The 123,638-nt window shown below is 33.9% G+C and overlaps 22 protein-coding genes across 28 annotated transcripts; 14 read left to right on the top strand and 8 right to left on the bottom strand.

The window, feature by feature from the left end:
- Nucleotides 1-2,632: 2,632 nt before the first annotated feature.
- Nucleotides 2,633-3,622, top strand: LOC124912341 (VQ motif-containing protein 22-like). The gene has a single exon (XM_047452951.1). The coding sequence runs from the start codon at nt 2,759-2,761 to the stop codon at nt 3,470-3,472; it is 714 nt and encodes a 237-aa protein (XP_047308907.1). The 5' UTR covers nt 2,633-2,758; the 3' UTR covers nt 3,473-3,622.
- Nucleotides 3,623-10,424: 6,802 nt separating this feature from the next.
- On the top strand, nt 10,425-15,212 carry LOC124911469 (protein LAZ1). Of its 2 annotated transcripts, XM_047451955.1 has the most exons (8): nt 10,425-10,969; nt 11,065-11,121; nt 12,112-12,220; nt 12,440-12,621; nt 12,719-12,807; nt 13,553-13,814; nt 13,955-14,206; nt 14,308-15,212. In XM_047451955.1, the coding sequence occupies exons 1-8, from the start codon at nt 10,805-10,807 to the stop codon at nt 14,668-14,670; spliced, it is 1,479 nt and encodes a 492-aa protein (XP_047307911.1). In that variant the 5' UTR covers nt 10,425-10,804; the 3' UTR covers nt 14,671-15,212. The 2 variants fall into 2 exon arrangements, with proteins under 2 accessions (XP_047307911.1, XP_047307912.1); XM_047451956.1 differs by lacking the exon at nt 14,308-15,212 and having other exon boundaries at nt 13,950-14,147.
- A 1,480-nt stretch (nt 15,213-16,692) lies between these two features.
- LOC124911576 (disease resistance protein RPM1-like) lies at nt 16,693-25,223 on the top strand. The gene is made up of 2 exons (XM_047452079.1): nt 16,693-17,508; nt 23,400-25,223. The coding sequence occupies exons 1-2, from the start codon at nt 16,705-16,707 to the stop codon at nt 25,221-25,223; spliced, it is 2,628 nt and encodes an 875-aa protein (XP_047308035.1). The 5' UTR covers nt 16,693-16,704.
- Nucleotides 25,224-25,965: 742 nt separating this feature from the next.
- Nucleotides 25,966-29,338, bottom strand: LOC124911549 (vacuolar-sorting receptor 6-like). The gene is made up of 12 exons (XM_047452053.1): nt 28,877-29,338; nt 27,973-28,665; nt 27,791-27,879; nt 27,643-27,712; nt 27,482-27,565; nt 27,332-27,408; nt 27,142-27,223; nt 26,975-27,057; nt 26,828-26,891; nt 26,601-26,729; nt 26,419-26,522; nt 25,966-26,336 (listed from the first exon to the last, which is right to left on the bottom strand). Exons 1-12 carry the CDS (start codon nt 29,172-29,174, stop codon nt 26,220-26,222), a joined length of 1,890 nt encoding a protein of 629 aa, XP_047308009.1. The 5' UTR covers nt 29,175-29,338; the 3' UTR covers nt 25,966-26,219.
- A 774-nt stretch (nt 29,339-30,112) lies between these two features.
- LOC124911264 (pentatricopeptide repeat-containing protein At5g66520-like) lies at nt 30,113-31,619 on the bottom strand. The gene has a single exon (XM_047451721.1). The coding sequence runs from the start codon at nt 31,567-31,569 to the stop codon at nt 30,220-30,222; it is 1,350 nt and encodes a 449-aa protein (XP_047307677.1). The 5' UTR covers nt 31,570-31,619; the 3' UTR covers nt 30,113-30,219.
- A 108-nt stretch (nt 31,620-31,727) lies between these two features.
- LOC124911575 (peroxidase 7-like) lies at nt 31,728-33,057 on the bottom strand. The gene is made up of 3 exons (XM_047452078.1): nt 32,794-33,057; nt 32,340-32,682; nt 31,728-32,252 (listed from the first exon to the last, which is right to left on the bottom strand). The coding sequence occupies exons 1-3, from the start codon at nt 33,055-33,057 to the stop codon at nt 31,843-31,845; spliced, it is 1,017 nt and encodes a 338-aa protein (XP_047308034.1). The 3' UTR covers nt 31,728-31,842.
- A 2,657-nt stretch (nt 33,058-35,714) lies between these two features.
- Nucleotides 35,715-39,596, top strand: LOC124911263 (protein transport protein Sec61 subunit alpha-like). Its single transcript, XM_047451720.1, has 7 exons — nt 35,715-35,868; nt 36,334-36,698; nt 37,073-37,300; nt 37,595-37,949; nt 38,412-38,536; nt 38,645-38,780; nt 39,222-39,596. Exons 2-7 carry the CDS (start codon nt 36,355-36,357, stop codon nt 39,459-39,461), a joined length of 1,428 nt encoding a protein of 475 aa, XP_047307676.1. The 5' UTR covers nt 35,715-35,868; nt 36,334-36,354; the 3' UTR covers nt 39,462-39,596.
- A 572-nt stretch (nt 39,597-40,168) lies between these two features.
- LOC124911944 lies at nt 40,169-44,866 on the top strand. Of its 3 annotated transcripts, XM_047452487.1 has the most exons (8): nt 40,170-40,339; nt 40,450-41,192; nt 41,372-41,934; nt 42,021-42,647; nt 42,796-43,171; nt 43,279-43,456; nt 44,167-44,278; nt 44,401-44,865. In XM_047452487.1, exons 2-8 carry the CDS (start codon nt 40,560-40,562, stop codon nt 44,516-44,518), a joined length of 2,607 nt encoding a protein of 868 aa, XP_047308443.1. In that variant the 5' UTR covers nt 40,170-40,339; nt 40,450-40,559; the 3' UTR covers nt 44,519-44,865. The 3 variants fall into 3 exon arrangements, with proteins under 3 accessions (XP_047308444.1, XP_047308443.1, XP_047308442.1); XM_047452488.1 differs by having other exon boundaries at nt 40,169-41,192; nt 43,279-43,447; nt 44,401-44,866; XM_047452486.1 differs by having other exon boundaries at nt 40,170-41,192.
- Nucleotides 44,867-47,631: 2,765 nt separating this feature from the next.
- LOC124911121 (poly(A) polymerase) lies at nt 47,632-50,021 on the top strand. The gene is made up of 4 exons (XM_047451564.1): nt 47,632-48,511; nt 48,658-48,715; nt 48,851-49,070; nt 49,149-50,021. Exons 1-4 carry the CDS (start codon nt 47,770-47,772, stop codon nt 49,410-49,412), a joined length of 1,284 nt encoding a protein of 427 aa, XP_047307520.1. The 5' UTR covers nt 47,632-47,769; the 3' UTR covers nt 49,413-50,021.
- A 1,714-nt stretch (nt 50,022-51,735) lies between these two features.
- LOC124911347 (galactan beta-1,4-galactosyltransferase GALS3-like) lies at nt 51,736-54,844 on the top strand. Its single transcript, XM_047451816.1, has 2 exons — nt 51,736-53,180; nt 54,136-54,844. Exons 1-2 carry the CDS (start codon nt 52,000-52,002, stop codon nt 54,485-54,487), a joined length of 1,533 nt encoding a protein of 510 aa, XP_047307772.1. The 5' UTR covers nt 51,736-51,999; the 3' UTR covers nt 54,488-54,844.
- A 1,167-nt stretch (nt 54,845-56,011) lies between these two features.
- LOC124912460 lies at nt 56,012-58,006 on the top strand. 2 transcript variants are annotated; one of them, XM_047453087.1, is made up of 5 exons: nt 56,012-56,202; nt 57,093-57,196; nt 57,284-57,436; nt 57,561-57,634; nt 57,723-58,006. In XM_047453087.1, the coding sequence occupies exons 2-5, from the start codon at nt 57,152-57,154 to the stop codon at nt 57,859-57,861; spliced, it is 411 nt and encodes a 136-aa protein (XP_047309043.1). In that variant the 5' UTR covers nt 56,012-56,202; nt 57,093-57,151; the 3' UTR covers nt 57,862-58,006. The 2 variants fall into 2 exon arrangements, with proteins under 2 accessions (XP_047309043.1, XP_047309042.1); XM_047453086.1 differs by having other exon boundaries at nt 56,012-56,385.
- A 2,487-nt stretch (nt 58,007-60,493) lies between these two features.
- Nucleotides 60,494-62,650, top strand: LOC124911931 (transcription initiation factor TFIID subunit 11). Its single transcript, XM_047452469.1, has 5 exons — nt 60,494-60,622; nt 61,370-61,706; nt 61,861-61,948; nt 62,034-62,133; nt 62,259-62,650. The coding sequence occupies exons 2-5, from the start codon at nt 61,375-61,377 to the stop codon at nt 62,384-62,386; spliced, it is 648 nt and encodes a 215-aa protein (XP_047308425.1). The 5' UTR covers nt 60,494-60,622; nt 61,370-61,374; the 3' UTR covers nt 62,387-62,650.
- A 602-nt stretch (nt 62,651-63,252) lies between these two features.
- LOC124912616 (actin-related protein 2/3 complex subunit 2A-like) lies at nt 63,253-68,836 on the bottom strand. Its single transcript, XM_047453259.1, has 11 exons — nt 68,610-68,836; nt 67,847-67,913; nt 67,087-67,294; nt 66,337-66,506; nt 65,547-65,624; nt 65,040-65,172; nt 64,866-64,957; nt 64,187-64,243; nt 63,968-64,042; nt 63,760-63,884; nt 63,253-63,537 (listed from the first exon to the last, which is right to left on the bottom strand). The coding sequence occupies exons 1-10, from the start codon at nt 68,669-68,671 to the stop codon at nt 63,852-63,854; spliced, it is 975 nt and encodes a 324-aa protein (XP_047309215.1). The 5' UTR covers nt 68,672-68,836; the 3' UTR covers nt 63,253-63,537; nt 63,760-63,851.
- A 16,048-nt stretch (nt 68,837-84,884) lies between these two features.
- On the top strand, nt 84,885-89,576 carry LOC124911919 (CTP synthase-like). Its single transcript, XM_047452453.1, has 20 exons — nt 84,885-85,076; nt 85,535-85,614; nt 85,898-85,984; nt 86,116-86,284; nt 86,403-86,459; nt 86,528-86,592; nt 86,711-86,794; nt 86,881-86,931; nt 87,043-87,105; nt 87,225-87,268; nt 87,379-87,448; nt 87,550-87,612; nt 87,779-87,868; nt 87,938-87,976; nt 88,074-88,301; nt 88,383-88,468; nt 88,600-88,648; nt 88,747-88,827; nt 88,943-89,036; nt 89,134-89,576. The coding sequence occupies exons 1-20, from the start codon at nt 84,959-84,961 to the stop codon at nt 89,319-89,321; spliced, it is 1,806 nt and encodes a 601-aa protein (XP_047308409.1). The 5' UTR covers nt 84,885-84,958; the 3' UTR covers nt 89,322-89,576.
- Nucleotides 89,577-90,480: 904 nt separating this feature from the next.
- LOC124912367 (protein ENDOSPERM DEFECTIVE 1-like) lies at nt 90,481-92,890 on the top strand. The gene is made up of 6 exons (XM_047452978.1): nt 90,481-91,835; nt 91,931-92,050; nt 92,143-92,259; nt 92,334-92,423; nt 92,512-92,619; nt 92,728-92,890. Exons 1-6 carry the CDS (start codon nt 90,585-90,587, stop codon nt 92,776-92,778), a joined length of 1,737 nt encoding a protein of 578 aa, XP_047308934.1. The 5' UTR covers nt 90,481-90,584; the 3' UTR covers nt 92,779-92,890.
- Nucleotides 92,891-93,568: 678 nt separating this feature from the next.
- On the top strand, nt 93,569-95,311 carry LOC124911564 (phosphoglycolate phosphatase 2). Its single transcript, XM_047452067.1, has 10 exons — nt 93,569-93,724; nt 93,856-93,923; nt 94,020-94,112; nt 94,193-94,264; nt 94,329-94,400; nt 94,485-94,544; nt 94,618-94,670; nt 94,785-94,882; nt 94,993-95,092; nt 95,203-95,311. Exons 1-10 carry the CDS (start codon nt 93,649-93,651, stop codon nt 95,309-95,311), a joined length of 801 nt encoding a protein of 266 aa, XP_047308023.1. The 5' UTR covers nt 93,569-93,648.
- Nucleotides 95,312-95,989: 678 nt separating this feature from the next.
- Nucleotides 95,990-97,200, bottom strand: LOC124911574 (U-box domain-containing protein 35-like). The gene is made up of 4 exons (XM_047452076.1): nt 96,815-97,200; nt 96,598-96,716; nt 96,352-96,509; nt 95,990-96,275 (listed from the first exon to the last, which is right to left on the bottom strand). The coding sequence occupies exons 1-4, from the start codon at nt 97,194-97,196 to the stop codon at nt 95,990-95,992; spliced, it is 945 nt and encodes a 314-aa protein (XP_047308032.1). The 5' UTR covers nt 97,197-97,200.
- Nucleotides 97,201-102,168: 4,968 nt separating this feature from the next.
- On the top strand, nt 102,169-104,725 carry LOC124911809 (phosphatidylinositol/phosphatidylcholine transfer protein SFH9-like). The gene is made up of 11 exons (XM_047452328.1): nt 102,169-102,541; nt 102,625-102,653; nt 102,774-102,857; nt 102,942-102,995; nt 103,118-103,195; nt 103,271-103,324; nt 103,437-103,496; nt 103,610-103,705; nt 103,783-103,884; nt 103,998-104,078; nt 104,171-104,725. The coding sequence occupies exons 1-11, from the start codon at nt 102,487-102,489 to the stop codon at nt 104,519-104,521; spliced, it is 1,044 nt and encodes a 347-aa protein (XP_047308284.1). The 5' UTR covers nt 102,169-102,486; the 3' UTR covers nt 104,522-104,725.
- A 2,051-nt stretch (nt 104,726-106,776) lies between these two features.
- On the bottom strand, nt 106,777-110,850 carry LOC124911930 (acetyl-CoA acetyltransferase, cytosolic 1-like). Its single transcript, XM_047452468.1, has 13 exons — nt 110,703-110,850; nt 110,516-110,614; nt 110,263-110,436; nt 109,690-109,795; nt 109,302-109,440; nt 109,097-109,174; nt 108,957-109,022; nt 108,548-108,630; nt 107,936-108,035; nt 107,755-107,865; nt 107,536-107,577; nt 107,247-107,333; nt 106,777-107,152 (listed from the first exon to the last, which is right to left on the bottom strand). The coding sequence occupies exons 1-13, from the start codon at nt 110,755-110,757 to the stop codon at nt 107,063-107,065; spliced, it is 1,230 nt and encodes a 409-aa protein (XP_047308424.1). The 5' UTR covers nt 110,758-110,850; the 3' UTR covers nt 106,777-107,062.
- A 1,376-nt stretch (nt 110,851-112,226) lies between these two features.
- Nucleotides 112,227-112,853, bottom strand: LOC124911573 (nuclear transcription factor Y subunit B-1-like). Its single transcript, XM_047452075.1, has one exon. It carries the CDS (start codon nt 112,851-112,853, stop codon nt 112,227-112,229), a length of 627 nt encoding a protein of 208 aa, XP_047308031.1.
- Nucleotides 112,854-114,988: 2,135 nt separating this feature from the next.
- LOC124911419 (nudix hydrolase 2) lies at nt 114,989-117,335 on the top strand. The gene is made up of 8 exons (XM_047451898.1): nt 114,989-115,261; nt 115,435-115,500; nt 115,708-115,845; nt 116,095-116,172; nt 116,262-116,312; nt 116,396-116,430; nt 116,519-116,627; nt 116,809-117,335. Exons 1-8 carry the CDS (start codon nt 115,046-115,048, stop codon nt 116,998-117,000), a joined length of 885 nt encoding a protein of 294 aa, XP_047307854.1. The 5' UTR covers nt 114,989-115,045; the 3' UTR covers nt 117,001-117,335.
- Nucleotides 117,336-119,620: 2,285 nt separating this feature from the next.
- Nucleotides 119,621-122,578, bottom strand: LOC124911207 (OBERON-like protein). 3 transcript variants are annotated; one of them, XM_047451661.1, is made up of 3 exons: nt 122,400-122,578; nt 120,787-121,968; nt 119,621-120,674 (listed from the first exon to the last, which is right to left on the bottom strand). In XM_047451661.1, exons 2-3 carry the CDS (start codon nt 121,946-121,948, stop codon nt 119,917-119,919), a joined length of 1,920 nt encoding a protein of 639 aa, XP_047307617.1. In that variant the 5' UTR covers nt 121,949-121,968; nt 122,400-122,578; the 3' UTR covers nt 119,621-119,916. The 3 variants fall into 3 exon arrangements, with proteins under 3 accessions (XP_047307617.1, XP_047307618.1, XP_047307619.1); XM_047451662.1 differs by having other exon boundaries at nt 122,404-122,578; XM_047451663.1 differs by having other exon boundaries at nt 122,408-122,578.
- Between the last annotated feature and the right edge of the window lie 1,060 nt (nt 122,579-123,638).

Raw genomic sequence — 123,638 nt, 5'->3', positions numbered from 1 at the left:
TTCTAGGGGACTAAAATGAGAAATTAAGTAGAGTGATTTATACTTTTCCATTTTTCAGTTTGGGTTTAATGAATGAGAAAATATATTATTTAAAACAGAATATTTTTAATAAATTGATAATGAGTGATGAACAAAAACATAATGAATCATTATGTAAGACAAGTTTTAGGGTAAAAATCTCTATAAATCCAAAGTAAAATCATGGAACTATATAGGCTAATTAATAATATCAACAAAATTACGAGTAAGAATTCACTCTATATACATTGTAACCAGAATAGAATCTAATAAATTAGATTAAGATCACACAACAATAACAATCTTGATCTTGACCAGACGTTATTAATTTTTTTTAAACGTGCCATTGTGGTGAGATGACGTCAAGATAAGAAACAATGCCGATTATTCTTATATAACAGTGTTGAACAATTATATGTAAATTTAAAGGAGCGTGATTATGTGTAAGGCATGCATGCAGCTAGCTAGCTAGCTAGGTTGCAACGTGTCAAGCAGATCCAATCCAGTATTAATCTCCTAGCTTGCTAGCTAGTTTATTATAAAAGAATATGCATATATAGTTGCAAGTACTCTTAATTAAACGAGTTTATAAGAAATTAAAGGTACCTAATTAATTATTTAGTTAGAGTGGTGCGTATATGTGATATTGTAACAAATTAATAAATCTAAAATATTAATTAATTAATTATTGCTTACTCAATCCCTGAAGAGCCTGACCTCTGATCTGATGATTCCCTTCATTTGACCCCACCTGACATTCGTCACCCCTTCCGTCATAATTTAATTAATTTACATGAGGATACATTTCATTTTGGTACAATCATTTTTATTTGTTTCTTATATATATATATATATCATTTTTTTACTTGTTAGTGTTAAAATCTCATTCGAAGTTAAATAATTAACTCATTTGATAATTTATCCTTTTTAACATTTATATATATAATTTGTAATTTTTTTACTTTTTAGGATAATAATTGATGCTGTGTCAAATTTTAATGATATATGTATGATTGTATTAATGTCAAAGTTAGTCACATAATTATTATCAATTCAGTAACTTTGCTAGTCAAATCATATATAAAAGGATATCAAACATTATTTATAATTCAGTTCTTCCCACAATAAAGTTTTGATTGTAGTAAAGTACACAAGTATTCCCGTTTTAATAATAAGTTGTGTATTAACAAAAATATAGGTAAGTAAGTTTCTTATGATATTATTAAAATTTGTTAGTTTCATCTAATTTTTTTTATTAACAAAAGTTTCGAGAGTCAAAAATTTCATCAAACATCTCTTCTTTGGATATAACGTTATTTATTTTGGAAATATTACGGATAATATGTGAATGAAATAATATTGTATTATGACAAATTGTATATGTCATATGGATGTGGAATTGAAGACTCACATACTTTTGTATTGTTATTAGGTGACTATTATTTGGAATCTCTTATGAAGTATAATGACAAAGATTCATTAGGTGACATCTGAGTTATTGGGTATTTGAAAAAAAAAAAAATTGAATTGAGACGGTGAATATAATAGACCTAAACTAATCACCCTCGTTAAAATTCTAACAACTTAATTATAATATGTTGTGCAAATTGTTTATGTTTTTTTTCTTATTTCTATGTTTGTATTTTTTTTTAATGTAATTCTCATATTTTTTTTATTATTATAAACGGACAAATAAAAAATTAATCTCATATTTTTACTTTTTGAATAAAAAAATATTTTACAGTTTCTTAAACAACAAAGTGTTAAAATGAATTCGATGACCTGCATTACTTCTCTAACCGAATATTATTTTGTAGGATGGGACCCGGGTGGGTTAGTAATTAAAATGTTATGTTTGATGATGATGATTAAATGAAAACAAAATAATTAAATGATTAAATTAATGTCTTGCATTAAGGTACAGTGAGTCAACCAGCAGCAGGAATCCATCATCTATCTATATATCTATCAAACATTAAACATGTCCATAGCATTAGCAGCAACAACAACAACGACCTTTCGATCTATAATTTGTTAGTACTACCAAACTTATATGGCTGCAGGGTTATTATTATATCAATTAATATATAAATATGAAATTGATTATGTATGTATGTCAAACGAATCACCTCTAGCTACTAATCTCTTTGATCAAAAGTCAATTATTCAAAATTTATTATGTCCTCACATCATTTCATTTCATTTATATGTTTTTACTATGTTAATCCAACAAAAGTGTAACAATTTTATTTACATTAAAAAAAAAAAAAAAAAGTAAAAAAAAGAAAAAGAAGATAATGAGCATTGAATGAGACAAAAGAGAGAGAGAGAGTAGAAGACCGGGTCATAAATAGAAGCTACTAAATGACTTGGGAAGACAAGTCTTCTAGTGACGTCATAATTGAAGTTGGTTATGTCATCCTCATCTCTTTCCTCGAAGCTGCTACTCCTCTTCAATGCTTTGCCCCCAAGAATCACTCTCTCTCCTCTCTCCTCTCTCATCTGTGTCTTATCCTTTTCACACACACATACACATACTCTGTCTATTCACACACAATCACGTGGACGGTCAAACCATATATACCATATAAATATAAAGGAAGCCCTATTACAAATTCTTATTCCAATCCAATCCAATCTTTTCGATATGATCAATTGTATAAGACAGAGACTTTGACTCATCAACCACATATATACTTTACATTTATTTCCTCATCATCAAATTATAATAATTCAAACCATGAGTAGTGAGATTATGCGAAATTCCCATGAATGGTTTCAACAACAACAACAACAGCACCGGTACTTCAACGGCGGCGGCGGACAGACGGTTTATCCGTCCAGCCCCACCAGCACTCTGTCTCACGACGGCATAACAGTAGTCACAACCGAAGGCGGCAGTACTGCACCGTTAATCAGTACTAGTGACAAATCCAAGGGACTCGGTAAAACAATCCGCAGGCGATCCCGGGCTTCAAAGAAGACCCCGGTCACCCTTCTCAATGCCGACGTTAAAGACTTCAGGGCACTTGTGCAGCGATTCACAGGCTGCTCTAGTTCTGAGATCTCCTTTGCCAACCGTAAAGGACCCGTCAATTTGAACTTTGCTGCCTCCCAGGATCATCACCGTTTCTTTCTTCCTACTGCTAATTCAGCACCATCTCAAAATGGGTTCAACTCCAATAATAATAATAACTACCACCACCATCAGCAGCAGCAGCAGCAGCAGCAGGCAGCTTGGAGACCAGAGGCGGAAGATGGTCACTACTTTAAAAATGGGGGAATATTAATGCGCAGTAATGGAGTTCAGGAAGAGGAACTTGGAGTGAATTATAATACTAATAATAATAATATGCAAACAGTAGATCAGTTTCAGAGTTTGGATGATATTCTGGAGATGGATGATATTAATGGAACTTCTCTACATGACCTTATAGGCGATATTATTGCTTAGGGTTTAGGGTTTGTTTTTGTAGACGTCCACCACCAACATCATCATCATCATCATCTATAATTGTCTTTTTTATTGTACCTAGCTAGTTAACTTAATTTACTCTGTTTATGTAACTTAGTTATATATATATATATAAATTCTCTTTCCATATCCACTATATATTTATAGCTTAATATTGATTGACAATGATCGATAATACATAGATAGATCTAGAGTCTTAATCACCAGTCGGATCGATGCATGGTTTGAACCTCTCGATCTGTTCCATTCCGGCGGAAACCATTGCTAGAAAATCTAATCATGATGAATCAATACTTGTACATGTAATTAAGTCAACACTTATTGTTTTCTGGATCAAATTAAGGACAACGAAGTTTGATAACAGTATTAATTAAGTTGATATCTAGACCGACCGGAGAAAAATGCAGATAAATTATCCGGCACAGTACCTATTTAAGTTGTGTCTTCTCTCCTCCTTATTTGATCAAGATTATTAGGGTTGTCACACAATATTTACATTTTTTGTAATTATGGTTTTGGATGTTTCTTCATATATATTTGCCTTTGTGGGAGGTATAATCTCTGCATTTATGTACCATTTTTCTAGTTAGATGAAGATTTGTACCAGGATCCAACTTTGAGTAAGTTCAAGAGTTATTGACTAGGAGTGAGCAAACGGGTAAACCAAACTCGTATTACCCGACCCATATTCAATCCAAATTAAATTTATTCAATTAATAATTCAACCCATATTATTTACTAATATGAGTTGGGTAACTCAAATTATTTTATTTTTATTTTTTTATTTAACATTTATTTGACTAATTTTAACACATTTTTATTCGTTTAACATATTTTTTACGTTTTTGACATTTTTAATACGTTTTTAACACGTTTAACACGTTTTTGACACGTTTAACACGTTTTTGACACATTTAACACATTTTCGACACGTTGGACACGTTTTTCATGTTTTTGGCATGTTTAACACGTTTTAAATACGTTTAACACTATTTTGACACGTTTGACACGTTTTTGACACGTTTTTTACGTTTTCAACACGTTTAACACATTTTGACACATTTTTGGCACGTTTAACATATTTTTTACATTTTTGACACGTTTCACACGTTTTTCACGTTTTTCACGTTTTTGGCACGTTTTGACACGTTTAACACGTTTTTGACACGTTTTGACACGTTTAACACGTTTTTTGACATGTTTAATACGTTTTTCACATTATTGACACGTTTCACACGTTTTTCACATTTTTGGCACGTTTAACACATTTTGACACGTTTAACACATTTTGACACGTTTTGAGACGTTTAATACGTTTTTCACGTTTTCGACACGTTTTTCACGTTTTCGACACGTTTAATACGTTTTTTTACATATTCAACACGTTTAACACATTTGACACGTTTAACACATTTTTTACACATTCAACACGTTTAACACATTTGACACGTTTAACACGTTTTTCACATTTTAACACGTTTTTGATATGTTGAACACTATTTTCATGTTTTGACATGTTTAACACGTTTAACACATTTGACACGTTGAACACTATTTTCATGTTTTGACATGTTTAACACGTTTGACACATTTTTCACGATTACGACACATTTAACATATTTTTACACATTTTTCACGTTTTCGGCACGTTTAACACGTTTTAACATGTTTAACATGTTTTTCACGTTTTTCACATTATTAACACGTTTAACACGTTTGTAACATATTTAACATGTTTTTACACATTTTTCGCGTTTTTGGCACGTTTCACACGTTTTGACACATATTACACGTTTTTGGCACGTTTTCCACGTTTTTGGCACATTTTGATATGTTTAACACGTTTTTAACACGTTTAACATGTTTTTCACATTTTTGACACGTTTAATACGTTTTCGAACGTTTAATGTCAAACGTGTGGAAAATATATTAAACGTGTCAAAAACGCCAAAAACGTGTTAACGTGCAAAAAAAATGTTAAACATGTCAAAAATATGTTAAATGTGTAAAACGTGTTAAAATGTGAAAAACGTGTTAAACGTGCCAAAACGTGTTAAACATGTTATAAGCGTATTAAACATGTTACAAACATGTTAAACGTGTTAAAAATGTGAAAAACGTGAAAAACATGTTAAACATGTTAAAAACGTATTAAACGTATCAAAATGTGAAAAATGTGTCAAATATGTCAAAAACATGTTAAACATGCCAAAAACGTGAAAAACACATTAAATGTGTGAAACACGTGTTAAACGTGTGAAAACGTGTTAAACATATCAAAAACGTGTTAAAATGTTAAAAAGGTGCCAAAAATATGAAAATCGTATTAAACTTATCAAAAACGTGTTAACGTGTTAGTTATGTTAAAAACGTGTTAAACGTGCCAAAAACGTAAAAAAACGTGTTATATTTGTCAAAAACGCGAACGTATTAAAATGTCAAAACGTGTTAAACGTGACAAAAACGTGTTATTAGTATGAAAACGTGTTAAACATGTCAAAAATTTGTTAAACGTACCAAAAACGTAAAAACGTGTTAAACGTGTGAAAAACATGTTTTAAGTGTGAAAACGTGATAGTAATATTAAAAACGTGTTAAACGTGTGAAAAACGTGTTAAACATATCAAAAGCGTGTTAAAATGTCAAAAATGTGTTAAACGTGCCAAAAATGTGAAAATCGTGTTAAACTTATCAAAAATGTGTTAAATATGTTTAAAACGTGCTAAACGTGCCAAAAACGTGAAAATCGTGTTAAAATTATTAAAAACGTGTTAACGTATTAAATATGTTAAAAACGTGTTAAACGTGCCAAAAACGTAAAAAACATGTTAAACTTGTCAAAATGTGTTAAACGTATTAAACATGTCAAAACGTGTTCAACGTGACAAAAACGTGAAAAACGTGTTATTAGTGTGAAAATGTGTTAAACATGTCAAAAACGTGTTAAATATGTCAAAAACGTAAAAACGTGTCAAAAATGTGAAAACGTGTCAAAATGTGAAAACGTGTGAAAAACGTGTTAAACATGTGAAAAACGTGTGAAAAACGTGTTAAACATGTGAAAAACGTGTTAAACGTGTGAAAAACATGTTATAAGTGAAACATGTTAAAAATATTAAAAACGTGTTAGATGTGTGGAAAACGTGTTAAACGTTTGAAAAATATGTTAAACATGTCAAAAACGTGTTTGACTTAAAGTTGGAAGATGATTAGTTTATATTGGATTAATAATAGAGAATTAAACTAAATTTATATAATTTGGCTAATTTGGGTAACCCTAACCCAACCCAAATTAAACTCAACTCATACTCAACCCAACCATACTTAACCCAATCCATATTAACCAACCAAAATTAATATTTTGGGTTTGAGTTAAAATTGGGTTTAGGTAAACCCATATTATGCTCACCCCTAATTTTGACCTTTATTGTTTTAGTCTTTACCATCATGGTCCACCGAGCGATTAGATGTAGAACTATTATTGCTATGTGTATGTTTTTCCTTTAATATTTTCTAACCTAGAAGAATATTGTTGAAGTAAAAAATATATACATACGTTACAAATGAAAAGATATAATAGGTTAATTAATTAGTTTATAATCAGGAAATAAATTATGAGAGTGAATTATTATGCTTGCTAGCTTCATATACACTCTCTTATATTTAAATGAACGTGACATAACTTGTCATCATCAGTAATTTATTTAATAATTTATTATTGATATTAAATGTGTTTTTGGAGTATTATACTGAAGGCCTTGTTATTAAAAACTCAAAAAGAGAGAAAAAATTAAATGATACATGGGTAATGATTTTTTAGAGATAAAGATTATTTTAGGTAAAATTTTTTAAAGAGTATTAATATATTTAAATAAAGTAATAAATAATAATTTAAAATAAAGAATATTTTAATATTTTAGTTACGGAAACGAGTGTTGTAATTTATGAAAAGTAATTTATTAAAAAAATTAATTCAATAAAGATTAATATAAAAATCTTTACCGAAAAACAAGTCCAGTGAAAATAAATAGTCTTTAAATAATTGAAAAAAAATAAAATTATTTTTTTAATTTAAATTATTAAAATTATTCAAAACATGTTTAAAATATTCAATATTTTTTAAATAAATCAATTTTATTTAATAAAACAAACAAAATCTAAATTAAATATTCCTTTCATATTTCCAACACACAAAGAATTAATGTTAGTATTTCCATGCTATAAACTTCATTATAATTTAGGTAATCATTAATTTTTAACTATGATATATATATATATATATATATATATATATATATAAAATATTAATAAATTATTTAAATTAAAAACAATTTATTTAAAATAAGTTAACAAATATATTAGTTTTCATAAATTAATATATATTTATTTATTTTTTTTATATTGTTTTTGTATGTATTACAATTTTTTTTGTCTAATTTTTATCTATTATTTTATTTATTTATTATAAAAAAATATTATTCTTTGTTATACTTATTAAATAAAAATATAATAAAATTTAGAAAAGAGAAAAAAAAAAACTTTATAAATTTTGAACCATTCAATTTATTGGGTAGAATTTTTTTACAAGATATTAATATCTAATAAAAAAATATTTTAATTAAAATAATAAATAACATCTTAATATAATATGTTGGTTGATTAATTAAAATTATAATTTTTAATTAAAATTATTAAAATAATTCAAAAATATGTTTAAAATATTCAATATTTTATAAGATAGGAAAAATTACCGATATTAAAGGTATATCGAAAATACCGTACCATAATATATTGAAAATATCGACTTTTAAGGTATACCGAAAAAGGTAAATGTATGAGATTTTTAAAATTTTGGTATATCGAGATATATCGAAATAGTATTTATAAGTTAATATATATATAAATATATATATAAGAAAATAATTAAATAGATTTGAAATTAATTTAATTATTGAAATATAATTTTTGAATAATATCAAAATATAATTATACCGAAAATAAGGTATACCGAAATTAAAGTAAGGTAAATGTATGAATTTTTTGTATACCAAAATTAAAGTATATTGAAACAAGGTGTACATAAATCAAGGTAAGGTAAAAGTATGCATTTTTGCATAAATTTTATGCATTTTTTGCATACCGAAATTTTAGGTAAGGTATAAAGTATGGATAAAATATTAAGGTATATCGTACCCACCCCTATATATTAATATCCTTTAAAAAACTTCTACCCAATAAATTTGTTGGTTCAAAATTTATAAAGTTTTTTTTTTCTTTTTTCCACTTATTATTATATTTTTATTTAATAAGGATACCAAAAAAAATATAATTTTATAATAAATAAATTAAACAATAGATAAAAATTACACAAAAATGTATTACATACAAAAAAAAAAATAAAAAAATAAATATAATTTATATATTATTTTATAAATATTATTTTGGTATTCTCAGTATACCAAAATTTTAAAAATCTCGTACCTTTATCGTATCAATAATTTCGGTATCGGTACCATATCTTACATTTTTTTTAGGTATACCTTAAAATCGATATTTTACATATATTTTGGTACGGTATTTTCGATATACATATAATATCTACAATTTTCCCCACCCTATTAATATCTAATAAAAAAAGTATTTTAATTAAAAATATATAATATCTTAATATAATATAATATGTTTGGTTGATAAATTAAAATAATTCAAAACATGTTTAAAATATTCAATATTTTCTAAATAAACCAAATTTATTTTAATAAAACAAACAAAATATAAATTAAAATTTCAGTTCATATTAAAAAAAAAAAAAAAAATGATGTTTACTTTTTATTTATAGACTTATTATAACTATATCTATTATGTCTATAGGTAGGTAGTCATTAATTTTTAATTATATGTAATTAAAAACATTAAATATTAATACATTATTTAAATTAAAAACAATTTATTTAAAATAATTAATAAATATATTAGTTTTTATAAATTAATATATATATATGTTTATTTTTTTATATTGTTTTGTATGTATTACATTTTTTTTTTGTCTAAATAAAAAAATAAATATTTTTTGTTATTCTTATTAAATAAAAAATAATAATAATAAGTGGAAAAGAGAAAAAAAAAGTTATAAATTTTAAATCAATAAATTTATTGGTTAGAATTATTTTAAAAGCTATTAATATCTAATAAAAGAAATATTTTAATTAAAAAATAAATAATATCTTATTATAATATAATATGTTGTTTGATAAATTAAAAAATTAACCATGTAATATTAAAGAATAAGTTGAAGATAAAATTTTGAAATTATTTTTAAAAAACCAACAAGCCCGAGTATTTTTGGAGTGGGACTCCAGCTGGTTTGATTGATATTAGTCTTAAAAATTTTAATCAAAACTCAATCTTTTACTTATATATATTTTTAACTATTAAATTATTTAAATAATTTATGAAATATTAAACATATTACTTTATTTAAAAAATAATAATTTAAATACAAAAATATAGTATAATTAGTGTAACAATTTAAATTTCAAATAACATTAAAATAATAATTATTTACTTTTCATGTAAATTTTTATAAATATTAAAAATCTCAAATAATCAAATATGAACCCAAGAGTTTGTATGGATGTTTTATTATTTTTTTTTTTAAAATTAAAAAATGGAAAAAAATATATTGATGTGTAATGATTTCGAGAAAGTGATGATTATTTTTGATAAAAATATTTAAATGGTATTGATATATAAATAAAATAAAAATTATAATTTAAAATAAAAGATATTATAGTATTTTAATTAATAATTTAAATTATTTAATATATTATAAATGAGTGAATATTAATCTTCTTCCGTCTCCTCCGATTTTATTTTAAAATATTTATTATTTATATTTAATTAAGTGAATTTGTAATTGTATAGGGATTGATTGGGGGAGATGACAGACCAGACCGGCAGTAAGGGATTTTCAATTCTCATGGCTGGCTGACTCACTGACTAAATCTGTATGTAATCAATCTTCTTTCTCATCGGCCTGCCTGCCTGCAAATCTCAATCAAGCCTCGTCAAGCTAACGCCTTTGAATTCGCTTCTCGTGCTATTCAATCCTCTCATGCTTCTCGATTCTCTTTCTCTTTCTCTTTCCCTTTCTCTACACGCCTATACAATCAAATATATGTACATCCACCGAGGAGGATCGCGCCATCGTTGTTTTCTTCTCATTTTTTAAAGTCGTTTTCCGATTCTCAGAACCACCCAAAAAACAAACCCTAGCTTATGCTAAATCCGTAGACATTACTGAGTCCGGGGATGAGGATAATTGATTTTTATTACCAGAAACTGGTCGAATCGTCATCGTCGTCGTATTCACCGCCTGCATGGGCAACTATTATTGCTGGTGCCTTTATGTTGCTAAGTCTCACAGTCTCCATCTACCTCCTGTTCGAGCACCTTTCTGCTTACAAGGACCCGGAGGTTTGCTTTCTCTCCCTCTCCTCCCCTGCTGCCTCTTCTTCTATATGCGTTTTTCTTTTATGTTTTGATCGGATTCGGTCTGATCGATGTGGCAGGAGCAAAAGTTTCTGATTGGTGTTATCTTGATGGTTCCTTGTTACGCCGTGGAATCGGTAAGCTTACTATTTTTTCTTTTCTTTTCTTTCTTTTTTGCCAAGTGGAGATTTTTAGGCTTTAGCTCAACTGGATTTTCACTTTTCAAAGAATTTATCCTATCCTAGAGCTAAATATGATATTCAAATTGCTGTCCATAGACCGGCTGACAGCATATTTCATTTATGAAGTTCATGAATGATCACTGCAATGATTTCAGTTTGATTGACATCTGTTGTTGGAATTTATAACAGATATTGACAGTCATTTTTTTTTGTCAAAACTTGTTACAAATGTACACCTTTTATCCTTAAAATGAAATTTCATTCATAAAAAAAAAAATTGAGTTCATATAAGTGAGAGAGTAAAGGAGACTCTCGATTTAGTCATTAATATTGAAGATTGACTATTTAACATCATCTCCAACACATTCTCTTCACGCGGCTTGATATCTGCATCATTGTGTACCATCCAAGGACAAATAATGGCCCCATATGGAAATTAACAACACTTACCATTTCTATTTCTTAAAATTCAAATGAAAACTCACATATGTGAAAACAAAATATTCTTGGGTCAATCCAGATGGTGATCGATGAGCCCAGAATGATAAAATGATATATACACTCCCAAATAGACCATCAAATACAGATAGTGAACTAATAGCAGTAACAAAATTTGATGTCCATTAGAAAGTGAGAAAGAAATATCTACTTGTTTCCATGGCGATTCACCGATGAGGATAGGATCTCCCCACTGCACAAGAAGTGTAACCTTCTTCTTAGAGAGCAGACATAGAAATTTAACTATTATCGATGCTATTTCTACCATACATAGAAAGGACAGGTCTTGTATATTATTAGTCTAACCAAATAAAAAAGTCCAACATATTGTGAAAGTTTCTTTTGACAAGATAAATCTTACCCTTCACTATTATTGTCTATTAATAAGTTCTCTTCAAGACTTGGTCATCTATGTATGTGCCCTGATTTAAGGATTTATATGAACAGTTTGTGTCTTTGGTGCGGCCATCGATTAGTGTTGACATTGAGATACTAAGAGATTGCTACGAATCTTTTGCCATGTATTGCTTTGGAAGATATCTTGTCGCATGTTTAGGTATGTCTCTCTCTTCTTTGTGTTCCATAATATGGTTAACAATAATATTATTCACATTTTGGTTTTAATTATAGTAACCAGCTTGTATATTATATTAAATGCTCATATAAAGACCTTTTGCCTGCATGGCTTTGTCTGATAATGACCATCTTTTAAATAGGCTGATTAAATGAACATTAATAGTAAAAATGAGTATTCATCATGTGTTCTTTCATATAGGCGGGGAAGAGAGGACACGCGAGTTTATGGATAGGGAAGGACGCATGAGCTCAATAAGCCCTTTGCTAGAAGGTTCAGATAAGGGAATCATAAATCATCCTTTTCCCATGAACCTTTTCTTGAAGCCCTGGAAGATGGGATCTTGGGTCTACCAAATAATTAAGTTTGGTATTGTTCAATATGTAAGTTATGATTGGATGCTCTGAAATTTAGTTTGTTTCTTTCAGTTCGGCATTTCTGTATAAATGAACAGCAGAAGGCCTATCTTTGTTTCTGTAGATGCTGATAAAGGCTGTCACAGCTATTTTAGCTGTCATTCTTGAAGCTTTTGGTGTATATTGTGAAGGAGACTTTAAGTTGGGATGTGGGTATGTTAACATTCATTTGTTCTTTTTCTTCTTTATTTCTTTTTAGTAGCCTGCAATTCAGAGAATCTTTCCCTCCTTCCTTGTATCTCACTTTATATTCTTTGCATGGACAATATGATGTTTTTCCCCCAAGGAGGATAAGACTATCACAATGCATATTTCCATTTCTCTAATTTTCATGATTTTTTTCATTTATCTCCCAGTAGCTACATATCCCTTTGCTTCATATGGTGTTCTCTATGGTCTGTGAAGGCAGTTGAGATTGTAGCCTTTGATTTGAAACAAGAATACCTAACATCAAGATTGTTCATAGAGAAATAAGCCTTAAGGTACTTAGAACATGTGAAAATCAATAATATGAGAGGCAAGCATCCTGACAGGGGAAATGTTCAGTGAGTTTAAAGCCTTCTTCTGATTCCTCATTGATAAGTGATCAAGAAAGAATTCTAACATTAAACCTGATTGAGCAAAATATTAGGAAACCATCTTGAATTGTCATATCAGAAATTCCAGACCTGGCATATATCAGTAACCATGGCCTCACTTAGTGGTATTCATTCGGTATAAATCTATGGTATTCTTGTATTCTTGTATCCATGTATTATATTTATCATTTGTAACTACTATATATATATATCATATCTTAGATAATCATTCCAGAATACATGGCAACTTTTGTTCAGTTAACTTTTAACTAACTTTTGCCTCACTGCTTATTTCACAAGCACAACTACTTCTTTTGTAGGTACACATACCTCGCTGTTATTCTAAATTTCAGTCAAACTTGGGCATTATATTGCTTAGTCCAATTCTATACAATTACAAAGCATGAATTGGCTCATATCAAACCTCTATACAAGTTTCTGACATTTAAATCTATAGTATTCTTGACTTGGTGGCAAGGAATAGCCATTGCCCTTCTATACAACCTTGGTTTATTCAAAAGTCCAATAGCTCAATCTTTGCAGATTCAATCAAGCGTCCAAGACTTAATTATCTGCATAGAGGTAGTTGCTTTTAATGAATCTTGTTTTATTTACTTATTATTTTCCTTTTTTTTATTGTAGTCCCGTCTCTTCTATAGACCCTTCAAAGTTTTGAAAGCAAAAGCAAAAAATGTAACAGGTTTTTTATTTATCCAGCACAGATGGGTATCGCTTCTCTTGTTCACCTATATGTATACCCTGCAAAGCCATATGAACTGATGGGGGATTATTACATGCCTGGCTCTGTAGCAGTACTTGGTGACTATGTGTCTGCAGACTGCCCTTTAGATCCTGACGAAGTTAGGGACAGTGAGCGCCCTACAAAACTACGACTTCCTCAACCTGATGATAGCCGTGTTGGAATGACTATAAAGGAAAGTGTCCGGGATGTTTTCATTGGTGCTGGTGGATATGTAAGTTTTCTTCAGTCCTCACTTTGAGAGAAAATTTGCAATCTGTTCCTTGTTAACTTCTCTTCACTGAAATATACCGGTCTACCTGTTATTGATTACAGATTGTGAATGACGTGAAACTGACAGTTACTCAAGCTGTAGAGCCAGTGGAGAAAGGAATCACAAAATTTAATGAGAAATTACATAAGATTTCTGAGAACATCAAGAGACATGACAAGGACAGGAGGACAAAGGATGACAGTTGCATCACAGCAAAAAGAGTGATTAGAGGGATAGATGATCCCCTCTTAAATGGTAGCTTCAGCGATAGTGGAAGCCTGAAAGGGAAAAAACACCATCGGAGGAAGTCAGCATTTCCCAGTGGCAAATCAGAATATACCAGTGCAGAGAGTGGTGGAGAGAGTAGCAGCGATCAAAGCTATGCCTATTTGGTTCGTGGTCATAGGTGGACCACCAAAGACTGATGAAGAAAAAGGTATTTCCATCCAACTCTACTATATTGCAAAGAAGACAAGTGCTCATTTCGGTTTTAAATCTCCCAAAAGCATCTCTATAAGTTGTAGCTAGCTGCTATGGTGAAAAAAAAGGGATCCAACTTGAGTAGTGCCTTTTTCTTCTTATTTTTTCTTTCTTTCCATCATCAAATTGGTTGAAGTTTTCAGTTGGAGCATATCGTCTTCCTCAGCATTCTGCGCCTTCTCTTCCAGATTGGTTATAGATTTTTATGATTGCTGTAACATACTTCTAGGGTGTTAATCTCTTCTGCTGTATAGAGTCCTAAATGGCTCGTTTTGTTGATAAGATATTTATTACAGCCACTTGCCTCATTTTTTTTAAAGCCTTTGAGATTTTGATGCGTATAAAAGAAAGGGGACGAGCCTTACTCAGGCCAAATTGCGTTTTATAATTTCAGCTCTCTATAATGTTAAGTTCCTTAGTTTTTTTTTTGAAAATGCGACGATTGATTAATGTTGAGTTCTGATGGAATCCAACTTATTTATTATCATATGGTGCTGATTGATTGTTTCATTGAGTGGGGGTGTGGGTTAAATGCTTGGGTGCATTATTAGTAGAATCCATGAAAATCACTTGAGCAATCATACAATATCAAGCCATTAATTTCAATCAAACAATTTATGCTTCCAGTTATTCTCATTTGAGCAGCAAAAGAAATTAATCCCTTCTTAAACATCATTACTTGCCTCATCAATTGTGGAACCTGGCAGCGTGATGATTAATTATTAGCCAGGTGTCATAATGGATATATTGGTGTTACAAGAACTTAATCCAATTGAAATTCTCTAAAGATCTTCCCACCTTGCTGGAACTTCAGCTACTGGTCTATTCTGGAATTCACTGCAGGTATGTTTCAAGATCTCCAAATAATTGGACTTGAAGTAAATGGAACAGCTTACTTACTTAAGATTAGGGAGTCAAATGAGGAACCACAATGGGCGGACAGAGAAATACAATGCAGTTCTAATCTGAACCTTGCAATCTTCTGTCACGTGTATATCGAGGTGTATATCGAGGGTGTACCGGAAGAATATTGTGAAATATCTATGTCTCTCTTCTCCCATTCTCTAGATCTCTCATCCCTCTTTCTATGTATCTCATCCCCTTCTCTGATTTCTCATCCCTTTCTTCAAGTGTAAACCCGCATCTCTATCATACAATAGTATCAATATTACTAGTTGTTACACCTTCCCTATAACATAATATATAATTGAGATTTTACTGTGTCTAGATGTAGGATGCGTCCTTGCTTGACTTCTATTAGATAACTAGTTGTCACTCAACTTGCCTAAAACAGTTTATATGTCTGTCAAAATTATTTGTAAAATAAGTTGAAGTTGCACCATCTGGTGTGCTGGCTCTTTTATAGCAGGCATTGAAACAACAAAAATATGATAATATGAAAGATTCAAACCCACAAACTAAAAGAAGATGTACTTGTGATCAAGAAGTATCTGATTACAACTTCTCAAAAGAAACTTTCAACCATCAAATACCATATTATATTTGACAAATTGTAGTTTTTAATAATTCAATTGAAGATCAACTTGTATACTTCTCTATCATTGGAAAGTTGACATTTTGTTCAGATGAAATTTGGATGAAAAGCAAACATTTTGTTTGGAAGCTACAATAAATAGAAACAATATTTTGGATCTTTCTCAAGAGAGGAAGAGTTTACTTTCTTATAGTTTCACTTGCAAAAAGTATAGTGGAGACCAAAGAACTTGACAGATGGCAGAATCGCTCTATTCTTCTTGCTACAAGAACTTGATGCTCTGCTGAGAAGAGAACTAGAGCTTCCAAAACAGGTCAGTGTCGGGATCTCATCCATGAAGTCTGAACTGAATATCATAAGGGCGTTTCTTCAGGATGCTGAAAAGGAAGGAGTTGTCGGTAACCAATATAAAGTCTGGACTAAAGAAGTTCGAGAACTGGCTTATGAAATTGAAGATGTCCTTGACAGGTACTCTTTCCATCATATGGCTGAACATCGCAACTTTCTTTGGTTGACCCGATTCAGGGCTCGTCATTCAATTGCCACTCTCTTGGAGGACATCGATGGAAAGATCAAAAACATACAGCTAAAGAAAAACAGATATAACGATCTTTCTCGCCTTGGTTCCTCATCGAGCAATCCTTACACATACATTCCTTTTCGAATCGCTCCCTTGTTTGTGGAAGATAATGCTGATATAGTGGGCATTGAAGAATCTAAAGATAAAATCACTTCATGGATACACGAGAGAGCATCAAGCTATAAGGTGGTGTTTGTGGTTGGTATGGGCGGATCTGGAAAGACAACTCTTGCAAGACAAGTGTATAAGAGGGTGAAGGATGAATTTGTTTGCTATGCCTGGATCATCACTTCGAGGTCTCCCAAGAAGCACAAAGTATTATCAACGATGTTGACGAAATTGAAGAATCCCATTGATGAGCCAACTCCTCAAACTTTCAATAACTTCAGTGAGGTTGATTTGATGGAAAACATAAGAAACCACCTACAGGGTAAGAGGTACATAATTGTTATTGATGGCCTGCAGGTTAAAGAAATATGGGACTCCATTGAACACACATTGCCTAAAAATATTGGCGGCACAGTAATTGTCACATCTCAAAGGAGCGACATTATTAATTCTTATGGACATAATAATAATGTCCTTGTCCATCATATTCAACCTCTTTCTGATGACAAGGCCTGTGAACTCTTCTATAAAAAGGCTTTCCCTGAGACCAAAATGTGCGGTAGGTTTAATGGAGCGGTCCAAGAGCATCTTACAAAGATGTGAAGGATTGCCTGCTGGGATCATTGAAATTGGCCAGAGTTTGTCCAATTCAGAAAAGACTGAATCAGAATGGCAAAGGTGAGCTCTGATACCAACTGTTACACCCCTCACTCCTAATCTACTCAGACCGAGTGAGGGACGTGCTTTGAGACCGTGCAAACATAAGCGGAAAAACAGAAACGTTGCGGAAGCGTTTTGTTAAGTATAAAAGTGGTGCTACAAAATTCTGGTTTTATAAAAACAAGACAAGGTCCTTTGCTTATAAAATACAGACGTTAAATAAAAGACCCAACAGAGGACTTGGTCTTCTGCCTTGGTCCCTCCTTTCACACACATCCCCGCACCTTGCCCCACTCCAAGCCTCCCTTCACTTCTCAAATAAAGTCTAAAGCTGTGTACCTACACCACACAAGCATAGTGAGTCTAAAGACCCAGCAAGTTATAAAACAGATTGTAGAAAAGACATTTTAAAATATTCTTTGGATCCACTTGCTGGTTTGTAAAGTATAGCATCACTTGTGAAAATACAGTAAGATCTTGAGCACATAGTTGGCCCTTTACAATTCAGAGCTGATCCTCCGGGGTGGGCATCCCTTCGTCAATTCCTCCAGCCATATTTGAGAGCATCGGACCACCAGAGCTCATCCTGCGTGGCCATCCTCTCGTATCCGTCAATTCCTCCATGATTATCTCTTAGATTCCATAGCCCTTAACTCAAAACCATCCTTCTTTATAAAAACATGGACTTGCAATGAAAACATGCTTTGAAACCATATGCATCGTTTATATAAAATACATGATAAATAGCACTGTGTGGGTTTTAGAAAGCGTATAGAAAAGTACTTGCCTGAGAATTCCTTGTTTGCGGAATCTTCGGTCGGACCACTCGGCCCTGGGTGCCATCATCCACGGTCGTAGATCTCGGTCTGGACCGCAGATTCCTCGGTCAAGAAAAACGTGATTTTAGGACGTGACAAACTACCCCCCTTATAATGAATTTCGTCCCCGAAATTCGATCATAAAGACAGTACAAATAGTGTGTTTGTGAAAAATGGTTTCATGAAAAACATTATTTCCAACCGTTATGAAAAACGATTTCATGTCATGCAAAACATCATTTAAAAACAATTTACAGACATGAAGGCCTTGGAGGTGCATCTGCAGGAGCATATGTGTGAAAGTACTAAGGTTCGGAACCGTTGCTCTGATACCAAGTTGTTACGCCCTAAATTCCTATTTTCATGCACCTAAATCAAGGCAATTTCGGACATAAATGCGGAAGTTCTAGGGTGCCTATCTGACACGATCATTGAAAAGGTTGATAGAAAATACGGTCCTACGGTCTCGGTCCCTCCTTCCACACACATCTCCAACACCACGCTTCCGCTCCAACTCTTCCTTCACCTGTCATAAAATCCGCTGGCTGGATACCTACACCACACAAGCATAGTGAGTCTACGGACCCAGCAAGCATTTATAAGAAAACTATTTAAGCCATTGCATCCATGGGGGTTTTTAAGGGTATCTCATCAATCAATCATGTATAGTTACATACTGAGCACATATTCGGGTCCTTAGCCCGGAGAGCTGATCCTCCGGGGTGGGCATCCCTTCTTAGAAGAGACAGTCCAAGACCACTTCTTATCCGACCTAGTTGATGCCTTGAGGGATCAAAATCGCATGCAAAATGAGCAGAGGAGGGACCGAGACCGTAGGACCGTATTTTCTATCAACCTTTTCAATGATCGTGTCAGATAGGCACCCTAGAACTTCCGCATTTATGTCCGAAATTGCCTTGATTTAGGTGCATGAAAATAGGAATTTAGGGCGTAACAACTTGGTATCAGAGCAACGGTTCCGAACCTTTGTACTTTCACACATATGCTCCTGCAGATGCACCTCCAAGGCCTTCATGTCTGTAAATAGTTTTAAATAATGTTTTTGCATGACATGAAATCGTTTTTTCATAACGGTTGGAAATAATGTTTTTCATGAAACCATTTTTTCACAAACACACTATTTGTACTGTCTTTATGATCGAATTTCGGGGACGAAATTCATTATAAGGGGGGTAGTTTGTCACGTCCTAAAATCACGTTTTTCTTGACCGAGGAATCTGCGGTCCAGACCGAGATCTACGACCGTGGATGATGGCACCCAGGGCCGAGTGGTCCGACCGAAGATTCCGCAAACAAGGAATTCTCAGGCAAGTACTTTTCTATACGCTTTCTAAAACCCACACAGTGCTATTTATCATGTATTTTATATAAAACGATGCATATGGTTTCAAAGCATGTTTTCATTGCAAGTCCATGATTTTATAAAGAAGTATGGTTTTGAGTTAAGGGCTATGGAATCTAAGAGATAATCATGGAGGAATTGACGGATACGAGAGGATGGCCACGCAGGATGAGCTCTGGTGGTCCGATGCTCTCAAATATGGCTGGAGGAATTGACGAAGGGATGCCCACCCCGGAGGATCAGCTCTCCGGGCTAAGGACCCGAATATGTGCTCAGTATGTAACTATACATGATTGATTGATGAGATACCCTTAAAAACCCCCATGGATGCAATGGCTTAAATAGTTTTCTTATAAATGCTTGCTGGGTCCGTAGACTCACTATGCTTGTGTGGTGTAGGTATCCAGCCAGCGGATTTTATGACAGGTGAAGGAAGAGTTGGAGCGGAAGCGTGGTGTTGGAGATGTGTGTGGAAGGAGGGACCGAGACCGTAGGACCGTATTTTCTATCAACCTTTTCAATGATCGTGTCAGATAGGCACCCTAGAACTTCCGCATTTATGTCCGAAATTGCCTTGATTTAGGTGCATGAAAATAGGAATTTAGGGCGTAACAACTTTTGTCACGTCCTAAAATCACGTTTTTCTTGACCGAGGAATCTGCGGTCCAGACCGAGATCTACGACCGTGGATGATGGCACCCAGGGCCGAGTGGTCCGACCGAAGATTCCGCAAACAAGGAATTCTCAGGCAAGTACTTTTCTATACGCTTTCTAAAACCCACACAGTGCTATTTATCATGTATTTTATATAAAACGATGCATATGGTTTCAAAGCATGTTTTCATTGCAAGTCCATGATTTTATAAAGAAGTATGGTTTTGAGTTAAGGGCTATGGAATCTAAGAGATAATCATGGAGGAATTGACGGATACGAGAGGATGGCCACGCAGGATGAGCTCTGGTGGTCCGATGCTCTCAAATATGGCTGGAGGAATTGACGAAGGGATGCCCACCCCGGAGGATCAGCTCTCCGGGCTAAGGACCCGAATATGTGCTCAGTATGTAACTATACATGATTGATTGATGAGATACCCTTAAAAACCCCCATGGATGCAATGGCTTAAATAGTTTTCTTATAAATGCTTGCTGGGTCCGTAGACTCACTATGCTTGTGTGGTGTAGGTATCCAGCCAGCGGATTTTATGACAGGTGAAGGAAGAGTTGGAGCGGAAGCGTGGTGTTGGAGATGTGTGTGGAAGGAGGGACCGAGACCGTAGGACCGTATTTTCTATCAACCTTTTCAATGATCGTGTCAGATAGGCACCCTAGAACTTCCGCATTTATGTCCGAAATTGCCTTGATTTAGGTGCATGAAAATAGGAATTTAGGGCGTAACAACTTGGTATCAGAGCAACGGTTCCGAACCTTAGTACTTTCACACATATGCTCCTGCAGATGCACCTCCAAGGCCTTCATGTCTGTAAATTGTTTTTAAAGGATGTTTTTTCATGACATGAAATCGTTTTTCATAAAGGTTGGAAATAATGTTTTTCATGAAACCATTTTTCACAAACACACTATTTGTACTGTCTTTATGATCGAATTTCGGGGACGAAATTCATTATAAGGGGGGTAGTTTGTCACGTCCTAAAATCACGTTTTTCTTGACCGAGGAATCTGCGGTCCAGACCGAGATCTACGACCGTGGATGATGGCACCCAGGGCCGAGTGGTCCGACCGAAGATTCCGCAAACAAGGAATTCTCAGGCAAGTACTTTTCTATACGCTTTCTAAAACCCACACAGTGCTATTTATCATGTATTTTATATAAAACGATGCATATGGTTTCAAAGCATGTTTTCATTGCAAGTCCATGATTTTATAAAGAAGTATGGTTTTGAGTTAAGGGCTATGGAATCTAAGAGATAATCATGGAGGAATTGACGGATACGAGAGGATGGCCACGCAGGATGAGCTCTGGTGGTCCGATGCTCTCAAATATGGCTGGAGGAATTGACGAAGGGATGCCCACCCCGGAGGATCAGCTCTCCGGGCTAAGGACCCGAATATGTGCTCAGTATGTAACTATACATGATTGATTGATGAGATACCCTTAAAAACCCTCATGGATGCAATGGCTTAAATAGTTTTCTTATAAATGCTTGCTGGGTCCGTAGACTCACTATGCTTGTGTGGTGTAGGTATCCAGCCAGCGGATTTTATGACAGGTGAAGGAAGAGTTGGAGCGGAAGCGTGGTGTTGGAGATGTGTGTGGAAGGAGGGACCGAGACCGTAGGACCGTATTTTCTATCAACCTTTTCAATGATCGTGTCAGATAGGCACCCTAGAACTTCCGCATTTATGTCCGAAATTGCCTTGATTTAGGTGCATGAAAGTAGGAATTTAGGGCGTAACAACTTGGTATCAGAGCAACGGTTCCGAACCTTTGTACTTTCACACATATGCTCCTGCAGATGCACCTCCAAGGCCTTCATGTCTGTAAATAGTTTTAAATAATGTTTTTGCATGACATGAAATCGTTTTTTCATAACGGTTGGAAATAATGTTTTTCATGAAACCATTTTTCACAAACACACTATTTGTACTGTCTTTATGATCGAATTTCGGGGACGAAATTCATTATAAGGGGGGTAGTTTGTCACGTCCTAAAATCACGTTTTTCTTGACCGAGGAATCTGCGGTCCAGACCGAGATCTACGACCGTGGATGATGGCACCCAGGGCCGAGTGGTCCGACCGAAGATTCCGCAAACAAGGAATTCTGAGGCAAGTACTTTTCTATACGCTTTCTAAAACCCACACAGTGCTATTTATCATGTACTTTATATAAAACGATGCATTTAGTTTCAAAGCATGTTTTCATTGCAAGTCCATGATTTTATAAAGAAGGATGGTTTTGAGTTAAGGGCTATGGAATCTAAGAGATAATCATGGAGGAATTGACGGATACGAGAGGATGGCCACGCAGGATGAGCTCTGGTGGTCCGATGCTCTCAAATATGGCTGGAGGAATTGACGAAGGGATGCCCACCCCGGAGGATCAGCTCTCCGGGCTAAGGACCCGAATATGTGCTCAGTATGTAACTATACATGATTGATTGATGAGATACCCTTAAAAACCCTCATGGATGCAATGGCTTAAATAGTTTTCTTATAAATGCTTGCTGGGTCCGTAGACTCACTATGCTTGTGTGGTGTAGGTATCCAGCCAGCGGATTTTATGACAGGTGAAGGAAGAGTTGGAGCGGAAGCGTGGTGTTGGAGATGTGTGTGGAAGGAGGGACCGAGACCGTAGGACCGTATTTTCTATCAACCTTTTCAATGATCGTGTCAGATAGGCACCCTAGAACTTCCGCATTTATGTCCGAAATTGCCTTGATTTAGGTGCATGAAAATAGGAATTTAGGGCGTAACAATTATCAACGATGTTGACGAAATTGAAGAATCCCATTGATGAGCCAACTCCTCAAACTTTCAATAACTTCAGTGAGGTTGATTTGATGGAAAACATAAGAAACCACCTACAGGGTAAGAGGTACATAATTGTTATTGATGGCCTGCAGGTTAAAGAAATATGGGACTCCATTGAACACACATTGCCTAAAAATATTGGCGGCACAGTAATTGTCACATCTCAAAGGAGCGACATTATTAATTCTTATGGACATAATAATAATGTCCTTGTCCATCATATTCAACCTCTTTCTGATGACAAGGCCTGTGAACTCTTCTATAAAAAGGCTTTCCCTGAGACCAAAATGTGCGGTAGGTTTAATGGAGCGGTCCAAGAGCATCTTACAAAGATGTGAAGGATTGCCTGCTGGGATCATTGAAATTGGCCAGAGTTTGTCCAATTCAGAAAAGACTGAATCAGAATGGAAAAGGGTGTATGACAACATCGGATCATCAAGTATCAATGGTCATCTTTCAAACACAGTGAGAGTGCTTTCCATGAGTTGCAAAGATGTACCCCACTATCTTAAGGTTTGTCTCCTATACTTGAGTATTTTCCCAGAGAGATTCCCAGTTGATTGCAGAAAGTTGGTGAGACTTTGGGTAGCTGAGGGTCTCATTACAACAGATGAACAAACAAACGAAGTTGAACAGATTGGAGAAGGCTACCTAAAGGAGCTCATTAATAGGAACTTGGTAAAGATATGTGAAAATGATTTTGATGGAAGGCCAAGGAGTTGTTGGCTCCATAATTTCATGCACAAAATTATCCTTGCACAGTCTAGAGACGAGGATTTTTGTGCTATTTGTACAGAAAACACAAGCGAGAAAAGTCGCCGGCTCTCTGTGCAAGACTTAAACATGCCCCTTGGTAGATTCACTTCTGCTCGCACTGTCCTTGTGTTGGGTGGAGCACGGGCTCATCATCCCATAATGGGGGGGTTCTATACATTTCCAGAAAACATAAACTTTCTGAAAGTATTAGAATTGGATGGTGTCAATTTGGACAAGTTTCCGATTGCAATATCAGGGCTATTACTGTTAAGATACTTAAGTCTAAGGAGTACGAGAATAAAGGTCATCCCCGATACTATAGGAAACCTACAGTACCTTGAAACCTTGGATCTCAAGTATACTCTTGTAAGAACTATGCCCGAGAAAGCATTAGCCAAACTAACCAAGCTACGTCATCTGTTTATCTATTCTTACATAATAAACAATGGTTATGTGGCTTTTGATGCAGTACAAGGGTTTGAAGCTTCGTCAAAGATAGTGAAACTGACTAAGCTGAGGAAGCTAGCATTTGTAAAGGCAAATCACGAGTTGGTTTGTGCCCTTGGAAGCCTACATGGGTTGAGAAAGCTTGGAATAATTGATCTACAAAGAAAAGAAGGGAAAAATTTATGCAGCTCTATTAAGATGCTTACAAACCTTTGCTCCTTGAGCATATCGTCACTGAGTGTGAATGAATGCCTAGATATATGTTCAATAGACTGCCCACCTCCACTTCTTCGACGTTTATACCTGAAAGGATGCCTAGAGGGCCTTCCCTCTTGGATCTCTAAGCTCCATGACCTTGCCAGGGTGCGACTAAAGTGGTCCAAACTGAAACCAGAGTTTAACCCTATTGATATCCTTGGATCTCTTCCAAACCTGTTGGAGCTCCAACTACTGGATGCTTATGAGGGACAGCATCTACACTTCTTCGCAGGACAGTTTAAAAAGCTCCAAATATTAGACTTGGAGCAATTAAGAAAACTTAAAGTGATAGTTATGAATAATGGTACGCTACCTCAACTAAGTAAACTGATTATCAAGCAATGTTCAAGCCTAGGGCAAGTTCCGAAAGGCATTTCTAAGCTCACTCAGCTAAAGAAGTTTGTAGTCTGGGACATGCCACCTAGTTTTCAGAATAAGCTAAAGAAAAAAGGAGAACACTATGGTCTTGTGCGCCACATTCCACATATCGAGTTTTTAACTCCAACAGGTATAATGATTTAGTTAGTGTTCAAAACCATAAATGGGGTTGTTGAAACTATTTTTCAAAATTATTTTGTTTATACTACTACTGCCACCACAATAAGTATTTTCATTTCGAGGGAAGTGGAACCCATTTGTTTATACTCTGTCCTTTAGCATCATCCATTGAAACAGACGTGCTCTTAAAATGACAGGCCAAAGCTATTAATGAATGCATCATCTGGTGAGGATGGAAATATTCAGAAAAGGATTCCCCGAGTTCTTTGTTATGATGCTTGCTTTGTATGTGTTGTTGTTCTGCTTGTAGTCTTTCTTTTTAACACATGATTGTATAAATAATTATTGCTTTTGAGTTAAAAGTGTTGCTTTCCTTCAAAGTCCTTCTAATCCTCCTTCAACAAAACAATACTGAAATAAGCTCTTTCTTCTTTCTTTTATCTGTTCTTTCAAAGGGATAGAGAAAATGAGATAGAATACAGAGTTATAAGTACTTTCAAAGGGATAGAGAAAATGAGATAGAATACAGAGTTATAAGTAATAGCAATATTGTTTTTTTATAAAAGGTAAACTTTTGTTAGATAAAAAGAGGGTAAGAAGCGTTCAGTACAAAAACTCCTCTTCCGAATAGAGATAAACACATGGAGCATAAACAACAATATGAACAGGGTAGACAGTGAATCTAAACTGATTGAAGCATGGAGAATCGGGAAAAGAGTAATTGTAGACTGCGATTTATGGGATGAAACTGGAACAGCTTACAGACTGAATCCACATAGCTTAAATCGTCAAACCATTATTAGTCACAAGAAATTTTGTATAACAGTAGAGGAAGATGTGTGAAGCATGTATGGTAGAAATTTCCTTTGCATCTCTTATCACTTAAAACCTTTTACAAGAAGACCTCATTTTACAAACTTGAAACACTCCCTATAGTATGTTAATATTCACTATTAATATTCTTCTTCTTCGAGTTTTTACCAACTCACATGATGATTTTGGTCTTCTGTTTGTCTGTCTCTACGCTGACGAGCCTTGCCGGAGTGGTTCAGCATCATGAACTTGAATATTGTTGTGATTACTGTCGAGAGGCATGTACTGCGACATGATTGCCATGATCTCCGAATCCATATATGACTAACAAGAATATAGCATAAACGATTTTAGGCAAAAAATAAATGTAACAAACACGTATATGATCTTCACTAAATATACATACCCTGAACCTGTACTTGTAAAATACATAACCGCCCACACAAGCTGTTACTACGACTCCCAAGACTAAGAAGATAATGAAAAATCCCATTTTTGACGCTTTTCTCTCTGTTAAGATCACACAAAATAGGATTAAACATTTAACTTTTTTTTTCAGTAGAACATTTTTATCTGAGTTTTGCTTACCAATGCATGTATCTTGGTCTGCTATGTAGAGTTTATCTCCACTGCACTTGCAATCATATGAACCCCACGTGTTCTTACAGCTGCATCCTTCGCATTTACACACAAACCCATCCTTGCATTCGTCCACATCTGTTGTTGCATTCATTGTTCAACAAGTACACAAATCAATTTTGTTCATCTTGTTTTTCCGACATAATTCTATCAGTCAAGCATAAAGGAAAATGCACCTTCACATTTGTGACCATCTCCAAGGAACCCGGATGGACAGCGACATCCTGATAGATCGGAGTCCTGTTCCAGGAAAAAAACATTAAATTTGTAAGAGATGCACTCTTTGAGAGTCAATAGAAAGCAGACAGTATGTATCACGGAACTGAGCACGCTGAGGATGTCTTCCCATTTCTGCTCTCAGACCAGCAGCCTCCGTTGTTCACTGAACATCTTCCGGGTCCTACAGCTGATTAAAATGTAACAATACAAAAGTAATTAGAGGAGTTCTTCATTATGCTATAAGCCAAGAGCCATTAGTCATTTGGGAAACCTTGGCAAGATGTGTAGCCATCTCCCTTGTATTGCACACCGTTCACCAAAGGGCACTCACAGATTCTCCCCCTAAACGTGTCCTGTGCAAAAAAAGGAAAAGAGAAAAACAAAACATATCAGAAACCCATTTATAAAATCCAAATCTTGAATCAATTTTTTCAGAAAGATGCAATCCTTAATTTGTATACCTTGCAAGCTGTAAAGTTAGATTTTGGATCCTGCCAACAGCCACCATTATGATCAAGGCATTCATTGGTCTGAATATCTGTCGAACAAACACCATGATGATGAACCAACCGAGAAATAAAGTATTGAGATGAGATGGAATGGAAGATCACCTTCACTCAAACAAGCATGCGGCTCAGTAGATTCCTTAAATCCGGCACAAATTGCCTTCAACACAACGCTGCTCTCCAATTTCCCTGCAAGAAGAGCTTCTCAGGAACACAAGAAAATGTTTTCCCTATTCCTAGTTACACATATTGTCGTCCTGAAAAACCTCGAAACTGGACATCATTGATGACCAATGTAGGCAAGATGGTAACGTCACCACGTGATCCTCGTCCAACCTAGATTTCAACAAGAATAATGATAATATTGTAGAGATAGAATTCAATGACGATATGTAAACAAAAGGAAGTATGTACCTGGAGCTCTTGCTCCATCTTCAACACTTGGTTCTCTTCATCAGCAGCTGGATCTCCCATGCATTTCTTTATCTTCTCAACAGGCAAATCTTGTTTTTTAAAGATCAAACATTTTGGTTATACATGATTTTAAAGAAATAATAATAATAATAATAATCAGAAGACAGTCGGTCGATGATCACCTAAAGATTTCATGACATCTTCAGCGCAGTCTTTGGTATACTTGTTTTCCTTCATTGAGCACCGGATATGAAAGTCCGTCACGAAATCCCACCAAACCCAAGAACGGTTACTCTCGTTTGCAACTCTGTGCACACAAAGTTGCCTTAAATTCTCTAACACCACGTCTTTCCCTTGATAGCCCGCACCAAAATCCTGCTCAGGATCGGGCGCGCAATACCTTCCCCTGTTTATACACTGAGACTTGCATTGACTGCTCAAGGTATAAGCTTGAGGACAATACCACGTTATATAGTGAGGCGTGAAAAGAGTATAACCGCCCTTTTCCAGTATCTGAGCGTGGCCCTTGAAGTTCTTCACGAAACTCATCTGGTCATCGCAGCGGATTCCACACTCGTCGTTGCTGTTGGTCCATAGCTCGTACTCAACCCTCTCGTCTGGATGAGGCAATGACTCCGACCAGTCGAGCTTTACCAGAACATCTTCGCCTTTCTTTAGTGCGTCCTTGAGCGTATCGCCAAATGACTTCTGTATAAAAGCTGACGGGATTCCTATCTTGTCTATGTAACCGTCTGCATCAGAGTTTGCTTCCGGGGAGTCCATTGTAATCAGAGACTCGTCTATTGTGTCCGCCACCAGAATTGCCGCCGCACCTGCTTGCTGCCCGTTCCATGTTTTCAAGGCAAAGTAGCACTCTAATGATGGGTAAGAAAAACGAATCATTATTTATGTATGCATGTATGTATGTACAAAAACGAATTATTATTTTTGTCATAAAGGCCAGTCCTTTTTGCTAAGTTAGTTAATAATTTCTTGATATGGATTAAGCATATATCAAGAACATGCTTCCCGTTTTAGTTATTTGTTCGGATGCAGAAAAGAAGACATATGTATTTAATTGTATACCTCCACGATCTAGGAGAAGAATGGTGGGACGAGTGGACTTTGACTTGAAGGGCTTATCACCATCAAAAGGTTTGCATCCTGTTGATCCTTTATCTGCGTAAACAACCGAGCCAACCATCGATCCTCCGTAATCGGGGACTCCAAAGTTGGCTATAGCGCCATCATGCTTGGACTGGAGATCGGACGGTGACAAGATGCTGATGCTGTTCTTCTCCACCACAAATCTGCCCAAAACAGAGTCCACGAGGATGACCGATAATATGAGGTAAGTCGTGAAAATTGCCATTGTGAAATCCATTTGCTCAATTTAACATGCTCTGTGGTCGGACGAGAGAAGATGAGATGAGAGAGTATTACACAATTTAATTAACGGTCTCTTCTCCTCTCTGTTCCTTCTCTGTTCCAACCTTCAAGTTTTAGTTCTATAGAGAGAGAGAGAGAGAGAGAGAGAGGGGAAGGGAGAGACTTTTTAGCTTCAAAGACTACTTGGGTTTGTTTTCTTCTTCTCTCTGAGTATGACGTAGAAGAAACGACATGAAGAAGGTGGGAGACAAAGTCTGCGGAACTACCCGCGAATGGGATCTTTCTAATAACTTTCTTCTTACGAGAAAACAAAGCAAAAGGTAACTTATAGCGACAGTCACATAAGACCCAGTTCTAATTACATAATTTATACGCCAAAAATATTAACATATATACATGTTTAACAACATTAATAATTCTTTTTAAGTAAAAAAATAAAGAGACTATTGCTTCAATTGCTATTTTTGAATTTTAATAAAATAAATAAAATAAAAAGTTTAATATATAAAGCTCCAAATTGGTTAATTAATATGATTTGATTGCATGATTTATCAACCATCACAAATAAAATAATAAGAAAGATTATAAACAATATGGAGTTGACCTGTGAAAATGATTATCAACCATTACCATTTTATTATTATTATTATTATTATTGTTATGTGCCTCAACTATTCCATTACTATTGCATTCATTTATAAATAACAAGTCTCATCTTAGGGTGGTAACTCAGGGATGGATGAAGGAAGGAAGAGGTCAAATTATTCATTCATAAAAAACTAATAAAGGGTGTGCTAATTCTTACTTAGATTAAAAAAAGTAAATAATTCCCTAATTCGTCTAACTTTATTATCTGAAAAGTAGCAAGGATAACAAGAAGAAATAACAGGAAGGATGATAGACTTACATGCATGAGCAGACCAGGATCAGGATCAGGATCAGGATCAGGATCAGGATCAGGATCAGGATCAGGACCGCTTCTAATTAAGTTGTAGGTGCAAATGTGCAATAGACAGACTTGTTCGAGTTCTGCTTGCTATTTATTTATATATGTAACTGGAGCCGGTTCTCTTCCTCATCATCAGTTTTCTTACTCTCTCTGCCTCATCCCACTTACCACCAAGAACATACAAGTCACATATAAGAGAGTAAATTCCTCCATTTTCTCCACTTTTCAACATATCTAAAACCCTATTAATCACTTTTTCACCCATTCTAAAGTTCTTGTGCTCTCTGCAAGCTGACAAAAATGAACTATACACAATGATATTCGGTTCAACCCTCATTCCTTTGATAACCTCATATGCCTCAATTAGCTGCCCGGCCTTCCCCAACATATCCACCAAGCACCCATAGTGTTCAATCGTTGGTTCTAAATCGTAAATATTTTCCATCATTCTCAAATATTGGTGACCCTCCTTCAATAATCCTCCTCCTGTATGCTTGCAGGCACTGAGAACACCTGTGAAAGTTAATTCAGTGGGCCTAATCCCAGTTTCCCTCATCATCTCAAACAATGACAATGCTTCTTTCCCATGCCCATTATTTGCAAACCCACAAATCAGTACAGTCCATGCTATCACATTCCTATCTTTCATCAAATCAAACACCTTTCTAGCATCCTGCAGAAATCCATTCTTGACATATAACTGAACTAGAACCGTACCGCACTCAACATCCCATTCCCAATTCTTCCTCACAATAAATCCATGAACTGATCTGCCAAGATTCAATCCAAGTGCACCCAAATTGGAACACCCTGCCAAAACGGAGACCAGAATCATCTGATCAGGTTGTAGGTTTTGCTCATCATTCACTAACATTTCCCGGAATGTTGATACTCCTTCACTCCAATGTCCGAGATTAATATAAGTGGAGATCAGAGCGGACCAGGAGGCAACATCCCTTGTATGCATTTCTTCAAACACCTGTCGCGCACTCCCGAGTTGTCCGAACTTGGAGTACGCCGTGATCATTGTGTTCCCAGTAACCACATTTCTGCAAGACATTTCATCGAACAGGGAACGCGCGTCAACCAGAGAAGTGAGTGCGTAAGAATAGAGGAGAGAGGTTGCAACATAGACATGGGATGCAAAACCCAGCTTGAGAACATGTGCATGGAGGTGACGAGTGGCTGATAGGCTGTGCAAAAAGGAGCAAGACTTGATAGTGAAGAGTGCAGCAAAGCTATCCACTGGAATCGATTGGCGCTGCATTTGGATGAAAAGATGTAAGGCCTGGCGTGGCGAATTTGAATTTCTTATGGCAAGAGAAAAATCGGAGCATGAGTTGTAAAGTCGGCAAATGCATAAGTTGTTGATTTGGTTGTGCTTTTGGGTTACACTTAGAAAGACCCGCTGCTTCATCTTCATCATCATCATCATCATCATCGTCTCGAGATCGAACAAGAAGTAGTTGGCTTTATATTTTTATTTTTATTTTTATCACTTTTTATCACGCAAGAAAGAAAACATAAATATACGGTGGTTTCTGGGCAGAATTTTAGATCAATATATAATTATATAATAATATTGGTAGACACGGAAAAAATGAACATAAAGATAGATGGATAAGAAACCAAAAACAAGTCAAGAATTGAAATGAAAATGAATGAAGATATCTTGTAATTAATTCTCTCATTCATTCATTCTGGATCTGGATCGCTAATATTTTTTGGCATTGACAGAGCTGCATTTGAGGCGAACCTCTCCTTCGTCGTTGTCATAATCGATGATGTTGCCGAGTTTGACCATAGAGGCGGCGAACTGGTGTTGGAAGACGTGGGGCTGAGATGCCATGGCAGTGACGAGATGGGAGGTGCGTGAGTCGTAGTAGAGACCCTGGTCGGTAGAGAGAAGACCCATCTTCTTCTGCAGGTTGGTGTAGTAAACGTTGTCGAAGGTCTTTGGAGTGGTAGCGTCCAGGTCCACACCTTCCGACGCCCACCGACATTTCCGGCGAAGGTAGTTCAGATATTTGGGTGCGATCGTTGGATCCGGTTTCCCTGTTCCCTTGTAGTTGTACAGCCTGTGTTGCACAGCTCCGCAAGCCGACTTGCCAATCGTGTGTGCTCCTACGAGAGGAGAGATCATGGATTATTTTATTTTTATAAAAAGAAAAAGAAAAAGAAAAAGAGAGAGCTTGGTATGGTACCACCTACCTGAGAGGGTAACCAAATCAAGAACATTCAATCCCTTGGATTGGAAGAAATGAAGAAGATCGGTGATCCTTTCTTTGCCGGCAGGAACTAAACTAGCTTCCTTTGCCAGGGACACTTTTCCGTCCTTCCTGCCGTAGGGGACCATCCAGAAGGGCCCGCCAACCGCAACAGTGGCATCTCTGGCGGCCGCGGTCAGGATGTCGGCGCACGAGATGGTCTTGGGACACTTCTTCTCAATTGCTGCTTTGATGTCGTCGATGACCTCGTACCCCCTTAGCGTCTTGCTCGCGTTAGCTCTCCTCTCGCTCCCTTCGTGGTCCAACAAAATCGAAGCGTCGCATCCCTTTAAATATATATATATATATATATATATATATATACATTCATTCATTCATTTTGTTTAATTTCATTCAAATATCGAATTAAATTAAAAAAAAAAAAAAAGATTAGTTACCCGGACAGAACAGTCGTGAAAATGAAGGCGGATGATACTGGCAGCAAGAGTGTAATCTTTGTTGATCCACTGCTTGATTTTATTGTGGACTATGCCTTCAAAGTTGGGACAATTCCCATGGTAATAAGAGAATGTCAAGGCATCGTCATAAGGTGTCACGTCGTCTCCCAAATCACATGATCCTAATGGTATCAATCCCGCGACTAATACTACAATCATCAACCCCCTCGCCCAAGGACAAGAAAGATTATTATTATAACCCATTCTCAATCAATATTAATATATGCTTGCTTCCTTGCTTGCTTGCTAGCTTTTAGCTGAGATGATGATTGATATATATTGATAAATGTTGTTACTATTTGTATTTATAGGTCATCATTTGTATCATCTCTAGCTTATTACTAATTATTATATTATATACGTGTGAGCCAACACTGCTTCTTAACATTGAAAACGTGCACCCATGTAATGTAATTGTCTGTGTGATGATGACTCAATACATGTATCTACGACTCCTAATACATATAACTTAATTAGATTCCACATTTTCTAAAAAAATGATTATCTTGCATTAATGAAAGAAAAAGATGATAATCAAAACTTTTGTAATGAAATTAAAGTTCAGGGTGATATCAATTAGTTTCTAAAACGTGATATAAGTTACTAAAACATTAGTATATATATATGTGCCAAGATGATTAGCTAACAAGAATTTTTGAAATATTTAAAATTTTATTAAGGTGATCAGCCAACAATAATCAGACTTCACATAATTCAGTTTTTAATTCATGCATTGTCCAATTAGAGTACTAAAATAGACACAAATAAAAATAACTCACCATTATAGTTCAAGTGAAAAAATTAATTATTAAAATATCAAAATCAAAAGTCACGTATTTGATTCTAATTATAACATTTTAAGTTGAAGGAGTTTTCATTACCAACGGGATAACATCTTTAAAAAAAATTAAATAAATAAAAATAAAATAAAAAGTGATTATATATATTTACATATTCTTTAATATTTCATGTTTCCTTATAAGAATTTAATTAAAAAATTGTTTAAGCACAATGATAAAAACATAACAGAATAAAATTTCTGTACAAATTGAATACAATATTAAAATAATTAATTGACTCGATGATCTTTAAAAAGCGCAATAAGATTTTCACACGAATTCACAGATTTTCCGAATTTAATCTCCGACAACGTCATGATAATGACATTGTGAATAATCATTAACAACCTACTTTCATTGTTAAAAATTCTCCAATTTATTTCTAACCAGATAGTTCACCAGAAATTTATAAGGATAAAGATCCATCCTCTAAGTCTAGCATTTTTAGTAGCCACTATTAGTTTCAAACACAACACGTGTATTTCAGTCAAATTCTACAAAAGACTCAATATACTTGCAACAACGTGACAATGTAAAAGTATGTGAGAAATTGTCTCCACCTCTTTGTAACATATAAGACAACGACTCACAATAATCATACATTTTTTTCGTACATCTATCATTAGTAACACTTTCGCCGTGAATAAGACTTCAACCCAAAAAATGAGATCTTGGTAGGCATCTTAGACTTCATAAAATTTTCCAACAAAGATCAATCGGGCTAACTTTATTGAACAAAATATAACAATGTCTCACATGAAAGTTATTCATATCACGCCACCACATAAAATCCCGATAAGACGAGTTTAACCCCTTATTTTTAACCATGAACAAAAGTCTATCATTGTACATGATTTCTTCACTGTTCATTTTTCTTCTATACCTGATACGGTCAGCAAAACTGCTAGACCGAATGTCAAATATATCTTTGACTGATGCATCTCTACAAATAGAAATAGAAGTAAGCTCGAGGAAAACTTTCGTCAAATATTTATCATCATACCAAGTGTCGTCCCAAAAACTAATCGAATTTTCATCACTCACAATAAAAATTAATGCTCCCAATAAACTTTCCATATTGCATAAATATCACCCCAAATGTTGCATCCCACGGGTCTATAAGAATTCTTAATGAACCAACCCGACAAATCCTGATCATATTTATATTTAATCAATTTGACCAAAATAATCTCTTGCTCAGATTCAAACCTACTACACCATTTGGATAATAAGACTTTATTAAAAGAAACAAGATTGTGGATTCCCAGTCCCCTGCTCTTTTATTAATTTAACATTATTCCAACTCACTAAATGAGAAAATGAGGAATCAAACAATACTTATAAGAATTTACACATAATTTTCTCAATCTTCACGACCATACACACTTTTAAAGGACAAATAGAGCCGATTCGTATAAGTTGACATTGAAGAAAGAACGTTTTTGATAAGGACTAAACGACTTCCTTTAAAAATCATCTTATTTTTCTAAATGAGAAGCTTCCTCATTCTTTTATTTATGATCGGGTCCCAAAAAGCTTTGTAACTAGTTTGAACTCTTAGAGGAATCTGATATACGTTGATATAAGTAGACACGGACAAAAAAAATCTCAATTTTAAATCCTTATAAATACTCTTAATTAATAGTATTCATGTTTTAAGTTTGTAGCCAGAACTTGACATATTTAGTAAACATGTTGATATTTATTAATTGTATCTCTTTTTATATATATAATATTACATCTAACAACAACATTAATTTAATTAAATATTAAAAAGAAAATTTCGTTTGGATAATATATTAGTTGTTGTGTTTAAATTATTTTATTATTTTTAATATATATGAATTATTTAAAAATATATATAATGGACAGTAGCTTTATTAGAAAATATTATTAAAAAAAAAAATTAATAACCAAAAAAAAGTTAAAAAATGTAAGTGCAATAAAAATCGTTTTCGACGTGTCTGTTTGTTGGTTTAGTGTCGTGGGCCTTAAGTAAAGGGTTGGGTTTGCCTGAAACGCGTCTCTCTCTAGAGTGAGTTTGTAATCGTGTTGGCGAGCGAGCGAGCGAGCGTCTTGGCCGAGTCAAGCATTTTCTTCATTCATATAGAGCAGAGCTAAGAGAACCCTAACCAGGGTTCTGCAAAGACTTGAGCTTAGATCTCCAAATTCAATTGTAAGTACCCGATCTCTATCGCTTTCCTACCTAATCTTCCATTCTGCTACCTGTATTCAAGCTTATCGATCATTACATATGCATTTTCTCCTCCTTTTTCTACTTGAACTTTTATTATTTCCTTCTGCACGTATTAGATCGGTTGCTCCTAGATCTTGGCTTCTATTTGTTGTATTTTACTTATAAACAACGATCGATCGCATTCTTATCTCCGATTCAATTCAAGGGATTCGTAATTTCACGATTCACATAAGATCTGAACAGTTCTTGTCCCAGCTTTTCAATTTGTTGTGGTGCGTCATTCAAAAGAGCCTTGTGAGCTGAACTCTTGAATGGCCGACCATCTTCATGATTTTTTTGTACCCAATTGTGTTTGCTTCTTTATCGGATAGATGTGAATTTTATTTACTTTAGCGAATGGTGCTTGTTTCATCTTATGTGGTAAATGCTTGATCTTGCATGCAGGCTGGGTTTGACTAGTACGAGATGGGAGGAGGTTTCAGGGTGCTGCATTTGGTCAGGCCATTCTTATCGTTTTTGCCAGAAGTCCAGAGTGCAGACCGCAAGATTCCTTTCAGAGAGAAAGTCATTTACACAGTCATTTCTCTTTTCATCTTTCTGGTTTGCAGTCAGCTTCCTCTGTATGGCATACACTCGACAACTGGTGCAGATCCTTTCTACTGGATGCGAGTTATTCTTGCCTCTAACCGTGGCACTGTAATGGAACTTGGTATCACACCAATTGTGACATCTGGACTAGTGATGCAACTCTTAGCTGGATCTAAGATCATTGAAGTTGACAACAGTGTGCGGGAGGACCGTGCACTTCTGTGAGTATCTAACATTCTTGATCTAATGCTGTTCTTTCCAGCCAGTTAAAGTTTTGATCCATTCTTTGTTGACACTCTTCCTTTCTTTGTAAACTGTTTTTCTTCAGTTGTATTTTGTTCTCTTCCCTATTCGAAATGCCAATTTAACATGAAACTTTGTTACTTGAGATAGCATTCATAAGACCTGATCCATTTCCCGCTTCAAAGAGAAAATTTAATAAATTTCTCAATTTTCTTTCCAAACGTTTCTGTATATGGAATGTACCAAGATATAGAAACAAGAAAAAAAAATGTGTAGTGGGGTCAATTGGTCAATTGTAGACTTCAAAGATTTTAGTTTAACATAATGGCTGACAGATTTCAATTTGTTCTAGGAATGGTGCTCAGAAGCTTCTGGGAATCTTGATAGCTGTTGGTGAGGCTGTTGCCTATGTTCTGTCTGGAATGTATGGAAGTGTTGGTCAACTAGGTGTCGGCAATGCTATTCTAATCATTCTTCAGCTTTGCTTCGCGGGTATCATTGTTATATGCTTGGATGAACTCTTGCAGAAGGGTTATGGCTTGGGGTCTGGGATTTCCCTGTTCATTGCTACCAATATCTGGTAAGACACCAAGGACTTTGTTTGATGAATATCCCATTGTTGTAGTTTTATCATCAAAAAATACCATTATTGTAGTTTTATCATTTTAAAATATTAAATATAAAACATATTTTAGTCATTCAACCCAAATAATCCAATTTTTCATGAAACTAAGGGTTTATTTATATTAAATATAAAAGTCAGGATTATTTGAAGGGAAAAAAATACATCAAACAAGCTCCAATTCAAGCACACTTTAATTGGCTTTGGCTTTGGCTTATGTGGGCTGGCTAATAATTTGTACACAATTTGCAGTGAAAGTATCATCTGGAAAGCATTTAGCCCTACCACAATCAACAGTGGTCGTGGAGCTGAGTTTGAGGGTGCTGTTATTGCCTTGTTCCATCTGTTAATAACTCGGACAGATAAAGTCAGAGCTCTTCGGGAGGCTTTTTACAGGCAGAATCTTCCTAATGTGACCAATTTACTTGCTACTGTTTTGATATTCCTCATTGTTATCTACTTCCAAGGCTTCCGCGTCGTGTTACCTGTGCGATCAAAGAATGCACGTGGACAACAAGGATCGTACCCAATTAAGTTATTTTATACTTCAAACATGCCCATCATCCTTCAGTCTGCACTTGTCTCCAATCTTTATTTCATCTCTCAGGTACCATAATTTCACCATTTTTTCCTTTGTTTCCATTTTATACGAAATAGATACTGTTCTTGTAATTTCTATGTTGAACAAATTGACCATAATAACTTATTTTTTTGCATCACTATATTGAGCCTATATGGAAACAGGTATTTTGTCACAAATGAAATCGCCAAAGTTAAAATTGGAAGTGTTTTTTTTTTTTTTCAGTTCTGGATCAGGATGGGATTATTTTTGATGATTTTTTAGATCATGATCAACAATAAAAAAAAAGTTCATAACAAAATAGGCCCATTATGCTTCAAACTAAGGCATTTTCATCACAAACTTAACCAATAATCCTCCAAACTAAGTACAGAGGAATCTTAAAAGTTAAATCATATGATATGAATAATTTTTTTCTGTTGATTTGGGATCATTAGCTATATTTTTCCTTCCAATTCAAACTGTATCTCATGTCTTCTTTACTTGCAGCTGCTCTATAGAAAATACGGAGGAAACTTCTTGGTGGATCTTTTGGGTAAGTGGAAGGAATCTGAGTATTCTGGTCAATCGGTTCCAGTTGGAGGTCTTGCTTACTACGTCACTGCACCATCAAGGTAATTTTTTAACCCTTTTCTCCTAATTGAGCTGCTGCTGCTGCACTGAGTTTAGTGAGATGTTTGTTATGAAGTGTATGAATCTAAAGTGTGTTGAACGAATTTCAGTTTGGCTGATATGGCTGCAAATCCTTTCCATGCTCTATTCTACTTGGTGTTCATGCTCTCTGCATGTGCATTGTTCTCAAAAACTTGGATTGAAGTCTCTGGATCTTCTGCAAAAGATGTAGCCAAGCAGCTCAAGGTAATTTGCAAAACTCTATGATTTAGGTTTTCTTCATGATACAACTTTTTTTTGAAAGAAAAATAACACAACTTATTACTTAATCTAAATGAGTAGGTGTTAGATTGAATTAAATTCATTAGATAGTTGTTTGCTTAATTATTTCCTGACATTGGTTCCATATTTTATCAAATCAACTTACATACCAAATAGTTAAAAAAGAAGAAGATATTATTGTATTTGTTATGTTGATGAATCTCATTTAGATCATCATCCCTACAAACAGCCTGCCTAGTAACAGTTTTATGTAAAAATAAAAATATATTTTGTTTCCAAAATGAATTGGCGATTTCTTTGTGAGATCCAACCACAACTACATATTTACTTAAAATACCGTTTCCGAAATCTTAATATTTTATTATTTTTGAAAGGAAGTAATGTTAATGATTGTTATACTTGCAGGAGCAACAAATGGTGATGCCCGGACACAGAGACTCGAATCTACAGAAGGAACTGAACCGCTATATCCCAACTGCTGCTGCTTTTGGTGGAATCTGCATTGGCGCATTGACTGTGTTGGCTGATTTCATGGGAGCAATTGGGTCGGGAACTGGAATATTGCTTGCTGTTACCATCATCTATCAGTACTTTGAGACTTTTGAGAAGGAAAAAGCAAGCGAACTGGGTTTCTTCGGCTTCTAGGCACTTACTTTGGGTTTTGTTTAGATTTTTGTCTTTCACTCCTTTTGTAACTTGTGTTTGCACTTCATGTTAACATATATACATTTTTTTTTTTTTTACATCTCTTTTCATAATAAATATAAGAACATAAATTAGCATACAAATTTGTAGTTGTGAGTAAGTTTGTTCCTGTTAATTTATTTGTAGAAACATGAATTAGGCCTTACCACATTCTAGAAGCATCTAGAAGATAGTTGAAACTGGAAGGCAAGGTGCCAAAAAGATCAAATCCCAAGACCTGTTGTTAAGTGAGTTGTCTGTTTGTTTGTAATCATAGATATAGAATATTGGTTCAATATTTGATATAAATACTAATACTTTTCAATGGGTTAACTAATTGATATAATCTTTGATTGAAATGGTGCTTGGCTTTGACTTGACCCTATTAATAATGAAAAAAAAAGTAAAAAAATGGTTGATTTTGTATTACAATAATATTAGAAAGAAATATGGTAGAAATAGATAAAGAAAGTGGGTCTGGATATTTATTTATTTTATTTATTTATTTATTTATTTATTTATTTATTTATGCAGTATACTAGTGAAGTTGTTAAATTGTTTAGGCTTCCCGCTAAAGATGCAGAGATGATGGCCCTCCATCTCCCTCGAAATTCAAACGTCTTTCTCTCTTTCTCTCTCTCATATTTATGCTGCAATTCATTCATTCTTTTATCACTCTCCAAGGGGGAAGGAAGGAATGGGCGGGGCATTGATTGATTGTTAAAGCCTGTCGATCCTTTAATTATTTTGTGTTGGATGAAATAGGGTAACTTTGAACAAGTCCAAACTCGTCCAGTCACTCAGTCGTCAGTAACAACAACAATTGGATGATGATGATGATGGTAATGGACAACGACGACTTCTCTAGATTGCTTCTTCCTCTAATCTTAATAACTATTATTTCTCTTCTCCCACAAGTTTCTTCACTTTTCTTTTCCTCCACATCCAGGTAATTTAGATCTCATTGCCTGCCCCGCCCCAGGAGGGAGGGAGGAGGATTATACACTGTTTCGCTTCGTCTTCATCCAATCTTCTCTTTCTTTTCCTTATGTCCGTTAAATGGCGTCATCGCAAGTCGAAATCGCCTCTTTCGTCCCCTTCGGTTGCGTCCTCAGGAGAGACCAAAGTCGCAGAGGCGCAGATCGATTCAGTATTAACACCACTGCTGGCGATACGACGGGGGAGGATTTCTCATGCCCTAATAATACTCACGACGTCTCCCGCCAGGAGAGGGAAACTTCTCCCACCCATTCTGAGAGCTCAACTGAAATCCCTAATCATGGCGGCGTATCTTCCCTAGTCAAGAAATGGAAGGATTTGTCAGGTGAGCATCAAAATGGAGAAGACATGTCGCCTCAACCGCCGCCAGAATCTCTTGACATTGAACCGTCGGCAACGCCTCCCGCGACTGATTCTGCTGTCGGACAAAGTAAAAGGGTCGTCAGGGTCGCCGATGTTATACGGAAATTGACAACCGATGGCGATGATAGTGAATTAGATCATCATCGCCGTCTTCAAATACCGGAGCAGAGACATCTTTTTTCTGCTCCTTTTGTAAATTCCCCTCGTATTCGGGGGCGGCAAGCACTTACCGACCTGCTTCTGCAATTAGAGAAAGAAAGGCGAAGTGAGCTTGATGGGTTGTTACAGCGCCGACCAGTTTCCAATTTCTCACACAAGGGGAAAATTCAGGTTTAGTCTCTCTCCCTCTTTATCGAATATACAGCATCTTTATCTGATTTTGAAGCAATGTTATCTCTATACATACACATAAATTGATAGATAGATAGATAGATAGATAGTTGATTCAACAATCTCAGATATATAGATAGATGCCTGTAATCTGAACTACATAATTTTTTGTCTGTTAGGCTTTACTTCGGCTTAGATTTTTACATCGGGAAGCAGTAAATAGATATCAAGATCATCTAAATAATCCAATGCCAATAAGATACAACTTGCACCGTGGAAAGGAAAAAGTCAGGCAGCAGCCTCAATCACATTTATCAGAGGAGACAACTCTACCTTGCAATCATCATCCACGAGATGATTCAACAATCTCAGATAGAAAGGATTGTAATCCCTCAGAGCAACATCCACGAGATGATTCAGCAATCTCAGGTAGAAAGGATTGTAATCCAACAGATCATCATCCACGAGGTGATTCAACAATCTCAGATAGAAAGGATTGTAATCCAACAGATCATCATCCACGAGATGATTCAACAATCTCAGATAGAAAGGATTGTAATCCAACAGATCATCATCCACGAGATGATTCAACAATCTCAGGTAGAACGGATTGTAATCCAACAGATCATCATCCACGAGATGATTCAACAATCTCAGGTAGAACGGATTGTAATCCAACAGAGCAACATCTTCCACACTTGGATTCAACAACATCTGAATATAAATCCATTGTAACTCTAAGGTAAAATAGTTCCTTTTCACTGTATATGCCACTTCAAATCACATTTCATGAATATATATATTTACATGATCACTTCAAATTTGCAGAGACAGATTCAACCATGGGATTGAAAGTGATGTAACTAACCCCAAGAGAGCACGTAGAGATTTGGTAAACAAGTATGTAGAAAACTTTTCTACTGATTCCCTGCACATAAATGAAATTGAAGAGCCTACCTCACTAGTTAACCTCATTGAAGAGAAGACAAGTACTTCCTCCAGTCAAAACTCTATTGTTTATACCCCAAAAGAAATTCATGAACGTTCTGGTTCATTTCCAGATGAAGAAAAACATAGAATGAGTGAAGAGAATAGATACCATTACAACCGCCAAGGCTTATCAACATCCTCCTCAAAGGAGGAACATGTAGAGAAAGAAGAAGAAGATGAATGGAAAGGGGTTTTTAACCAGATAATAGTAGATACAAAAAATGAAGATAGCTCTAGTGACATGAGCCAATCACGGGGTGATTTTGAAGAAGAAGAAGAAGAAGAAGAAGAAGATGGAGTAAACTGTCAGGAAGTGGAAATTGATGAGCAGCAGGGAGCTAACTGTGACTGGACAAATGATATTTGTCGGCCAATAAGTGATTGGGAAGATCTCAGGCAAGCAAGATATGATGAGATGCTCAATCCTTTCAACAGTAACCAAGATATACAACATCTACTCGAAAGGTCTACCAGCTATTTATTATTGCTTGATTTGTTTTCAAACCTTTTTTTAATTTTATTTTATGAACAAATGGAAGATTAAACAATTCAACATTTACTGAACTGGCTACAATTTGAATTCCATTATGATTTTGATTAATTATGTGTGCAGGAGAAATGTGTCCACTTTTCTTTTCAGTAACCTGAGACAGAAAATTGACCAGCTGATGATCTCTCGCTCGAACACACTACCACATCAACCGAAAGAAGAACCTCTTTCACAGAGCAGAACAAAACAACTTATGACATCTCAAATACCAGGAGAAATGCATGTGCCTGAAAGTGGGCAGGAAGGAGGATCATCAGATGATAGAATCAGCTACTATAAGGATCCAGACATAACAGGTTCAGAATCGGAGTGTTCAATTAGGTCTTGTTACGAGGTTAATGATAGCTCAGACCCTCATGATGAATCTCCAGACCCAACCTCCCAATCTCCCATCTTGGACATAACGCCTCATTCTTCATTTCAAAGTCAATCGTCAATGGCAAGTCCTTTTATCCCTGTACATTCATGTCTTTTGCATTTCTGTTAACTTTCATAAACATGATGAGAATGCTCCTTTTACTAATTCCTTATTTTTCTTATGAGCAGGAAATTGAACTAATACATGACCTAAGAGGGCATATGTTACAACTTCAACAAGAGATGTCTAAGCTAAGAAAATCTATGAAGCACTGCATGGAAATGCAGGCAAATTTGCAAAAGTCAATTAAGAAAGAGGTTGCGGCTGCGGTCAAGCACGAGGTTGCGTCTATTTTAGGTCGCTATGGTAATCTACCAAGTTAGTTGGATTAATTCTGAATTTATGGCATTAAAACATTATTATAGCATGATTGATTACCAGAACAAGTACAAATAATACCCAAAGATAGTAAGTTTCAAGGATGGAACTACTTTGATTTGATAGGAATCTAACACACTTTTCTTTGTTATTGTCATTTCATTTCATTTCATTTCCTGTAAAAATGATAACACTCTGCGATCATAACTCCATTTAAAACCTTGTAAAACATGATCTTTAGGGAAAAAGAGAAGAAGTAAGTTTGAAGTCCAGTATAGATAAGGCCTTGTTTGATGTGGGTTATTTGGGATTAATTTCAAATAACCTAAAATCCAATCAATCACATCATTTAAATCATGAACTAAAATACCATCCAATTTATTTATACCTTAGTGTCTTTTTATCTAAATAATCTCAAATAACCCTCATCTCTGAAACCTGCATCAAACAAGATTATATGGGAATAACACCGCATAGATCAAACAAGGCCCAAGTTAACAAAAAGGATTTGTTTCTAACATATTTTATATTCCATTTGATTTTCAATTGTAATATTATATAGAAATGTGAAGTGATATTAAATTAATGGGGGTGCCTTTTGCAAGGAGTAGTAGTATAGTCATAATTTTTGTAATGAAGAAATTGATGTGGTCCTTATACAGCGTGCGTGGCAATAATTTGATGTGTGATGCGTACAGTTGAATTAGAAGACATGGGAGAAACTTCAAAGAAGGAAAAGGGGTCCCCCAACCACAAGAAAGGAATTTGTTCCATTTGCAATGAAATGCCAGTTGATTCTCTTTTGTACAGGTATTATATATGATCATTTTTTTTTCTTTTCTTTTCTTTTATCTTTTCTTTCCTTTCCTTTTGATATTAATTAATAAATTAATAAATTATAAAGTGGATGATGGATGACCTTGTAATTTCAGATGCGGGCATATGTGCGCCTGCTTCAAATGTGCTCATCAATTGCAAATAGAAAGCGGAAGATGTCCTGTTTGCTCTTCTCCCATTGAAGATGTTGTCCTGGCCTCCATAGCTAACTAACTAACTAACTAACGTATAATAGAATAGAAGGCTTGGCTTGGCTTGCTTACCATTTTTATTTATATTTTTTGAAAAATGGTAGTTGTTGATTGAAGAAAGAAGGACAAAAGCAAAACAAGAGTTCAAACAGGGAAAAAATGGAAAAGTAAAAGGTGCAGCAAAGGAGAAGAGGCAGAGGAAGATAAAAAGAAAAAGGCATGAACTTACTTACTTACTCTAACCCCCCCTCAACTGATCAATGAGTTTTGAGTGTTTATTATTATTATTTATATACAATAAAGCATGGAAATTATACAAAAATGACATTAAATATTTGTTGGGTTGTTGAATTAGTAAATTTTAGTATTATTTTTGGGAATGTTGTCTGGCTGGGTACAAGGTTAATTAAAGATTAAAGATGCGTACACATATACTTGCAGCAGCAAAAGCAAGCTCTTTTAATTTGTTATGTTTTGTTTTTGTGGAAAAAAAAAGAAAGCGTGAGTTGGAAATAAATACAGGGTCATGGCTAGCAACATTGTGGTTGTGGCTGTGGTTGATCAATTCTTCTTCTCTGCAATGTCAATGTCTATACGTTTTTTTTACTGCAAAGAGATCGAGGGGGGGGGGGGAGGGAGAGGTTAGTAATTTAATAATATTAATTCTCTAGAGACAATTTGGTATAAAAGACGACACACATGCGCATGTATATATTCTGATAAGAAAAAAGTATTGAAAATTTGGACAAAGTATATATATATATATATATATATATACAACAATTAAGACACGTCCTTGTATATGGCACTTGATCGATCATTGTCTTATACATACATACATATATGTATGTACAAATAGAGAGAGAGAGAGAGATGATGAGTAATTAAACAACACATGATATGCGTATTGTATTATATCCAATCAATCAATCAATCTGGTTAATGTATTAATCTAGCTAGCTAGATAGGGTCCTGTTTTTGGATTGGTAAATTAATTAAAGATTAATTTATCAATGAAATGCATTGCATGGTAACGAATCTATTGAATTGCTGCACAGTGGTTGTAGTATATGTACTATTGAATTGGATATTTTGATTGACGAGGAACAAGACACGTACCACATGATAATGCATGCTGGTCTGGTCTGGGCTGGGCATGCATGCTCCTGCCGCACATGTTAAGTTTCAATTTGATGTGAAAATTATATAATAATAATAATTGATAGAAGAAAAAGAAGAAGGAGATTGGAATATGAGGGGGCTTGTTGATGTTGTATGAAATGAAGATGAACAAAATATTTTATAATTAATATATATATCATCTCTAAGCTATATATATATATATATATATATATATATATATATATATATATATATATATATATATATAGCTAGCTGAGAGCTTTCCTTTGAATGTTGTGATGGGTGAATTAGTAATTACCGGCTAGCTCCAATATATATTCAATTATATAATTAAATAATTGTTTGTTCCCCTTTTTTCAAGGCTTCCATCCCAACTCCATTCAATTAATATTCATCACAATCAATCAATCAATCAAACGGGCTGTTTGGCCCCCTCCCTAGCCTGCTAATCTGTTATGCATAAAAAAAATATGAATTATTATTATTGTTTTGAGAATATATACAATAATATGCATGCTCATTAATTAACAATTAATAATTAACTGGATATGGATAGATAAATAGATAGATCGATCCATCGTCGTCCTCCGACAAGGTAGTCCCCTGATATGTGCTTTTGTTCGTGCTTTTCTAGACATCTCATTTCATTATAAATTTATATATATTTCTTCTTCTATATCAATTCATATATTAGATTAGATGTATTTATTATTTATATTCGAGCGAGCGAGCGAGCTAGGGCCTGCAAACAGACATCTTTTAATTTCGTCTCCTAATTAAGTTTCTATTAATAAATATTAAATATATAGTTATAATTAATAATATTTCTATACTCTATATGTATGTATTCATGATCATGAACCCAACCCAATATATAATTATATATGTTACTTTTTAATTAAGAGCTAACTAGGGTGTAGAGGAAAATAAATTATAGGTATTGGGGGTACTGTTGGTATTAATTAATTAATTAATTAATTAATTAATATTGAGGAGTTAAAATTAAGAAGGTCAGAGGAAAGTGTATGTATCTCTCTCTCTCTCTCCATCATCGATCGATCATCGGCACATGCATGCTCGAATCTCTTCTTATTTTGAGATTCAATTCATTTCATTTCACTTTTTAATTATTATTATTATTAGCTGTGCCGGTGTGTTCTCTACTTCTACGTACCTACGTACATATCCATAATCCATCCATCCATCCATGTATAATTCACATATATATATATATATACAAGATCCTTATGGGCTAACTAATTAACTAGCTAGCTAGGTAATTAAGTTAGGTATATATATATATATATATATATATATATATATAAAAGTAATTAATTAATTAATGAGATCGAATTGGCAACTATATATATACATATATATTAATTAATGAGGCTGGTTTAATTAATAATAATAATAATGTAGGTATCCTGTACGTAGGACGGGATCATGGGACCAGGGGGGTTAAGGGATTCAGGTCCGGGTCCGGGTCCAGGTCCAGGTCCAGATGAGGAGAAGAAGATTAATGAACGAAGCTTGTTCATTCAGTAGTGGAAGAAAGAAGGAAGGGAGGCAGGCAGGCTCTAACAACTAAAGAGGAAGATTTGTATTTTATTGTATTGGAATGGATTGGTTGGCTGTCTCCACTCCACATGTCCACCCTTCTTCCATTCCAGCAGTAATTAAAGTAAAAATTAAGTTAATATAACCTTCATTTCTATCATATTAATTATTAATTAGCCCTTCTTTCAATCCACTTTTTTACTTTCTTAACCCCCCCCCCCCCCAATTAATTAATTAATTAAACTTTGTTAGTGCTACACCTACACATAATATGACATAGTACTGTATAATTCCTATCCTTATTGGGCCATATATTCTATCATATTCTCTATTATTATTATTATTAATAATAATAATAATAATGGCATACACTCCACTTCCTTACCCCTCCATGTTACCCTTTTCTTTCTTTCTTTCTCTCTCTCTCTCTCTCTCTTTTTTACATTTATTTATTTAAACCCCCCTTGCTTGTTTAGATGATCGTCCACTTCAATTTCTTCTTCTTCTTCCTCCAGCCATTAAATTTTATCTATCTTTCTTCCTTCCTCAGAAACAAACAAACAAACAAACATGTGTTCTTCTAAATCGAAACCAATTGCCGCCCATACTTCCATCTCAGACGTCATTAATGGCCGCCCAGTACTTGAGTCAGCTGCCGGTACCGGTAACAACAACAACAACAGATCACAGATCTCTCTCTTAGAAAGGAGAAAGTCTCTCAAGAAATCCTCCCCAACCGCCATTCTCAATAATAACAATCATCCTTACAAACCTACTAAGCTACTTTCTTCTACCACCACCACCACCACCACCACCACCACCACCACACCTCCCATCTCCCCTAAGCTCAAGTCACCCAGGCCACCCGCAATCAAGAGATCAGGCAATAATATTATAATAGACCACCACTCGCCCCCCAACACCAGCCTCAATTCCAGTACTGGGGAAAAGCAAATAATTACTCCTCCTCCTAGGTGCGCCCCCACTTCCAAAACAGTGAAGAAATCGAAGCAATGCGGCGCCGCCAACACTCTTCTTATTAATAAGGATTTCGCCACAATGCCCGGTTTAGACATCTCCTTCTTGATAGCAGAGGCCCCCGGAACCATAGCCGCGGCCAGGAGGGAGCAAGTCGCTATTATGCAAGTGCAGAGGAAGATGAAAACTGCCCATTACGGAAGAACTTATAATAATAATAAGTCTGCAGCCAAATATTATTTAGTCCCTTCTTCTTCTTCTCCGCCGGAGGATTCTCATCATGAAACTACTACTAGTAGTAATAAACGATGCAGCTTTATCACAAGCAATTCCGGTAATAATAATTATTATTATTATTATATCAATCATTCTTATTTTTATTTTCATTTTCATTTTCTCGAGACGTCATATATATATATATATACTCATGATATATATCAATGTATTAACTTGACTATTAATTAATTAATTAATTATTAGATCCCATCTATATTGCCTACCATGATGAGGAATGGGGAGTTCCAGTTCATGACGATAAGTGAGTCATCAATTCATCATCATCTTTTATAATTGATTGATTCATTCATTCATGATCCGCATACACATACACATGAGTCATGATATATATAACCTAGCTATAATTAATTAATTAATTAATTAATTAATTATGCAGAATGCTTTTCGAATTATTGGTCCTGACCGCTGCCCAGTTGGGGTCCAATTGGACTTCCGTCTTAAAGAAGCGCCAAGATTTCAGGGAAGCATTCTCTGGCTTTGATGCTGAAATTGTTTCTGCCTACTCTGAGAAGAAGATTACATCCATCGTCGCCGATTACGGCATAGAATTAAGCCAAGTCAGGGGAGCCGTCGACAATGCTAACCGGATTCTTCTCGTAATTATTTATTATTTATTAATTAATTAATTAATTATATATATATATATTAATTAATTAATTAATTAATTAATGCAGATAAGGAAAGAATTCGGAACATTGGACAAATACATTTGGAATTTCGTGAATCAGAAGCCGATGCAGACCCAATACAAGAGCATCAACAAGATTCCGGTGAAGACGTCCAAGTCGGAGTCGATGAGTAAGGATTTGGTTCGACGAGGTTTCCGGTATGTTGGGGCCACGGTGATGCTGTCGTTCATGCAGGCGGCCGGCCTTACCAATGACCACCTGCTCGACTGCCCCCGCCACCAACATTGTTGCTCCTTGATCATCACTTAATTAATTAATTAATTAATTAATTTGGAAATTAAGCTAATTAATCAGTTAGAAGAGAAGCGGTTGATAGTACTTTTTAACTATTAAATTAATTAGCATATATAATATATATATGGGTTGACAAACACTAAAAAAAAAGAGAGACAAGTATTATTATAATGGGATTTAGGTTTAATACAAGTGACCTAACCAAAGATTGTAATTCATTGAATATTTAGTATTTAGTTAGTGGGTGTGCTAAGTTTGTGTGTGTGTGTGTGTGTGTAAGGGATGGGATGGGAGGGGACAGAGGGCATGTGGGCAGCAGGAGGAAAAGGAAAAGAGAAAAAGGAAAAAAAAAAAAAAAAAAACTTCCCATGTGGTTGGGTTTCTGTGAGGTCAGGTCACCTTATCATCATATCTCTTTCTCCACCTCTAGTCTTAATTCATTCCATCCAGCCCATTTTATTATTATTATTAGTTAACCTTTCAGTGTGTGTATGTGTGTGTGTGAAGGTTGAATTTCATTTCTAGTGTGTTTTGTATGATATATATAATTCGGTGTGAGATTTGGGGAATGTATAAATTTGCTATTTTGTGAATGCAACGCAGTAATAATTTATGTGATTTTGGGATGAATTGCAATTAAAATTATATCTCTAGCATATTATATATGAAAAGTTGGTAGCTTTTTTTAATGATTTAAGCTAATAAGAATAATTTTTTCCCATGTGCCCTAACCTTTTTGCTTTGCATACTTTACAGCAGCAAGCCAATGAGTTAACATATATCTATAAATGTTGATGAGCATAAATACAAATAAAGGATTGAAGAAAATCACACATGGTCCCATTTATCATCTTGCTTCGTTTCTTTCTTTCTTTCTTTCTTTTTGGCCCAAAAGGCATCTAATTTTATTTTTACAGGTAACTTATTGACAACTAACATTATAATTTCTATATGGATTTTTTGTGTTCATAATATTAATACATTTGAGAAAAAATAAAATTTAAAAAGGATAAAAGAAATGGTGAATAACTGGGTTGATGATAATTGGGCTTGTAGACTTATTGGCCCAAGGAAAAGTCCATTGAGAAGGCCACCATGTTTGGCCTGCTGCTTGTTCTTGGGAGTTGGGATGGGACACAGCTTACCATTGTTTGTCTTGCCAAAAGAATAATTAATAGTTAGTGATCATCCAGAATAAAATTATATTATAGTGGAATATCATAAATATTAGGTTATAATATTAGTAATAGACAATTTATATCCATAGTAGTATTATCTCGTGTATATATCTAAAGTAATGAAAATTAGGATGTCTAGTTTTAAACTTTTAATTTTTTATAAATTTTTTATAATTTTGTAAGAAACTAATTAATTTTTGCTGTTGAAAAGGAAGAAAAAAGAAAGTGTGAATGTTCAAATTTCCTAATAAGAGGTTGAGATTATAAAATTTGCATCTTTTTGCTCCTCCAAGAAAAAACAAATAGCTATGTGACAAACATATATATATATATATATATATATGTGTGTGTGCATGACAGTGACAAATTAGAAACAGAGAAGAAAGATGATCCAAATTAAAAAAAAAATAATAATAATAATAAAATGGATTGATTGACTTGGCACCAAATACTGTCCATACTTTCTTATTAGTGTGAACATTTTAATAGCAAAAAGAAAAAAGAAAAAGAAAAAGAAATGGAATCATTCTTCACTTCACCGAATAAGGTCAAATAAGCAGAAGCCTCCAGATTGATTATCTATCGGTTCTTCGGTAGTATTTGGCGGGTCGGGTGTCTTCCCGGAACTTGCGTGGGGACCAATTCATAGTCGTAGATGACCCGGACAGCTGTCATATTCTCATTATAAGATGGAGCAAATGATCACACAGTTGTTCTTCAAAGTTGAACCGACAATTTTCATACCCTCTAGTGCGGTGCTGGTCCCACATTCCCACCCAAACATTTTACGACTTCTCATGAATTAATTATCTATCACTTTCTCTTTGTTATAAAATAGTAATTTAATGAATAAAAATGAATGTTTTGTTCTATTAATAGAGAAATTTAAATCCAATTAAGTCAGATTTAAGAAACTTAAAAGAGATTAATTCAGTATCTTAAATAATTAAGAATATTTGAACTTAGATGAGAGTGAATAATAATAATAATAATAATAATGTTGAGACTTTTAAAATATTAAATGATGATTAGTTTTAAACTCGTCAGAAAAATAATTTATTTTGATTAAAGAGGAAGAGGAGGAGGAGGAGTTAGAATAGTATTTAAAAATAGATAGATAGATAGATAGGTATTGAAATAATTATTTGTAAGTTTGGTTTGGTTGTGTTGTGTTGTGTGCAACAACATCACATGGAGGGTTGGGGGGAGGTGCTATCTTCTTCTTCTTCCTCCTTCTTTTTCTAGTCAGCAGTAGTAGCTCTGAGCTTCATCCTCCTCCTCACCGCCCATTACCACCGGTCTAGTGCTTACCTCCCTCCCTCCCTCCACCATAATAACTTCATCTCTCTCTCTCACACACAGACACAGTACTATTGGATTTTGATTAAACAAAGTAAGGTCGGTCAGCTTGCTTCGGAATCTCCATGGGTAAGGAGAAAGAGAGAGAGAAAGATCAAAAGAAAATGTTCATAGGAATCGCCTGGAACTGTGCCGCCGAGCTTAAGTTCCTCGTCACGTCCGTTCTCTTCATCTGCGCCTTAGTAACTACCCTACAAGTTCTCTCCTCCCGTTTCCCTCTATACTCCTCTTCTTCGGACATTCGTAACTGCCTCTCCACCGCTCCTCCCATCACCACCGCCACCATCGATCTCGCCCTTTCTCCTCCTCCTTCCTTCCCCTCTCCTCCTCCTCCTCCTCCGCCTCGTCAGACCGATCAAATCCTCGATGGCGGTATAATCAAGCGAGCTTTCAACCCAATCGGCGCTGCCGCCTACAACTTCATCCTCATGTCCGCCTATCGCGGCGGACTCAACACATTTGCCGTCACGGGTCTAGCTTCTAAACCGCTCCACGTCTTTGGAAAGCCGACCTACCTCTGCCAATGGCTACCCCGCCATAACGCTACCGCTCAGCCTCCAATAACTACCTCCGGAGTCCGCATCCTTCCGGACTGGGGTTACGGCCGGGTCTACACAGTCGTAGTCATCAATTGCACTTTCTCCGTTCCCGTTGGCCACGACGGGTCCGGCGGCTCACTCCTCCTCCATGCCTCCACCAACGGAGGTGGAGACAGGATTATGAACTCAACCGACACATTTGAGGCGCTAATCGAAGAGCCCGGAAGCATGAAGCCCTCCTACTTCACATCTCCGCCTAAATACGATTACCTATACTGCGGATCCTCTCTGTACGGAAACCTGAGTCCCCAGAGGGTTAGAGAATGGCTGGCCTATCACATCCGATTGCTGGGGGGAAAGTCTCATTTCGTGATTCACGACGCCGGGGGAGTTCATCCGGAGGTAATGGAGGTTTTGAGACCGTGGATGGAGAAGGGATACGTAACCCTGCAGGATATTAAGGAGCAAGAGAGATTTGATGGGTACTATCATAATCAGTTCCTTATTGTTAACGATTGCTTGCACAGATACAGATTTGATACAAAATGGATGTTCTTCTTCGACGTGGACGAGTTTATATTTGTTCCGGGGAAGAATACTCTCAGATCAGTTCTGAATTCCCTCTCTACTTACACACAATTCACCATTGAACAGATGACCATTTCCAGCAAGCTTTGTCTATCAGAAGACGCCGGCAAAACTTCCAGGTACAAATCTCTCTCTCTCTCTCCCTCACTCATTAATATTCTGATTTAATTCCACAAATTTGTCTTTCTGAATTTTAACTTGATTGCACAAATTAATTACAATTGCAATTTCAAATTAATTGAAGAGAGTATATGAATTCTCGTCTATCTATTTGGGTTAACCTGATTAATTAATAACTGAGTTTATGAATTCTTGGTTGATTGAACATCATCATCATCATCGTATCATATGGCAATTAATCACACTATTTAGAACATGATAGCTAGCATTTACCTTGTTAAGAGGAAGTAAATTTGGTTTTATTATTGAGTATATTTATCTTTTAATAAATGATAATATATAATATAGCAATAATAAGATTGTTTTCTAACTAATTGGGTCGGTGGATTGACACAAGCCAAGTTTATTATTGGACTTGTGTACTAGGTACCTAGAAGAATCAACTAGTGACGTTTATATGATACCAAAATTAATTAATTAATTAATTATTAATTGGTTTATATATACTGGTCTTTCTTTCTTTCTTAGTTGGTTCACAAGCTGGTTTCATGATTTATTCTACACACTAATTATCTTTTTAAGTTTGTGAAATGGTCCGGCGTTATTGCGAGTCAGCTAGCTGTTATTATAAATATGTTCGACATATATTGTTGTATTGTATTTGTGTGGCTTTTATCTTTCTTATTGTTTGTTTGAATGAAGAAGAGTCTATGATGTGTATATAGGACCGACGACTCAATAATTGAATAATTCATAATAATTGTCCTACTATTCGCTGTCATTTGTTTGCATTATTGAGTTATTCTTCCCTTCTCCTCCTCCTCTTCCTGTGAGCAATAATTAATAGTGTTCTCACTAGGTGGTGGTGGTGGTGGTGGTTGAAGTTGGAATTTATTCCCTTTTTTCTTAATTAATTAATTAAATAAATAAATGATGATTATTGTTAATAATCAGGAAATGGGGAATTGAGAAGCTGGTTTACAGAGATATGAAAAAGGGAATAAGGAGAGACCGTAAGTATGCAATACAGCCGAGCAATGTATTGGCAACGGGTGTCCACATGTCACAGAACTTGGTAGCAGGGTCCAAAACGACACATAAGACAGAGGGGAGAATAAGGTATTTCCACTACCACGGGACCATTGCCAACCGAAGAGAGCCTTGTCGACAGCTCGTCAATGCCACAGACATCACCGTGGAGGGGGTACCTTACTCGGTTGACATGACCATGAGGTCCGTAGCCGGAGCTGTGAAAAGGTTCGAGCTCAACACCATTGGTCCAGCCTTACAGAGAACGCGCCAATGAACACCATCATCATCCACACCACTTACACCTCAGGCCTTGCTTTCTTAATTTCTTTCTCTCTTTCTTTCTTTTCTTTCAGATCAGATGACAGACCACTGTATCTTCTTCTGTATGATAGAATAGATAGATAGATAGATAGATAGAACATATCTCGACGACCAAGACAACATTATAGATAATAGGTGGCAGTAAATTCTTTATTTGTTCATTAATTGTGTTTGGTGGAGGAGGAGGAGGAGCCTTAGGAGGAGGAGGGGAGGGGAGGGTATATATACCACTTATGAATTCCACCATGTTTTGTTTTGTTTTGTTTTGTTTTTTTTTGCTTGTACCAATGAAATGAAAATTTTGGCATGATTCTCATGAAGAAGACTTCCATCTTTTTTGTTTTGTTAGTAAGAAAATCTAAACCTAAGGGTGTCCAAGTGCAATTCAATTCAATTCATTGAGTGTATGGAAAGAATCTTTATTAAGACACACACACACACACAAACACTCAGGAAAATATATAATAAAAGGAATATTAGCTTTGCTTGCTTTTTAGTTTGTGCTGCTTTGGGTAATTATTACAACACTATATAATGTAAACTGTACTGATGATGATGTATGTTTCTTTTGTTTTTTTGAATAAAATCTTCATACATACCAGGCAGGCCAGCCAGCCATGGCCTTTAATGGCGGAATGCGTGCCAGCTGGTAGGGGATCGATTGATTCAAATCTCTTTTGCTTTCCAAATAAAGTGAGGAGGCTTTATGATTTTAAACTTCATCAATCAGTCCTACACTATTTTATCAAACAATTTCAGACGATAATTGATGATACCCATGAACGAGAGACACACTTGTTATAAGTAATAAGGAATGTGTGTGTAACAACATATATAGCTGCTTAATTGAGAAACCCTTTATTAATTTGTTTTCATGGTCAGTCAAACATCATCTCCTCCACACCAATAGCTTAAACCTCAATTCCTCCATGAGAATGGATAAATTAATTAATTGTCTTTTACGTCATTAAATACTTTGTTGAAAGAAGCAATTAATGACTCATATATTTTTTTAACTACGTAGTACGTACTTGAATGCAAAATAAATCAAGCTTTATGTATACATGCCGTATGAGTCACTTACTTACTTACTTTGTGTTCTCTAATCAATTTGTTATCTCCTCAATTCACATCTACTTACCATTCTTTCTTGGATACAAACAATACTGATATCTTCTTTTTAGGTTCATTTTCCTGGATACTATTTAATTAAACCTTACTTTGCTCTTTTATTCACTTTTTCTAGGGATTTATTTAATCTTTATTAAAATTATAAAAACACCACTTAAAACAACCTCAAAAACATTTTATTAATGAATTAATTAATCAAATTAATTTTATCATTTCAAAAAAATATTTACATGATTGTAATATCTCTATGTTTATATGAACGCTTTTCATTGAATATATATATAATATAAAATGTTTAAATATATATATAATATAAAATGTTTAAATATATATATAAAAAAAAATGAATAAATCGAAGCGGGGCGGGAATTGGTTTTGGTTTGTTCAGATTGTGAAGCAGGCAGGCAGGCAGGCAGGCAGGCAGGCAGGCAGCGTTTAGTTGTTTCTTTCTTGTATCGCCGAGCCGAAAATGGTGTAGGAGGATCTCCATCGTCTCCAAAGTCCAAACCGTTCTTAGGTCTATTCTATCGCCTGCAGGTCTCTCTCTCTTCCTCTTCCTCTACCGCTAGAATTATTGCATTCCTGTAAGAGTAGTCTTCGTGCGTTCTATTAACGATCTGAGGAACACCTTACAAGTTCAGCTGCTTCTGCTTCTGAAACTAAACGAAATTAAACTTTCAGTTTAGTGATTATACTCTACACTCTGACACTTGTGTTAAGGTATCGGGATCATTTTCCTAGTTTATTATCATTCTCCTCCTTCCTTGCATATTTCATCTCCAGAAAGAAACCTCACGACATGTATTTGATTGTATGTTCTTAGTTTGCATTGGAAATATTGATACACGAGCTTAAGACGAAAACGTTTGTATTGAGATTGTATATATATATATATATACGATGATTGCTATCTGCTGTGATTAATAATCCTAAATCACAGTTATGAGAATTCTGTTTATTCAATCCTTGTTGCTGTATATATTATGCTCAATCTTTTTGTAAACTTTTTGGTTTCCTTTTATATTTGTTTGCTGATTTAATTGAATCTAGCTAGTAATAATATATAAAAGCACTGAAATAGAAACAGATCATGTAACTTTGTTTGAATCTCTTCTTCTAGTTTGTTTATTCAGCACTACTCTAATGTTAAATATTAAGGAATTTGGAATGTAATTAACTATTGCGACGAGGAAGCCTCTATTTTCAGTAGTAGCAGCCTTTCGTTTTGGTATTCACTATTTAGTATAGTATAACAGTTCTATCGACACTCCTTCATGATCAGGTTTAGTTCTTTTGAGAAACACAATTTGGCCTTTCTAACAAGTTCCTCTTCATACACACACATTGAAGAGGTATATATATATATATATATATATATATATATATATATATATATATATATATTTCAAAGACTATTTTATTGTCAGGAGGAGAACTACCGTGAAATCTTCTTCACAATTTCTTCCAGATTGAGCAATCCTGTCAAATGGAAACTGGAGATGTGAGGAAGCGCTTGAAACTAACAGTACAGGTACATTTGTTCTTTCAAACAAATCCATTTGTTCAATCCTTTCAAAATTTTGACTATAGTTTTTATTTGCATAAATAAATGTTCCAGGATGAAAATACAGAAGAAGTGGTGGCTGGAGACAAGGCAGTTGTTGTTGTTGAAGAAGAAGAAGAAGAAAGTGAAGTAACTACTATGGCTTCTGAGCAGATGGAAAATGATATTTCCAACATTCTTGAAAAGATAAATCAATTCACTCAGATGGTATCCATGCTCAACTACATACAGAAAAATGACAAAATCTCAATCAACTCAACTATTATATAGGTCTTGTTTTGAGAATCCCATGTTATGTTGCTAGAATTGAATGGTGGTTAACATTTGTCAGGTATCTGAACTGCTGGAATCAGGGAAGTCATTCTTCAAGGAACTGAGCAATGAATTTGAAGAACGTGTGATCCTGTGAGTAGTAGTAAAATACAATCCCGTGAGTAGTAAGTAGTAAAGTCATTCAGTTACATCAAACTTATTATTTCCTTGCTATTCACAGAGTACACAAGGAGCAAATTGACAAATGGCAGGAAGATATCAAAGAACTCCGCATGTTGGATGCTTCCAATGAAGATACCAATGCTGTTCTGTACAATGCCCAAAATCTATTCCAGAATGTTCAAAATGAGACAATCTAGGTTTGTTCGTTTTTGTCCAGCAACTAGAGTTCATCATCTATCTGTTTGATTGATTCATGTTGGGATGAGCATTTGCTAGCATGTAGCTGCTGGCCATTAGAGATAGTATCTAGATTTTGTATTAAAAAGAAAAAAATTGTTAGTTTGTTATGGAAAGAAGAAGAAGAAGACGGATATTCTATTATATTCTATTATTATATAACGCAAAACTCGTTCTCATCCATCTCTCTTATATGGGTGGCAGCTCTATCATATATATATATATATGTGTCTTCTTTTGTTTATGTTTCTCTTCTCTCTCATATTTGTAATTTACTAAACGCATTTTACGTTTTACTTTCAATGAAAAGTTGACATTTTTCAAAAAAATTCAAAAATATATGTATTTTCTTAGTTCTCGACTACTGCTTCATTGTTAAACCTTGAATCTGTTTTTGTCAACCTCCTATATTCCACATTATTAAGACATGGGATGGATGATTGTAGCGCGTGTGTATGGTTAAAACATAATGGTGAAGTAAGTATGTAGGTTCATCAAATTGCAAATTTAACATCTGTTTTACATTTATTTCTTCCTAATCCAGGGGAGCCTTTCTTCTCAAAATTGACAGCTTCATTTGTTTTCTTACACATTTAAAATAATACAACATACCATTTGTATAGATTTTAAATTTCAATAAATAAGTGAGGAAGACTTTGACATTGAATATTTCTAATGTTTTGAATAGTAAGTAATAATATGTATCATATCCTACAAAAGTTAAAGGGGACAATAGTGAATTTCTTTCTTCCTTGGTTTAATAACTTACACTTCCAAACTCTCTCTTCTTCAATTAATTTATTAATTAAACATTAAAATAATTTTATTTATTTTTTAAAATAAATATTTTTTATTAATTATTAATATCTTATATATTTTTACTAATAACTTCACTTTTCATAATATAATAGTTACACATAGAAAAATTATTGAATTCTTGTATCACAAATGCACAATCCGTTTGTTGGTTCGAGAATTTACTCGACCTCAAAATTTAAAGCGACTAAATAAAAAGTTAGGTAATTAGAAAAAAAATAAAAAGTCAAAAATTATTCCATTTAGTGAGATAAAATAAAATTTATTTTGAATTCATTAAAAAAAAGTAGTATAATAAATGTTATGAAATTGAGACAGGAAATCAGATTCCAAATTTATTAAAATCAGTAACTATACAATAAAATTGCCAGTAATAAATTATGAATAGAATATTGAAATACTAGATTCCACATTGCTTTATTATTAAAGCAATTAGAGTTATTATCAATTGTTTATCGTGCTTTGAATGCACATTGTTTTGTGTCTAGTAAATAACATACAATGTTGTGCCTTAAATAATATTATAAGCATTATCATACCTAAAGCCTAATTTTGGAAGTTTTTGGAGACTGTAATTGTCAAAGGAAGGAGATAATTATAAAATTATTTATTTTCTTGCTAAATATTTTTGAAAAAAATAAATAAAGATTAATCGATGTATGTACAGGAATCTGGAGAAAGAGAAGAAAGAACTTGAAGTTGACTTTAAGTTTTATTAGGTGAATAATTGTTAATTTGTCCTAAATTATAATTAAATTGTCAAATAACTCCACAATTTGCTTAATATTTGACTTTATATTTTTACCAAATTATTTTTGAAATACATATCAAATAACTTTAAAAGTTAAAAGGTCAATTAAATTAAATTACTGGACTTTTAAGACTTTTTATTATTAATTTTCAATTTTCTTAATTTATACTTATTTTTAAAATAAACACAAAATGAAATATATAAAAAATATATCTATGAAAATCATGTTTTACACTGTATTGTTTGAAACAACTTTTCTTTAATTTCCAAGTTTATAGAACTCAGATTAAATATTATTAATTCTAAGTTAAAAAAATCAAACTTATTTTAATTTATATACCTAAATATATTTAAATTTGAGACACAATAAATTATATAAGTTATATATATATATAATTTTAGATGATTTATATAATTGAAAAAAAAATTAATAAAAAAATAATTGAAAATCTAACTAATAAAAATAAAAGAATTATTTAATAATTAATATATTGTTTTTTAATTGAATTGTAATGAACTCTGAAGTTATGGGTTATTTATAATTTATTAAAATATTATTTAAAATTTAAATAATTTAGAAATATAATGTTTTTTTTATTAGGATGGTAATATTTATTCATATTATAAATTAGAAAAATAAAAAAAATTATTATAAAAAATTTATAATAGGGAAAAGAGAATAAATATGTGTGGTGATATGTATTTAAGAGAATTTATATATTTAAAAAAGAGAGATAAAATTGTTAATACATCTATTAATTTTATTTTATAAAAAATAAATATTAAAAGACTAAATAAATCAATTTTAAATAAATAATACGTTTTACATAAAATTTTAAGGGTGATATATTTTTTATTTTATTTTAAATATATATATATATATATATATATATATATATATATATATATATATATATATATATATATATATATATATATATATATATATATAATTTGATTACAATTCAAAATATAATAATATAAATAACCCTACACAAGATACTTGTTAATTCTTCCCCATTGTTTCTTTATTTCTTCGTATAATAGAGCTGTTCTTTCTTCTTCGTTGAGATTCTTCAGACTCTTGGTTTCACTTTTTCATATAATTCCTTCCAAGTTTCTCAACACATTACAGCATCCATCCGATTTCAAGAGTAAATCAAATCTCCCTTCTTCCTCTACCAGTACAATCTCTCTCTCTCTCTCTCTCTCTCTCTCTCTATATATATATATATATATATATATATATAGGTTTTCTTGTGTGTTGTAGAAACTTTCTCAACACTTACTTCCCATTTCACATTGAGAACAAGATTTCATCTTTCCTGTATAATCAAGTGTTTTTTAAGGTTTGAGAGTTCCATGTCCCTAAATCCATAAATTTCTGTTTTTTCTAGTATAGTTGAGCTCAATGTAGATTCAATTGTTGTATTCGATCCACCCCAATCATTGAACTTGATTTATACTGAAATATATTTACAGATTTGTCTAAGCCTCTCTCTAAGGGGATCTTTGATGCAAGATCAGAAACCAGAAACACTTGCCTTCAACTCATTTGATAGGTTTAGGAACCAATTTCATGTACTTACTCTATAAAATTTTGTGATTGTATGTATAGCTAGCTACTTACCTTTCCCTAACTTCTCCTCTCCTGCTTTTGTTTCTTTTCATAAAAAAATTTAAGAGGTGATGTATTATTGGTCTATTGACATTACTTATTTAATACTTTTGAGTATGTTTCTTTGGTTTTGCACTATGTTTTTGTTCTCCTTCCCCTTAATTGCACAATTTGGAAACTTCTCTTCTGTCATTTGTATAAAAATACATGTTATATTTGTGAAGCCTAGCTAGCTAGTTTGACATTATTGTGTTGAGAAGATTATTGATGAATTACTGGGCAGCCTCTATGAAGCAGTCAAAGGATCCTTTTGAAGTTGCATTTGAGGAGGAGGATGAAGAAGAAGAGGAGGATTCACCTCCCACTTCCCCCATTGGACCTAATGCCATTGAACCCGAGACAGCCTATTCGAAACAGCAAATCAATTCTAATGTCCAAAAGGATGAAGCTGACCGTCCTCCCAAGTTATTAAAATCCCAGGCTGGATCAATATCTAAAGGTGTTGCTGTCCAAACTAGTAAGCCCAAAGATGAAGACGAGGAAGAAGAGGAGGAGAACTTGGATGTTGAGCTGGGGAAGTTTCCAACTACTGGCGACCCTGATAAAATGGAAAAGATGCAGTAAGTTCTTATTCAGTTGTCATTCCTGATAGTCATATACCGTTATGATTGTTGTTTCCTTATTCCCCAATTTCTATTACCACTTTCATCACCTGCTGGATTGATATTGTTTAATTTTTTATTGCTGCTCCTTTAATATTACCGCTTTTCTCAGGGTAATATTGTCACAATTCACAGAGGAGCAAATGAGTAGGTATGAATCATTTAGAAGATCAGGTTTTCAGAAAGCTAATATGAAAAGGGTATGTTTGTATACATCTTGAAATAATAAGAACGAAAACATTGTAATAATATATCTGATAAGAAGTATTTATGGCGCAAATGTAGTTGTTGACTAGCATCACTGGAAGTCAAAAGATTTCTATACCGATGACTATTGTGGTGTCGGGAATTGCAAAAATATTTGTGGGAGAGCTAGTTGAAACTGGTATATTAACTAACTTCTCCAACAACATTTTGAGATTAAGCATGAATTCATGAAAGCAGCAGAAAGGAGCTGCAAATGTTGACCTGATAATAATTTGAAGGTTAACCTTTCATTAATCCTTGCAGCAAGAGTTGTGATGACAGAGAGAAAGGAGAGTGGCCCAATTAGACCTTGCCACATTAGGGAAGCACATAGAAGATTGAAACTGGAAGGCAAGGTGCCAAAAAGATCAATCCCAAGACTGTTTAGGTAGTTCTCTCTTTGTTTGTTTGTTTGTGTTTTGGAAGGACTGAATAACTCAAACAAAACAAAGGTTCTTCTCACTTCATTGTTATTTTGCGGCTTTTAGTCATATGCTTTGGTTGCTGTATCTTACCAACCAGTAGTAACACAAAATTCCCTTGATTATAACTTTTATGTTTTGAGCATTTGTGTTACTTATAATTTTTTATTCTGAATGTAACTCTTGTAGCTGATTGCAAATGATTGTGAAAGTTAGTTGTCTTGCCTTAACCAGGATTCCAGATTCAGCCTGGTTTCTCACCTTCTATTGGCTATGACACTATTATCATTTAGGACTTACTATGGATTCCCATTGCCTTTATCTCATGTATGTTGTACTCAATGAGGCTAAATGACAAAGGGTTTTTCTCTTCATTTTTTTCTTATAAGGGACTTGCAAATGATGGGGACTTCATGTTTGATTTTATTTTTGTACATTGAACATTTGTAAACAATGAGCCCATTTGATAATGTTTTTGGTTTTATCCAGAAGTTGTTTATTTTTTGTTATTTTTTGTTATTTTTATTTAAAATATATATTTATTTGGTATACAATAGTTGTTTGTTGGGATCACAATCTCAGTAACAAAATAGATTGATGGGTCAAGGCAATTAAAAATCCAACCATTTTGGATGAATCATGATTTTGTTACAAGTGAAAGTCTAGTTTGATCACTGCACAGTTTGTAACTTTTTAAGTGTCTGAAAAATGAGTTGGATTAGGTTATATAAGTTGTGATGTTAATCCAACTAATGGAACATTTACCAATTTAAAAGGAAGATGAATATATTTATTCATGAAGAGAGAAATCTGCTTAGAATAATTCATTGATGTTATTACACCATCATTAATCTTCATGGCATTTGAATGGCAACAATTTTATACAAGTACCAGGTGGCGGCTACATTGTACCGGGAAAGAAAACACTGAATCTAATGTACTACCCAGTCTGCCCCAATAATCCTCAGGTTAAGAAGAAAAAAAACAACCACGGTTAAAGATGTTGAACATTAAACTTCTTTTGTTTTTCAAGTGGGTGTTCCGTCTGGTGAGTAGTGTGTTTCTTTCTGGTTGGAGAAGTTTCTCCACTGGCATCAACTTCCCAACTTAGTGGTGTCTGTCTGAGAGAGAGAACACACTTGGTAAATAAAATCGTGATCATTAAAACATTAAACAAACCTGTAGTAATAATAAATGTAATATTCTTTCTAATGGTAAATTAAATCGTGATGAGTGCTGTGTGATTGCTACTCAGCAGCTTCACATACATTATAATAAATGTAATATTCTTTCTAATGGACATGATCAACAACATGGAGCAAATGCAAGTATTTCCCAAGTACCTGTAGTAGTCCATGAAAATCTCCTCAAAACTTATGAGACCAAGTATGATAATGTCCTCCATTTACAACTTAACTTGGAATCCGACACTTCACTAATTCCTGCCACTCCTTGCTTCCTTTAGGGACTTCATAAACAAGCAATTAGTCCGCAAAATGCATCATTCTCAATGTTATTGTTACAAAGCATAGCATACTAGTGAAGACAAACCAGTCTTTTGAACGATTGGTTTTGTGTAGTAGTCTTCTTTGCCTTTTCATTATCTGGCTTTGCACGATCCAGGGCCTGCAAAGCCATAAAAAAGAATATGACATATTCTGAGGCTAAAATGGAATTAACTGAGCATAGGCCAGCCCAATGTAATCAAGCAGGTTGCAAAGACCCGTACTACACTACCAAACCCCCCCAAAAGAAGAAGATAGAAATTACCTCAATCAGTGATTCCACGCGACGTCTCATTCGAGTATGCATGAAACCTTCTGAACACTAAAGAATATATATTGTATTGCTTAATATATGAAGTCTATGATATTCATGTTTAAGCATTCGAAAACATTTACACTTTGGGAAAAATCAGACAACTTGACGAGTATTATCAGCTTGTGTGAAAAAAAAACATGCATAACTTAACTAAAATTTATCATCCAGTTAGAAAGTGTTGATATGAAAACAGAACCCATCAATTAGGAAAACCAAAGGCCAAATTTTGTCTGGTTAACCAAACTACAGAAGTAACAGAGAAAGATCCTATATGGCCACATTCATTTTTTAATATAATTCATAATAGACTAAAATAGCACAATAGAGGAAATATCAACCTAGGCCTATTCCAAAGCACACATTTGCCTTTCCAACAGCCATTTACTCAAAGTGGATGGGAGTTGTTTGCCGTCCAACAAAAACTCATATATGCGCATGTAGGAAGTTGTTTTATCATTCATTTATTTTCTAGAAGTATTGCCTATAAATTGTACTACCCTTGTAATAGTTTATCAAATAAAATATATGAAGGAGATACTCTTCCCTAGAAAAATCTAGGGTAAACAAGAGTAAGAAACGGTGGAACCAGCTTGGGAAATATAAGATTCCAGATGCCATGAAGTCTCACCTTAACATGGTAGCTGACATATGCATAAAATGTGGACAAGCTCCACACAGTTTTGTCAAGTTTCTTGCCTTCCACATGGCGCGGGAAGATGACTGTATTAACCAGACATATCATAAAATTCAAGATAATTGAATCGTTGATTATGTAATTTTATCTCTCTTTTTTTGGCATTACCAAAGGAAACAAATCCAGCATTAGCAGATAATTCTTCAACAGCCACTCCCTTCAATTCTGAAGGTGGGGAAGGACTCCATGAACATGGAGGAGCATTACTGAGTCCAGTAGCACGCCTAGCTTCCACAAATTCCTGATAGACTGCTAAAGTCAGAAGAAAGAAGAAAAACAGAGAGAAAGTAGAAAGAACAAACAAGAAGAGCAACCCACACATATTTTGTGCAGAGGGCATAAACAACTATGAATTGATTATACGCCTAATAAGGTATACCAGATGTGAAGAAGTTTATGCAAGAAAAAAAAAAATTCATGATCTACACTAGGAATATTGGATCCTAATACTAGAGTAAATGCTACCTGCTCTGACATGATGCGACAAGAACAAAAATGCACATCTAAAGACATTGAAGTTTTTGTTTTTCTTTGTCCCTAGAAAAATATCAAAGAAGAGTCCAACTAAGAAGTTCAACCAGCTCAATTGCATATAGTAATGTTAAGTAGTTTTACCTGTAGGAAAGAAGTAGCAACAATTGTATCAATAGAGTCCTTGAATCTCATAGGATACACTACTGTCACTTTGTCTGCCTGCCATAAATCAATATGGGATAATTAAAATACAATCAAGAACAATACTTAAGATATACAATTCTGTAGGGACCAAGAACATTATCCATGATATCAATACACTGGAGAACCAGCATGAACAAAAATGCACCAACTAAATTTTGCAACTTATATTAGAACAACAAATAAAAATAAAGGATAGCTAAAAAACCAAGCATGTTTAGCCTCTCATGTGAAAAGGCATGCATTTCCCACCCAAACTTTGACTAGATATATTCGACATATACAAGTGGCAAAATGTCGTACTTAGAAACAACAAGAGATTCAATCCTTTCTTTTGGATACTACAGACATGCAATTTGCAAAAGTCAAAAATCACATCATGTCTGTGTTTCTTTGTCCACTTAACAGGCTTGCTTCTATGTGTAGGATCTATTCTTTACTGAATACCCAACAATCCCTAGAAAATATAATGTTTGATGCAACATGATCATAAGTCATAACACTTCTTAATTAAACTCAGCCTTTTCCCAATTATATTGATATTGTTTATGTAAACCTATGTCCTTGTAGAGTTCACTTGTTCTTTGTTACTAACGTTATATGTGATGACATCCTTCTTATGTGCGCTATCTAAAATATGCAAGTACTTTCTACTTGGAGAAAATCCAAGAACAAAGATGATCTGAATTTCAACTGAAAAGAAATTAGTCGTTAAAAATGTAACTACCACCTGAGGAGCAAGGAAATAAGCTTCCATAGGCCGATGTACAAGTGCAACCAACCTCTCTGTATTTGGAGCAACAGTCCTTGAAGCAAGGGATATGAGAGTTTGTCTTAGTGGAGCACCCAAAACTACTTCCCTAACTGATGCAATCTTTAGCAAAAGACTATTCTTATATCCTGCAAGAATAAGGATAATAAGTGTTGTTCCCATTTTCATTCAAAAGAACACGCCTGAAGGGCATAAGAAACATAGCCTATGTAACACCAGATAACCTAAATAACGAAGGAAGGCCGAAGACAAACATCACAAATAAAACAATGAAGAAAATAAACAACGAACTGTAGACCTTCAATAACTGAACAAAATTGAGGTAAATGTCTATCCAACAGAAAGGAATACCTTAGTTATTCACAAGCATGATAAATGTAAAACTAACCAAGTGAATGATTTTGGAAAAAAAACAAGAAATTGTCTTCAATGGTATTTTTATATTAGAAGCCCTTTTCTTATGATAAAACCAACCCTAAAAGTAATCTCTGATACAACGAATGTTACTTTGTTACAGAAGAAACACTTTAGGAAAACATTTTGGGCTTCTGATGTGAGATTGCATGATTGGTATGGAAGAAAAGAGGACATGGTGTCCACAATCAAGCAGATGTGACTATAGCAACAGAAAACAAGGTATTGACATAGATGCTTAACCATCCTACATTACTTCAGTGAGAACAATGTGAGAAATAAAACTTGATGAACCTTCATCTGGTGGAAGTTTAGACAAATTCAGTTTCAGAGTGAGATTGAAACTGTCTCTTGGAGGATCAAGGATTTGTGCAACTACACCATATGCTGCTTTAATGGACTCTTTGGCTCCAAGTGGAAGTCCTCCAATAAAAACAGTGTCTGGAGGCGGCGCAGGCAATGATACAGACAATAACAGGAAATTTGGATTCTTCGCTGATCCCTGCATAAAATTATAATTAAATTTGTAGATTCTTTCACTATCAATTATATTTTTTAGACATCAAAACATATGCTTTAAGAGGAAACGGTCGAAAACAGATTTAAGCTTGCAGTTGATAGAACATCAAATTATTTATTTACATGATTTGAAAAGTATTCTTCACTTCACTTTTTACCCAAATGTGAAAAAAGAAAACAACAAGCATCTTTAAGGATTCTCTACTTAGTCGTCATACAAATATGTTCCTGATGAGAATTGAGAACACTTTGCAATGTTTACTCAGGGCAGACTCGACCGTACGAGTGACATGATAACACTAGGATACCATATAAAGGGAAGGGAAATGATGTCACTTAGTTTCACATTCATATTTAAACTGTTATTGATACTGATAGAGCCAAAAAATGACTTGCATGCCTTTATTTGGCTTATAGTCTTCATAAAATATGCAACTTGATCTATAGATAACAGGAAAAGATGCTGATCTATAGGAGACTTCCATATCTATGTTAAGTTACTCATCGTCTCAACAACAGAAATAGCTTTTTTTACCTGAATATGGTAGCGAATGTCATCAAACTCAATCCATTGGCAATCTAATTCAATTCCTTTCTCAAGACTGCACACACAAAAAGAAGAAGAAGAAGAAGAAGAAGAAGGCAGTATATCAACAAAATGGCATGGGTTCATCTCAAAGTGGTTGAGAATGATAAAGCGTCTAATAATTAGTAGATGTTCCTTTTTATTTGCCACTTGCTTGCAATCATGATCTCGTAACCTTTGCAATCCTCAACACCAAGATTAAAACAAGGGAAAAAAATGAAGGCTTAACGGAATCTGTCATTAAGTAATGTGGTTAATAAAAGGCAACTTAGGCAAGTCATTGACATAATTTAGATGAATGAATGTTAATAGAATTCTTCAATGGGTTATGTGGAGAGCATTTTGACCAACATAACAATAAACTAGAATAAAATGGAAAGAAATCCAAAATAATGAAAGCAATGCAATCTATCTAAAGGTGGGATGTGGATGCCATTTTGATCTACTACAAGACTGAACAGAAATAGAAGGGCAACTAATGCGGATAAAATCCAACTCTTGGCTAAAGATGTCAGAGGGCGATCATGATTCAGCAAGCCTATAGAAGTTAAAATAGGAATCATAATACAAGAATTTGGAGAATTGCCGTTGAAAGAGTCAGCTTTGGGCATTCCGATTAAACATCAAGAAAAGTGAGTTGAGTGAGCGGGTGATAGAGCACTGAAAATTGTGAAAGGGAAATATGCGATATATAGAGAGAATAAAGACTCACTTGTCGACACGAATGGTCAAGACCTGAAGAAGATATCTGGAGTGAGATTGCAGAAGTATCATTTATGTTTCACTGTCTGTACTGTAGTGTAGTGTAGTAAATAAAACGATGGAAGCTGAAAGCAGAGAAATTGGCCTTTGAGGTTTCTTGCAGTACGTTGTTACCTTTCAACAACCAACGAAGATCTGGAGAATAACAAGTCTGATTCCTTGTTGCCTTCTGTCAATGAATTCAATTGATACATTCAGAGAGGAAGAGGAAGAAGAAAATTCGGATTATAAAAATAAAATAAGGAGAGGTGTTAGATGAAATGACTATAATAATTGCCTTAATTGAATGTAATAAAAATGGTGCAAATGACACCTTTCTATTTTTTTTTTTTTTTTAAAGAACGCTGCATCGGGTCACGCGACGGAACTCTACCGTCGCAAAATACGACCGTGCAAGCGTTCCCTCCTCTCTATTATTAATAGACAATAAAAGTCCTAATAAAACTTAATAACTCACTCTCTCGAATCTAACCACATTGCCTCTCTCTCTCTTCTCGTTAGGGATGACAATGGGGCGGTTCGGGATGGGGAATGCATTTACCATTCTCGCACCGTTTTTATTTCGAGGATTTTTTTAATACCATCTCTTCCCCGTTCAGTTTTCTTCGGTTTCGGGAATCCCCGCGGGTCGCCGTTTTAATAAAATATTTTTTTAAAAAAATAAAAAATAATATTATATAAACAGATTTTAATTTAATATATATTATAATATATTGAAATTTTATATTATTATAAAGAAATAAATTACAACTCTTATAAAATATTGAACAAATAAATATATTGGTAATTTAATATATTTAATTATATTTTATAGTGTTCGGGGCATAATCAGGGTGAGATCGGGGCAGGTCAGGGAACACAAATACCATCCCCGCCCCATCCCCATTCGGTTTCGGAGAAAAACCGGTCCAAACGGGGCAATTCAGTTCGGTTTTTGCGGGGCGGTTTCAAATTATCATCTTTACTTCTCGCTCTTGTCTAAAATCCTAGTCTTTGTCGTTAGTTTTTCCTCTATGTCTCGTCGTGGAAGTCATCAGCTCTTTCCATTAAATATTTTTTCTTACCGTTAGTTGTTCTCTGTCTCGTCGTGGAAGCCTCTTGTCATCTATATTTTCCCCACCTCGCCTCCTCTTGTATTCTCGTCGTATTTTCCAATATCAAATCTCTTTTTGTTGTATATTCTCTCGCTGCCTAATATCAACATCAATGTATTCTCCCACCGATATCAACATCCCCTCTACCGTCCCCCCTTCCGACATTGTTCTATTCGATAGAAACATCGACACCACCGTTGTAACGATCCCGAACGCACGAAAGAGGAAGACTAACTGTGTTGACGACCAAAAGTTTGGAAGGTAAAATATCATTTGCGTGTTAGTAGTTATATTTCGTAATAAATAGTTATATTGAGCATAAAATGTAGTTATGAAACGTAATAAAATATATATGAAGTAGAATATGTAGTTGTATGAAGTTCATTAGACAGTTATATGGAGCTCATTATACAGTTATATGGAGCGTAATATGTAGTTATATGGAGCTCATTATACAGTTATATGCAGAGCCGACCCTGAGTTTTGGGCTGCCCCAGCCTTCGGTAGAAAAAGAGTAGATATTTTTTCCTTAAGTCTAGTTTAAAAAACCTATAAAAATGATTTTTAGTGGAATTTGAACCCATAATCCAACAAAAATTTTAAAATTTTATCTTAAACCACTCAGCTACAACAAATTATATATAAAATTGCAATAATTTTAATTGAATATCTCACTAATTTTAATAGATGGGTTGTCCTATAGAGTGAGTTGCCCTAGCATGAGGGTTTGTCGTTATACATAATATGTAGTTATATAGAGCTCATTAGACAGTTATATGTAACATAATATGGACCGTAACGTAATAGATAGATATACATGGAGCATAATAAGTAGTTATATAGAGAGCTTATTAGATAGTTATATGTAACGTAATATGTAATTATATATAGCTCATTAGACAGTTATATGTAACGTAATTTGTAGTTATATAAAGCTCATTAGACATGTATATGTAGCGTAATATGTAGTAATATGAAGCGTATATGAAAATATGTGGAGTATAATATGTAGTTATATGAAGTGTAATATGTAGATATATGAAACGTAATAAGTAGTTATATAGAGCGTTCACCTTTGTCATTTTTCAATTCGAAGTTGTCAAAGAAAAGATTGCCGAAAACAATGATTGCAAACATTCGCACTTCTTCTCAAGACCTTTATAAACTTGTTAATGGACTGTCGGACCTCCATAAGCAAGTTGTCAAGGACATCGGCTTCGGCTCTCTCCTTTCTCTACGTGTCTCCAAATTGCCATGCGCAATTGCAATTTATTTGTTTAAACACTTTGATGAACTGACGAGTGCCCTAGTTCTAAGCAACCATCAGAATATGGTTATCGATGAGGCTGATGTCCAATGCATACTGAATATCTCTAGAGGAGAGATCGGTGTAACTGAGTCCATTGGAAAAATTAGTGACGAAGTTGAGTATCTCGCCCTACTTAGGGTTTGGATGATGGGATGGGTAGGGAGCGAAACCAACGGTGCTCCCATCATTTCCTCTATGCCAGAGATAATTTTGGCCAACGCAACTATCGACGACGACTTCAAACGTGACTTCGTTGTGTACGCCGTCTCTACCTTCTTGTGGGCTACTAAAATCCCAACGTGCAAGTAAACTCTCCAGCTTCTTGTATTATGTAGTTATATGTACCGTTATTTATAGTTATATGAATCTTATTGTATAGTTATATGGAGTGTTATATGGAGTGTTATATGGAGTGTTATAGGTAATTATATGAATCGTATTAGATAGTTATATGGAGTGTTATTTGTAGTTATATGCAGTGTATTGTATAGTTATATGTTGCGTTATTTATAGTTATATAAAGCGTATTGTATAGTTATATGTTGCGTTATTTATAGTTATATAAAGCGTATTGTATAGTTATATGGAGCGTTATATGTAGTTATATTGATCGTATTAAATGGTTATATGGAGCGTTATTTGTAGATATATGCAGCGTATTGTATAGTTATATGTTGCATTATTTGTAGTTATATGCAATGTATTGTATAGTTATATGTTGCATTATTTGTAGTTATATAGAGCATATTGTATATTTATATGGAGCATTATAGGTAGTTATATGGAGCGTATTAGATAGTTATTTAGAACGTAATAGGGTTTTTATCATATTAATCTAACTGAATCTTATTTTCAAATCTGCAGGTTTAAAATCCTGAAATCACTAGTTCATGTTGACAGTATTAAGGACCTAAATTGGTGTCAATTCACATTAAATGGACTTGCTGAGAGTGTGAGAAAATGGAAGAAACAAAACTTTTTTTTCCACGGACCTGCAACATTCCTTATGGTAAGAGCAATTCATTAATTAATTTCATAACATTGTTAATTAGTATATACAATTAACATTCCTTCTTTTTTCAGTTATGCTACATGGATAGGGTAGCATATTTCACCCAGAGAGGAAACGTCTGAATTTTTTCGATCTTGTCCTGTTGGGATGACAGAATGATCTTTGAAAGGTTACGTACCGAGGAGAGAGTTGGTGGGTATGACAAAGGGAGAGTGTTAGATAGGATTCCACTCTCATCTCAGGAGAACGTTGTTGCTCTGCTCCTACTTTTGCTGCTCCTGGTGCATGAGACGTATTATCAAAGGCAACAGTCCAATTGTCAACCTCTGTAACTGTGATCGCAGTTGCATTTCTAAACTTGAATACCGCATGTCACACGTCTACATTTATTAAGTCTGCCACCCAGTCTGCCATTATGACGATGTTCCAAAATCCCGAACTCAAATTGGCAATTCAATAGTAGATTCAGGAATCAAATTTTGAGGTTTCTCCTCCCACACCGATGAGTCAATCTCCTCACACACACCCAAGAGTTGAGTTTCAGCTCCCACTATCAAAATGGAATGGACCTTGAAAATGGAAAATTTGTTTTGATGGGCCAATAGAAGAAGTTTATATTATTGAGAGTTTGGCACTTTGGCCCATCAGAGAGAAAAAGAAAGACATTATTTAAGGCTGATTTGCTTGCTCATATGATTGATTATATATGATATATACATTAATATATAAGGGATTATCAAGTAAAGTAAAGTCATTAATTTTATATTCCATATCAGTATCCTATATTAATTCTTACATGCTAAAATCAATCAATCACACTATAGTTCCCGGCTCTATTGTGAGTTGTGATGTTTGTTTGCTCACTTAAATATAATTATTTAATTAATTAATTCCACTTTTCAGCCTCCTTTATTAATTTATACTTCTTTTCCTTGGTTATGATATACCTAGTCAGTAACTTCATTAATTAATCTGCTTCAACTGTTGAACCTGGATTATTGAGGATGTCAAAAACTTAACTTGTAACAAAACTCTAAATGAGAACAAGTTTCATTTATCATATATTTAGCTTTTACTTGTAGTACTAGTACATACTAGTTAGCTACTCCCATAAAGATCTAGTTTTACCTCCCACTATATCATCTATATCTATATTTAGTTTCATCTAACTAATCTTGTCCACAATTTCTTCCTAGTTATTCGTCCGAGCTAGCTGATAAAGATGAATGATTTAGATATGCATTAATTCAGCCACCTACTTTATTACTTTTTGTGATGTTCTCAATATTCTATTAGAAAAAACAGCATATCCATCCACATAATAATTATAAGTATGTACTAGTACTACAAGTAAAAGCTAAATATATATTCACTAAAGCTTTCATTTTAATTTTCCTTGTATCTATAATATGTAAGGAAACAAAAACTTTGGGTTTAGGGTAAAAATAAAGAGGGGGCGGTGTGAGTACAGAACAACAGAATTGGTACATGCACATGGGGGCAGGCAGGGAGGGAATCTCATAAAATCCACGTGGGGTCCCTTTCATATATTTTCTTTACTTTTTTTCATATTTAAAAAAAAAATAAAAAAATAACAGAACACACACAATCTCAGGATCTTCCTCTAGTGATTATCACTACTGCACTATGCACACTTACAAACACTATATATAACACTATATATAACGTTGGATTCATTCCCTCACACCCAAAACAAATATATAATTGACCTTAACGACATACTCGTGAACTTAGAATTGGCTCTAGGGTAAGTCCGACTACCTCTGGATATGACATCTCATTTAATAAAATAAAAAAGACAAGACATTTATAATATTTTTTAAACATAAAAAAAAAATCTAGTATAGTAGTTTAGAATGAAAACATAATATTATTATTTGGTCATGGGTGAGAGATAAGCTTAAGTGCTTGATTTTGTTTATTATTCTCTAATTAATACAAATAAACAAATATATTATTCAAACAAACCTAGAATATTTTCTCTTAATTTTTTTATAACCACTTGATCTTATTAACTAGCTATATATATATATATATATATATATATATATATATATATATATATATATATATATATATATATATATATATATATATATATATATATATATATATATATATATATATATATATATATATATATTAATATTAATATGATCATGTCCCACATGAGAGCTCGTTAGAGATTTTAGGATAAAATTCCGTTTTTATTTTAAAATCCAAACATCTTAATAACCATCAAATTAAATAATTTTATTATTTAAGTATCAAAATTATCCTTTAATTTTATACTCTCTTTAAACCATTATTCTATTACCTACACTATATCCTCTAAAATCAAAGAGTAAATTAATCTTCAAATTTTAAAAATCAATTTTTTCCTTAATTTTTATCAAACCATAATTTTTAAGATAAAACTCAAATAAAACTAAAAAAATATTTTTCCACAAACAAGTCCTAAATTATTTATCTCTCAATTGACCAAGATTACTTCGTAATTAATCATCAAATTAAACACTGTCATAAGATATGAGATGTGATGTGGGATTGGAATTACTTGACGTTTGCCAATGAGCTGGAGTTGTGTCATAGCTGACAAGGCACACACAATTTATTTATTTAATTTAAACAAAAACAGTAAGATGTCGTCAAAGTGTAATATGCATATGTTAGTTAGTTATCACTCTCAATCCAATTAAATTAACTAAACAACGTCTATTAAAAAAGAATGTGATTGTAGGTACGTGCTGAAATCAATAATATTAATATTTAATTAATTAATTATATTTTTTTAATATAAAAAACTAACATAATATTAACCTCATATAATGTAATGATTTTCAATTCAATTTAGAGTAGAATTGAATAATTAACCTTTAATCTCTTATAAATCAACTCTATCTCAATATATGTACAATAAGAGTTAATTAGTTTCCAAACAAATAAACAAACATGCTTCACCACATTAATTCGACTAGCCTTATATTTAAGGCTGGTTCGATGTATCCCAAAATTTAATTAAATATTATATCAACAATTTTATCAATAATTTTATCTATTTAAATACTAAAATTATCCTCTAATTTTATCATTTTTCTAAGTCATCATTTTCTCACTTAAACTATATGCTCTAAACTCAAAAGATAAATTAGTATAAAACAAAAGTTTTTTAAAAAAAAAACTAAATATAACTTAAATTTTTTTTTCCTGAAACAAACCCTAATTCTCTCTAATATAGAGAATAGATATATTGCTATTATTTATATATATTATAATGTCTGAAGAGAAGGGGAAAGGCATGGAATTGCAGCTTTATACGCAAGAAAGAAAGAAACAGACCCCCCATGACCAGAAGAAGATGATCGATGATGAATGATGATGAATGATGATGTTGGTCCATTTTCACCCTTCGATTATGCACTGCCACGTAAGTAAATACATACCTAGCTACCTTATCACACATGCATGACATATTATTATTATTATTATTATTATTATTATTATTATTATTATTATTATTATTATTATTATTATATGCATGTGATTCCGCAGAATCCTTCTTTCTACCCAAAATGATTTAAGGCATTGCATGGTTCAATTTATTTAAATAACTTGGAAAGAAAAAGAAGATTATTAGTGATGATTTTAAGGAGATAATAATTTTTTTCTTTTTTTAAAAAACTTTAAAAGTGTTAATATATATAAATAAAATAAATAATAATAATTTAAAATAAAAAATATTTTAATATTTTAATTAATAAATTTATTAATTTAGTAGATGAGAAAGAAAATAAATTAATAATATTTGATTTTATTGAATTATTTAAAAAACCAACCTCAGTCTAACAATAACAATTAAAACTAAAACATATTATAGGCAACATATATAAATTTATTAAAAAATTATACTTTTCATTTACTCATTTCCAATCTCTACTCAATAAGAGAAGTTGGTATATATATAAAGTTAGGTGTTTGATTTTTATTTTAGGTCTGGTTTGGATTGAGATTTTTGAAAAAATCTAAAAAGGGAAAAACTAATAATTGGTGATGATTTTGAGCAGGTGATGTTTTTTTTTGTAAAAATACTTAAAAGATATTAAAATATATGAATAAAATAAAAAATAATAATTTAAAATAGAGGGTATTTTAGTATTTTGGTTAATGAAATGAGTGATGTGATTGTTGAGAAGTGATGGATTGAAAATTTGATTTTCAATGAGTTTTTTAAAAAACCCAAAGAGAACAAAGCCTTAATCTTTACCAAATCAATTTTTGAATCAATCATTTCTCATTAATCACATCACTTATTTCATTAATCAAATACTAAAATATCCTATAATTTAAATTATTATTTTATATTTTATTTATATATATTCATAAATTTTTGGTCTTTTTACCAAAAATAACCATTACCTCCTCAAAATCATCACCCATTGTTTAATTTTTCTCTCTCTTGATTTAAAAAAAAAACATAACCAAACCAGATCTAATATAATTAATTTAAAATTTTTTAAATAAAAACAATAAAGTAAACCATAATTAAAAGACTTAAATAAAAATGTGTTATATCTTCATTAATTAAAAAACTTACAACACTTTATGAATAATTTTATTAATATTTATTTTAAATTATTATTATGTTTATATATAAAAGAGTGATAGAAGAGAAAATTTGACAGAGAATGAAGTTTGATTTGAGAATGAAAATGAAAATGATTAAGAATGATGAGAGAGAAGAAAGATAAAATTTTATTTTTTCAGCGAATTAGATTGCTAATTAAATTGTGATCACAAATTCTTTCTCCTAATCATTTTTTATATATATAGGTAATTTTTGTTAGGTCGTATTAAATATATGGGATAAACTGTAAAGGGAATTAGAAGATATAAATTATATAAGTTATTAGTGTTTAGTTGAAAATATAAAATATGTATAAATTATATATGTTTTATTATTGTGTATTTGGTTGGTGATATAAAAAATTAGTAAGAAGTATAAAAAGACTATTTTATCCTTAAATTTATATAAATTATTTTTAATTATTATTTTAATATTTATCTTATAATTAGTTTGTATTATTAATTATATTAAAATTAATAAATATATAATATATAATTATGCGTATAAAAATGTATTTTAAAATAAATAATATTGTTACATGGTTTACCATATTTTATATATAATTTAACTTATATAATTATAAAATATTAATAATAATAATTTTATAAAATAATATTTGAAATTAAAATGTATAATTATAATTAGTTTTAAAAATAAATTATACAAGTTATATTAATTAATAATAAAAATAATAATAATTATTTATAATTTATTATTATTATATTTTAAAATATAATAAAGAAATTAAAATTTTAATAATTTTATATTTTTATTTAACATTATTAATTATGTAAAATTATCATTTTTATATTTTTAATTAAAATTATTAATTATTATATTTAATTATGTAAAATTATAACTTTTAAATTTCTATACTTTAAAATAATATAATTTTTCTATCATATATATATATATATAAATTAAAAAAATCAAAAATTATGTAATTAAGTATTTATTATTATTATTTAAATTAAAAAAAATGATATACAGTTAAATATAAATAAATATATATTTATACTTTATTATTATATTTTAAAATATAATAAAAAAAAGTTAAAATTTATAAATGTAAAAAGTAAAAAAGAATATTATTTTTTTAAAAAAATTTATAGTCTTTATAACTAATATTAATATTAGTAGGTACTATTTTATACCTCATTCCATGTATAAATAATACTTGAATAATACTGTATATATAAATATTAATAATTCAAACAACTTTTATAATTTAATGTAGATATAATTATGCTATATCTACAGTTTTGTTATGATTATATCTACAATTTTGTATATCATAACAAACCGTAACCATATTATATTGTAAGGGAAATGGTGAGATGACTTTGGTGATTGTCAAACAAAAAATGTTATTCAAATAAATTTGAGCTTGAGGAAAATAATATTACACCTAATTTAAAAGTGATCAGTTATTTTATTTTTTTGTAACAAAAAAAATGGTTGGAGTGGACTCTGGAGTCTGGTCTGGTCCCTGGACGCCATTAATGGCGCATGGAGCGGAGGAGGAGGAAAAGTGCACGACGCCATTAATTGGGGGCATAGGGCATATGCGTAGTGGGTATTAATATATACATATAGGAATTGAACATTTATTTATTTATTATAATTAAAGATCGAACCTTTTTCAAAAAATAAAAATAAAATAATAGTTGATCATCAGGATCGACAATTAAGAAGTCCTAACCGTCGTGCATGTTCTTATGTTGTTAAATTCTCTCTGTTTCAAAATTTTCCAACATATCATGATGCATGAATTGATTTTAACAACTTAATGGTCAAATTTGACGATAATCAGATCGATGACTTGCGCATTATATATATATATATATATATATGACATGATGTTACTACGAGGAAGAGAAAAAAAAAAAAAAAGAAGAAGAAAGGATCGTTTTTTTTTTTTGTTGTCGGCAGCCGTTGGGATGATAGGGCCAACCAACCAACCAACCCGTACAGGATGAACGGTCAACTGTCTTTGTGGGGGTGGGGTGGGGACCACCAGTGCCCCCAAACTTCAACCAAAGAAATAATAGAGGAGCACGTGTCTCTAACGTGGCTAACTGTCATAACGCACTCCCCTCTCCTCTTTTCCTTACCCGACAAAATAAAATTCAAATTGTCCTTTTTCTTCCTCCTCATTCAACTTCTTCTTTTTTATTTATTTATAATTAATTAATTAATTATACCGTATAAAATATAGCTATTGTAAACCAAACATTATTAATATAATAATAAATCACTAGCTACACATAAACCATACTATCCGTTATAATAGAATTATCTTTCTTTTTTTGTAAGAAAGAAAGTTAGACACTTTTGTTTTAATGAACTTATTTAATAGTGATCTTTTGGATATTCATAAAAACACTCACCAACCTTAAATTTAATACAAACTTAAAATTTAATTTAAAAGTAAATACCTAAATCTAAAAAGTACATCATAGAATAATTGATTAATATTCATTGCATTGTATGTCCATTTAAAAGGTATTAACTAATGTAATTACGGAAAAGTTTGACACTCGAGAATTTTAACCTCGGTTTGTATGTTAAACTTTTTTTTTAAATAAAATATTATTTTAAAAGATTTTAAATAATTTCCGTTCTCTTTTAAAATTAAATATAAAAATAATTAATTTGTGTTTAAATTTAAATAATCTTCAGATTTGTTATAATCAAATTAAAATTTATTTTTTTTGAAAATTTAGATTAATTTAAAAGATTATTTATTTTAAATAGAATCGCCAACTAATTTTTAAAAATCAATAAAAAGGCATAGGTGTACAAACGTATTTTTAGTCAATGTTTCTTTAAGTTCGTAGTTTGGTGATATTCAGGAACGAACTTTTGCGCTAAATCTTTCGTACCCGTTTTAAAAAGGGTCTTTACTTATAAATTTGACTTTTGAAAATCAGTTGTATAAAATTTTATTTTAACCAATTAGATATATAGGTTTGTTAAAACCGAATAATGGCTCTGATACCAAGAAATAAAGAATAAGTAAAAGAACTATATTAAGAATGTATTTTCGGTGTGTTATTATAATTACAAATGTATGAATTTATATAAAAATAAGGAAAATTAAAGAGTTAAAATATATAAAAAATTTAAATACACTTAATAGCTTTAATAAGGTGGAATATGAAATTGTTGAATCTTTAATATATATATAATTTGAAACTATGTCAATTTAATAAACTATCAATAATAAATTCTAGCTATCCTTCCACGTATCCACCCAGAGAAACGATAGCCATGCATGTCACTAGAATGACCTCCAATAAGTCTATATATGGATCTTCAAAGAACCAAGGATTTCCTTTAATTGTTGGTAGCTATAAACTTTTTATTTTTTATTTTAAGTAAAGAGTGATTTTATAAATTGCCAAAGTAGAAAACGACCAAAACAAAACCAAATTAACAAAGTGCAAAGTAAAACTGTGCAAATAATTAAAGAAATTGGAAATTAAATAGAAGCAAGTTTAAGATGATAGAGAATATATATATCAACAACAAAAAGTGATATATAATTAATCGACCACCCAAAGCCACAAAAAATGGAAGCGAGTTGAAGATGAATGGAGTGATCATCAGTTCGTACCCTTAATATTATTATTATTATTATTATTATTATTATTATTATTATTATTATTATTATTATCATTATTATTATTATTATTAACGAGTCGCCTAGGTTATAAATTAAGGGTTGATTGCCGGTACGTGGTTTCCAAGGAATTTCTTGTCTTTGTCTCTTTGTGGAGTGTTATTTGGAAGTTGGTGGATGTTAATATATATACAGAGGAGTGATAGAGTGAGAGAATTTAATGAGGAAATTTGGTGAGGGAATGACGTGGCATCACCTTCATTGGTTGGAAAATGTAAAAGTCAGAGGATAAAAGTCAGAGAAAAGAGAGAAATTATTTGATTTTTTCAGCGAAGATTATGCCACGTCATTCACTCACCAAAATTCTTTCACCTAATCATTTCTCATATATATATATATATATATATATAATCAATTAATTTAATAGCAATTAATTAATTAAGAATACAAATTAAGGTAGGCCACAATTGAACACGGGGGTATTAATTAGGTTTTGAAGTTAGGAGCCTTCATTTAATTTTAATTTGTCTAGAAATGGGCCAACATTTAATTAACCTCTCCCGCTCTATATATATATATGTTTTTATTAATTAGCTAGCTCTCACAAGACGATTGCCACCCCCTTAATTAATTAAATAAATTACATTTATTTATTTATTTATTTATTTATTTATTTATTGTGCCACATTCTTAATTTGTATGAGATTGATCGATCGAGAGGAATGAAGTGAAGACTATCTAGCTTTTGAGGTTTGACTTTGCTGATTCATTCCTTCTTTCTTATCTTTATTTATTTATTTTTGATAAAATTATCTTATAATTTATAATTTCTTTTTTTAAATATCTTTTATCATTTCTAATTTTAATTAGCCGTTCATACTCTTTTATTAAATTAATATATGAACATGCATGTCATGAAATTAAAACTATATATATATTACTAGTTATACTTTTTTTTAATAAATCAAATTAAAATAATCATTTTGTTTCAAATTAAGAATCAATCTATATATTTGTTTAATTAATATTTATCTAATTTTTACCACAATATATATATATAAGCATATCATGATTTCCTATTTATTAACTATATATTTAATTTAATTTAATTTGGACACATGGATTCATGAGCTTAATTAATTTTCCTCAAGTTAAAAGTCAACTGAAGATAAAAAAAAAAAAATCGACACAGACCTCTCTTAAATCGTCAAATTAATTAAGGCATGACTAGTAGTTTTGATGCAAAGATACATGTCATTATTATTCTTTTTCACCGCCCCACAAGTTATTTTACAATATTTCTTTGTTTATTTTCTAAAAGAATAAAACTTAAAAAATAACAATACTATATATGGTATTTATAGCTTAATTAATTAGTTTATATATATATATATTTTCTCCATATAATTTATTATTTTCTTCTAATATTGGATCGATCCACAATAAAAATAAGTTAAATAAAAATAAATGTATAATAATATCAATCCAACAAGATAATTCAAATCACAAAGTGTTTCTTAATAGATCTAAGGATCACTTAAAAAAATTTAAATGAGAGGGAAAGTCATTTATATGGGGTGTCATTGTCATGTTACATTCTTATAAAAAAAAAAAAAAAATTGATAACAACATCAAACCTCTTTTAAAAATAAAAATTAAAATTAACTCATGAATGGAATGGATGATGCACAACTCCACAAATTTATAGTTTAATTAACTTTGAACTTTGAAGTTGTGTAAGAATGTGATTGATATATATATATATTGAGAAAGTAACAGTAACAGTACATTAATCCAGAAATTGAGTATTAATTAATTTAGTACTGATATTCGAAGAAGACGTGTCTAGATTTCAAATTATTATTATTATTATTATTATTAATTTTTATTTTGTAAAGTGTTGTTAATGAATTAAAAAATAAATAAATAAATATATATATATAGTTTAATTTGTAGATTACGTAATTAGAATCGGACACATCACATGCAAATGAATTAACCCTAGCTAGCTATCGAATCGGACGTTAATTATATATGATGAATTGATGCAACATGCATATATATATATATATATATATATATATATATATATGTATATATAGGATGTGATAATGAATTTTTATTATTAAGTAGAGAATGTACGTACGTGTAGCAAGAGCATGTGCGTGGCTAATTAAGAGTGGTGGTTAGGTATTACATGATATATATTAAAAGTTGTTCCCATTTCAAAAAAGGAACATGGAGAGTAGTGGTTGTTAGGTAGCTAGCTAGCTAGGTTACTTGACAAATAAGGATTCTTTTATTTCACTTTTTCTTATTAATAATAAATTTAATTATTTGGAACTTTGCGTGAGGTGCCTTTGACGTTATCCCCACCTAAATTACTATTAGTCTATTACTATTACTACTATTCCTATATGTATATTATATGTTATCCACTAATTATATATCTTTTATTTCTTCACCACTCTTTAAGTTTTATCTATTATTTTTTTAATAATAAATCAAACTTTTTACTCCACTTATAATAATTAATAGCCCCCTCCCCCTGGTTGTTTTTATTTTTCCTTAATTTGGTCCCGTAAATATTAATATAAATCAAGTACTTTAATAACTAACTAACTAACAGGAGATCGACTCGTGAAAATGGATTTGTTTCTTAATTTGCATAAGCATCATATATATTTTTTATGAACACGTACGTACCATTTCTTTTTCAGATAATTAATATCGGTCATTTGGTTTAGGTCTAGCTAGCTAGCTAGCTAGCTACGTGCCTATTGTCCTTAACATGCAATTAATACTCTCAAATAACAAGTATAACATGTATACTCAAATTTAGGTGCATGGAATGGATTATTAAATTTAGACTTTTTGAAGTTTATCGTTTTAATTAATTTGAATCTCACTGAAAATAATCAATAAACCATTAAAGTGATTGTACTAGTATCATGCATGCTTGGCTTGAGAAAAAATAATTAAAAAGAAAAAGAAAGGAAGAATTATATATCTATTTTGATTTTTGAATATAGAAAATACGTGTATATTATTATTAATAATAGTTTTTAGATAGACAGAAAAATCGTTTTGAAATAGTCTTTGTTGCCTTTTTTTTTATTTATTTTCTTTTTATAATTTGGTGTACCTTTATATTTTAGGCGTGAGGTGATTGAGGCCCACCAGTTAGTAAGTAGTAGATATGGGCCATACAATAAGGAAACAGATTCGAATCTTTCTCTAATTTATTTTATTTTTAATTATAATTATTTATGAGAATTGAATGAATGAATGAATCTTCACATTTAGATTCTCCTGTTTTTCTTTTTAATAAAATAAAATTGATTTATACTATAAAAATCTTTATTTAATGTATATTATACTATATATATATATATATTAATGAAAGGGATGGGGGATAAATATTTTATATTATTTTGATTATAGTGAAAATAAGAAAGGACATAATATATATATTTGATTTTTGTAAGAAAAGCAAGATAAGATATTAGAAAGAGAAAAAGGTATGGAAAAGAAAAGCGATGCGGCGCTATGCCTATAGGGTAAGCCCTCTAAATACTACTTAGCTTAGCTATTATATATTATTTAGAGTATGGAAAACCCTAACGGATAGAGAGGAGGGGGGTTAGCCGTTTATTGCCGGAAAAAACAACCAACAAATAAATAAATAAATAATTAATTAATTAAAGGAAAAGATATATTATTTAATATTTATTTATTATGTGGGGCTAAAAGTCTTAACATGTTTATCCAGTCGCCGGTTGGACTTGACTTGTAACTTAACTTTGAATTTTTATATCATATTTTATCCAACTTTTTTTAAAAAATAAAAAGAAAGAAATTATATAAGATTAAATGTGTTTTTGTTTAAAAGAGAGTAAAATCTAATAAACCCCAAATGAAAATGAAAATGAAAATGAAAATGAAAATGAAAATGAAAATGAAAATGAAAATGAAAATGAAAATGAAAATGAAAATGAAAATGAAAATGAAAATGAAAATGAAAATCATCTTCTTCATTCGCGCAGTTGCTGCTGCTGCTGTTAGTGGGTTGTGATTTGCACTATAAAGCGTCAATTCATTGGTTGTTTCTAAAACATATAACAATAGAAAGAAAGAAAGAAAGAAAGAGAGAGAGAGAGAGAGAGAATTAGGGGTCCTGGTTTTTCTGTCTAACTACTACTAATTTGCATCATCTTCTTCTTCTTCTTCAAGCCGCCTTTCCCTCTCTTTTCTCCCCGCGCGCCTTCCCTCCTCCATTCACGCTTCACTTCACGGCATCTTTATCCCCCCTCACGCTTTTAGTGCCTCTCTCTCTGTAACTAACTGTTTCTTTTTTAGCAGCCTGTTCAGTTCAGGTGGAAAACTGATCACAATTTCAGTACGTTTCTTTTTCTTTATCTTCCCCTGTTTTTACTTGTATTGGGAACTACTTGGAAGCATAAATCTTCATGAACCTCTTTCATTCTAGAAACTTATTTTTTAATTCAATTAATTATAAATAGGCGGCAGGCAGGCAGGCAGGCAGTCAAGCATCGGAGGAGGAGGAGGAGGTGTTTTCATCAATCATCAATCATCATAAGAAGAAGAAGAAGAATGAAGTATGTTTTGGTGACGGGCGGAGTTGTTAGCGGTCTGGGGAAAGGGGTGACGGCCAGCAGCGTAGGTGTCCTTCTCAATGCATGCGGCCTTCGAGTTACTTCAATAAAGATTGGTCTCTTCTTCTTCTTTTCCATCTGGCTTCCAAATTTTGATCTTCCTTTTCCTCTATCACTTTTTTATGATCTAACGAAATCAATATCTTTTTCTTTTCTTTCTCTTGTCTGTGAAGTTGTTCCATTACCAATCTAACAAAAACCACCCTGCTTCATTAATCTTTTCTTTTCTTTTCTTTTCTTTTCAAATACTTGTTTTTCATTTCTGTCTCTATCCATAAACATACTTCATACTATTTCAGTGAGAGAGGAAAAGTGTTATTTGAGTTTACCAAAAACATGTTATTATAATTTCCTCATTTGTTTAATCTTTTTTTCTTTTCATCAAGTGCTGACATAAATTAAAAGCATGACAGTTTTCATTTGGTTAAATTTATATATATCTTGTTTTGATCATGAGACAAATATATTATTAATTCTTACTTACAATCCACCATTAATTTGATTGATTTATCAGATCCTTACCTGAATACTGATGCTGGGACTATGTCTCCTTTTGAACATGGAGAGGTGTTTGTTTTAGATGACGGTGGAGAGGTAGGAATTCATTTCGTGCTATTATTTTATCAATTACATTTCAGTACATATTCAACAACTATATATATATATATATATATATATTATGAGCTTTAATTTGAACCAAAAGGATTCGCAAGCCAATTTGAGAAGAAAATATTTCATGACTTTGTGTCAGTCAGTACATGAATTTTTGAAGTAGAAGAAGAAGAAGAATTTACTGCGTTTTCTCCTCAATTTTATGCTGTATCTTTCCTACTGTATTTTGTTAGGTAAAGTAGTAACTTTTTTTCTTGTGATTTAGGTGGACCTAGACCTTGGAAACTACGAACGCTTCCTGGATATCAAATTGACACGTGACAATAATATCACTACTGGAAAAATTTATCAGGCAAGAATTAACCATCCAATCCAATCCAATCCAATCCAATTCAATGTAGCATATGTTGTTGGTTTAACATATACAGTCAGTGTCCTTAACAACTGAAAACAATAAAAATAAACGTGTTCCTTCCTTGATAGTCTGTAATTGACAAAGAGAGAAGAGGAGACTATCTTGGGAAAACTGTTCAAGTTGTCCCCCACATAACAGATGCCATTCAAGATTGGATTGAGCGAGTGGCAGCCATCCCAGTGGATGGAAAAGAAGGGCCAGCTGATGTGTGCGTCATTGAATTGGGTGGTACAATAGGTATAAAAAGTTATCAATTTAATACCTAAAACGTTCTTCTATGCTTCCATGTTTTGTGTTTCATGAAAATGATGGATGACCTGTTTGTTTGTTTGTCTGTCTGCCTCTATCTATACAGGGGACATAGAATCAATGCCATTCATTGAGGCTTTGGGACAATTCTCTTACCGTGTTGGTACGACTTTGGTTTAATACTTCTCTATATTTATGACATTCTATAAAATCCAATTCTGAATTATGCAGGTTCGGGCAACTTTTGCTTGATACATGTCAGCCTTGTGCCTGTTTTGAACGTTGTTGGTGAGCAGGTAACTTTTCTTATAAACACTACTTCTTCTAAAATAGTCTAGACATGTTAATAATTGCAACTCCAACTCCAACTCTACTTATAAGATGATTTCATGGATTGTCTTTTTATGTATTCAGAAAACTAAACCCACTCAGCATAGTGTCAAAGGACTTAGAAGCTTGGGATTGATGCCAAATATTTTAGCTTGCCGCAGCACAGCGGTCTCCATCTCTCCCTCACCCTTTTATTATGCTTAACATATATATGTTGTTCATGCTTTATTTCTGACTCACCCATTCAATTTCAGGAACTCGAAGAGAATGTGAAGCGAAAACTTTGTCAGTTTTGCCATGTCCCAGTATGTGTAGTTTAAGGCTAAATATTATTATTTCGTATCTATATTCACTGAACCCTTCATTTTTCATTATACATGGTGAAATCCTAACAATGCATTAGCTTTATTTTTCAGGAAGAAAACATACTCACTTTGTATGATGTTTCCAACATCTGGCACGTTCCTTTACTTTTAAAAGTATGTGTTCTATACATATCTTTTAAGATGATCTGTTGGTTCAAATCTTACTAGTATAATTCTTGTCTTGTTATTACTTTTTACAGAGAATTCTTGATTAATTGTTTCCATCTGTTTAGGATCAGAAGGCACACGAAGCAATCTCAAAAGTCCTGAACCTTGGGTGTGTTTAATGCATTTCATTTCTTTTATTGGCATTTGGCAGAACTTTCTTCATATGTATCTTTTTCTACAGTCTGCTGGAAAAAATAACTTTTTATTTATTTTTTGTAGTATCACCAGTGAGCCTCATTTGTCGGAGTGGACATCCAGAGCCGAGCTCTGTGATATGTTGCAAGAATCCGTAAGCCCTGAAGCCCCCTTATGATGACTCTAGATTATTGACTTCAAGTATGAAATCATTCCATGTTTCTAAACAATTTATTTGGACTTATTTACTTGCAGGTCAGAATTGCTATGGTTGGAAAATATACTGGACTTTCGGATTCCTATCTTTCTGTGTTAAAGGTTGACTCCTTTATACTGGACTTTCAAAAATATACTAAATCCTGCTATTGATTACAAGTTTGATTTGATTTCTTTTTTGTAAGGTGTACAAAAGCATGGAGTGCTTATTTGTGCATGCAACATCTTTGTTGCTGCTGACTAATCTGCAAGATTTTCTATCTTGTAGGCCCTTTTGCATGGTTCTGTGGCATGCGGCAGGAAACTTTGTGTTGATTGGGTTCCATCCAGTGACCTTGAAGATGCAACTGCTACCGAGGTCAGTGTTATATGATTGTCCTTGCTCATTCGTCTAATTACTCACAACTTCTTCCACTTCTGTATGAAGAATCCTGATGCTTATAGAAAGGCGTGGAGCTTGTTGAAGGTTGGTTTTTAAGCTTGCTGAAAAATGCTATAATTTTTTGTCATATTCAAATGGATTTTACTTAATTATTTATGATAACACTTGTTGTTGTCCTCAGGGTGCAGATGGGGTTCTTGTTCCTGGAGGATTTGGTGACAGAGGAGTACAAGGGAAAATTTTGGCTGCAAAATATGCTAGGGAAAATAAGGTTCCATATTTTGGGATATGCCTAGGAATGCAAATTGCTGTCATTGAGTTTTCACGATCAATTATTGGGTGGAAAGATGCAAACAGCACTGAGTTTGAACCAAACACTAAGAACCCTTGTGTCATATTTATGCCCGAGGTTTGTTTGTTTTTGCATGTGAATTGGACTGTGAATCTTTAATGTGATATTTTTTTTAATACTTATCTGGAATCCTAACAGGGGTCAAAAACCCAAATGGGCGGTACAATGCGTCTTGGATCTAGGAGGACTTATTTTCATGTGGCAGACTGTAAAAGTGCAAAACTGTAAATCCTTCTCCTTTGTTGCATGCTTCTCAAGATAGACATCATTTTCATGCATTTCTAGTAAAGTTATTCATGAGTAAGCAAGAATGCTGCACGGTTTGCTAATAATGTATGCACGCTGAATCTTGTAGATACGGAAACAAGAGCTTTATTGACGAGAGACATAGACATAGATACGAGGTATGTGGATGGAGAATCCTTTCTTCTTTTGAAGTAGTTTGTTTGTTGGTTGGAGGAGGATTGAATATCTGAAGGTGGTGGGGGGTTGTTTGATACAGGTGAACCCGGATATGGTAGAAAAACTTGAAGAAGCTGGCCTCTCATTTACTGGTAAAGATGAAAGTGGTCGACGAATGGAGGTACAATTAATGGGATGGGATGGGATGGCCATGCATGTTTCTGAAATTCATCCTAATAAATATAATAAAAAGTGTTGAAGTTGGTTGTTTGTGTAATTTGTTTTTGTCTTGATAGATTGTTGAGCTTTTAGGCCATCCATTCTTTATCGGTGTCCAATTCCATCCCGAGTTCAAATCTAGACCTGGGAAACCGTCGCCTCTCTTCTTAGGTTGGTTTGCTTGCTGCTGCATGCTTTAGTTTTGTATTTTGGAAATTTCTTCTGGTTGGCTGCTTTCTTATTGTGTGACATTGTTTGTTGAAAGCAGGGTTCATTGCAGCTGCCTGCGGACAGTTAGATGCAGTGTTAAGAAAGGGTGTGGGGAAAGCAGCAAATGGGATCGGTAATGGCACCAACAAGTCGTCGTCGTCGTCTCGTCACTATGGAAATGGAAACAAGGCTACTCGTCCACTTGTTGACATTATCTATAGCAATGGAAACGGCGTGCATTACTAGTCTAAACTCTCAAAAATGTTGTTCAGTTTTGATTGATTTATTTAGGAACTTTTGTATGTACATACAGCCCTCTCCTGCTTTGTTATGGCTCTTCAAATGAGACCAAAAATGGCTTTCAATTCCGGTTTTTTTGAACGGAATTATGGGCTTCTTCTGCTTGTTTGCTTGATGTAGTTACTACTCTCAATTGCTGCTGCTGTTGCACTTTCATGATTGTATCAATTTACTAGTAGTACTTTATGCCTTTTATTTTCATTACAATGTCTCACTCAATAACCTCATTAACACATCCAAAATCTCAAAAACATAAACTGCTTCTTACATATTTTCCAAAATATAATTATATTACTAAATGTAATTAAGCTAAGCAAGTGAGAGCTTAATAAATAATATGATTATATATTCAAGATTTGATATAATTGGAAAAAATGTTAATAGTGTCCTATTTTAGTTATATTATATAATGTTACAAAATTGTAAATGTTAATAGTGTCCTATTAGTACCAACATACTCTAATTAAATATATACAAATGAATGATTGTTACAAATATATAAAAATGAATGTTTAGTTTAGATATATATTCAAAAAAATCATTTTGTTAATTAGCATATCATAACCCTAATTTTAATAAGAATCAAATTGCTTACAAAATTAAATTATTGTCAATATAATAAAATAAGATTAGGGAAATATGCTGAAAATATATTATAATGATTGTTTAGTTTAGCAATATAATAATAAAACAAGATTATAAATAAATAAATAAATATATATAATGAATATATAATAAGAAAATATGCAAATATATAATGAATATTTAGTTGAGCCACATAATAATAATAAAACAAGATTAGGAAAATATGGAAATATATAATGAATATTTAGTTTAGCCATATAATAATAATAATAATAATAATAATAATAATAATAATAAAAGAAGATTGGGGAAATATGCAAAATAAAAAATGGAAGAGAATATATAATAATGGAAGAGAAGATCAAGCGTTGAATATATAAAAGGGAAATATGAAAAAATAAAATAGAATTAAAAATCATGTTACCGTTATTTGATCACAACGGCTATATTTTCTGTGAGTCTCAAAATTTCTTTTTCTTCTAATCAATCCTATTTCTCCCCCATCTCCGCTGGTACTAAAACCTAGATTCTTACGGAAGGGAAGATCGAGCCTACCAGTACCAGACCAGGAAGTAATCAATCAATCCTGCACTTGTTAATCAAACTCATCTCCTTTGGGTGAAAATGGACGCCGCCGATTCAGTCTCTCAGGTTCAATCTCAAACTACTGCCAATTCTACCGCCGCCTATTCCACGGCGATTCCTCCGATTCCTCATCGTCGTCCCAGAGTAAGAGAAATCAGTTCTCGATTTATGTCATCATTAGCCTCTCCTTCTCCTTCTCCCTCTTCCTCAATCTCATACACTCCTTGCGCTTCTCAACATCGGGCAAAGTCGCCCACTCCGAAATATGGTGTTTCAACTCCTCTTCCTTCCGCCGCTTTCCATTCGAATCAGCATCAACGTTCCAACTCTGCACAGAGAAGTCGAGGAGGAGGAGGAGAGCCAGATCTATTGCGTTGTTCAGATGAAAATGTCAAAGAATCGGTTATTCGAAGCTTAGAAGCGCAATTGCGTATAAACCCTAGCAAGCAACAGCAAGTAACTTCTCTACAACAACAACAACAACAACAGAGGAAGCCTCGTATTGCATCATCCTCGGTCAAGCTTCCCAAGGACAAGGAAAACGTGGGGAAATCGCCGGATCATGAATCTTCGAGAAGAAGTCTGGAGTCACAAATCGAGTCTGTTGGTTCCAAGGTACGGAATGGAACTTTTGGGTTATCAAAGAGACCTGACACGCCTGTTCCTACGGGGGGATCGGCAACAGAAAGAATAGTATCTTCGAGGTACAGGCTATGCTCCCGCAGCCTTGACCGCTCATTGTCTGGCCGAGCACCAGCACCTGTTTCTTCCGCTGCCAATCTATTACGGTCAAGTGGGATGTCGATGTCCTCGTCAGTTTCCACCAACGATTTTTCTTCTTCCGGGTACACTTCAGCCTCCGAGACTTGTGATGGCGATGATGATGATGATGATGACGACGATCATAGTACAGCAACATTGTCTGAACCGAATACCCCTCGTTCTCAGACTGACCACCGGGATTCATCAAAGTCACTACTGGCTCCATCTGGGTCATCTTCAATAAATTTAAGTAGCCTATCCAAGTTTGAGAGACCTCTTCTTCATCAGTCTATAAGGCATTTAGAAGACGGATCATCAAAGGCAGGAAACACTTGTCTGCCTCCTCTGCCTTGCCTGAAGCAGCAGCAGGTAGAGGCTGCTGCGGATGTAAGGAAAAGCAGAATGAATTTGCAGCAGCAGAAGGTGGATAGGCATTCTTTGAAGTTGCTTCATAACCATTACATGAAGTGGAGATTTGTGAATGCAAAATCAAAGGCCTCTATGATTGCAGAGAAAAAGGAAGCTGAGGTATGTATGTATGTATATATATATGTTACAGTGTGGACTAGGAATATATATATATATAAGACTAATTGGTATTTTATGTTTTGTTGAGTGTGTAGAATAAGCTATATTCATTGGGATGCATGACAGCAGAGTTGCGTGAAAGTGTCCAAAGAAAGCGTATCGAGCTTGAGTTGTTAAAGATGAAAAACACCATAAAGACGATCCTCAAAGATCAAGTAAGTATTTACAGATTTGTTTGTTTGTTTGTTTTTAGTTGTCTTATTGTGTGTGCAATAAATAAATAAATAAATAAATAAATAAATTGTAGATGCCATATTTGGATGAATGGTCTGAATTGGAGGGAGAGTATTCATCTTCTCTATCAGATGTAACAAAGGCTTTGGTTAATGCATCAATTCAACTTCCACTGGGTGGGAATGTTCATGTAAGTGAATGGATTTTAATTAGATAAATTTATTTTTTGAAATAATAATAATAATAATAATAATATATAAATAGGTTGACACAAAAGAAGTTGGAGAAGCTTTGGGGTCGGCAATAAAGATGATGGAAAGCATAAGTTGTAATATAAATGGATTCATCGAAAGAGTAAGTAGTAGTGTTGTTGTAGTAGTAGATGTGACAGATTGGTTTGATGGGTAAAAGATGTGATCTAATATATAATATAATTATAAAGGCTGAAGAGACAGATGTATATGGTTCGGAGGTAGCAAGAATGGTTGGTGGAGAAAGAGCTCTTGTAGAAGAATGCAAAGAGTTGCTTTACAAGACGCACGCATCACAGGTTTGGTTTGGTTTGGTTTGTTAATTTATTCTACTTGGTATTATTTATGTTGTTGTGTTTTGGTCTGGTCTGGTCTCGTGATGGATGGATAAATGATGTTTTGCACAGGTGGAAGAATGCAGCCTTAGAGGACAGCTAATGCAATTACAAAAACGTTAGAAGAAGAAGAAGAGGAGGAGTTGATTGTTTGTTGTAACAACACAGTAGTAGAGGAGGAGTACAACAAGTACATATATATATATTTCTTGCTTGCTTCTTGCTTGCTTGCTTTTGCTGTCTTCTACTCTCATACATAATAAATGAATTTAACAGAGTGAGTGAGTGAGTTATCTTGAGAATTCAGTCTCTTACTGTGATGGGAGAATAATCGTATCTAGAAAGTTTAGGCATTCCCAATTTCTTTGTCTTATTAACTCGCTCAACCGATTCAAGCAGTCACTTAAGAAGATTCTTCGAGTTTTGAAAGAGGGCTATCTATATAAAAAAAAAAGAAAAAAAAGAAAGCTGCTTCAGAAATATTTAAACAATACTTACTTACTTACTCTAGTACCCAATTAATTATTCAAATCACACATGTGTATCGAAAAACACAAAGCTCTGTATAATCATAATAATAATAATAATTAAGAAATCCAAGTTGGGCGCTTTACTTTATTATTAAATAAATGTTTGTTTGATGTTGTAATTGGAATTGAGAAAGGGATGTTGTAAATGAAACCAATGAATGAAGGATGTGATGATAATAAGAAAGGTTAGAATTCAATTGGATTTCATAACTAGCTAATTGGGGATCTATCATCATAAATAAATAATATTTCTTTTTAAAGAGATATACTGGTATATTTTTCTTAAAAAGAAAAACAAAATGAATTAGACATTTTATTTATTTATTTATTTATTATTATTGTTGTCCATCCATCCATCCATTTAGCCATTTAGTTGAAGAAAATAAACAAGTCTTGGTCTTCTTCATTCACTCTCTACTTACTGCTGCTCTTCTTCAATCAATCGATCGATCGATCATCATCGATGTCTCAACTCCTCTCTCTTGGATCCGCACGAGATCTCTTCGATTCTGTCGATGCATTTCTCTTTGACTGCGACGGTACTCTTTTTTTTTTTTTTTTTTTCCTTTTTCTTTTCTTCAACAATAGATACATACATAGATAAATAGATAGATGATAGATCAATACTTACTTAGTGACTCAGCAGCATCTGATGAATTTGAATGTCCAGGCGTAATCTGGAAGGGCGATAAGCTTATTGATGGAGTTCCCCAGACTTTGGAGATGCTTCGATCGCAGGTGGTTGGTTGGTTGGTTAATCTCTTCTTTCTTTCCTCCTTTGTCCCCATTTCTTAATACCAACTTAATAATCCTCAACTTCTTTTATTTATTTAGGGAAAGAAGCTTGTGTTTGTCACAAACAATTCCACCAAGTCCAGAAATCAATACGCTCAAAAGTTCCGTTCTCTTGGGATTACAGTCACCCAGGTTTTCTTTCTTTCTTTCTTTCTTTGATCATGATTCATGCTACTGAGTCTGAGTCTGACTGATCGATCTACTTTATCCAGGATGAGATATTCTCCTCCTCATTTGCTGCGGCCATGTACTTGAAAGTCAATCATTTTCCTCAGGATAAGAAGGTGTCATTTTCTTCTTAATCCTTCATCTTCTTTTTACTTATACAAACTACTTCATTTGCTACAGGTCTATGTAATAGGCGAGGAAGGTATATTGGAAGAGCTGGAGCTTGCTGGTTTTACCGCTCTGGGTGGCCCGGTAAGCTATTCTTCTTCTTAGTTTTGATTCCTCTTTTGATCAATTGGGAGGACATTGACTATGTAAAAAAAACACATCTTGCAGGAGGATGGGAAAAAGACTGTGCAGCTGAAGCCGGGCTATCTCTTTGAGCATGAAAACAGTGTAAACTTCTTCACCATAATCTATAATAATTATTAATATGACTTGTGCATCATCAATACATACATAAACTCAGGTTGGAGCTGTGGTGGTTGGACTGGACCAGTATATAAATTATTACAAACTACAGTAAGCAAATTAATTAAGATAAACAAATATGATCGGACTCAATCCACCATACCTCATTAATTTGCTAACTAAAGGGGTACCACTTCATTATTATTGTGTATGTTTTCTGGCCAGGTACGCAACTCTCTGTATTCGCGAGAATCCAGGTTGTCTTTTCATTGCTACCAACCGTGATGCAGTTGGACATATGACTGATTTGCAAGAGTGGCCTGGTACTCAAGATTAGTTACCTACTAAAAATTCAATTATATATATATATATATATGCCATAAATATTATGTAGTTTGTAAAAAATAATAATAAATTTGTGTATTATTTGTAGGGGCGGGATGTATGGTTGCTGCTGTATGTGGGTCGACAGAGAAAGAGCCTATTGTGGTTGGAAAGCCATCAACTTTTTTGATGGACTTCCTGTTGAAAAAGTAAGTGGAAACTCTTGCAGTGATAAAATTGTGTCTTTATCTATCTAAACTGAAAACAAGAAAAAAAAGAAGAAGAAGAAGATGAAACATCAATGTCTTCCTTTGCGTAGGTTCCAAATCCCTACTTCGAGAATGTGTATGGTAGGTGACAGGTTGGATACTGACATCAAATTTGGCCAGAATGCTGGTTGCAAAACTCTCCTCGTTCTTTCAGGTTAGTGTATTTTGGCTTTTTCATGTCAAGAAGAGCAGCAGGCATTCATTCCTTCCCCTCATCATCCATGGAGCTGTTTTGCCTTTGCTTGCAGGTGTTACAACTGAATCTGTTCTAGTTGATCCAACTAACCAAATTGAACCAGATTTTTACACAAGTAGCGTGTCTGACCTTCTCAAGTTACTTGGACAACAATAGTAATAGTAATATTATTATTATTATTATTATTATTGAGCCAGTCCATGTAATAATAGCTCATACAAATTTGAAGAATATTATTATGGAGATCCTGATTAATAATTAATAATGGAAGGAATGGATGATATGTAATTGTATTTGATCAACATGATAACTTGTCTTCTTCTTATTTTGATTTAGAAGAATAACATTAATTTGTCTCCATTATTCAACAACAATTGTCTCCTTTTTATTTTGTTTTTCCGGTATTTACTAGTGATAGTGAATTCATGATTTCATTCAAGAAACAATAATAATAATAATAATAATAGAGTTGGGAATAATCTTATCTCAACAAGAAGTGATTTACAGAAAACAATGAAAGATGATGAAATCATGATAGAAAACAATGATGAAATTATTAAGGCAAGAAGATGAATTCAAGTTTGTTTGGTTGATGGTGGAATTGATTAAGATATAATATTCATGAGATGTGATCAGGCAGGTCAGGAGATGGTCCTGGGTTTGAAGCATTTGCAGTAAGCACCTAGTGCATGAGTTTGTGGTGGTGGTTGTTGTTGTTGTTGAGGATGCAGGGGACTGCGATTATTAATGTTGTTGCTGCTTGCAGTTGGAGAAGAGGCGGAGGAGGAGGAGGAAGGAGAAGGAGCAGTATCATGTCTAGTTACTAGTAATTGTTTACCTTGACAGATTATCTTAACCTCACAAAACTCAGGTGCATCCTCAAGTATGCGGCCGGCTACTCCACTAATTCCTTGCCTCCCTTCTTTCCTACTCCAATTCCAAGATCATCATTAATTCCTCATACATATCATATATAATGTTAATACATGATATCTATACTTACTTTGTAGTAGTAGTAATTATTATATTTGATGATGATGATCTGGGTCTGGGTCTCGGGGGAATGCCCAATACAAGGGTCCTTATTTGAAAAGCAGAGATGAGTTCCAGAATGGCGTTTGCCTCCTTATCTCCTTCTATGGGGATCACGTCAGCTGTTACCTGCATCAATATACATAGAGGGGAGGGAGGAAGGATTTCACAAAATCAAAATGAATTAATGTTTTGTTGTTGTTGAAAACAGAATTACCTGTGAAGTAGAACACAAGTCGAGGAATGGTTGGAGGCATTGAAGTCTTTTGGTCCTCTGTTTAGCCAAGTGAATGTTCCTCTGTTGTTCATTGGCTTGGTTTATGGGAAGCTTTCCCACTAAATAATTGGCCGGATCATCATTATATAGAAGAAGAAGAAGAAGAAGAAGAAGAAGAAGAAGAAGAAGAGAGAAGAGAAAGGAAGGAGGGGTTTACAGGCAGTGGGGATGAAACGGAGCGGGGGGTAGACGTGAACCAGAAAGAGAGAAGAGCCGGTGCCATGGCCATTTCCATTGGTCAGCGTCCAAAGCAGAGCATCCATGCTAATAGTGCTGCTGCTGCTGCCATGGTCATCATCACCGTTGATCACCACACAAACTGTATCTCCCACTCCCTGCAGCCCGGCCCCATCAAACTCAATATGAGAATCCCTTAATTCCTCCTCCCTCAATTCCTCTATTTCACAGATCATCACTCTTTCATCGTCCACTTTCACTAACTCCTCCAAAATTTCACACATGTCACTACTCCCCATCTCTCCCTGAACATATTTGTCATGATCATCATGTGATAATTCTCCATCGCTTCTCTTCTCCATCGAACACAACACGAGGAAGGACGACGACCAAGGGAGAGAGAATGTTGATGGAAAGGAGATGGTTGACAGAAATGGGGAGAGAAAGACAGGCTAAATAACCAAAGACAATAGACAGACAGACAAACATGCATTTTTTTAATCATATTAATTTGTTTCTCTGTTCAAATAGTCTTGTTTTTTAAACCAAGATTATTATTTTCTTTGCAAGTTAGACTAGTAGTAATAATTATTAATTGAGTATCAAATTAGTGTTTCTTGCTAGCTTCTCATGAGTTTCCAATATTTGTGAATGTGAATGTGAGTTGATATAATTATGAATAACCTGGTCTTATATATATATTTATAATCTTCTCAACATAAAGAATTGGAATTTATAAGTAATAATAAGATGGTCAAACGGAATATGCGAATCATATTGGAATCATTTACCTTGTATAATTAAGGAAGTAGTCCAAAAGTCAAATTAAGTTACATTATATTTATATTTATATATATTTTGAATAGAATGTGTGTTGGCAATTAAGTTGCATAAGGGTACGTGTGTTAGCCGTTTGATTGAGTCATATGGAGCACCCAAAGTTCTCACGATACTTACTTAAATAACTCTTATTATATATAGAGTGGTTGTGACAAATCTACAACATTTTAAAGGATAATTTTGGTTATGTTAATTAATAGTTCAATTCTTTTAATTGAAAGGGATTATCACTCATGTTGGCCTATTAAGGTAGTACAAATCACTCCAGAATTAAACCGGATTCACAACAACATTACTAATAATTGTTGGCCTATTAATTTGGTTTTTCTTCAATCCTACTTATATATAGGAGTTTTTTTTTCCATTAAATCTTGAACTGTTGTTACCGATCAGTTATATAGTAAAATAAATTTATTTATAAATATTAAAAAAAAGAAAAAAAAAAAAAAAAGACTTGAAAGGCCGTTAGTATTATTTTGAACGGACCAAGGCCAAAAGCTATGAGATGGAGCAAAGTTGAGTGAAATGAAATTGAATGTTCCGTCCAACACCCACCACCCACCGGCTACCACTTTCACACGCTTAATCAAGTTATATGTACAATCAATCAATCATTTCCCAAGAATCTTAACAAAGGTGTAGGAATTCAAAAGCTTTCTTTAATATTCAATATATATATAGATATATATATATATATATATATATATATATATATATATATATATATATATATATATATATATATATATATATATATATATATATATATATATATGAAAAATGATAAAAATCGTTTAATTATAATGACAAAATTTGCTATGGAAAAAAAAAACGTTATGTTATCGAACACGTAAGTGTTCGAGAAAAATAATTAATTCTCCGATGGACTTTACCGATTTTCTGGAACGAATATCAGAATGAATGATACGCACTACTACGATAATTAAAATTCGACAATTTGTCTCCAACCAAATAGTCCACCCACACATATAATGGGACGAATCCAAAAATTTGAATTGGAGTGAGCTTAAAAAATATGAGTTGAGCTTGAAAAATAATAAAAAAAATTATCAATCATAGAAGAACAAATTCTAATTCATTACAATTAAGCTTCCTTTCAAAAATGTCTTGTTTTAAGGTATATCAAGATTCAGTCTTCTGTTCATATTTCGTCGACCAATTCTATGAGCAATTCTAGGAGGCAATAAAAATATATTTCATTGCTTTTTTTCTTAGTTTAGCTAATTTAGTTAGAAAGTGATAACTTTAGTTTACATATTGTTTTAGCTCAATAGAAAAAAATTATATTTTTCTTTAAAATTCTCTCAAATAAAAATAGAGAAGGAAAGAACTAGAAAGATGATTATAATTAATATCTTAAAAATATTTGGAAAAATAAAGGATATTAAATATTGTTATAACTTTTTTTTAAAGAAAATTTCCTTCAATTGGAAATTCATTTTTAACTAATTTCAAAGGAAAAGATTATTCTCTTTATCAAATATATGCGGATTCAATAACGATATATCTATTAAGAGTTGTTAAGAGTTGGAGGTAGGTGGACTCGAAGCGCTGAGGATGAGCCGTTGGTCTCCTATGCTTCCAGACATGCCGAGCTCCACCCTTCCATAAGCTGAGCTCGAAGAAGGAAGAGATAAAAGGGCTCCGATCTTTTTCACATAAAATGAGAATATTTTATTATAAATAAAATGAGTGAATAAAAGTAAGTTTTGACCCAATTTTTTTATGAATTAAATAAAAAAAATAAAAAAATAGAGATAATGTCACATTTCTACCGTATAAATAAAATAAAAATAAATTATTATTGTTTTGCCCCTATATATATATATATATTAAAATAACTTCGCGGATGGAGAGAGATTTCTATAGTTCACGGAGGCAGACAGAACTATTGAATAAGTCTCATTCGAGAGCTTACCGTGCCTCTTCGCTGAAAAGTGTTCTAAAGTAGTCAACCGCACCTTCCTTGAGTTGAGTGGCATCGTAACACCATACTCCATTCAAATGGAGGCCCCGGATATGACTGGTGCGTTTGCGTTCTATGGAAATAGACCGTGTTCCGGTCACTTCAGCCAATCCATGCGAGCTCTATGTTATGCTTTGGTTCTTGAATCTATTTCCGTTTTTTTGCAGTTTTAGAAAACTTGCATTTCCTTCTGGAATTTGGTTGGTTGAGCTTAACATAGTCAAGCCTTTCTCTTTCTGTTAGGTTTTTTGTGCTTTTCTCTTTCTCTATCCTTACGCGAGGTCCGAGCATTGCTCATATATAGCACAGAGATGAAAGACCTACTTAGCTTAACACCAATAAAACGGTAATGAAATAATTTATACCAAATATTTTGGATGACCAAGAGTGGGTAAATAAGGCTTGTTAGGATCTAGGTAGCCGCTGAAGGACCGGGGTTGGACCGGTTAGCGGTTCTCACTCGAAGGGTGGTGGTTAATCCGGTTAGAGATTAACACCGGGGTTTCAATACTACACAACCTATCACAAACCCTTGAACTAGGTTCAAGTGCGGAAGAAGTTTGCTTTCAGGTTGAAGCAGCACACTTGTATAATAGGCAGAGCTGGTTTTGGATGATGAGAGTTTAAAGATTGATGGGTCGGTTTCGGTAACCTGGTGATTTGGTTTGGATAGAGTTAAGTCGGTTATAGTGGTACGGATCGGTTAGATAATGGAACCGGCAGAAAGTAAATGACAAAACAGATTTTATGGATGTTCGGAGATAAAACTCCTACGTCACCCCTTCCTCTCGAAACCGCGAGATGGATATTCACTAAGGAATACAAGTACAATCCGATCGAGACTTATTTCCTGCTCGATGACACCCTTACAATTTACACCGAAATTGTAAGACACACACTTTAACTTTAGCACTTAGGCTTTCTAGAACAACACAGTCTTATCACTTGTAGAATAAATGCTCTTAGAATTTCTCAGTTGTCTCACAGTATGTTGCTTGTCCCGCATTTACTCTTCTTCAACTGCCTCTTTTATAGGTGAAATATGCCAACGGTCATATTTCACTTCCTTAAATCTGATTGGCTGAGCAGAAGTTCAGTGATTCAGTGATTCAGACCCTGCGGTCATCTTTTCAGACCTGACGGTCAACCTCAGACCTGGCGGTCTATTTTTCCGGTGTGTGAGACAAACCTGCTAGGTTTGTCTTTTACTCAATGTAGACACTGTCTGTTAGACAGTTGTCTGTACTTGGAAGATCTCCTTTCTGACTTATCTCGAAGTGGAAAGATCCTGTAGGGCTGTCTTCTGCAGTCTGCAGACTTTCCTCAGACTTGTATGGATATGGAAGTGTTCAGTTTGTTCCTTTGGTATCATTCTCATCAGATACCTGAATTGTCTTCTTGTACTGGTCGGTCATTCGACTTAACTGGATGGCTTCCGGTACGAGTGATGTAACCGGACTTCTTCCAGTTATTCTTCTGTCTTGTGGCCGATCGGCTGTCTGATGTTTCCGGTTTTGAGCTTTGGCCGATCCTTTCTTTGTGCGGTCATGTTCCAAGTGTTCCTGGTCGGTTTAATGACTTGACCGGCTAGTTTTCTTTAGCCGGTTCTTTTGTTTGTCCGGTCCGGTTCCTTGTTCCTGCATGGAAGATTTATTTAAGTTAGGTTTATGTGAACCGGTCTAATTTTATCTAACAAGGCTGAAAATGTCGTGCCAAATAATAATGGACCATCTATATATCGCTTAAATAATGAGAAACTTGTTCAAATAATGAGAGAATATCTATAAAAGATTGAAAAAAAGAAAAATAATTTTAAATCAAATTATTTCACATTCTTTCATGCTAAGAATGAGATTGACAAAAGACTAGAAAAAGAATCACCAACACAATTATATAATATTAGCAATAAACAATCCACCAACAAAACAATTGAGAGTATTAATCTGATTATAATAATTATAGACGAATAAAACACACCACACAAATTTAAATTTGAGTGATGAAAAGAAAAACAAGAAAATGTGTTTTTTCTTTCTATTTTATATGTCTCATCCTCCTCCAACCGTTTATAAAAAACAATCTTTACTATTTATTGAATAGATTGATATTGTACTCGTATGGATATAAGGTATAGGATGATTGTTAATTCCAATACTTGTAATGTATCTATTTGGATGAAGAAAATATTTTTAATGTAATTATTTAAAATAAAATAATTAGAGTTTTGATGCGAAATGTAAATAATTCAGATTGAATCACACTTTAAAATGGGGTCACTGAAATACAAAAAATAAATAAATAAATAATAATTTGAAATTTGTATGTAATAATGTATATATGGGCAATAATAGATGAGTAAAGGAACAGTCTAGTGTTTTGGACTCAACCACCTCTTTCCTCCTTCTGCTAACGGTTTTCTCTAATGAAGTTTCGGAAGATGGTAGTAAAAAAACATCCATCTCTCTCCTCCTCCTCCTCCTCCGTTTGTATTTAAATGGAGGCCGATTAACACGCTGTGTTTATCCAATCGCAAATATTAGTCCTCCTTTCCTTTTACCTCTACCTTAGGGGGATACATTGAAAAGTGAAAGCAGGACCTTCCTTCCTTCCTTCCTTCCTTGGCTCTCTCTGTCTGTGCGTGTAAAGTTCTCCGGTTGACAAAAGAAAGATATATACTTGTGGTGGTGGGGGCATTTCCCCCCTCTCTCTCTCTCTGTCTCTCAACTACTGAAATTACAAGTGAAGAAGAAGAAGAAGAAGAAAAGGAAAATCAGTCTCTCTGTAGTTGTAGTTGTAGTTACAAGAGAGGGAGATCAAGATAGATAATGGGGATGATTACTCAAGCCTCCATCGACCAGCTCCAAGCACTCATGGACCAAGGTACGTACGTGTATGCTCCATCCAACCTACCCTACATTTTTTATATGCATTCATATTTTTTATTTTTTTTTGGTTTTTTTCAGTGGAGGAGCCACTCAAAAGAAGTTTCCAGGTCTGTCTGAATTAATTTTGATTGTGTAGTATTCACAAGTGTGGACATGAATTTTGCTCTGTCTGTCTGTCTGTCTGATACGCTTCCTTCCTTCCTTCCTTTCTTGCTGTTTGTTGTCAGTGTATGCATCAGGGCTACCCAACTGAAACATACGTGAGATTCCTAAAAGCAAGAGAAGGCATTATTATGAAGGCCTTCAAAATGGTTTGATCTCGTCAATATATTTTAATGTTATCATCATCAGTTCATCGCCAACTTAATTGGGTTTTTCTTTAATTAATTTATTAGTTGGTAGATTGCTTGAAATGGAGAGTTGAAAATGGCATTGATGATATCTTAGCAGTAAGTTCAAGTTTTAACAATCTCTTCTTTCTTTCTTTATCAAACTCAAACTCTGAAACTGTTTCAATTTCTAATCTAATTACATTTTGGTTATAAAAACCACCCACCCACCCTACATGCAGAAACCTATCATTCCTGTTGATTTGTATAGAGCAGTTCGAGATTCCCAGCTTGTAGGATTGTCAGGTTACACCAAAGAGGTTTGTTTGTTTGTTTGTTAATTTGTTTTCTTAATTACTCCTTAATTTGATTCATATTCTCTTCTGCTGCAACAGGGCCTTCCTGTTTTGGCCATTGGCGTTGGACTCAGTTCCCTTGACAAAGCTTCGGTGACTGACTGACTGACTGACTGCTTTCTTTTTAATAATATATCATTCATTCATTCATTCATCCATCCATTTAAATAATTATATTTTGATCACATCAATAAATGATGATTAGGCACACTACTATATTCAGTCACACATCCAAATCAATGAGTATCGAGACCGTGTAATACTGGTTAGTCACCACGACTACTTTCTCCTATCATTATCTCTTCACTTCATATATATATATATATATATATATATATATATATATATATTGAGACTAGATGTAATGTAAACATGCAGCCTGCTACCACGAAGAAGCACGGGAAGCATATTAACAAATGTTTGAAGGTTTTAGATATGACAGGTCTCAAGATTTCAGCATTGAGCCAGATAAAGGTTTGCTATCCATATCCATCCAATCCAACATTCAACATTCTCAACTGAATTTGACATTTTATTTAATCTCCTTGCAGTTAGTAACCATTATTTCCACCATTGATGACCTGAATTATCCAGAGAAGACGCTGGTTTATTATATTGTCAATGCTCCATATGTGTTTTCAGCTTGTTGGAAGGTTAAGCAATATTCTATTCTATTGTATATTTGTATTGGATGGCCCAATCCCCAAAAATGAAATGTAGGAATATGATGATGATGATGATCGGGTAAATTTACTTTGAAAGACAGGTTGTGAAGCCTCTCCTGCATGAGAGGACGAGGAAGAAAGTCCAGGTTCTGTCTGGCAATGGAAGGGATGATTTGTTGAAGGTAGGTGGGTGGGGGGTACCTAGCTACACTACTTATAAAAGTTAAGTAATAATAATAATAATAATAGTGGTGTTTGTTTGTTTGTTTTGTAGATAATGGAGCATACTTCGCTGCCACACTTTTGCCGAAAAGAAGAAGGGTCTTCTGGATCTTCCCGCAACACATCCTCCCATAAGTCACCGGAGAGTTGCTACTTATTAGACCATCCTTTTCATCAACAGTTCTACACATACATGAAGCAGCAAGCAGCAGCTGCACTACGTGAAGCAGTGACCTCCTCCTCCTCCTCCTCCTCCGCTGCCACACCTGTAAAACAGGGCTCCTTTCTTCGTGTTGCTTTACCAGATGCATCATCTGCACATGACCACCTCCACAACACTAGTCAAAAAGGGTTTTCCGGTTCGTTGGATGACTTGACATTGAGTAGTGAGAATGGGAAATAAACTTCTTTTTTTCTGCCCTCTCCCATCCACCTTACCTTACCTTACCTTTAAGATGACATGATAATTTAATTTAGCTGCTGGCAATATATATATCTATGGAATAAGAAGAAGAACATAATAATAATAATATTACCAACAGCTTGCATGTGAGCGTTGATTATTCTAATTAAGATATGCTAAATTTATATTACATTCCTTTGTAAAGAACTATATATATGTTTCTTCTTGAGAAATAAATTTATCAAGAGCAATTGATTTCTCATATGGGCATATCATTTTTTTTGTTAAGAAACGCTGAGGGAGAGAGAGAGAATACACACCTTTCCCTTGATTTACTACTTTTGTTGTGAATTGTGATGGCTGGCTTTGATCACCTCCTTTGCAGCAGCAGTCACCATTTTTAATTCCTCAGGTTTCTATCCTAACTAGTTGATTTCAATTGTTTTGTGGATAATTTAATCATGTCTTGCTTCAGGTCAACAACTATAGTTTTTTTCTTTCAGTTTTATCTTATAGCTGCGAGTTTTTCCACCTATCTCCTTATTACCTACTTCCATTTTTAATGATACAGCTTCTTTTTTGAAATGTTAGAATTTTAGTTTTATTGTCCTAGTTAAAAAGAGGCTAAAGAACTAAAACACTTTAAACCTATTAGTCTTGTGACAAGTTTTTATAAAATTTTGGCGAAATTCTAGCTAACAGAATCAACTTTTTTTTTTCCACCGTAACTCATTTCTCTTGATCAGATAGTTTTTGTGCAGGGTAATAGACATATCACCAACGCTTATCCCATTGCAAATGAGTAAAAAAAAATTTCAATCACATTATGTTAGATTTCTCTTTTCTCTCTTTGAAAGTATAGGTTTAGGAGCCAAATGGAGGATGATGAAAATTTGTGTCACTCAACTTAAGTTTTCAATTCTCTCAACAGCACTTGTCTTTTTCAAAAGCTTGAGTGGGTTTAGACAATGACATTTATCATAATTATTCGAGAGAACTATCAATTCTAGTTTTTTCACGGGAATAATATGGGGTCGACGAGAACGCCTAACTATATATCTCATTAATTTTTTTTATTAAACTCTTTGTTTTACTAAAACTATAACGAAAAACCTTCACTCTCTCCGTAAATTTTTATTATTTTTTTAGGCGTGATCAGGGTTGAAGATTAATTAAAAAAAAATCTAAACTTTTTTTCATCAATAATGTTTCTAACACTCAATTACCAACATTTTGGGGATTAGAATCAATTCTCACCCATCAAAGTACATGGCTTCCCTCTCATCGCCAAATTCAGTTGTAAAGAGATTTGAAATCCTATCAGAGAAAATGAGGACCGGACTAGTTCTTTGGAAGAACAAACTTTTCTCTAAAAACGGAAAATTGGTCCTTATAAAAACTCTCGCCACAATCTCGACATTCAATATGTCTTTGTTTAGTGAGATGGGACACAGCGAAGCTTGACATCGTTGACAGCGAATTCGAAATCAAAGACTTTTTCCTTTTCAACACTTCAATTCTTTGTAAATGGTGATGGAGGTTTCTCAACGATAATGCAAGCCTATAAAAGAGAGTAATAATCGTCAACTACGAACTTTGAGACATCAAATGAATGTCTCTCTAGGAGAATGATCCATGACCCCGAGTGAAAATTTGTTAGACTCTTTTTGAAACTTTCTAGTAAGGAGGCTAAATGACAGACTGTTTTCGTTTCACATCTAATTAAATTGTTTAGAAAATCTCCTTAAGTATACGACTTTTCATTGGAGAGGAGACAAACTTTATCGTGGATGCTTTTACCCATTTTTCGATTCACATGGAAACCGACGATAAGTTTTTTCAAAGGATTTCCATCCCAGTTTCCTTAAAAAGGAGTGTAGAAAACAAAATTTCATCAAAAATCTTAGTTTTTGGCTGAAAAGTTATCAATGAAAAAATCTTGACATCTATAACATTGCGGACGACCAAAACCAATCCCCTCGTTATGTGGTTGACGATATCAAAATAATAAAAGAGTGAAAACTATAGGTATGATCGTCTAAAAAAATATAATGTTACAATTGTTCGCTTCAAATTTTAAAAATAAGGCGTGTACATAATGATTTTTTTTTATCTTGTTGGTATTTAAAAAATTTTATGTTGTTTTTTAGTTATGGCTTGACTTTTACCCTCCTCTGGTAACGTTTGAAGCATCTTGCACTATTTTTAATCAAAAGTTGACTTTTAAAATAAATAAATAAAAAACCTTCCATTCTAACTAAAAACTGAGTTCTCTTTCTTTAAATCTTCAAAATATCATAATAATATACTCTTATTATTCACAACAGGGAAGAAAAAGTGGTGAAACAAGACCATAATGGGAGGTAAGATTATAAGATGCAGCAGCTTACAAAGAGAAAAATATTATCAAAGAAAACTTTTTTCTTGAGACATTCATAATGTCGAACGTCCAACCTTCAGAATAGGCCTGCATAGTATAATAATCAAATAATTTCATTCATAAAACCTAACTTGATGGAGCTTAGAACAAAGTATTATTACTTACATGAGCTCCAAAACAAGAGCAGAAGCTCCTCCACCCCCATTGCAGATGCTACCAACACCATATCTACCATTCTTCTCTCTCAGAACCTGTAACGAAATAATACCCAAGGGACAAACAAGTCTTTTGAAATTAGCATATGAGAGACATAGAGAGAGATTCTGAGAGAGAGGAAATTATCACCCCTAACAAAGTCACCAATATGCGAGCACCACTACAACCCAATGGGTGCCCTAAAGACACAGCTCCACCATGCACGTTTAGCTTATCCTAAAACCAAATGGATACCATTGTCTCATGTAAGGATAACAACTTTAGAGAAACAATTTCTTACTATCAGATCAAGAGTACTGACCAGATGGAGGGGGAAAATACACATATATCTAAATGGAAGTCATATATAGTTGGCTTATCTATTCAGTTATAATAAAAGTCCCATGTCAATTAGCAGGATCAGCACAAATATGCTTACCAGGCTAAGACCAAGAAGTTTTTGATTGGCAAGAGCTACAACCTGAAAAACACAGGCAGTATCAGCTGTCATCAAAGTAAAGGAGAATGTAAAACTAAAGGGACAAAAATAATTCCTTACAGAGAATGTAATTTGTTTTTTGTATATAGTTTTATATGGTTTGGGTGTGAAGACTCGAATCTATGAGAACGAATGTAAAACTAAAGAAAAAAAACTTACAGAAAATGCCTCATTTATTTCATAGTAATCAATTTGGGATGTGTTCAAGCCAGCATTTGAAATCGCCTTTGGGATTGCAAGGGCTGGTGACGTTGTAAACCATTCTGGTGCCTGTGTAAAATAAAAAATTAAGACACAAATATGATGCCAACAGAAAATCAATTGAATGGGATTTTCATACCTGAGCTGAATCAGCAAATCCCCTGACCTTTGCAATAACTTGCAATCCAAGAGAAAGTGCCTTTTCACCGCTCACCAACACTAGTGCAGCAGCACCATCACTACCCATAAAGTAAAGCAGTCAGAATGGAAACACGCATTGTTTATGTTTCATCATGAATAGGATCGCTTCTTCAGATTTATCCTAGCTCAATAAGTCGTTAATTGCAAAAGCAGTGAGAGTAAGATAAATCTGAAGAAGTTTTGACAAGTAGTCAAATTTGGTTTATTTACTTTATATTATTCTCTAGTTTATTTCTCCATATATATATATATATTAGAATAAATTAGTTGAAATATTCTAGTAATCTTGATTAACCTTAACTGAGTAAATTATAATACATTAAATTGAGATATTTTAGGGATATTCTGGTTCATCCTAATTAAGGAAAATGAGCTCCCATGCTTGAATAAATAGGTATAACCTATTATGAGAATAACATATCAAAAACATCTCTTTCTCTCTTAATTCCAAAATTCATCTCAGGTTAATCAAGCAAAGGTCTATCTATCATTTTATTTTATTTCATATAATAAATTGAGACAGTTTCATAAAGCAGTATATTAATAGCACCTTATGTTAGAAGAGTTTCCAGCTGTAACCGAACCTCCACCTTTGAAGCTTGGTTTAAGTTTCCTTAGCTTCACATGATCAAACTAACAAGAGAAGAATGTAAAAGGTCAAAAGAAAAGAAAAAATAACAATTAAATATTGCAGTATTAAGCAAATAAATAGGTTAAGACTTTCAAACACACATTCTGGTACTTCCAGAACAGTGAACCAAACAGCAAGAACAAGCAACAGTATTGCTGATTTCAGTTTATTAGAATTAGATGAACATGGTTGTAATAAAAGACAATAATTTAGAAAAGAAAAAAGTAGCTTGGATGTTGGGAATGGCTAGCTTCCACTCACACACTCCATACAGGACTGATGAATTTTAAGGCATAAAAAGAGATTGATATGATCATGTTATTCCTACCTTCCCCAAATCTTCATCTTTGTTGATAACAATTGATGAGTTCCCTCTTCCTTTAGATACTTCAACCTACAACAAGAAAGAAGACAAAGTGGCACTACTAGCAACGAGAAACTAGCAAGCAAACTCAGAAGAAATCTCACTGGAGCAATTTCCCAGGAAAAGGCGCCACTTTTTTGTGCAGCAATTCCACGTTCAAAGCTTTGAATAGCATAATTGTCCTAGAAAAGAAACATAAACTCAACAGAATGTCAAAGTGAAAGGCAAGCCTAACACATACAGCAAATATACTTTTTATCTGAAAATATTGAGAAGCTTAAGACCACTTAAATTGCAGCTGGATAATACCTGCTCCTCTCTAGAAATTTTGTATCGATCTGCACAAAATTCTGCACATACTCCCATCCCAAAATCATTATACACATCCCACAGCCCATCTTTAAGCATTCCATCAATGATAGTGTCATGTCCGAACCGGGATCCCTTCCTGTTTATGTAAATAGACCAGAAAGTAGATTATGCAGACACCCTTTTGCAATAAATATATGGTTTGACTGCAGATATTATGGTTCAACAGTCCCAAACGTGGAGAAAATATTTAAACATGAGATCAGTTGTATGATTTCAGCTATAATATATGAAAATGGAAAATGATGGCATTATCATGCTACCGTGCTTCAGATTTTTAGGAAGAAGTCGGGTGTACGACTAAATTTTGCAGAAGAAACATAGATACCTTGCTTCTACGACATATTTAGGTGCATTAGACATGCTCTCCATGCCACCAACCACAACCACATCATTGGCCCCCAATTGGATTGTCTGTGCAGCAAGCATTGTAGCTGCAATCAAGAAAGAGAACGTGTTACTGTTCCATCTCCTATGACTCTCTATATATCATATAGTTCAGTTAAGCTGAAATAATTTAGTTAAAGTCAAGACAGTTCATCCGAGGAGTTGTTCTGTTCCATTTCAATCACACACAATCATAGCACACGGCTGTCATTAACTCATGAAGCATTTAATTTATCCAATAAATTGTTAAAAGTAGTATCCTGCAGTTTATCTTGCAAATTTCTCCCACAAGGAGAGTTTCAGTTTTCTTAAACAATAATAATATGTTTATTGATGAGAGTAGAATAACAAAATTTAATTGCATCAGTGAAAATAACACTTGGGATCCGCCTGGAATGCAATCCACAGTCACATATGGAACTTGAATTTCCTTTTTGGCGACTAAGTAAGTGACTGAGGAATATGCATATCCAAGTATTGAATAAAGAAAAAAAAGGACTCATGAATTAATTACCTTTCATCCCTGATGCACATACTTTGTTGATTGTTGTACAAATAACGGAATTGGGTATACCAGCACCCAAGGCAGCCTGTCGGGCAGGAGCTTGACCTAAATTTGCACTGAGAACATTTCCAAAGAGAACTTCTTCCACCAAAGATGGATCGAGACCCGCTCTTTTAAGAGCAGCTGCGAAAGATGGTTTTAGCGAATGAATGATCGGTAGACAATTAAAAGAAAAGAAAAGAAAAGAAATGGAATTTCTTACATTGAATAGCTATAGAACCAAGCTGGGTGGCTGATAAAGAGGAAAGAGAGCCAAGGAAGCCGCCGATCGGCGTCCGAGCGACCCCAACAATACAAACATCTGCAAGTATTTATGGAATAATTCTGAATGAGAGTATATTGAATGAATATATGAACTAGTAGTAGTACGGTTTCAGATGAAGCAAGACCTCGTGCTTTTATCGGACCGGAAAAGGATTCCCTAGTAGTAGTAGTAGTGTCCATGAAAGTTGAAATTCTGCAATAAAAGTAGTATCCACTTTGCCAAACAATTCTCACTATCTATTCTTACTCATCTCTTGCTGTGTGTATGTATTGAATTATATCTCTTTCTCTATACTACTGTTTGTTTGTTTGTTGTGAATTAATGGGGAATAATAAATTAAATTAAATAATCAAACTCAAGAACAAGATGATCACTCTTCTAGGAAATTGGACGAAATTATCCTAAAATGTTCATTAGATTTACATTCGGGTTCGGTTGACTAGTGCATAAATTTAATTACTTAAATAACCATTTTAAAATATTCTGACGAAATAATTATTCAAGTCGCGTAACGCGAAGGGTAGGATCGTTTCGCGAAAGAAAAGCTTTTGAAATGTCGAGAATGATCGTGCCCTTTGCGTGATGATCGTGCGCCTTTCGCGTTACGCAACAGGGTAATTTCACAAGTTTTTTCTTCGTGTGACGATTTTGCCATTCGCGTTACGTGACGGGATAATTTCGTTATAATACTTTGAAACGGTTTGCACAATTAAATTTATGCACGTGCCATCTAAAATTTTTATTATGACAATGGTTTCGTCAAATTTACCTTTCTATGTCGGAAAATCCATATTGGCTCTCTAAGTTATAGACTATGTTCAGATTAACCATCACTGTAGTTCTTTCATTAAACTTTTCATTGTAGTTAATTTTAAATCAATTCTGAAATTACTTGACATATTTATATTGAGAAAACTATATATATTCTTCATTTTTATTTTCTATTCTGAAAATTAGTGATATATTTATTTTAATTAGTTGAACTATGAGGCTAGAATGTCATATTTAATTTAACTTTATTAAGAAGAGCCAAGATGCATTATATAAAAAGGAAGGAAAAAAACTATATAAAAAATAAAAAACAAGCTTAAGAATATTAAATGTCAATAATAAGATAATTTTTTTTTATCTTTGACAAAAGATTGAAACAAATGCGGTAACATGAATCCTTTGAGAATACCATTCATTTAATTAATTATGTAGATTCATAAAAATAAGTAAATAAATTTAAATTAATAAAAAAAAAAGATAAATAATTTGTATATATTATTAATTTGTTTAAAAGTATATGTAGAAAAATAAATATATTTATTTTGTCACCATTCATGCATTAATTAGTTTATTTACAATTATCTTAAAATAAATTAATTATTATATAATAGTAAAACTGTAAATATAATAATAAAATTGAAGGAGAAATGTGATTGGAAGGAGCTAGCTAGCATCGATATATCGATCAAATGTATTAAGGTTAATGAAATACATGCATAACAATTAATAAAACATGATTGATTAGATAGTTTGTTACGTACCAAATGAGCATAATTAAAATGAAAGGTCTGGTTTAATTTATGGCGGATCGATCCAAATAACTAGCTAGCTAGGTACGATACGTAATAAATATGACGAGTTTGGGCGGAAATCATCATCATTTGTTGTTAGCAGCATGAGCGTTATTATAAGGATCAAGACCGGTCTGAGAGGGCCCCGTGGCCGGCCCAGAAGAATCCTTCAAGTAGGTATGACCGACAGCAGCCCCAAAAAAGGAAGATGTTCCGGGATGAGGATGAGGATGATGATGATGGGCTGCCAAATGGAAAACTGGTCCAAAAGCGGCTGCAGCCAAGGCATTAGGATCAACCCGCTTGAACAGAAAGGGATCTCCTCCGCGAACGGACGAGCTGCGTTCCCCCTCGCAATCGCGATGGCGGTTGAGAAAGAGTGTGAGAGGCTCGATGTAGTCATCGAAGCCGAGCTTGCTCATGGCCCAGAGAACGTCCTCAGCTGTGATGGTCTTCCTCTGCTCGCGCTGGCAGCGCTCGTTGGCCTCCCCCGTGATGAAGCTGATAAACTCCGAAACGCATTCCTGAATGGTTTCCTTTGCATCGTCCGAGATTTTGGCGTGAGGAGGCAAGATTCTACGCATGATTCTTATCACGTTTGCAATCGGCATAAACCGATCTTGCTCCCTCACAGTGCACTCCGCCTCCATTATTTCTGAGGAGGAGGAGGCTGACGAAGGGAGACTTGTCAAATTCGACTGGTTGTTGTTCATTCCTGCATGTCAAGTTAATTATAACATTATACTCGATCCTTTTCAAAATAATTAATATTAATGCAGGTAGGCCGAGGAGAGGATTAATTAATTAATTAAGAGAATATTTATCTATCTAGTCATGTTAAGACAGACAGATATATACCAATGTAATGCATGTGAGAAACTGTCATAAAAAAAACTAGTGGAAAGTCAAAAACATAATTAGAATGCGACAATAAACAAATAAATAAAGAAAGTATTAAAGTAATATATATAAATAAGAAAGTATTTTTATAAACAGTAAAGCAAATATATATATATATATATATATATATATAAAAGAAAGTATTTTTTATAAACAATAAAGCATATATATATATATATATAAATATATAAATATTCAAGTTATGCATGCCTAGAACCACTCAACCAATTAAATAAAATAAAATTAAATAAAGCCGAGAAAGAGTGTCCTGTGGGAGTGGGTAGCGTAAAGACTAGTAAATTCAAAATGTTGTAAAAACAAATGAAAGATTATTAATTAGCTAGCCTTAAAAAAAAAATAATAATAATATTAGTGAGCATAGAAATATATATATATATATATTTAAAAAAGTATTATACAGGTGTTTGAAAGGTCAACATCAATAGATGTATATGTATGCATGTAGCTAGAGTGCATGTATGCCACTTGGTATTAAAGTGTGTTAATTTGTATTTAAGGACGTTTCATTAACCTGCATTGGCACAATCGCATATCCGGCCCCAAATCTATATATCTAGATCTTAATTATATATGTTTGAATGCGGATAATGCAGCAGGATATTTTGGTTAACTAGCTAGCTAGCAAGCTTATAATAAACTATATATATATATATATATATATAGATAGATGATTTTGTAAACATTAAGAGATAGATGGAACTCCTGCGCGCCTTGATATCATCGATCGATCAGATCTGTTTGTTTGAAAACTGGATATGGACTCAGAGAAATCTGAGTAAACATATTGTAGTACTGTTAATAATGATAGATCGATGCATGTGGTTAGCTAGCTAGATAGATAAAAAAAAAAAAAAGATATGGAGAAATGTATATATAATGAGAGAGAGAGAGAGAGAGAGTTAGCTAGCTATGTAAGGGTGAGTGGAGTATATATATATATATATATGAAATAGATGATAAAAGCTAATTAACGGTTCCGCCCTTGGGGGATTTATATATATAAATGAGATGGATAAAGAGTACCTGAGGATGATGAGGTTGGCTTGGTGGTGCCATAGCTATTGAAGCCGGACGATCCAGTCCCTCCACGTTGTTCCATGATCCTTCTCCTCCTCCCTTCTGGCCTATTAATGTTAATGTCTAGCTAAAGAAAGAAAGAAACAAGCAAGCAAAGCAAAGCAAAGCAGCAGAGAGAGAGGCCAGCCAACCAGCCAAGGAGCGGATTAGAAGGAAAAGCTGGCTTGGCGAATGGTGGTCTGATGAAAATGAAGGAGAGAGAGAGAGAGAGAGAGAGAGAGGAGAGAGATTTTTGAAGTTGGAACAAAGGCAAGGCAGACAGACAGGCAGGCAGGCTTATACATGCAAAGTGGAGAGCGTTGGGAAGGAAGTAAGGATTGATGATGGTATATGCTAACAAATTAATACCCAACAAAACTCATTCCACGTGGCGATTAGGCGTATTCAACGAGGAGGACACTTTCTTTCTTTACCAATAGTCTTCAAACTACACAGTTGTATTGCACTCCCCCTTTATTTTTTTTTTATTTTTTCTTTTTTCTTTTTTAGTAAATCATATCTGCTATAAGGCCATGTTGGCCCATTCTCCTTTTATTATAGTTCTCGGCCGGCCGGCCTCATCAAATTAGAAAGTAAAACCCATCTATCTCATCATAAAAGAAAAGAAAAGAAAAGAAAAAAAAAAAAAAAGTAAGGCCCATTTTTTCAGTCAACGGGGCGCGGCGACTTCTTCTTGATGAGCAATCTGATTTGATTAATATCAATGGATTGATTGAGAATTGGAGGGAAGAGGAAAAGGAGGAAGTGTTCATTACATTACAGGTAAAGATGATGACGGGAAGCTCTGAATTGTACGTATATTATATATTCATTAATCCAATTGAATGTTATCTTCTCTTTGCTTTGCAGCAGGTGAAAGGAAGGAAGGAGCGGCAAGTTTATATTATTTTGTGCTCCGACAAGGTGGATGATGTTAGCTCCGGCAGCAATCTCTTCTTCTTCTTCTTCTTCTTCTGAGGGGGTTGCACTTGCACCAGATGCTCAAGTGAAAGGAATCACTAGTCTTTTGACCTGTACGAATGATGACCATGGAGGTATCCTCGTCGAAATGACCAAGGACCCCATGGACGCTGCTTTCTTCACCACGTTATTGCGGGCTTCTGTTTCTCATTGGAGACACCAGGTAACACTTGGATATCTCAATTATTGATGACTTACTTTTATAGACCTTCAAATCTTTAAGCTTAGTTGTCAGTCGTATCAATAACTTCCGTTGATCGATGCTGCAACGAATTTCATAATCACAACAGAATATCTTTTTTACATAACATTACTGCACGTTTCTTAATGCTTCAGGGTAAGAGGGGTGTTTGGATCAAAATGCCAATTCAGCTCGCAAACCTTGTTGAGCCTGCTGTTAAGGTGAGTACAATGTGCATAAGCAGACTCTTTTTTCTTTTCTTTTAAAATTCCCTTGTGGCCATTCATGATATATGGTGGAAAGTTTAAGTTGCTATGCTTTTTTTTTCTTATGGTAACTGGTCTAATTGATATTGTGTCAATATTATCTCTTTCATCTTCTACTAGACTACTACTTACTTACCATCCATGTTTCTCTACTGTTACTAGGAGGGATTTTATTTTCACCACGCTGAGCCACAATACCTGATGCTAGTATACTGGATTCCTGAAACTGCTTGCACACTTCCAATAAATGCTACTCATCGAGTGGGTATTGGTGCATTTGTCATGAATAAAAATGGAGAGGTACTGAACGAATAATTGTGCAACATACCTAGCTAGCTTCTTTTGTAGGAATAAACAAATTAGAGCTTCTTTGGTCTTGTTATAGTATATCTTTTATGCCACTGGGTTGGTTGGCTGGCTACTGAATTCGTGAAATAAGAAAATACTTGTATCCCTTTTCCAGTGATCAGTTATTTTTATTTTTGTTTCAAGAATTCAAGAACATACAAGGTTTCCATGCTGATTTCCAAATTGATAACTTGTTGTTAGGTACTGGTGGTCCAAGAAAAGAGTGGAACATTCAGAGGCACAGGAGTATGGAAATTTCCAACAGGTGTTGCTGATCAGGTATACACAACACTTCTGAAAGAAGCTTCCAGATGAAGTGTAATAATATAAATATGGATGTGAACTTTGAAATTATTTTTAACTACAAGGGGGAAGACATTTGTGCTGCAGCTGTAAGAGAAGTAAAAGAAGAAACTGGAGTAAGTAACAAGTTTATTGGTATTTTTTTTGTTTGACATGAGACCAAAATGTTTCTTGGGACTTACATTCCCTATTATTTCAGATAGAGACGAGGTTTGTAGAAATACTTGCATTCAGGTGAGATGATGAATGCTTAGAGATTCATTTTGTTGATGCCATGACAAACTGAAAATTTAGGATATGTTTTCATTGTCTTGGTCCACAGACAGAGTCACAAGTCATTTTTTGATAAGTCGGATTTGTTCTTCGTCTGCCTTATGCATCCTCTTTCATTTGAGATCCAGGTCCAAGAGACAGAGATAGAAGCTGCACAGGTGAATTATCTGTCAGATATATAGCGCATATGTTCTGCTTTTAGCATGTTGTGCATAGAGAATGTTAACTTAGAGACAGATAGTAAAGCTTAAAAATTAAGTGTCCCTCATATAAATTACACTGACACATTTTCTTTTTCCATCATGTTCCCTGGACGAAAATGGTGTATTTTCCCTGCAGTGGATGCCATACGAGGAGTATGCAGCTCAGCCATTTGTCCAAACACATGAACTTTTCCGGTACATTGTTGATATATGTGCTGCAAAGAGAGAGGGGAAATATTCTGGGTTTTCTCCAGTGCCTACAGCCACGAGTTTCTCTCGCAAAAGCTGCTACTTGTACATGAACAAGCAGAACTTAACAAATCAGTGAATTTCCAAAAGCAATCTCTCCAAATTTGGTGGTAGGGGGATCCTTTCATCCCAGTTATTATGGACAAGTGTTAATAAAGTCCATGATAATTTATCTGTTTCCTTCATGTCTTTTTTTCATTTTGTTTGCTTTCAAGATGGGCAATGGGGTGGACCTTCTATTTATTTGCCTCTTACAATTATGCCAAGTTCCTTAAAGCTGTTTTCAATCTTGCTGATAAGGTTAGGTACAGTAATATACTTTGTAACCATGTGGCTATCATCATGTGGATGATGCATGAAATATGTAATATTCTTATGTGATTATGAAATATGTAATTGTACCTGGTTTTTTTGCCGTTTTTGAACTAGACTACTTTTGTATTAGTTTTATGAGCTTGAGCTTTTATTTTTAGTTTAGGAAGTTAGCATGAACCTCACAACCATGATTTTCATTTTATTTAAGGTGATTTAAGTGAGATCATTCAAACTAGTTGTGTATAAAAGTCTCTTCTACTCTTGTTAATGCATAGATTTATAAATAACTAGAGGTAATAACGTAACAATGTATAATAGTTGAAGATTCAATTAATTTGTCGATTGTGCCCCAATGGTGCATTACTTATTTTGTAAGGAGCAACTGCTCAAACTTCTTTGAATTTTGTTAAGAAGCTAGCTAGCTAGCTGTACCAGACACTGTTGTTCTGTTCATTTCTTAGAATACATGAGTAGAGTAAATGAATAAGAATGCGGATGATAATTTGCTTTTGCAGGCTTTGAGAATCCTTTACTTTTAGCATAGATTTAGGTGAAACACACATGCCTATTGTCATTGCAAAAAGAATAAAAGTCATGAAAATGAAAGGTATGGACTTGTTGGCCACAATTGCTGCATGCATGATACTGTGATTCCTCTGTTCATTGTTATGTATCTAACTAACTGACTTAAATGGTCACAATTATTATTGCTTGAGACAAAGACCTGAAGAGTGGTTGCAGATTGCACAGTGGTAAGCATTTTATATAATGAAATAAAATATTTTTAACATATACAGTAGCATCAATTCTCACCTTCAGTGGTAGCTATAATAATATGAAATAAAATGCTCAATAATGCAACATGGACCCGTTATGCATTTGTGGATAGGGAAGTGAATCTGGCATCTGCTTTCATGCCCCACCATTATAAGTTATCTGAAAATGTGGGTTGGGACTTAGGCCCACATTGGTTTGGAAAATATTAACACTAGTATAAGTTACTTCCTTTAATGTTCCATTATTTTTTTGTTTGTATGTGTGAGTCTGCGTGTTTGGTAATTTACATGATGCAATAATATATATTTATATGCGCACTTAAAAGTTGATCATGAGAGTCAACATCGATACTTTACACCCATAATTAAGAAACAATTTTCACTTATAATTGTGACTGCGCCCACAGTAAGAGTTGTTGTCATCACCGTGCTTGTGGTTGTTGTTGAGCTTCAATCTTGAGCTCTTCCTTCATTTTCCTTATCAACTCTTCAATCCTCTTGTTGAATTCTTCTATATTTACCCTCACTGTATCAACATTTGTTATATCTTCCTGATCTGTGGATGTCGATCCTAAAATCATCATCAAATCCCCATTTTCCTCGTCTAAATCTGTGATCAAAACCGGATTAGTGTCCTTCGCAAGTCCGTTATCATTAGTTTTTTCTTCTTCTTCTTTCTTTTTCTCGTTCTCATAATTCTGCATCTCTTTGCCCAATATTAATGTAGGAATAATTGTTCCAAGCTGGTCGGCTGCATGACCAGTTACATTTGATTCCAGGAGAGGGATAATAGCTGTTGCAGCTTCTGCCTGATGATTATCTAGAGCCATGGAATCAGGACAGGTGCTGCTCAAGTTCTTGGAAAGAATGGCAAGGTTACCATTGCAAATAAGAAAAATGAACTTTCTTTCAAGGAAGAAAAATGGGAATGTAGAGAAATGAAAATTGAGGTAAAAGAAAAAGAAGGGAGGCTGGATTAGAAATAATACAAGTGAGATAATGATGACGAAGAAGAGGAGAAGGAATCTGATGAAGGCCTTGTTTATAAGGTTGGGAATCTTATTATTATCCATGGTAGTTTTCTCTAGGCAAGCATGCAAAGCACAATTAGAAATTATATACCATATGGGTAGGAACTGGGAATGGAGATGGCATATATATATATATATATATATATATATATATATATATATATATATATATATATATATATATATATATATATATATATATATATATATATATATATATATATATATATATATATATATATAAAAGAAGGTGAAGCCATCACCACCTTGTTTATTTAAGGGTATGTTTTATTCTCCCCAACTTCCTGATAGTATATTTCGTTCAAGTTCATTTGTCTACAACATTTTACTTAATATTGTAATTTATTTATAAGTTGTATCAAAAGTAACTCTTAATTATATACAATTGCTTGATTTGCCTACTCCCCACCACTTCAGAAATTGGTCAATAACATTGATTGAATTCATCAGTTAGTTGATGAAAAATAGAAAAGAAATGAAGATGCATTTAACTACAAAAGGAATAGAAGATTTTTGAGCCGACCCTGAAGATGTTAATGTTAAACTAGTGTGTCTTACAATCAGCTATTCATTCCTCTTACTGGGACTGGAGAAGAGAGAAATTCAACCACACCATAAGAACAGGCATTACTACCAACGTATTTACATAACATAGCAGCAGCAGCAGTTTTTAATATAAGTTGCACCATTTTTTCAAACCAAATACACAGTCAAAATAGTTGATGAACACTAGAGTAATAGTCTGTAGTCTTGGAGGGGAAGGGAGGGGAGGGGAGGGGAGGGGGGCCAATTAAAAAGATATTATATAATATAAGGCTAAGATGACGACTCTGACTTGACTGAAAGACTCACTCATGGAATGAAGTCATTTTGCTGCTTGTCGCTTCCCTGCCCCTTGGAGGAGGGAACACTGTAGATGTTCTTGAGCATATCTTGCATCTTGCAGAACATTAGCATCTGCTGCTGCTGCTGCTGTGAAGATGATGTAGTGGAAGAAGAAGAAGGATGATGATGATTGTGTTGCTGCTGCTGCTGTTCATTTCCTCCTACGGCCATCGTCCTTGCGCTCTCCTGTTGTTGTAGCTTTATCTTCTCAAATAAATACTGCTTCTCCGCTTCAGCCTCGCTCAATCGAAGCTTAAGGTATCTGCTCGCATAATCCTCTTCCGATGACGCTTTCTCTGTAGTTGCCTTTGCAACCACAATTCTTTGGAGTCTCTCTGCTTCCCGCCTAGCCTCGCTCGCTTTCACATCAAACATATCTGCCTCAGCTTGTTTCAGCCTCACTATACTCTCCAACTCTTCTATCTGTTGCTTCTTTTTCTGTCTCTCCATTTTCAATGTTGCAACCTCTCTTGCCTTCTCCTTCAGCTCCTCCTCACAGCCATCCACAGCTATCCTTGCTTTCTTAACCATTCTCATCTTCTCATTCGCCACCATTTCCATCTTTTTTATTGCTTCTTGTACCACGTCAGCAATCCTATTAAAAGCTTCTTGTGGGGCTATCAATCTTCCTCCTCCTCCACCACCTTCTTCTTCCTCCTCCACCTCCTCCTCTTCCTTGTCAGGATTCTTCTTCTTCTTCTTTGAGGACGGCTCATCTTCAACCTCTGTAAGTAGTACAACCAGCATCAATAACCAATCAAATGCAAATTCAACCTTGTACTGAAGAAACAAACAAATAAAACTCAAATATACACACAAACACACACACATACATACCTTGAAAGAATTGTGATATCACTTTCCAAACCGTTTGCTCTGCCACCCCGCCTTTCAATTTTTCCATCAGTTCCTCGCACTTCCAGAATAACTTTCTCCCTCTTGAATCCTCACTCCAATGGAAGATCTTACTAACATACTCTAGCTCTCTTATCATAGCTTCACGATCCCAGGTTGGTGCACAATGAGTAAATACATCTTTCACCCAACCTAGCAACTCAGATGTCCTACTGCAAGCCCGACACTTGAAAAGCATATCACAAGGAACCACAGAACCAATCTTACCACTACTAGCTCCCATCCCAATCAGTCCAGTACGAATGGCGCAGTCCGTGTGAGTCCAATGAGAGCATAAATCACAACCTATCCATCGACAAGTGTTCACCTCAAAATCAAACTTGTTACACACCACGCACATGCACAGATTGCAGAATCCGTTTTTCGTACTGCAGGCTTCACAACTACAGTCCTCTGCCGGCAGTGGGCTTCCGCATGCAATGTTTCTACACCTTTTGTACAGAAATACCTCAATAAGAGAAGCCTGAGAGAGACTAACACTGGGGTGCAGAAATGCCTGAATGCCTGACTTTATGGAAACCAGGATTTCCAGTTGTGCCCTGTGTGCCTTCACCAATGTTTTGTCTGTCAAATCCATCCTGCTCTGAACTAACTTCTGCAGGAAAGAGAACTCCTCTTTGTGGATAGAACCACCTGTACCCTCAAGCATACCGCGAAGCTCTCCCTTAAGCTTCTCAAGAAACTCATCAGGAAGATGTTGCATTCTTTCACATATAACATCCACTCTTTCCCGGGCAACATCTCTGATAGAAATTCGATCTGAACTAGAAATGTGACGAACTACAGAATGTTCAGCAAATCCATTTTCTCCTTCCTTCTCTTTCTCCGACTGTTTTGCCATTATTAAAGCATCAGCAGCTGGCCAAGTTTCCCTTGAGCTGGCACTTTCAGATGGAGATTCTCGCACCTGGTCTGAATTTGAGCCACGCTCTTGAAGGTTGGGGGAACCAGAGGCATCTGGTGAAACTAGGGATAGGGATGTCTGCAGCCCACCAGGACGAGGTGGCTGCTGTCGTGGAGGTAGCATCTTTGGCGACCCTTGCTGCTGTTGCTGAAAATGAGACCCAGGAGATGTTCCCATCATCAAAGAGTGGCTTGGCAGATCTGAAACCAAGACAGACAAAATTTACTTCATCTTCTACAAATATCCAATCAATTTGGCCACAGATAATGAAGAATCTATGAGCTTATTCTACACTAGCATAAACAAGTTGAACTGACCGCCTCTCCACAACTTATGTTCACACCACGCAGAGTGAATCAATCGGTCCCAAAGGAACCCCGAAACGGCAGGGCGGCTGCCGTCCGAACCAAAAACGAATCGCATAATACAAAAGAAACTCTAAAATATATCACGATCTAAGCAATTGGATATCCGGTCAAACAATAACCATATCCGTAAGATGAGAAATGAAGCAGATAAATACAACAGTTGGGCAATCAATTCGGTGACTTTACGTGCTCAAATAGGAAAGCAATCGGAAAAAAAATCACAAGGAGATAGAAAGATAAGATCGAGGGAAAGAAGAGATCACCTACGTACAGAAACGCAGCGTCCTTTGAGTCTGAGAATCGGACAACTGTATATGGCGAGATGAAGGAGGGGAGATGTAGTAAAGATCCCGAAACGCTGCGTCCTTTGAGCTGCTACGAACGTTTGAAACCCTAGTCCAGCCTAAAAAATCATCCTTTGATCGCGCAGACAGACAGAGAGAGATAGAGAGAGAGAGAGAGCCGTTCCTTATGAGGCATCAATTTTACCTTTTACTCCCTCTGACGCGAAGCCGGTTGGCAGAAGGTTCACTCAGTCAACATAGACCAGATTGGCCGGTCACCAGCCACCTAACTGAGTCAACCCATTTCGCACCCGCGTCTTCACATCTCCATGGGTCGGTTCCTTCTTCTAGTACCCGACCCGCCCCATATTACAATATCGTTTAAAAATAATATGGCTTCTCTTTTTTTATTTTTTTATTAAATTGAATTAATTATTATTAATTTTAAATATAACATTTAACAAAATCAAAACAATTAAAATGTAATTTAAATAATATAATAAATTTATAATAATTATAATTTTAATGAAAAACATCATCATACCAAATATTTGTATTTTGGAAGTACCCAAATATTTCATTCCTAACTTTTCTTAACATATAGAGAATAATCAACATATCAATAATGTAAATAATGATTAATAAAATATCTTGATACATCAACAATGGTCAGCTTCACACGTAATAAAGGGAAAATTTGACGAGAACACCCTAAAAATGTCTTTATTTGCATACGTGATTACCTGATAATTTTTATTACTTTGGTAACCACTTTTTTTTTTGGAACGAAAATACCCTTATTGCGTAGAGATTTTTTTATATATAAATACTCAAATTTTTATTTGGTTATTTTATTTCTCTCTCTTCTCGCAACGGCAGCGAAACCTTAAACGAACACATTATACAGATCGACGACGAAAACTCGTTCTAATATCATGTAATTGAATCGATTTATGTTATTATTTTTAAATATGTTAATCTTCAAACCCTAAACCATGAGATTTTCTTATGTTCATCTTGATTGTTCATCGTTGTTGTTCATCTTGTCGATGATGAAGTTGATGATGCTCTGATTCGGTTCCGTTTCAGGGAAGATTCATTTGATTCTCGCGACTGGACTTCTCTTGAAGCGCCTTCCCGTTTCGCGAAGGGTCTCCACGTTTCGCGAAGGGCCTTCCATTTTCGCGAAGTGCCTTCCCTTTTCTGATAATTCTATTT

The sequence above is a fragment of the Impatiens glandulifera genome, chromosome 8, assembly GCF_907164915.1.
Source record: "Impatiens glandulifera chromosome 8, dImpGla2.1, whole genome shotgun sequence".
NCBI lineage: Eukaryota > Viridiplantae > Streptophyta > Magnoliopsida > Ericales > Balsaminaceae > Impatiens > Impatiens glandulifera.
This window is presented reverse-complemented; position numbering and strand designations above follow the sequence as displayed.

Coding starts and splice junctions, on each gene's coding strand:
- LOC124912341 (XM_047452951.1), top strand. CDS start 2,759: ATGAGTAGTGAGATTATGCGAAATTCCCATGAATGGTTTCAACAACAA.
- LOC124911469 (XM_047451955.1), top strand. CDS start 10,805: ATGAGGATAATTGATTTTTATTACCAGAAACTGGTCGAATCGTCATCG. Junction 11,122..12,111: donor CTTGTTACGCCGTGGAATCG/GTAAGCTTACTA, acceptor TTATATGAACAG/TTTGTGTCTTTGGTGCGGCC. Junction 12,808..13,552: donor GACTTTAAGTTGGGATGTGG/GTATGTTAACAT, acceptor CTTCTTTTGTAG/GTACACATACCTCGCTGTTA.
- LOC124911576 (XM_047452079.1), top strand. CDS start 16,705: ATGGCTGAACATCGCAACTTTCTTTGGTTGACCCGATTCAGGGCTCGT. Junction 17,509..23,399: donor AAGAGCATCTTACAAAGATG/TGAAGGATTGCC, acceptor CAGTAATTGTCA/CATCTCAAAGGAGCGACATT.
- LOC124911549 (XM_047452053.1), bottom strand. CDS start 29,174: ATGGATTTCACAATGGCAATTTTCACGACTTACCTCATATTATCGGTC. Junction 27,058..27,141: donor TGGCTACACATCTTGCCAAG/GTTTCCCAAATG, acceptor CATTTTAATCAG/CTGTAGGACCCGGAAGATGT. Junction 26,337..26,418: donor TTTACAAGTACAGGTTCAGG/GTATGTATATTT, acceptor TATTCTTGTTAG/TCATATATGGATTCGGAGAT.
- LOC124911264 (XM_047451721.1), bottom strand. CDS start 31,569: ATGATGATGATGATGATGATGAAGATGAAGCAGCGGGTCTTTCTAAGT.
- LOC124911575 (XM_047452078.1), bottom strand. CDS start 33,057: ATGGGTTATAATAATAATCTTTCTTGTCCTTGGGCGAGGGGGTTGATG. Junction 32,683..32,793: donor TTCACGACTGTTCTGTCCGG/GTAACTAATCTT, acceptor ATATATTTAAAG/GGATGCGACGCTTCGATTTT. Junction 32,253..32,339: donor TGATTTGGTTACCCTCTCAG/GTAGGTGGTACC, acceptor CTCCTCTCGTAG/GAGCACACACGATTGGCAAG.
- LOC124911263 (XM_047451720.1), top strand. CDS start 36,355: ATGGGAGGAGGTTTCAGGGTGCTGCATTTGGTCAGGCCATTCTTATCG. Junction 38,537..38,644: donor TACGTCACTGCACCATCAAG/GTAATTTTTTAA, acceptor AACGAATTTCAG/TTTGGCTGATATGGCTGCAA. Junction 38,781..39,221: donor ATGTAGCCAAGCAGCTCAAG/GTAATTTGCAAA, acceptor TTATACTTGCAG/GAGCAACAAATGGTGATGCC.
- LOC124911944 (XM_047452487.1), top strand. CDS start 40,560: ATGGCGTCATCGCAAGTCGAAATCGCCTCTTTCGTCCCCTTCGGTTGC. Junction 41,193..41,371: donor CACACAAGGGGAAAATTCAG/GTTTAGTCTCTC, acceptor TTTGTCTGTTAG/GCTTTACTTCGGCTTAGATT. Junction 43,457..44,166: donor GTCTATTTTAGGTCGCTATG/GTAATCTACCAA, acceptor TGATGCGTACAG/TTGAATTAGAAGACATGGGA.
- LOC124911121 (XM_047451564.1), top strand. CDS start 47,770: ATGTGTTCTTCTAAATCGAAACCAATTGCCGCCCATACTTCCATCTCA. Junction 48,716..48,850: donor GTTCCAGTTCATGACGATAA/GTGAGTCATCAA, acceptor TTAATTATGCAG/AATGCTTTTCGAATTATTGG. Junction 49,071..49,148: donor ATGCTAACCGGATTCTTCTC/GTAATTATTTAT, acceptor TAATTAATGCAG/ATAAGGAAAGAATTCGGAAC.
- LOC124911347 (XM_047451816.1), top strand. CDS start 52,000: ATGGGTAAGGAGAAAGAGAGAGAGAAAGATCAAAAGAAAATGTTCATA. Junction 53,181..54,135: donor GACGCCGGCAAAACTTCCAG/GTACAAATCTCT, acceptor GTTAATAATCAG/GAAATGGGGAATTGAGAAGC.
- LOC124912460 (XM_047453087.1), top strand. CDS start 57,152: ATGGAAACTGGAGATGTGAGGAAGCGCTTGAAACTAACAGTACAG. Junction 57,437..57,560: donor TAAATCAATTCACTCAGATG/GTATCCATGCTC, acceptor AACATTTGTCAG/GTATCTGAACTGCTGGAATC. Junction 57,635..57,722: donor TTTGAAGAACGTGTGATCCT/GTGAGTAGTAGT, acceptor TGCTATTCACAG/AGTACACAAGGAGCAAATTG.
- LOC124911931 (XM_047452469.1), top strand. CDS start 61,375: ATGAAGCAGTCAAAGGATCCTTTTGAAGTTGCATTTGAGGAGGAGGAT. Junction 61,949..62,033: donor AGAAAGCTAATATGAAAAGG/GTATGTTTGTAT, acceptor GCGCAAATGTAG/TTGTTGACTAGCATCACTGG. Junction 62,134..62,258: donor GGGAGAGCTAGTTGAAACTG/GTATATTAACTA, acceptor TAATCCTTGCAG/CAAGAGTTGTGATGACAGAG.
- LOC124912616 (XM_047453259.1), bottom strand. CDS start 68,671: ATGATACTTCTGCAATCTCACTCCAGATATCTTCTTCAGGTCTTGACC. Junction 67,295..67,846: donor ACATTCGCTACCATATTCAG/GTAAAAAAAGCT, acceptor AATTTTATGCAG/GGATCAGCGAAGAATCCAAA. Junction 65,173..65,546: donor TTGCTACTTCTTTCCTACAG/GTAAAACTACTT, acceptor GCAGTCTATCAG/GAATTTGTGGAAGCTAGGCG.
- LOC124911919 (XM_047452453.1), top strand. CDS start 84,959: ATGAAGTATGTTTTGGTGACGGGCGGAGTTGTTAGCGGTCTGGGGAAA. Junction 85,615..85,897: donor TTTTAGATGACGGTGGAGAG/GTAGGAATTCAT, acceptor CTTGTGATTTAG/GTGGACCTAGACCTTGGAAA. Junction 86,593..86,710: donor TGAACGTTGTTGGTGAGCAG/GTAACTTTTCTT, acceptor TTATGTATTCAG/AAAACTAAACCCACTCAGCA.
- LOC124912367 (XM_047452978.1), top strand. CDS start 90,585: ATGGACGCCGCCGATTCAGTCTCTCAGGTTCAATCTCAAACTACTGCC. Junction 91,836..91,930: donor CAGAGAAAAAGGAAGCTGAG/GTATGTATGTAT, acceptor TTGAGTGTGTAG/AATAAGCTATATTCATTGGG. Junction 92,260..92,333: donor CACTGGGTGGGAATGTTCAT/GTAAGTGAATGG, acceptor ATATATAAATAG/GTTGACACAAAAGAAGTTGG.
- LOC124911564 (XM_047452067.1), top strand. CDS start 93,649: ATGTCTCAACTCCTCTCTCTTGGATCCGCACGAGATCTCTTCGATTCT. Junction 94,401..94,484: donor TTACCGCTCTGGGTGGCCCG/GTAAGCTATTCT, acceptor CACATCTTGCAG/GAGGATGGGAAAAAGACTGT. Junction 94,883..94,992: donor TGATTTGCAAGAGTGGCCTG/GTACTCAAGATT, acceptor TATTATTTGTAG/GGGCGGGATGTATGGTTGCT.
- LOC124911574 (XM_047452076.1), bottom strand. CDS start 97,196: ATGGAGAAGAGAAGCGATGGAGAATTATCACATGATGATCATGACAAA. Junction 96,717..96,814: donor CCGTTTCATCCCCACTGCCT/GTAAACCCCTCC, acceptor CCAATTATTTAG/TGGGAAAGCTTCCCATAAAC. Junction 96,510..96,597: donor ACTTGTGTTCTACTTCACAG/GTAATTCTGTTT, acceptor ATATTGATGCAG/GTAACAGCTGACGTGATCCC.
- LOC124911809 (XM_047452328.1), top strand. CDS start 102,487: ATGGGGATGATTACTCAAGCCTCCATCGACCAGCTCCAAGCACTCATG. Junction 102,858..102,941: donor TTATGAAGGCCTTCAAAATG/GTTTGATCTCGT, acceptor TTAATTTATTAG/TTGGTAGATTGCTTGAAATG. Junction 102,996..103,117: donor GCATTGATGATATCTTAGCA/GTAAGTTCAAGT, acceptor CCCTACATGCAG/AAACCTATCATTCCTGTTGA.
- LOC124911930 (XM_047452468.1), bottom strand. CDS start 110,757: ATGGACACTACTACTACTACTAGGGAATCCTTTTCCGGTCCGATAAAA. Junction 110,615..110,702: donor CGGTCCGATAAAAGCACGAG/GTCTTGCTTCAT, acceptor AAATACTTGCAG/ATGTTTGTATTGTTGGGGTC. Junction 108,036..108,547: donor GGAAACTCTTCTAACATAAG/GTGCTATTAATA, acceptor CTTTATGGGTAG/TGATGGTGCTGCTGCACTAG.
- LOC124911573 (XM_047452075.1), bottom strand. CDS start 112,853: ATGAACAACAACCAGTCGAATTTGACAAGTCTCCCTTCGTCAGCCTCC.
- LOC124911419 (XM_047451898.1), top strand. CDS start 115,046: ATGATGTTAGCTCCGGCAGCAATCTCTTCTTCTTCTTCTTCTTCTTCT. Junction 116,173..116,261: donor CAACAGGTGTTGCTGATCAG/GTATACACAACA, acceptor TTTAACTACAAG/GGGGAAGACATTTGTGCTGC. Junction 116,431..116,518: donor GTAGAAATACTTGCATTCAG/GTGAGATGATGA, acceptor CTTGGTCCACAG/ACAGAGTCACAAGTCATTTT.
- LOC124911207 (XM_047451661.1), bottom strand. CDS start 121,948: ATGATGGGAACATCTCCTGGGTCTCATTTTCAGCAACAGCAGCAAGGG. Junction 120,675..120,786: donor GATATCACAATTCTTTCAAG/GTATGTATGTGT, acceptor TACTACTTACAG/AGGTTGAAGATGAGCCGTCC.